The following is a 138,927-nucleotide window of genomic DNA, read 5'->3' on the forward strand; positions in this document are numbered from 1 at the left end:
CCAGACCCTAGACCAAGACCTGCACGAGCCATATTTCTCCCCCTCATTGCAGGAATCTCCCTCACCTCATCCTTCATTGCGGCCGGACTGGCGGGGGGAGCCCTAGGTCACACCCTCATAGAAAGTAACAAGTTGTACCAACAATTTGCCATTGCTATGGAGGAGTCGGCTGAGTCCCTTGCCTCCCTTCAGCAGCAGCTCACGTCCCTAGCTCAGGTAACCTTGCAGAACCGGAGAGCCCTAGACCTACTCACTGCAGAAAAAGGTGGTACATGTATATTTCTAAAAGAAGACTGTTGTTTCTACATAAATGAATCAGGACTTGTAGAGGACCGGGTCCAACAGTTACGCAAGTTAAGCACTGAAGTAAAAACACGGCAGTTTGCTTCAGCTGCAGACCAATGGTGGCATTCCTCTATGTTTTCTCTGTTAGCCCCCTTCCTTGGACCCCTGCTAAGTCTACTATTTCTGCTTACCGTAGGACCTTGTGTTGTTAACAGAATTTTACAATTTGTTAGGGAGAGATTTGACACCGTACAACTCATGGTCCTCAGAGCCCAATACCAACCTGTAAACGCTGAAACAGAATCAGACTTATAAGACCCAAGATTGGCTCTAAAGATACCTGAAAAGAAGGGGGGAATGAAAGGAGCTGGGCACATTCCTCAGCCCCGGGCTCAAAACTCCCTGAGCCTAGCACAAACACATCCCATCCTCCCATCCCACCACCATATATCTCTCAAACTCCCTGAGCCCAGTACAAACACCACCTGGAAAGTCTCCGATAAGGGGACAGCCGTTCAAGGTTATGGAAAGCACAGGAGCCAAAAGAATTTCTTTGTTCCCCTGCAACTTTCGGGCTATAAAAAGCAAACGCTCGCATTGTTCGGGGCCCTCTTGTATACTGTGTAAAGGAGGGACCAGGTTCGAACTTGTAGTAAAGATCCTTGCCGCTTGGCTTTGACTCTGGACTCTGGTGGTCTTCTTTGGGGAACAAACAGTCTGGGCATAACACAGGTAAGTCCCAGGTTCCTTCCACTCTAAAGGGGAGAGAAGTAAACAAAAGGCATGACTCACTGGGGGCACCGTTAAGGTATGTCTGCCACGCACCAATAAAATTCATTGTGTGTGCATGTGTACCTGTGCACTCAGGCACATGTGTCTGTTTATGGGAAAGGCAGATCTCTGCCTTGGTCTTGAGTTCCCCCAGGCTCAGACTCTGAGGCAGGAATTCATGTGGAACTGGTCTATTTGGGAGCTGATCCTAGGAAATGCCTGCAGGACTGCAGGGGAATGGGAAATTGCAACAGTGAAGAGAGGCAGCTAAGAAAAGATGTGTTAATAAATTATAAACTGTGGACTTCTGGAGCTTTCATCCCTCTGGTAACTCAAGAAGCCCACACAATACACATGCATCAGAGTATTACCTGAGGGCTGGGGGCTGCAGTGTTTATCCCCCAGCAGCAGGTACTGAAAACAGCAGAATGGAGAGGATACAGGCAGAGGCCTGAGGGCGACTCCGTAAGCACAAATATCACAAGGGCGATGACTAGACTATCAGCCCTGGTACTTAGCATGTAACTTCCTCGAGAGAAGGAAGATGAAGAAATGTGTTTGTACTGTAAGTCAGCGGACTACTAGGTCTCTTCTCCTAATCTATCCCATAGGGAGATAATTTTTGAACCCAAAATTGCAAATATTTTCATATACTTTCCTCAGGTTGAAAACGTCATGAGATGGAGGACATTTCATTGACAAGAACTGTGGAAGAACCAGGGAAGCCAGAAGGCAGGGCAGGGCTGGCCTCCCACAGAGAAGCTGTTACAGCAGAAGACTGCACCTGCCAGAGAGCTGTAGAGAGCAGAGGTGGGCACACGTTTAAAGCAGGACCCCTGAGCATGAGGGGTGCAGTGGGGACACAGCTGACGGATGACAGCAGAAGCATCCCTGATTGGCCTGAGAGCCAAGGAGGCACTGTGGGAAGAGCAGGACTGTCAAAGTTGCTTTAACTTTTTATTGAGTATATAATACACAAACAGATATGTGCACATATCATAAGGACACACCTGAATCAATTTTCACAGACAGGACACACCCATGGAACCAGACCCAGATCAAGAAGTAGAACCTGAGCAGCACCCCAGAAGCTGCCTTTGTGCCCCCTTCCACTCTCGATCCCTCCCCCCAAGAGGCAACCATTATCCTGACTCAGCACAACGTGGACTCGCTTTGCCTGTTTTCATATACACGGAATCATATAACATATACTCGTTTTTGTCTGACAATATTGTTTGTGACATCATCCATGTCATTGCATAGTTCTAGAGCATTTATTTTCATGTTATGTAATATTTCATTCTGCAAATATACACATTTTAATTGTTCGTTCTATTGTTGGTGGGCATTGGGGTAGTTTCTTAATAGGATTTGAGTTTGGTCGAGTTTGTTTGCTCTGTGGCATACAATATAATCATTTTCTCTGTCTCAACACAAAATCTTTAATCAATGATGTGTGGCATGAGAAGATTTTGTAAAGTCAACGCAAAGAAGTACCAAGTCGAGTGTCAGGGATAGTGTGGCATGGAACAGAAGCCATGTGCGAACCAGCCACATCAAGTTGATTTTAATTTCTTGAGTTACTTATTAGATTTCATTCAACAAAAGTGCATCAAGTTACCTAATCAGGCTGACTGGGACCAGGCAAATTTAGACAAATGCCTCCAGTGAACATCTTGTATAATTTTGCTTTTTTGCTTCCCTTCTTTTTTTTTTATTTTTTTATTTTTTTTATTTTTATTTTTATTTTTTTTGAGACAGAGTCTCGCTCTGTGGCCCAGACTGGAGTGCAGTGGCCGGATCTCAGCTCACTGCAAGCTCCGCCTCCCGGGTTCATGCCATTCTCCTGCCTCAGCCTCCCAAGTAGCTGGGACTACAGGCACCCGCCACCTCGCCTGGCTAGTTTTTTTTGTATTTTTAGTACAGACGAGGTTTCACCGTGTTAGCCAGGATGGTCTCGATCTCCTGACCTCGTGATCCGCCCGCCTCAGCCTCCCAAAGTGCTAGGATTACAGGCGTGAGCCACAGCGCCCGGCCTTTGCTTCCGTTCTTGAGAAATTCCATGTAGTCCAGACCTGTTGATTATAAAATCCCACTTACATACCAAGAGAATGGACATGTGACCCAAAGTAGAACAATTAAAGTTTCATTCTCAGAAATTTTAATTTTGCGTGTGTGACTTTCTTAGTTGTTTTGTTTGTTTATTTGTTTAACGAGACAGGAGGATCTCACGATGGTTTCGAGACTGGTCTTGAACTCCTGGGTTTAAGGGATATTCCCACATCAGCCTCTGGTGTAGTTGGGATTATAGTCATGTGCTACCACACCCAGGAATTTGAATCTTGAGAATCAAATGTTTTTGAACCTGAATTACCGAGTGCACACTCAGAGCAGATGGTTCTCGAATAACTGCTACTGCAATTCCCTGCCTGCCTGCCCTGGTTCCTGCCCCTCCTAAGAACATGAACAGCCCTTCTTTCTAGTCTGCCAAAGAACTGGAACTGTTGAAGCTCTTCTGACCCCAAATTTCTTCCCCATTACCCTAGCATAACCCTTTTTTAAAATCCCCACATTAGTGACTTCTTGAGAGTCATACAATGAAAACATACAATACTACAGCTATTGTATGAAAGTATTGGAGAAGGAAACTTTACTCAGCTAAAATTAATATTAGTTGTCATGATATCCCTGTGGCTGAAAATCGCTAGAAAACTGGGAGACAGTTAGGAGGATGTAGGGAGTTGAGTGGGTGGAAGGAGGCTGTTGAAGACAACAGCTGTCAATGTCATGGCTTTGGTTAGGTCAGTTTAACCTATTGTAGGTAGTCAGGAGTGTGGCCTCCTATCCACAATAAATGGCACAGAAAGAGTATTCTCTGTTTTCATTTTTGTTTCCAGTGATTCTCATGTGCTACAAGTCTGGGAACCATGGAGTTAAATGCTTTATAATAACTTTGCTTGGGATTTTACCTCGGTATATTGTTATGTAACATTACCTTTCCTGAACTTCTAGAAGGTGGGGTGGTTAGAGGCCACTCATCCAACTTTGCAGAGCTTCCTATTCTTTGTTTTTTGGGTAGTGTTGTGAAGCATGGCCACTTGCTCTCTGAAATGCCCTGGCTCTGTTCCATTCCCACTTTTTATCTCAACCTTCTCTTCCCTTCATTGCTGTTGTCCTTATTCCTGCTCAGGTTTTATTTGACTCCCAAAGGTCCAGCCAGTCCTCGAAAAGAGCCCTGGCTCTTCCCAGAGTTCACAGCTGACTCCAACCTTGCAAGAGTCAACTCCTGTATAACACTTCCCAGCGTTATGTTTATGTCAGTAACCTGCAATCGCCCATGATGAGAGTGTTTACATCATGGAAATCAGTAAACACTACAAATCAGGTTGTTCAACAGTTATCAACACACCACTGTTTATGCTGTGCCAGCCCTTCGGATCTTATTTGGGGTTGGAGAGTGGAGCTTAAACTCATCAGCATTGGGGTAGGCAAAACTACGTCTGATTTGAGCTACTGCTGCTGAATCGGTCTGCCTGCTCTCCAGTGAGTTCTCTGGCTATTCAGAGATTCAGATTCCTTAGATATATCATTGCTGCCCTCTGCTTCCTCCCTCTCAGATGCTGCTGCAGGTTTCGTGACTGTTGGTTTATCCTCATCCTCTTGTTTTTGCGGGGCTTCTACTAACGAGACACGCTATCACTTAGCTTTATTGCAAATATTGATTTGCAAAGTTTTGTTTTCTTGTGTTTTTATGTGGGGATTCAGAGATTTGAAAACCATGCCACCACCATCTTCCCACAATCTATAAGATGGATGACTTACAGATTCGTTCTAAGCTTTGTTCCCGTTCTGAAATTGTCTAGGTTCAAATCCCTGAAAACTCTTGTGAAACAGTGAGTTGGACTACAGCTGTAGCTGGCCTCTCCTGAGGCCCACAAAGCCCTCCTGGGGGTCAGGGCTGGAGTACTAGTGATCTTTCATGGAAAAGGCCTTCTGTTAAATTTTTATAGAAGATACTTCCCCGTAGCTATCAGCTCTCTGGGGTCCTGCTGTTTCCACCATTCAGCTTGATGCCCTTTTGCCTGCTTCACGCAGCCTCTGATGTTCTCTTGACTTTCTGGTCACTGTTTAACTCAGCAGATGCCAAAGTAATTGAAAACAAAAACAAAACAGGGTTTAAAGTCTTTACCTCCAGAACAACCATTTTTCTGGAATTGTCTCCTCCAAAAAAGAAGGTTCCAAGACTCATGGTCAGGAAATTTCTCCTCAGACTTAGTGTCAGTTTCTCACTTTGCAAATTAAAAAAAAAGTGGGGAGGGCGGGAGTGGGTTGTGCTAGAATTATGGTGTGTTTTGTTTGTTTATTTACATTTTTCTGAAATGAGTTTTGTCTTTAGATTGAGAAGGGAACAATCAAGGAAACTTTTGCTGTCCAGATGCTTTTGCTAAGAATTCCAGATATTTTACAATAATTTGCAGGCACAAGAGTTTTCACAAGAGTAGGAGTCTGGAGTCCTGGCACCACCACTTAACTAGCTACATGCACTTGTACAAAGCATTTCATTTTTCTGAGGCTGTGTGCTCTGTCCAATGGCTTTAATACCTGACTTTTCCTCCAGATCCCATCTCCCCATAACCAAACACGTCCTGAGTTCAAAAGGAAGAGGAAAAGAAATGCCAATAAGCACACACAAAATGTATTCTTTATCACCATACTAGCAAATCATACAGCCATGGATATAAACTTTATGTTTTTATGATTATTTATTTTTCCATTTCCAGTTCCCTCCCTGATCCCACTGTGGCAACTATCCTTATTTTTATCTGTTTTTGTGAAACGCATATGTTTGTTTTGTGGATCTTTATTTTAAACTTATATAAATGTTACTTTGTATTACTTTAGCATTGCCTTTAAGATGCATCCATGTCATCATTTGTACATTTAAAGTGCTTTTTCTAACTATTTCATAGCACTCCGTGTCATACCTCCAACCACATTTTACCCATCTCTCCCCAAAGATGGACACCCAATTATCCCCATCTCCTTGTTTGAGCTCAATTTTAGTTTTCTTTACATCATTTATTAAATAATCCATTTAATTTTCTGCCAACTGACTTTGGGTACGATATTTGTCGTTAAAATGTCCGTCTATACATGAATTTCCTTTTGATCTCTCTGTTCTACTCCAGTGTTTTTTTTTGTGTGTGTGTGTGTGTGGAAGCGGGGACAAGGTCTGGCACTGTCTCCCAGGCTAGAGTGCAGTGGCTCTAACACAGCTCACTGCAACCTCCGACTCCTGGGTTCAAGCAATTCTTATGCCTCAGCCTCCCGAGTAGCTGGGATTGCAGGCACCCACCACCACACTGGGCTAATTTTTGAATTTTTAGTAGAGCTAGGGTTTCTCCATGTTGGCAGGGTTGGTCTCGAACTCCTGGCCTCAAGCAATCCACCTGCCTGGGCCTCCAAAAGTCTGGGATTATGGGCATGAGCCACTGTACCTGGCCTAATGATATATTTTTTCTTGCACCAAAACCACACTGTTTCTATTACTAGAGATTTGTACTAAGTCATAGTGACTGGTAAAGGAAATCTCCCTCATTATTCCTATTTTTCAATTTTAACTTATTTCTGAATATTTATTATTTCTTTTCAGTGTAGTTCAGAATAATAACTCAAGTTCCTCAAAAAATCCAACTAGAATTTGTATGAGGATTGCATTGAATTTTTGGATTAATTTGGGAAGAACAAATACCTTTAAAATAGTAAATTGTGCCATCCAAGAGCACAGAATGTTTTTCTATTATTTTAAAATCAGCTGGGCATGGTGGCTCATGCCTATAGTCCCAGCACTTTAGGAGGCCGAGGTGGGAGGATCACTTTAGCCCAGGAATTCAAGACCAGCCTGGGCAACATAGGAAGACCCTTGTCTCTACAAATAAAATAAAATAAAATAAAATAAAATAAAATAAAATAAAATAAAATAAAATAAATAAGTAAAGTTATTTTCTATATTACTTGTTCGAGTTTTAAAAGTTTTTCATAGAGGTCTTTTAGAGCCTTGGTTAAAGTAATTTCTAGACACTAGTTTTTGTTGTTATTGCGAATTGCTCTTGTTGGTTCATTTTTTCATCAAATTTTCTAGTTGATTAATGCAAATGTAAGGAAATCCTACGATTTTTATAAGTTGATGCTGTCTGTTGGAACTTTGCTGCATCAGCAATACATTTACCAAAGTATTTGATCACCCATGTTTTTTCTGTACTTAGTACTGCATCCTCCTGAATTTGTTTTTCTCTACAAATGTAAAGAGATTTAGCTTCTTCCTCCGATTCTGTTTCCATTATGAGTCTTTGAGTGCCTGAGGACATATTTGTTATGCCCCTACATTTGAATGACAATTTGATGTGTCATCTTCATGAGTTCTTTAAATATATTACTTCATTGTCTAATTGAGTCCAGTGTTGCTGATGCGTAGTACAATGCCACTTGACTTTTTTCTTTTTAGGTGATCTTTCTCTCTAGCAGCTTTTAGAATGTCCTCTTTGTCTTTGGGTACTCTAGGTCCATTTTCTCCTTAACTCTTGTTTGTTCCTTGATGAGTTTTTTTTTTTTTTTTTTTTTTGACTGAGTCTTGTTCTGTCACCCAGGCTGGAGTGCAGTGGTGTGATGTCGGCTCACTCAACCTCCACCTCCCAGGTTCCAGTGATTCTCCTGCCTCAACCTCCCAAGTAGCTGGGATTACAGGTGCGCCCCACAACACCCGGGTGTTTCTTGTATTTTTAGTAGAGCAGGGTTTCTCCATGTTGCCCACGCTTGTCTGGAACTCCTGGCCTCAAGTGATCTGCCCACCTTGGCCTCCCAAAGTGCTGGGATTACAAGCATGAGCCACTCCGCCCAGCCTTTTTTTTCATTTTTCTTTTTCTTTTCTTTCCTTTTTTTTTAGATGAGCTGTGTCATCATTCTTTAAAAATGGAAATACATCTTTATTAGTTCTAATTTTTCCCCTGTGGGGATCCCATTATTCAAATATTCCTGATACTTTTATATCTAGTCTCCCAACATCTTAGCACTTTTCTAAATGTTTTCTCTCTTTGCTCTTTCCTTTTCTGTAAGAGTTCCCCAATCAAATATGCCTCCTCACTAAAAATATGCCTCCTCACTAATTAGTTTTAGTTACGTCCATCCTGTAATATTTCTCATTTAGCATATTCTTTATTTCAACGTTATATTTAAGTATTTATACATGTAATTCTTAGTTATGATTTCTTTTTAGTGCATTATAGTAGGAAATCTTTCTTTGTCCTTGAGTACATGTACTAGATTATTCCACATTCTTGGTCTGTGTCAGGCAGTGCCTGTTGTTCAGGGTGCTGTCTTCCTTTTCCAGTCCTCAGGCGTCTGATTATGTTGGTGTGTGAGTTCATGTTCCTTGGCGGTCATGGCTGGTGCTTCTGGGGAAGCACAGAAGGCCTGGTCCCAGCCTATGTCCCTCCAGGCATATTTAAGGTGAGGGACGGGGAGGAAACCCACAGTGGAGAGCCCTAGACACGGCAGAAGACCATCCCTGTTTGCTGCCTCTTCAGCTGGAGATTCCTGTGACCAAAGTTTCACATTTAAGTTGCTAGAAGGCAAGAGTACCAGGAGGAAATTATTGCTGGGACACCCATCTAGGGGTTGGACATGAAGGTTTGTTGGAGTGATTGTCAGAGTGTGACTGCTCAGTCCGCAACTCTTATCATCAACGAGGCCCCACTGTAGGGCTTTTACAATGTTCCTCCTCTCACCGTCACCCCCCGCCAACCCCAGCCATCCTCCACCTCAGGCTCCAGCCCTTCCTATTCCCAGCCCTGCTTCTGACCTTTACACATCCAACTCCTCAGAGATTTTGTGGCAAGTCAGGTCTCATTAACGCAGGTCTCAGGAACAACTGCTTCGGTACTGACGGAGTGGTTCAGTTAAATATTAAAAGCTGATTGAGCCAGTGCCCTTCTACAAAGGCTAGATTGTAACAAAAGTCCACCAAGAGTTTTGCCCAGGCCTCTCCTGGGCCTTGAAGCTTTGCAAGATAACCAAGGAATTCTTAACAGGACCCTTTTAGGGTTAAACAAGTTTTATTGGGGGTCTGAAAAAATCTTCCCAGGCCTCCACAAACAAGTTTACTGGGGGTCTGAAGGAACTCCCCAAGTCTCCATGATTTAGCAGGAGACAAGGTAAGGCTAATCACCCCAGCACCTGGACCCATTTAGATTAAGTAAATTTACGAGGCTCCTGAGGAAGGTCTTCAGGACTCAGACCTACATTAGAAGTTAATCACTGATGTCTTTAGATGAATGCACACTTACACGTTGACATATAGCTTTGAAGATATGTAAGCCCTGGAAAAGTTTGTAATTTTGAGCTGGTCTGGCAATATTTCCCAGGCCTTCTCCCCGTACCCGGTTACAGAAATAAACTCTCTTCTTTCCCAGTTCACCAGCATCTCATTATTGGGCCGCAAGAATAAACAGCCCAACCTTCCGTTTGGTCCAGGAACAATTTCTCTCAGATTTTTAAATAAATTGTTTTTCAAATTAATACTTCTTTTTTTTTTTTTTAAGTGCCTTCCAGTTTGATTTTGGAAGAAGCACTACGCAGCCTATGACAGTTTGCCATATTGCCAGGTAGAAAAGTGATGACATGATAAAATGTTATGCAAACAGAAACTGTAAGAACTAGGACAAATACTTGATAATTATCTATCAATCAACTTCTAGAGCTCAAAAACAAAAAAAGAAAAGGAAGTTTGTTTTGGGTATCTTTGTGACATTATTTGTTTGACATAAAATGGCTGTGAGAACAGATTTTTTAAAAATTGTTTAAGTGTCTGTGAAGATGAAAGCTTGACAATAGACACCAATAGTCAGAAGGACTGACATGGGGCGATGCCAGGGTCAGGTCCTTGAGAGCCATGGGCAGCTGCACACTAGGTCACCCCATGCAAATACTTAATTCCCACTTGAGACTCCAATTAGCTTGTTAGGTTTGCTCCCTAGAAGGTGCACACTAGGGAACACCTGGAAGGGTGAAACTTGAGAAGCATCAATACGCCAGTACTCGTTGCTTTTGTTTGGGAGATCGCATCAGACTCCATGCCCTTTCCCCTACTTTCCTCTGGACCTTTCACCTAATTAGCTAGGAATTTATATATACTAGTCACAGGGTTCAGGACTCCTCCCTCACCAAACTCTGCAGGCTTTGAAATCAAAGGTCTGAATATCTCCCCAGGCAATCAGAAAAGGTAAGACCTGGCAAATAAGAGATTGTACTAACCAGTGACAAAATCACAGACAACATGTGCTCTTCCCCTTCCACAGACTCCACAAGTAGGTGCAGTGAAAGAGCCCTAGGTCTGAAGCCAAGGCCATCAAATGCCCTCCCAGCCATTGTCACTAATCACATATCACAAGCCAGGTCACTTAATCTCTCAAAGCCTCAACGTCCGTATCTTCCAAATGGGGCTAACAATTCAGGTTAACTCCATGGAACGTTCATGAGAAAAGACTGTATGCAAAAGCAACTGAAAACTGATAAAGCACCAGATATGCTAGTACCGCATTACTATCGTGAAATAAACGGGGCTCATTTCCAAAGGTACAAAGACCCGGCAAGTATAAAGACTTCTTCCTAGGTCTAGACTTTCCGTAGAAATAGCTTTCCTATCCACTTTCTGATGCCGAGAATTTTGAAAGTTCTTTTCCCTTAGGTTGAGATGTAAAGGGCAAATCTGCATGGGAAAAGATTGCTTCAATTTATCAGTCATGGGAACCTGGGGTAAACGCATTTTCAGAGCATTTATTGAAAGGAGAGCAGTGGGCTTCTGAGGTAGAAGAGTTGCAATCTTTATGTGGGCTAAAAGAGGCAAATCCAGGTGCCTGGGAACCTTGTTTATAGTTTTGCTCTCCTACACCAGCTGTTTTGTCAGAATTGCTTAAAAAACAAACATTGTTTGTGCAAGACCTCACCCTAGATGACTAAACTTCTAAAATCCCTAACAATCAATTTTTCTGACTTTTAATGCTTATCTAGCAGGTAACAGGCATTTTAAATTAATCCTTGTATCAACACTTCAGCTGAAAAACCAAAGTCTGGGAGTTGAAGGACCCTAAAGTCTCAAAGCAAAAATAAATATACGTCTGTTTTCATTTAAGAAGTGTCAAAATGTGGGTTTATTTAAGTATTTGGGAGGTAGGATCTTCTTCAGACACAAATGTTGTGTTCCATTTTTCTTCAACACTTTGAGCAATTAGTAGACAAACCAATTACTTGATTGTACTTGAATACAATTATTGACTAAGTCACATATATTTCCTTCAGTATGAAAAACTACCACCTAATGGTATTTTACTATTATTTCCCTCAATTTATACTTTACATAATACGTTCCTGGTGCTTCCTCAATCTACAAGTTCCCTTATCCCAAAGGATCAACTTAGTATTAGATAGGCCGTATAAAATTTCTGACTTTCCAAGTCAAAAATGGTCATGATTGACTCAGGTTTTGTGTAGAGCCAGATTTCTGGATTCAAAGCCCATTCAAGCCATTTCCTAGGTCTAAAACCGCAAATGGTTATACGATTTTTCTGAACCTCAGCTTCCTCATCTGTAAAATGGGCTTAACAATAGTGCCAACTTCAGACAATTGTAAAAGTTAAGTGAGATAATGAACGGAAAGTACTTAGCACAGTGCCTAGCACACAGTAATTACTTAGTACATGTCAGCTTAAAAGAGAGAAGGGAACGAAATTGATCCATCTATCTATATTCCCAATGCTTATCACAGTGCCTAATTCGTTATATACACTAATCAATATTTGTATTGGATTGGATGGTTTTGGTCTTCAATTCTATCAAACTGAGCCATGACGTATCCATAATCCCATGTGACGTTTGTGTAAGAGTTTAATGTTTCTAGTGTTGAAAGAAAAACCTTAAACAAATTAAATTTCGTTGAATTTATTTGAGCAAAGAAACCATTCATGAATAAGTCAGCACCCTGAATTAGTAAAGATTTAGAGAGCTCCAATATAAATATTGGACTGTCAGTATTTAGAGACAAAAATAGCTTGATTGGTTACAGTTGGCATTTGCCTTTCAGGAACACGTTTTGGCAGTTTGCAGCCTGTGATTGACTGAAAGCATGGCTGCTATGATTGGTCAAGACTCAGTTACTTGTTACATGAATATACTCTCAGGTTAAGTTGCAGTTTGTTTATATATTAGGTTAAGTACCCTACCTACCTAGGCAGTTTTGGGCCACATTAAATTTACTTGAATGCTATTGAGTTGTATCCATTTTCTTAGTGGAATAACGAATATGTGGAGACTACCCAAGTAGTCCAAAATTTAGAGATCAGAAAGAGGGGAGCACCTGTGGGAAGTGACCAGGGATTTGGAGGAAAACCATGGGATTGTCAGGTCTAAGGGCAAAGTGAAAAAGGTGCTTTGAGAAGAAGGGCGAGCAGCCTTGCCATTTGCTGCTGAAGGTTCAAGACCAAACACTGCATTTGGCGATAAGGAAGCCACTGGTGACCTTGATGAGAGGGATTTCCTTGGAGCACTGGGGGCAAAAGCCTAAGTGGTCAATTAAAGACAGAATGAGAGGTAAGCATGTAAAACACTGAGAGCAGACATTTTAAATAAATTTCGCTATAGATGACAGCATACATTTGGTGGCATTCAGTAAGACATATAGGGTCAAGAGGAGGTATTTAAAGATGGAATTGTATAAGAACACTAAGAAGAATATAGTAGAAAGGGGAAATAGATCATGAGAAAGAGAGGGGAAAACTGCAGGAGCACAGCCTTATGTGAGAAACAAGCAGTACAACCAGTGCACAAGTGGTGGTGCTGGCCCCAAGGCCAGAGCAGGGACTGTTCCTCCACATGGTGACAAGGCAGTGACAAGGCAGTGTGTGGGGTATAAAGGCAGGCAATCTGCCAAATTTGCTAATGGAAAATGGAGTTGTTCTTTTCTGATTGTTTCTATTTCTCAGTGAATTGAGAGTCAAAGTGATTAGCTGAGAATGAGTAGAAAGGGGCTATGGCAGAAGAGAAGTTGTGACTAGCCCTCTTGGGATGGGAGAACAAATGGACTGGGAAAAGGTAGTAGAGTTACCAGGCCATGGTGAGGGTCCACTTGAGATGCATGCTTGTACATTTAAAGCTAACAAGTTAGTACAAAGTTGTGTTTTTCTTCGTCTATGTTAGCTGCTCAGATGCAGGCGTAGAGTAGATTAAGAGTTGGGTTTAACCAACATTGAAGGTTTGGTAGGCCAGTCCGACAGAGAGCACAAATGGCAAAGTGTGTGCAAGGGATTGCTTATGGTGAGGCACCATGGTTAATCTGAGCTGCGTAAGGAGAGAAAAGAGGTGATGAGGTGTAATAAATGGTAAAAACGTAGAGGAGTCAGTGGTGGTCTCAGTGGGAGAAAAAGGTGTGGGGGTACTTTAAACAGGAGCTGGGGAGATAGAAGTGGTTGTAAATTGCAACGCATGAAATTAAAATGTTGGAGGTGGCATGAACACTGTAATAACAAAGTCCACATTATGACTGTGGAGTGGGAGGCTAAAGTCATGTCCATCAACATGGACATGGACATGGGAGCTTCAGTGAGAGGCTAGGGCAGGTGATTTATCTTATGTGGAGACTGACATCTCACATCCATTGTGATGTCTGATGGTGAAGAGGAAAGCGGTGATCTATGTGCTTAAATTTTATGAATGAGGGACAGTGGAACATGACAGTTAGTTGGCTGCAAGAATAAAGGGCACTGGGTGGCACAGACTGCAGCATGTGCTTTAAGACAGCAGGGTTTTTGAGAGGAGGAAGAGGAGATATACCCTGGGAGTAACAGTGTGAAGCAAAGAGGACACAGGCCTTGTTGTAAGCACTTAAAGTGTGTTGCATTGACAAGAAGCAACAGGTATTTCTGAGAAGAGATTGGAAATGAAGAATTTCACTGATGACAGAACTTTGCAAAAGGCTCAGTGTAAGAGCAGGAGGTGACACAGCAAGGTAGGAGACTGAGTTAGAACACCACCGCACCAAGATATATGGAGATAAGAATTTAAAGATAAGATGGAAGACTTAGATATCCTGGACCGCTGGGGGCACCTAGACATTCTCTGTCTGTAGGAACATGAAGTCAACTATATCCCCCTAAAGCAGGAACCACTCCAGCTCTTTTCTGTGTTCTCTACAGGCTCATATTAGACAGGGGGTTGGTGGTGGGGATAATTGAATGAACTAAGGAGTGAATGCATGATTCTTGTAAAAGGTAGAGGAAGATTGGTGCTGTGGGAGGAGTGGAGGGAGACATTCATTTGGAAAATCAGATGGCAAGAGCCTTTTTATTGAGTAATAGAAGAGCAAAGCAGAAAGACCAGAATCTGGAGTCAAAAGACATGGTTGAGTTCTCATTCTGCAGCTTCCTAGCTGTAGGTCTTTCGGAAAATGACTCCTTTATACATAACTCTGACCTCATCTATAAAGTAAACCTTTCCTCCTTAGGAGATTGAGCTTCAAACTGTCACCTCTTTGAGGCTCCTGTCCCTTTACTACAACAGTAATTGCATCCACTTGGAAACTGTGTAGAGCTGTACAAATAAAAGGGTGGACAATAAACAGAAGAAATATAGTAGGTTCCACATACTCTAATGCCCAGCCCTTGGCCTGTGTGCCAGCATTCACTCCCAACTCCTTGAAAAGCTACTATTAAAAGAGCTTCCCTTTGGTTTTGAAAGATGTTTCTTGTAATGCATAGCACTTTAAAATAATAACAACTAACACCACAGAGAAGAGTGTGGAACACGCAGTGAGAGTAATACAGATAAGGAGCCAGGGTCTAAAACAAGCCACATAGGATTACCTTGGGACGTGATACAACAGGGAACATCATAACCTCCCTGCTTAGATGGCAGGGCAGACACAAGGCTGCCACAGAGCCTGATGGAGTAGGAGGAACCACGCCCCGCCATTCCCACACATGCTCAAGAGCAGGGCAGCTATGTACATGTTGGAGAGATGCTGTTTGTCTTTGACTCGCCCATGTTCTGAGTGAGCCCTTTGGCCCAGTTTTAGAAGCAGACTGAGCCACGGTGAGCAGAGGCGGGGCTTAAGGAGGCAGGAGTCCTGGGGCTTTATAAAGCCCTGTTGGGCACCGCTGGGCATCTCTTTCAAGGTCTGTGAGCTGCTGGCTTTCTGCTTGCTCCTTTGGAGATGCAGCGTCTGTTGACTCCAGTGAAGCACATTCTGCAATTGACAAGAGTGATGCAGGAAGCCTCCCTCACACCTGCTCGTCTGCTCCCAGCAACCCACCAAACGTGAGTCACTTTTTGATAAGCATCTTGTAACTAGTAAAAGAGACAGAGGGCCTGCTCTTGGGGAAAACTCACTAGAATCTCACTCAAAATTTAGTAAGGCTTGTGCACAGCAGCCTTAGACAAGCAAGTTAACTTTACAGGGTCTCAGTTAGCTCACTTCTAAACAGACAATCCCTTTCAGCTGTAGAATGAGAAGAGCCCAAACCTCTGACACATGCTGTGTTTGTGAGCAATGGCATCTTTTACTCCACCAACTGCATGAAGCAGTAGAAATATCAGTACCAGGGCCACAGCTCTCCTCTCTCCACCACCATTCCAAACTTTACCCCTAGCCTCTGCCAAGACCCTCAGTACCCTGCGCCAACTGCAGTGTTAATAAAACCAGTGACTTTAAATCACTGCAACAGGATCAGAAATGGACCGAGGATAAGAAGCTATGTTTGTCGTGTGTTCCAATTTTATGAAAAGGGGAAATGTGTGTTTATGTGTGTATGTGTACATGTTCTTTGCAAGAACAGGCACACTCCTTTTCTTTGTAAATACTGCCTGAATGTGGCTCAAGTGCTTATGTTTTCCATAGTCAGCGATGATGGTAATACAGCTGTCGTTAGTGCCTCTGGTTCCCAGCCACCTATGTGTTGCTGTCTAGTCCCCAAACAATTCATTACACATTGGGACTAGTTTTATATTCTATGACTACTAAATATTTAGAAAAATGGTTTTGATCTAGTGTCTTTCCTTGCCAAATACCCAGGGAACCTGGGTGTATAGATGTGCATGGTAGGGGCTGATACACGTAGCTTTCTTATATTCTTCATTGTGCTACCATCGCCTCACTCTCCCCATGCACTGCCAAACCCTGCACGTAGGTTAAATGTCCCAGCTCAGGATTTAACCTGTTTCTGTATTTGTGAAGAAGAGATTGATGTGGGTTTGCTTGTTTCGATAGCAATAGTTGGCCATCAGCCAAAAGACACACATCAATCCTCCCCGATATTCTGACTTCCTTGGTTCAAACTCTTGGAATCATTCACATTTCCTTTCTGGTGTATTTACAGTTCATCCCATTATGCATGGCTTGAACTAATATTGCTTTTCATGAATCATCTTTTCTCTATATGGCTAATTGCCTTTAATCCAACCCACATTGGCTCTAACTCCAACCTAAAAGTGACTTCCATCTCAGCATCTGCTTTGCTGTCTTCAAAATTAAGCAAGACTTGTGCCCTCCATGTCCTGTATTTCTCACGTATTGTCTCCCTGCTCCCCTACACACCTGCATCTCCAGGGTTCCTTAGTTGTTCAGTCACCCCCTGCTGTGGCCACTGCCCCTTCATTCCCCTCCAGTTCTTCACTGGCAGAAGTCTGTCATCCATCAAGGTTTGCCTCAAATGCAGTCTCTTCCATCAAGCTTCCCTGATCCTCCAACCCACTGAAATCTCTGCTTCCTTTGAACACCTGTGGATTTTGCCCACATCCCTCTTGTGGCCCTGACTACATTCTGCCTTGAAGTTGGGTTATATGTGTGCTTATCATTCCTCACACTGGTCAAGGAGGTCTCAAGAACCTCGCCCTCTTCTTTTCTTTGTCCAACCTCTTTGTTCGACCCTCACAACCCCTTCCCAGCACAGTGCCTGAAATGTAGTAATAATTTTGAAACACAAGGGAAGGAGGCAAGATGGAATGCAGAAGGAAAGATGTGGTACATGTTCTTGAAGTGGGCAACACCAGGAGAAAATGATTTAAAATTACACAAAGTGATCATTCCTTAGAGAAAGCACAAGATGAGAAGGATACTCTTAACTACGGTGGGCTGAAGCTTCCGAAGCCTCAACGTGTTAGTTTTCTTCAAGGCTTTATAATCCATTTCTAGAAATAGCTCCCCACCAAGACAGCTACAAAAGTTACCAACTGACCCGTTCTAAGCTTCTTCTTGCAAGCTTAGATTTCTAACTGGGAAGAAAGGGAGGGAGTCAGCCCAGAGAGAAGGCAGAGTGAGAACGAGGCTGGGAGAAAGGCAGCCAAGCTGGCAGTACAAGCACGGGCTAACCATTAGCTCCTAGGTACTGGGGAAGCTCCTCTGTAAATATTTGAGAGTACAAACTCCAGTTATTTGGAGGGAGTCAAATAAACAGGGCAGATAAATAAACTCCAAACCTCTCCTGTCAGATATAATGTGTATTTATCACTTTGCTTCACTATCTTGTGATCATATGATCCACTTTTGCCTGACAGCTGTCCTTAAAAGTGACCTTCCTGCTGGGAGAATTGGGGCTACCAGAGGCTCAGAATCCCAAAGGTGATTGATAGACACATTCAATCTGAGTTTCAGCTCCTGTAGAATGGAGCTAAATTTATAACCCTGGCACCCAAGGCAGTGAAGGGACAGAATATTTCTAACACGTGATAAACTATGAAGTTACCCTGAGCGCATCACTTTACCAGTGTGTGCCCTGGTTTCACTATCTATAAAATGAAGAATGTTGCTGAAGTGAACAGAAGGTAGGAAGTACTTTTGTATGGTAGCAGTACAGAGATCACCAAGTTCACCTCCCATATGCTCCCATACAAAAGGCAACACAGATTTTCACCAGGGATATTAAGAATCTGGGTTGAATAAAAGTGGATTGGTCCAGAAAAGAAATAGATCATCTCTCCCCTCTTTTTTTTTTTTTTTTTTTTTTTTGAGACGGAGTTTTGCTCTGTAGCCCGGGCTGGAGTGCAGTGGCTGGATCTCAGCTCACTGCAAGCTCCGCTTAGTAGAGACGGGGTTTCACCGTGTTAGCCAGGATGGTCTCGATCTCCTGACCTCGTGATCCGCCCGTCTCGGCCTCCCAAAGTGCTGGGATTACAGGCTTGAGCCACCGTGCCCAGCCTTATCTCTCCCCTCTTTTGCTGACCCCTTTCCCCCGCCTTTTTTTCCCTCTGCTCTCATTTAGAATTGCTCTTTCTGCTCTCTGTGTTCCCTGTATATTTAGCTGTAAAAATGTCTGCCTCTATCACTGGGCTGTGATCTCTTTATGGGCACAATGCATGTCTGATTCACTACTGTGTATTTGGACTAGAACTGTGTTGGGTGTGCTCAATAAACACTGGAAGGCCCAATCAGAAAAATCAGCTAGCAGAAAACTTACTTATAAGTAGGAAAACAGTGGGTATGTTCTTGTGTAGAAAAAAAGAAAGAAGAAAGAGAAAGGCATATAATTAGAGGTATACTTTAAAAATGAGTAAAGATTATATTTTTACTCATGGTGATGTTGAAAGATTTATACAAGCCCTATAAGGGCTTATAACACGTAGAAGTAAAGTATATGATAATAATAGTTCAAAAGGATGCAGAGAGTAAATAAAGGCAACCTAAAGTTTTTGCAGTGTTCCAAAAGTAAGAAGTATTAATTTAAGTAAGATTTCAACAAGCCAATTAAGCATGTTATAATCTTTAAGGTCATCAGTAAAAGGAAAAGAGGGTATAAGATGAATAATAAATATTTGCTTAATCAAAAAGGATATGGAAAAGGAGGAATAAAAGAACAAAGAACAAATGAGACCAATAGAAACAAATAAAAACATAAACTTAGTTCCGGGTCGTGGCTCATGCATGTAATCCCAGCATTTTGGGAGACCGAAGTGGGCTGATCACGAGGCCAGGAGATTGAGATCATCCTGGCTAACCCGTCTCTACTAAAACTACAAAAAATTAGCTGGGCGTGTTGGCAGGCACCTGTAGTCCCAGCTACTTGGGAGGCTGAGGCAGGAGATTGGCATGAACCTAGGAGGTGGAGCTTGCAATAAGCAGAGATCACACCACTGCACTCCAGCCTGGGTGACAGAGTGAGACTCCTCTCAAAAAAAAAAAAGAAAAAAACAAAGACTTAGTTCCAACTATATCAGGAATTACAACAAATATAAATGGATGAAATACTCAAATTAAAACACCACTATTGTTAGACTTATTAAAATTTTTTTAAAGGACTAAAAATATACACCGGTTACAAGAGACGTATGTTAAAGATAAAGACTTTAAGAAGTTGAAAGTAAAAAGGGACAGAAAAAGACATACCATGCAAACAGTAAGCAAAAAGCTAATGCAGCTATATCGATATCAGGAAAGGAAACTATGCCAAGAATATCACAAAGGCGAAAAGGGATATTTAACAAGGATAAAGGGGTCAATTCAATGAAAAGATATAACAATACTAAATTTGTAGTCATCTGATAACATAGCTTCAAAACATCTAGAAAATTAATTAAATGATTGCTATATTACTGTCTTTTGAGGAAACTATCTACAGACCATTAGTGGGAGTTTGATTGTTATCTCCATCACAGGTTTTCTACAGCCTCTGCTGTCCCCCTGGCCAAAACAGATACTTGGCCAAAAGACGTGGGCATCCTGGCCCTGGAGGTCTACTTCCCAGCCCAATATGTGGACCAAACTGACCTGGAGAAATATAACAATGTGGAAGCAGGAAAGTATACAGTGGGCTTGGGCCAGACTCGTATGGGCTTCTGCTCAGTCCAAGAGGACATCAACTCCCTGTGCCTGACGGTGGTGCAACGGCTGATGGAGCGCATACAGCTCCCGTGGGACTCAGTGGGCAGGCTGGAAGTAGGCACTGAGACCATCATTGACAAGTCCAAAGCTGTCAAAACAGTGCTCATGGAACTCTTCCAGGATTCAGGCAATACTGATATTGAGGGCATAGATACCACCAATGCCTGCTACGGTGGTACTGCCTCCCTCTTCAATGCTGCCAACTGGATGGAGTCCAGTTCCTGGGATGGTATGTACTGCCACGAGCCTTATGTAAGAAAGGTGCTGGGATTGGAGGCTGAATATTATCAGTTTTGCTTTTCAGTTCCCCAGGTGGCTTCATCTAGTGAAGGAAGGACAATATATTCACACAGCTGCTGCTATCATCCAACAATAACCACTTAGACTTATATAGCTTTACACAGTTAGGTAGCATGTTCACATAGCCATTCGTTTAATTCTTACAACAGCCTAGGAAGTGTGTATTATACCAGATTTATAGATGAGAACATGGCAGATCTGATATCCTACACATAGTGAGTGGCAGAGGCAAAAATGCCAAACCACATCTGATATATTTCCTATTTTACTGTACCTGTTTCTCTTAAACATGTCCTAAGTCTCTGAGAGAGAGATTGGTGATGTTGAAAGATATATACAAGTTTAGATGTTCAGGAAAAAAACACCCTCGTAGAAATAGGCCCAGAAAACCACAGGATAGACTGTGAATATTTCTCCTCTTTCTTCCTTAGCTGGCTCCTCAGATATTGTTTTTTGCTTAACATATTAACATTACCTTGTATCTTACTTATATCTTCTCCCAATGCTGTATTGGAGGACTAACCCCTGTTGTTATGGCAAGAAACAATTCAAGGGAAACAGTACAATATGAGAGTTTGAAGCCATAGCTCTATCAATAAACAATGATAAATTCCTTAACCTTTTGAGCCTCAGGATTCTTATATGCCTATCTGCCTCGCTTAACTCATAAGAGGATTGAATAAAATAATTCATAGAAATGTGAAATTTTCATAAAGATATAAAAAAGTATGTTGGCAGTAGTTAAGACACTCTATTTACTAAGTTCGAAACTAGGATTAAAAACCTTAGAAACCATGATGAGCATTAATTATAAAATTAATCAAAAAGCCTTAATATTGGCAGAGTCCTCAGAGATTATCTAATTCAATATCTTTTGCTTTAGAAAAAAGAGGTCAAGAGGAGTTTAACAGTTTATCTCTGTTCATGCAGCAAGACAGTGCAATTCCAAAAGTCCATTCCATGCTTTTCCAACTGCCCTACCTGGCTCCATCATTAACAATTCCACTGACATGGGATGGTCCAGTCTACATCATCAAGTCTGTTCTTAAAGTGCCTCTCCTACTCGATACTTGTATTACTACCTCTCTAGTAACCCCTACCACCATTACCACCAGATATGTCCAACCAATTATTTAGTTGAGGAGTAGAAATGAAAAATAAGGGGCATTCACCAGCCTTTAACCAAAAATCAAAGAGCCTATTCTTGAGATCATTGTCAGCCTTAAGCACGCCATTTCAAATGAGTAGATTCTTCTGACGGACTGGGTATTTCACAGATGGGGTTGCAAATGCATCTTTTAAAAAAAATATGGTATCTTGGTATAAAAGTAAAAATTTTAAAAATAAGTTATTGAAATGTGAATTTTTAGTTTGTATTTAAAACAAAAACACCTAAGCTTGAGCCCAGACACTCGGACTATATACCCCGCAGGTGACAGCAACCACCAGGACCAGAGGATGCCAGTGTGAATGAGAACTCTGCTTCTGACCTAACCAGTCATTCACCTGGGGACCCTCAGGTGGGAGGGAGTGGCTCTGAGACTCAGGGAGTTCTGAATCACTCCAGAGAAAAGAGGAGGGCATGAGGAAAGAGAAGAGTATTTCTGGCTCAGATTGGCTGGGAGTCCCCATGTGTTCTTGTCTTTTTTTTTTTTAAAATGAAAGTAATTAAAATTTGTATTTGGAAAAAAACATACCCATACACATGTATATAAAGTGAAGAAAAAGTATATAAAAGTATATAAAGTATATAAAGTGAAGAAAAACTCAGCCAGTCGCGGTGGCTCATGCCTGTAATCCCAGCACTTTGGGAGGCCAAGGCGGGCGGATCACGAGGTCAGGAGATCGAGACCATCCTGGCTAACACAGGGAAACCCTGTCTCTACTAAAAATATAAAAAATTAGCCGGGCATGGTGGCAGGTGCCTGTAGTTCCAGCTACTCGGGAGGCTGAGGCAGGAGAATGGCATGAGCCCGGGAGGTGGAGCTTGCAGTGAGCCGAGATCACACCACTGCACTCCAGCCTGGGTGACAGTGAGACTCTGTCTCAAAAAAAAAAAAAAAAAAAAGTGAAGAAAAACTCCTCATTTGACCCCCCGCCCCGCCCCGTTACCACTTCCCAAAATTTAACACTAGTGGTTTCTTTGTATTCTTCCAATATTTTTTCTAGGTCCTACAAGTATACACGTATTTATTCCATTTTAAACATTGTATAAAATATTCCTCATCTCTTAGGTCTTAGAGATAATTCTGTATCAACATATATAAGGTCCATCTGATTCTTTTTAAAACCACAATATTCTTTGATGGATACGCCACATTTTATTTAATTAGTCCCATATTGTTAATAAATTCCTAGAAGTGGAATCTCAGGATAGGTTGATTTAAAAGTTTGATAAAGTGTGCCAAATTCTTCTCCAAAATGTTGTACTAACTTACATTACTACAATGTATATATTATCAAACTTTCCAATCTTTGTTAATTTAACAAGTAAAATGATAATGTTTTTGATTTGCATTTCTTTTATCGTAAGAAATCTTGAATATTTCTATGTTGTTTATTGGCCGTTTTTCTATTACATAGTTTGCCTTTATTTTTTATTTTTTGTTTTTTTAGACAGAGTCTCGCTCTGTTGCCAGGCTGAAGTGCAGTGGCAGTAATCTCCACTCACTGCAATCTCTGCCTCCCAGGTTCAAGCGATTCTCCTGCCTCAGCCTCCTGAGTAGCTGGGACTACAGGTGCCCACCACCGTGCCTGGCTCATTTTTTGTATTTTCAGTAGAGATAGGGTTTCACTGTGTTAGCCAGGACAGTCTCGATCTTCTGACTTCACGATCCTCCCGCCTTGGCCTCCCAAAGTGCTGGGATTACAGGCATGAGCCACCATGCCCGGCCTAGTTTGCCTTTTTAGTGAAACTTTTATAAATGAAGATAAACTGCTTTTTGTTGGTTGTAAGTACTGTAAATCCTTCCCCAATTTGTCTTTTGACTTTGTTTCTGATAGAAGGCTTTGATTTTTAGGTAATCAAATTTACTGGTCTTTTCCTAAATGGATTCTAAATACTTTTCTATCATTTCTAAAATTTTCAAAATGTGTGTGTGTATACAGGTAGAAAAAAGTATTGTTTTCCCTTAATTTTATGTATATAAAATTATATATACTTAAATATATATTTATATACATTAAATATACCAATATACATATACTAATATATTTATATATACTAAATATATACTTACATTTATATATTTTATACGAATTATTTGTGTGTGTGTATATATATGTAAATATGTATATGTAAATATATATACACACATATGTATATACACACATGTGCACATAACATTGGGGAAGAAAACAATACTTTTTCATTGATGTTGGAGTTGGGATTATTATAATTCTTAAGCGAAGGTTCCTGGATTTCAGTGAATTTGGGTTGGAGTCCTGACTCTGAATCCTTATCCTCCCATTTATTAGCTGTGTGGCTTTTGGGCAAGTGGCTTAAATTCTTTAGGCCTCAGTTTCTTCATCTGTAGGATGGGGATAACTATATCTGCTATATAGATTTATCATGAGGATTAAATTATATGGAAATATGTCTCCCAAAGCAGTGCTGTGGGTGAATACTGGGAGCTTCCTCACAGGTCAGAATACTAAAATTACTACCATATCTCACCCATGAACTCGAGTTTTTGGGACAGTAATTCTGACAGATGAAAGTGGAACACATAATAGTCAAGACCACAATTATTTATTGAATACTAGTCTGATTATCATAAAGTTAGTGACTATGGATCATTTACTCTACATAAACTCTTTTCACACTGAAAGTAGTGCCATGCAATTCAAGGCACATGGCTCAGGATCCAGTCAGACCTGGGTTTGAATATCAAAATCCATATTAACTAGATATGTGACCTTATACTAGTTACTCAGTCTCTCAGGAAGGCAACGTCTTCACTTATGAATGTGGATGTTACCTACCTCATTGGATTGTTTGAAGAATTGTTTAAGGATAACTAGTGTCCTACTAGTGTTTTAAGTGTTAGTTTCCCTCCCTGTCCTTTACCTTCTATGATTTAGGATATAATTTCAGGATCATGGAGTGCCATAAGGAGATGAGTACAAACACAAACCGGAATTTTCTCCAAAAGTGTCAATTAACACATTTTTCACTGGAGTCAGAGACAGAATTCTGTATAAATGAGCGTTTTACAGAGTGTCAGGATGCTAAATTTTGACTTTACATTTCAAATGTATCATGAATTGCACTAGAACATAAGCTCCATAGGACTGGGAGTTTTTATTTTGTTTATCACTCTATATCCAGGACCTAGAATTGTGCCTGGTACACAGTAGGCACTCAATCTACTCCAGATTTCGTAGTGATGGTAATTATTTCTTGTTTCTCTTTACAGGTCGTTATGCCATGGTGGTCTGTGGAGACATCGCTGTCTATCCCAGTGGTAATGCTCGTCCCACAGGTGGGGCTGGAGCTGTGGCTATGCTGATTGGGCCCAAGGCCCCTCTGGCCCTGGAGCGAGGTTTGTAGTAAACCATTACCAAGAGGCTGTGCATGGCATAGCCAAGAACATAGATCCTAATCCCACATTGGCACACCTGCTACTCAGGGCTGGGGTATGGGTTTGAGGATGGTATTGCTTGCCTCTAAAAAGGGCTGATCTGTGGAGCAGAGGGAGGAGAGGAGAAATAGGAGAGGGGAATCCGCCAGGTTTCCTCTCCTGTGTCATCAGGCATTGGCATAATGATGCATGAAATGAGCGGTGCAGATACTGGTGAGGAACCTTAGGGAACTCTTCTGGCAATCGAAGATTAAAATAGATAACTGGATATAAAGTGCAAGTCTTTCCTTTGAGACTCTTGGCTTCTATTCCAGGTTTTGTTAAGCCCATGGAGGTAAGGAAAGGGAAATGTACATCTCATTTGTGTAATACCAACAACCTGTCCAACTCCTTTTGAATATGCGAGGGATGTTGAATGGGCTCAAACTTGGACATGGGACACAGATAATGACCAGAAAGCTCTTTTTACATGGTTCTCTCATCCTTTGTGCTCAAGGTAGGCTGCATTGGATGGTCTCTGAAACCCTCTGTGTGCCTTTCCAGGACTGAGGGGAACCCATATGGAGAATGTGTATGACTTCTACAAACCAAATTTGGCCTCGGAGTACCCAGTGGTGGATGGGAAGCTTTCCATCCAGTGCTACTTGCGGGCCTTGGATCGATGTTACACCTCATACCGTAAAAAAATCCAGAATCAGTGGAAGCAAGGTATGCGACTCAGAGGCCAGACAGTAGGGGCTCTATTCACATAGGCCAAGAGTTTGTACCCAAAGGCCATGGCAAGGTCTCTTCTCTCCTGCCTTGAAAATAATGTCAAGAGAATTGTTTCCTGTCCTCTTTCCTACACTCTTCCCTGGGTCTATGCTAAAATCCATTTGGATGTCATTCAAGGTCAGATGTAAAACGGCTTCTAACTTGAGCTAAATAAAAGAGAGTAAACAATCCAGGGCAAGGCCCCCAGTATGAAACCCAGGGATGTCAGCCACTCGGGGAGACGGCATTAAGAGGCCGGGCAACCACATTCCACAGTGGTTGGCATTTGTTTCTGGTTAAGTCAGGCATGGTTTGGTGCTTGGTTTGTAGTTTACCATCTTTTAAAGTCTGACGTTGGGAAATCGTACCTATATTTTCTATATGCTAAAGTGTTGTCAGTGATTTTTCTCTTTGTGGTGCTGTTGCAGGTTGATTTTATTTTCACCTTTAGTTTTGAAATTTCCCTGCTGAGAAATATGTACTGCTTTCATAAGCAGAAAAGAAGCAAATAAGTCTTCCTTTTAAAATACAGAGAAGCAGGGAGTGGTGGTTCACCCCTGTAATCCCAGCACTTTGGGAAGCTGAGGCAGGAGGATCACTTGAATCCAGGAATTTGAGACCAATGTGGGCAACAAAGCAAGACCCTGTCTCTAAAAAAAAAAAAAAAAAAAAAAATACAAAAGTTAGCCAGGCATGGTGGCATGAGCCTGTAGTCCCAGCTACTCAGAAGGCTGAGATGGGGGTAATTGCTTGTAGAACAGGAGCCCATACAGTGAGCTATGATCAAGCGACTGCCCTCCAGCCTGGACTACAGAGTGAAACAAACCCTGTCTCTAAGAACATATGAATAAATAAAAATAAATACAGTTAAACCCACTTTAAAGAAATAAATAGTATTCTTGTCTGCTCAGGCATGACCAGATGGGCATCCGCAAAAGACAGATTGCAGTGTGGGAGAAGGCATGGATGCCTTGGGGGTGGCATAAAGAGCTACCTCTTGTCTCTTTCCACTGCAGTGGGTGGAGGACCACCTACCAGAGGTGAACCTTAGGGGTAAGAAATTGCCTTGGGCCTCTCTGCCTCTGTCTGTCTTCTGTAATTGGTTATTTGCTCTTAACTCCTCTGAATTCTTGTGGCATTTAAATTTTACTCCTTATTTGCATATATAATGTGACAGATGAGGCTTTGGATCCCAGCACTAAAATGTAATCTTTCCTAAGGGCAAAGATTGCGTTGCACTCCTCTTCAGAGTGAGAGAGACAGTCCGTAGAGTAGAGTCAGAGACATCTGAACCTGAATCCCAAACTAGCCTTTTTACAGTTGGGTTACCTTGGACAGATGACGATGTTTTGGAGACGGGTTCCCCCTCTGGAAAATGAAGAAAATTATATAACACAAGGTTGATTTGAGATGAGTATCATAGAGACTGGTAATAGTAGACACAAAGACTTTGTTTCTTTCCCTTCTTTCCTTATTAGTAGAGAGTGCTTAGTAAGTGCATGTAAAATGAATAAATAAAGCTTCTATGCGTTTGCAGGAGGTGGGAAGTAGTTCCCTGGGAGGCCTGGAGAAACTTGACACAGTTAAATCTCAGGGAGGAGATCTAAATGGCTCACCCCTCATGCCCCATCCTTGCCTTCACGCTTCCTCCTCCAGCTGGCAGTGATCGACCCTTCACCCTTGACGATTTACAGTACATGATCTTTCACACACCCTTTTGCAAGATGGTCCAGAAGTCTCTGGCTCGCCTGATGTTCAATGACTTCCTGTCAGCCAGCAGTGACACACAAACCAGCTTATACAAGGGGCTGGAGGCTTTCAGGTGAGTCCTCTTCTTGGGGATCCTAGAGGCTGGTGAGGGGTGAGCAAGAAGGAGGCTTCTTCATGCCTTGAGTCTGGACCACCAGCACCCCTGTGGGGGACAAATGGCAATCCTCCAGCAGAACAGGAACCATCCTAGGTCCTTCTGCGGGGCAATGGATTATTGGCTGGGTAGGGCCCTCCATGAGTTAATGCAGGGAAACACGGGGGATTTGGCAGCACTGCAGGATAAAGGGACAGTAAGAAACTGCAGAGAACAAAGAAAGAAAGAGAGAAAGGGAGAAAAGGAGGAAGGGAGAAAGAAAGAATAGCGAAATCATTCAGTCAATAAACATTTTCTGAACATGTTATGTGCTAGACATCGTACTAACCTCTCAGGGTACCAAAATGAATGTGACTCCATGATCCCTGCCCTAGAGGATCTCACAGTCTAAACAGACACAAAAACATAGAAGTAGATGATCACACTACAGGGTAGCAATTTGCGAAGTGTCAGGTCCCATTCTCACTTGTCATTGTCTTAATTCATGTCCTGCTTTTTGCTTCACTTTCTTCCATCTATAAAATGGGGATATTCCAGCTCACCCCCTTAGATGTGAAAAAGCAGAAGGAATGCTGTTTATTGATTCACCACACTTAATCACTAATATTTACAAAGAAATGTCTTCAATACAGTTTCCACTGGGAAAGGAATCTTTCCCTTTCTTCTTGGTACCTGTTTATTTCAAATTTCGGTCAATTTTATCAACAGTAGAATAGGCTACCAAGTGTAGCCCCTGTTACTAACTAGTACTCCTAACCCTGCCACTAACTAAAACATCAAAATTAGCACAAACACTGCTTGTAAGACCGGCCCTATTGAAACAAAAAGTATAACGTATACCAAATATACTAGCTTAATATCTTTAATATATAAATATATTATCAATAATAAAATAAATACCCTAATAGAAAAATGAGCAAACAATATGAACAGAAAATTTTCTCAAAGAAGAAATGTATATGATCACATTTTAAATGTGCATGTTCATTAATGTTTACTCAAGTTACCATTTTCTCTAGATAGTCTTTTTAAAATGTGAATACCCAGAATTGTCAAGGCTATGGGAAAATGGGCGGTAGTGGATGTGTAAATGGATCAGGTGTTTTGAGGAGTAATAGAAGAGCATGAAGCCAAAGCCTTAAAGATGTGCAACCTTTGGGCTCAGTAATCCCACGTGTTTAAAAGAACACCTACCTATTCACTGTAGTGTTTTAACTAGCAAGGAACAGGAGCAAGAAGATAGGTTAATGTGGGGTACATCCTGTCATGGACCATTCTTCACCCTTTACAAATAATGTTTTACAATGTCGTGGGAAAACACACGCGCGTGCGTGCGCGCACACACACACACACACACACACAGAGTTAAGAAAGTATGCTAACCACAACACATAGCATGATTTTCTTTCTAATTTTCTAGTAAACTGTATAAAAGTAGGGATAGATTCCACCAGAAAAATATGAATGGTAAGTCCATTAGTGGTATGTTCTCCTTTGGGCTGTTCTGTATTTCCAAATATTGTAGAAAAAACATGTGCCAAGTCTTCTTTCCAGAAGCTGTTACTTTTCCCCCTTGCTCCCTCCCTCTCCTCCCCTGGCCTCTCACATGGCTACCTCTGGTTGCCTCACAGGGGGCTAAAGCTGGAAGACACCTACACCAACAAGGACCTGGATAAAGCACTTCTAAAGGCCTCTCAGGACATATTCGACAAGAAAACCAAGGCCTCCCTTTACCTCTCCACGCACAATGGGAACATGTACACCTCATCCCTGTACGGGTGCCTGGCCTCACTTCTGTCCCAGTGAGTACTGTGTCTGGCTCTGTGTCTTACATGCACACCCCCAGCCTCCACCACCATGGTCTGTGGGGTCAAAAAAATTGGGTTTCTCTTCTGGCTCAGAAATTTAAAAGAAAGGAAGGGGACTAGTATGGTGGCTCATGCCTGTAATCTCAGCATTTGGGGAGGTTTAGGTGGGCAGATCGCCTGAGCCTAGGAGTTCGAGACCCACCTGGGCAAAGTGGGGAAACCTCATCTCTACAAAAATTAGCTGAGCATGGTTGTGTGCACGTGTGGCCCCAGCTACTCGGGAGGCTGAAGTGGGAGGATGGTTTGAGCCCAGGAGTGGAAGGTTGCAGTGAGCCATGATTGTGCCATTGGACTCCAACCTGGATGACAGAATGAGACCCTGTCATAAATAAATAAATAAATATAAAAGAAAGGAGGGGAGGGAGAAGGCAGGAAAAGGAAGGAAGATGAAAGAAACTCATACCAAAGGTGTATGTATAGGCGGATTTACAGTCTGTATCAGACAGTGGTCTCCAAAGTGAAGTACATGATGTCAAGGGATGGGCAAGATCTGTTCGGGTGCATGAAGAAAACAGTAGCTTTTGTATGCATATTTTTGTCTCATTTATTTAAAATCTCTATATGTAGTAGAGCATGGTGGTTAAATGGGTCTGACTTTAGAGCCCACAACTTGGGTTCAAAATTTTTTAACCACTTATTAGGGTTGACCTTGGACAATACTTAACCTCAACGCGCCTCACTTTCCCCATCTGTAGCATATGTGCAATCATGATACCTGTGTTCTACTGTTTTTATGAGCATTAAGTATCTAAACCAATTAAAATAGCAGTGCTCAGCAGGTGCTCAAATGTTGGATGTTATTTCTATTCATTTTCTGTTGTGTGGGTTTTATAAGGAAGTATTGCATATAACATAGGAAAGGGCTAGGTGAGGTGGCTCATGCCTGTAATCCCAGCGCTTTGGAAGGCTGAGGCAGGAGGATCTCTTGAGCTCAGGAGTTTGAGACCAGCCTTGGGAACACAGGGAGACCCCATCTCTACAAAATTTTTTAAAACAATTAGCTATGGATGTTTGCGGTGGCTCATGCCTGTGATACCAACACTTTGGGAGGCCAAAGTGGGAAGATCATCTGAGGTCAGGAGTTTGAGACAACCTGGCCAACACGGCAAAACCCCTTCTCTACTAAAAATACAAAAATTAGCCAGGCATGGTGGTTCGCGACTGTAGTCCCACCAATTCGAGAAGCTGAGGCATGAGAATTGCTTGAAGCCGGGAGGCAGAGATTGCAGTGAGCTGAGATCAAGCTACTGCACTCTAGCCCAGGTGACAGAGTGAGACTCTGTCTCAAAAAAGAAAAAAATAGCTGGGTGTGGCGGCTTGCACCTGTAGTCCCAGCTACTCAGGATCCTGAATCCTGAGGTGGGAGGATCACTTGAGCCCAGGAGGTAAAGGCTACAGTGAGCCATGATCACACCACTGCACTCCAGGCACTCCAGGCTGGGCAACAAAGCAAGACTCTGCTAAATTAAAAAAAAAGAAAGAAAGAAAGAAAGAAAAAAAGCAGGAAAAAATGCTTATGGGTGAACTTGATCAAATTATTACTCACAGGGGATGATCAAAAAGTTATGACTGCTGAACCATTACCAGTCAACATGTGAGCCTGAAGGGTGAGTCCAGTGGTCTGATCTCCACTTGGAGGCACTTTCAGAAGGTGCTGAATTTATCCTGTCCTCATGAGAGGGTAGAAGCTCTATGTACACCAAAAATTATCTTGTTGTTTCTCTGCCTTATATAGCTGGGATATTAGCTGCTTTCCTTTTGGCAAGATTTCCTACACATAGGCCTGTCCCTGAGGTCTACCAGAAGTCCCTCTTTATGTAGGGTGCCTGGAACCCATTTCTAGTTACGTGAGGTAGACAGGGAGAAGATCGGGATGATAGGCTGTTGTTCTATTTGCAGTGCAGAATATATTATATATATACATATATAAAATGTGGTTTTTATTTGATTGTTTTCCCATAGCCACTCTGCCCAAGAACTGGCTGGCTCCAGGATTGGTGCCTTCTCTTATGGCTCTGGTTTAGCAGCAAGTTTCTTTTCATTTCGAGTGTCCCAGGATGCTTCTCCAGGTGAGTCTCATCTTTCTAGTAGGCAATCCTGACAAGATTCATCTGGTAGAATAACCATCTTCTTCCCCACCATTGCCGAGGCTGCCATCTTGAGAGAGTTAATGTTATTATTAATAGCAAAGGAAATCACTGAAGGGATTTAAGCATGGAGTAAGTTGGTTTAATTTATGTGTTTAAAGCACTTCTTTAGCTACTACTTAGAGACTAGATTGAAAAGGAACAAAGGTGGATATGGGGAAACCACTTAGATTGTTCCAGTAAATAGTTCAGGCAAGAGGTAATGGTTGCTTGGTTGCAATTGATTAAAGAGAAGTTGATGGATTTGAGATACCTAATAAGAATTTATTGATTATTTTGTGATTGATGTGATTAAGGACATGCATCTAAGTACTATGTGGCATACACCTTGATCAAATCAGTGTGTCTGCCTGCCCATTTTGCTAACAAGTGTGTTTGCTTATCATTTCGTGGTATTCTAAGCCACACACACTGCACATTCCTCCAGGGTGTAACCTCCCACAGAACCTGACTCTCTGTTGGACTCGTGATTGGCCATAGTGATAATGACAATGAAGAAGGTATAACAATCTTGCTTTTGCTTACCAGGCTCTCCCCTGGACAAGTTGGTGTCCAGTACCTCAGACCTGCCAAAGCGCCTAGCCTCCCGAAAGTGTATGTCTCCTGAGGAGTTCACAGAAATAATGAACCAAAGAGAGCAATTCTACCATAAGGGTAAGAAAAGGGGCAGGAAGAGAGGAAGAGAAGGTAACTCATCTCAGACCCCATTCCAGTAGCTGGGAGTCAGGGATTCCTCAGAAATCTAGAATGTGGTAGTCCAGGGTCAAGACTTCTATGAGATATGGTTGGGAGAAGATTTGCTAGAAGATCTGTTGTCCAAAGGGGCAAGAAATAGTTGCGAAAACAGAGGATAGAGTTGGGAAGAGGGAGGCAGGATGCAGCTTCCCAGTATAGAATATAGCTAAACACCCAGAATGTGTAGTCCCATGGAAGCCAGAAGTATAGTCTTTGAAAATACTGTCTGCAACAGTTGACAGAGTGCAGACTTTAGAGCTAGATATCCAAATCTAACCCTGAGCTGTGCCACTCACTAACTGTTTATCTTTGCAAAAGTTGTTAAACTTTTCTCAGTGGTCTTATTTCTAAAATCATACTGATTTTGCAGGATTTCCAAACAAATTAAATGAATTACTCTACATAAATATGTTATCAACTAATATTACTGTCTCCTCCAAATTGCCCTCTTTCTCCACCAAACATAAAAACAAAATATTGCCCCAAAAGCGACAAATAAAAGGAAAATGAAACCCAAATGTAATACTAGAGAGATTAGTTAGTGGTTTTAAAACCATGGTACTGCACAGTTTTACCATGGTTTCTATAGGTTTTATATATATTCTCAAGCAAAACTTGAGATACATGTTTGTAGCATGGTCTCAAAAGAAGACAGAATATATGGAATTGGAAACGTTCCAGAAAACCTAGACCTAGTGGTCATTGCTCTCTTCTGGACCAGTGGATATGTTATAGCAAAGAAAGACAATGAGAATAAATATAGACCCAGGCGCAGTGGCTCACACCTGTAATGCTAGCCCTTTGGGAGGGAGAGGCAGGTGGATCACTTGAGGCCAGGAGTTCGAGACCAGTCTGGCCAACATGATGAAACCCCATCTCTACTAAAAATATAAAAAATATAAAAACATGAATATAATATGAAAAAGTAAAAATTATATAAAAATTAGATGGATGTGGTAGCACACACCTGTAATCTCAGCTACTTGGGAGGCTGAGGAGAACTGCTTGAACCCAGGAGGCAGAGGCTGCAGTGAGCTGAGATCACACCACCACACTCTAGCCTGGGTGACAGAGCGAGACTGCGTCTCAAAACAAAAAAAAAGAAAGAAAAAAAAATAGGACCTCTAGGACAAACATTCATGGACAAAGCAGTGAAATACTGCAATGAATCAGAACCAGAAAATTTAGTTTAGAAGGAAGTGTCTGTTAGGAAACAGGAAGCTGGGAATTACATCTCAAAGTAGGAACTATTGGCAAAAGGATGGGGTGAAGGTTTCAGTGGAGGAAGGCTATGCTTACTGTAGGAAAATTTTGTACTCTTATAATAAAAGTCTTAATAGCCTTTTATTAAGGCCTTAAGTGCTAGATTCAAGATGGCCGCTCCTCTGGTTCCACGGGTCCAGTGTTCTATTTGGTGGACTGAGGGTGACCTTGTAGCCCCTTTCAGCACAGCCAAGAGAGCTTCACTGTGGAGGTGCAGACATCTTCATGACCATTTTCTCTTCCAAAAACTCATACAACTCTTTGTGAGTACTGCCTCTTCTCCTCATTCCACAGCGAATTTCTCCCCACCTGGTGACACAAACAGCCTTTTCCCAGGTACTTGGTACCTGGAGCGAGTGGACGAGCTGCATCGCAGAAAGTATGCCCGGCGTCCCATCTAAAGGTGGTGAGTGAGAGTTTGCAGAGTTGGTGGCATAAAACCCTAAAGTCTTCCTCCGGGTAACAACACAGAGAGAGAGAGGGTGGGGACATGTGCAGGGAGAAGAGAGTTTAATGGAAGAGGATTGGGGTGAGAGGAGAAATGGGAGCATTATTTGTGGTATTTTTAAAAGGAAAAGCAAGTATTCAGAATAGGAATCTTGCAGTTTGGGAACATTAACCAGGCCAGGGAGGGTTCATAGCTTTCAAACTAATCAGAAGTGGAGATTTGCACCATAAAGACCAATTAAAACTCTTGAGGCTCTTTGCCTTGGAAGGCAAAAGCCTGGGGGGAGAAACATGTTCTGAAATCTTGAATGTGAGAAATAAGAGTGGGATTTGTTTTCCTGATCTGCTGAAGATAGGAAGCTGTCCTAGAAGAAGCTTGACAGATTAGCATTCAGAGCATCTGTTGAGTGAACAGGCTATGAACCTGAACCTACAGAAATCATTACTCTAGGGGGATGAGATCAGCAGATCTGATGAGCAACAGAACAACCAAGATGAGCAGCCCCAGAGCCTCAGAAATGGTACACACCAATGTGTGGGAGACAAATTCATAAGGAAACGGGTGGGTTGAAGAGTCCCTTAAAGCCAGGCACTTCCGCTGGAGGGATTTTTAGGCTAAGGGTCGTGTAACAATTCTTATGTCATGGGATTCCTTCTGGGGAGAAGCAGTGAGGTTCAGGAAATTCATGGACACAAGGATAGGGAGAAGAGAGCAAAATGAAAGAGGATTGTGGGGAGAGGAGAAATGGGAGAATGCTTTATGATCATTTTAAAAGGAAAGCAAACATTCAAACTAAGAATCTTGTATGAACCCAGGTAGCTGCCTTCAGTTGACCGAATAGGTAGGATAAACGGAATGATAGAGTGAGAAGAGATTTATTTTACAACCCGTACATTTTAATTAGTGCAGTCTCCATGCTCAAGTTTTTAAGATTTTCCCCTCCTTTTGGTAGATGGAGAGGGAAGAAGAAAAAGGTGTGCCGAGGCAGGGATGGAGCAGAGGAAGAGAGGGAAGAAGTCAGTGGGAGGAGGAGATGCACAGTTACAGCCACCTCAGAGGAAGCAGAAGTGCAGCTGGAGGGATCCTGGGTTCATTCCTCACCGCTGGGATATTCGCAGGTGCTAGGCTGCTGCAGCCCAGGTGTTGTTAGGGCTAGGAGAGGTGGACAAGCGGGCTGAGGGCCGCAGGATGCCGTTGAGAGGGCGAGCTCAGTTAGCAGGCCCTGAAGACTGTGGTACTGCCTGGGAGCCTGTGTGCGTGTTGGAAATACGGTTCTTAAGGGCAGGTCAGTAGCAAAGAGGGGCTGTTAAATGTGTCGACTTAGTTCATTTATCAGGAGAAATAGGGAGGGAGTGGGGAAAGGGAGAGAGAAAGAGAAATTTGGAATTTTTAAAGGAGAATTTCCACATCAGGCTCCCTCCCTCTCATGGTAGACAAGCTTCTCACAAGTGCTTAGGCAGCATTATACCTGAAAAGAAAAGCTGGAACTCTTGAACTTTTCTCATATTGATTATTAATATGAGCAGTGAACTTCCAACAATGAGATTTTAGCAGAAATGAAGGGTTGCTGTCGATGCAGAGCTCGTGGTGGAGCTCTGCAGTTCTCTGCACTGCCCTAGCCTGCCCCTCCTGCTTTCCTATCACAGGCAGATGTGCGATGGGGGACCCTGCCTACCCCCAGGCTTGGCTCCAGTAGCATTGGGCACAGATCCCTCAGGTGTCCAGGCTTGGCACTGGGTGCCTAGTGGGAGCACCCTCAGGATACATTTAGGAGAGCCCCTCGGCACAGCCACACCTCGGGCAAGAAGCAGGCACTGGGGGCAGGGTGCCCAAGAGGAGACCCATGATTGAGTGACCTTTTGTTTATTTAAGTTCTATAGATCCGTGGAGAGCTTCCTGGGAAACGTATGCTAGCAGAGCTTCTGCCCGTGAATCATATTTTGAAGATCCCACTCTTAGCTGGTAAATGAATTTGAATCGACATAGTAGCCCCATAAGCATCAGCCCTGTAGAGTGAGGAGCCATCCCTAGCAGCCCCTTCATTCCTCTCCATGCTGTAATCACTGTCCTGGGCTTGTGGTGCTAAGGACTAGGGGTCCTTTGTGAAAGAGCAAGATGGAGCAATGGAGCAAAGATCTCTTCATGAATCACTGGCCTCCAGAAATGTGCATGCGGATCAGCTGTTGCCTTCAAGATCCAGATAAACTTTCCTGTCCTGTGTTATAACTTTATTATTATGAATATTGTTAAACTTCGGTGCCATTCCTGTGAATCTCCAAATTTTGTATCTTGTTCTAAGCTAATATATGGCAATTAAAAAGGGAGAAAGAGGAAATGATTCCTGTGTTTCTTGGAACCCAGAATACAAACCCAGCTAACAGGCAGCAAGCCTGCTAGACCTCCTGGGTCAGAGGGCTGGGTCCTTGCCTCACAGGCTGCCTCTGTCCCCTCGCAATTCCATTGTATTTCTGCCACATGCCAAGTACTATGACAGAGACAAGGCAAATAAGAATGGTAGAACACAGCTTCCCCCAGCCCTGATCTAAAGACACTGCATAGACAGAGAGCAGCAGACAGGGGCCAGCAGGAGCTGTAGTTAAGATCTTCTTGGTCATTCCTTGCTGCTGTTATTTGAACAAATAAACACAAGGCAAAGGTTAACAAGTTTTTGCCTTCTACAGCCAAAAGTAAAAAAATAAATAAATGTTGATACCTGGCAGGAAATTATTCCATTACAGGATCTTTCCCCCTTCGGGGAGGGCACTGCTTCTTCTAGGGTCCTCTTATAAAATAGCAATGGTTCAGGGAGGTGGGGATTGAATTGAGGAAGGGAGTGGGAGGAGAGGGAAAGTATCAGGGTGTTGTCATCACTTCCTTTTAGAAAGTTTCCTCAGCCACCCCCGTGAGGAAAGGGCACCATGGAAAACAGAGAGGATCTTTTCTATTGGAGGGGAGCAGAACTGGTGGGGGCAGGGGAGGAGGCCTCAGGGAGCGCTTAAAAATGGCCCCACGGGAATGAGAAGCTGGATCTGTTCCCTTCACTGTTTTTCTCAAGGCTGGTCATGCCACAACAAATCCCGGATAAGCCCCAATTTGTTCAGCGAATCCAGCATCAGCTGACTGCCTTCCCAGGCCTCTCTCAAGGTGCCTGCAAAACTACTCATCACACCAGCTGCGGCCACCACTTACCAGCCTCTCTTTGCTTCCCTCCTGCTGCCTGCACCTCCTCAGCAAGATGTTTAGGGGCCCTCAACCTGGTTGGCATCCCTAGCAGAACAACATGTGCCTTTCGGTGTCCGTGTGCAGGGGAGAAAAGCCAGCATTCATCTTAGCTCTGGAGACAAGAGGCCTGGGGCCTGGCCTTCTATCCACACAGGAGCTCACTGTGGGGTGTTGGTGCTGAAACTGGCTCCCTCAGCCTCAGTCAGCCTCAGCAACCAGAACTTCCCATACGTCCTGCATCAGAGGCCAGGCCTGTCTCCACTAGGGAAGCATTTGAGCACAAATAGGATATTAAACATACTCGACAACCAGGTTGTCAAGGGCTGACCAACTGAATGGACACTGCCCACACCCCGCACACCAGCTGGGCATCAGCACTGGTTCACCCGCAGGGCCTTAGTTTTTGCCACCATTGCACGTGCAGAGGCCCCGGCTCCCTCCAACTTCCTTTATTCACCAACTTTTATACTGAGCCCGAGGCCTTCCTCTGGCAGCTCTGGGACACTGATGCCTGCCTGCTCTGAACAAAGCCCTCTCCCCCATGTAAGGTCAGCACACGAGGGAATGAGCTGCCAATGACTCTGTCAACATTTTCACCCTGAAGTCTACAGATATCCTGCAAATAAAGACTTTGCCTGTGGGCAAAAATTCACGCAGGGTGACCTAGGGCAGGAGAGAGGATGGCAGATTGGGCAAGAATTGGGCTATGATACACTCATTCAAACGGGAATACTCAACATGTGATGTTAAAACTGATGGAAAGGATGGCCCCGCCACTGACTGAGAGACAAGCGCAGGCTCTAGGGGGACACACTGATCACACCTTCAGGAGTCAGCACGCTGGGGTAGATTCTGTGTGTGGCCCAGCTTTTGCCCTACCTCCACCCTGAGCTCACAGCCAGCCTTCTGCTTCCCAGCCAGTGTGCACAAGAATGAACTTCTACTCTAGAAGTTCAGAGTGCAGTGAAGGGCAGTGAAGAGATGCCACATGCCACAGAGAGCACGAGGGAGTCCATGGCACCCTCCCTGTAGCACTAGCTGGGTTTTTCAAAAATTTCATTGTATATATTTGAGGGATAGAACATGATGTTGTAAGATACATATATGTAGTAAAATGGTTACTGTAATGGAACAAATTAGCATGTTCATTATTTTACAAAGTTACCCATCCCCACTGCCATCATGGCAAAAGCAGCTGCAATCTACTAATTTAGCAAAAATCCTCAGTACAATACAATATTATTAACTATAGTCCTCATGTTGTACATTAGATCTTTTGACTTACTCATCCTATGTATTTTCTTTTTTTTTTTTTTTTGAGACTGGAGTCTCGCTCTGTCGCCCAGGCTGGAGTGCAGTGGCCGGATCTCAGCTCACTGCAAGCTCTGCCTCCCGGGTTCACGCCATTCTCCTGCCTCAGCCTCCTGAGTAGCTGGGACTACAGGCGCCCGCCACCTCGCCCAGCTAGTTTTTTGTATTTTTTAGTAGAGATGGGGTTTCACCGTGTTAACCAGGATGGTCTCGATCTCCTGACCTCGTGATCCGCCCGTCTCGGCCTCCCAAAGTGCTGGGATTACAGGCTTGAGCCCACCACGCCCGGCCTATTTTCTACTTTACATTCTTTGATCTATATCTCCCTAGACACCCCCCTCAACTGCTTTTCCAGTCCCTATGTCAATATATGTGACTTTTTTTTTTTGATTCCACATATAAGTGAGTACATGTAATAATTTTCTTTTTGTGTCTGGCCTATTTACTTAGTCATCAGGGAAATGCAAATCAAAACCACGGTGAGATACCACCTCATACCAACACTGAACTCATGGTCAGACAGCTTCCAAAGCTGACGGTGGCATTCACACCCAGGCCCATTCTCTTCAAAGTTAGCTACGGCAAGGACAACGCCTCTGAGCTCACTGCAGACGATAACACAGCCCTTAATGCTGGAGTTCTTACCGACGCTTAGCTCCATCACAAAACGAAGGAGGCCAGAGTGCTGGACTCGCCCCTGCCAGTGCCAAGCAACTGCCCCATGTCAAGCCTTCTTAGCCAGGCCAGGAATCTCAGAAACAGACACTACTGGGCACACACTAAGAATGGATCATCCCTTATTAATGGGGAAAAAACTCTCTGAAGTGAATCTTTTGGGTAGAGTACTGTTTAGCTGTATTTTTCATGAAAATAATCTTTCAAAAAAAAGTGACATGTTCATCAACCCACACTGAACTTACTTTGTGAACTTGCCAAATATTCTCATATCCCCATGATTTTACACTTTCCTTCCCTTATGAAATCCTTCTAAACATCTCCCGAGATACCAATATCCTTAGCTCAAATAACTTCCTCCTCTGGACTCAAGAGAATTTCCTATACGCCTCTGTTGTAGCATCACTCACCGCTTCCAGTGACCTCTGCATGCTCTGTCCCTCCCACCAGACTTCTATGGAAAAAGGGTCAGGTTTGAATTCTCCTCTTAAAGTAAAGCACCTAGCCCAGTGCCTGGTACATAATGCTGGGCTTGTGTGTTGTATCTTACTTATTAATGTGCATGTACATTCCCAGATGGAAGGGATCTGAAATACCGTAGCACTGGGAAATACATTGAGCTGTGTAAAAGTGCCTCTGAGTAGCCTTAGACAGACAAGAGAGAGATCATCTTCAAGCAACTCACAACCAAGCCATTTGCCCATCCCAGTCTTCCCCCACATCCACTACCCTCCCGCAGTCTAAACCAAACCCTACGTCTGCCTTTGGACGCCCTCTGGTGGCTCTTTAGGATAATGACCACACAAAGATGCAGGAGGAGTTGGGGGTTGGCTCTTTATTAAGACAGTTATTGCTGTACCACAGGGTCAGAGTTTAGTGTAAGCAGTGTCAGAGGCCTGTGTTCAGCCCAAGAATGTGGATCTTCTCTCCCTGTTGATCACAGTGGGTAGGTTTCTTCAGAAAAGCCCCAGAGGCGGGGACCAGTGAGTGAGCCCCAAGGTTAGAAGTGGAACTGGAAGGCCTCGGTCACGTGCGGCTTCCAAGCTTCCAGGCTGGGCAGCAAGGAGGAGATGCCCATGACGTGCCAGGTCTCCCCATCTGACACCAGTGATGTCTGGTAGGACAGCAGCCGCACGCCTGCCTCTGCCAGGAGGCCTGGAAATAGAAGAAACTCCTGGATGGCACAGGGCATAGGGGAAAAAGGAGCGAGGGATTGGGAGCAGAGTCAGAAGTTCTAAGCTTCTGTGATCAAAGGTGCAATGAGGGGACGATGGTCTCAGAGTCAAAGAGCTGAGATGGGAGAGCGAGAGGGCATCTGCCCAGCTTCCATGGATATTCCTGACTCTCTGGGAACACCGTGACCATCAGCTGTAGCTCTTGACTTCCTGATTGCCAGTTGTATCCAGCCAACAGCAAGGGAGAAAAGCAGGAAAGTTCCCTTGGGCAGCCAGCAAGAATAGTGAAATTAGGCCCTTCAGGGTTTGAAGGCACACCCTCCGCCAAACATGGATGTGCTCCAGAACGCCTACAGCCCAAGTCCCCGCGGACTGGGGCAGGTCCGAGATGCCCACCATGGCTAGAAGCTTTGTAGGCTTTGCTGCAGCTGGGCTGGCCACCAGGGACGGCCATGGGGCCAGCAGGCAGGAGTAAGAAACCTGCTCTCAATGTCCCTGAACTCCTGGGCTATGGCTCCACAGGCAGGTCCAGTGTGCTTAACACGGCGAGCTGGGAACCCACAACTGGGCAGGAATAGAGGCTCTGGCCCCACCCCTGCCATGCTGCTCTATGACCCTGGATAAGGCACTTTCCCTCTTTGAACTGAGTATCCACTCCCTGAATGTTCTGGAAACTGGCATGACAAACTGTCTGTATGGTGCAGATCCAGAGACACCCTGGGGCATGAAGAGGGGCTAAAGGACGGTGGGTAGGGTCCAATTCCAGGGCAGACTCCACCCCAGCCTCAAGGACACCAGCCAGCCCTACAAGGCCCTCCTCACCAATCATGGTAGGCAGCATTGCAGGGTCAGAGGTCTGAGTTCGGAATAGGAGCAGGGGCAGGCCCCTGCGGAGAGGCACTTCTGGCCTGAAGACAGCTCCGTTGAGCCCCTGCAGTACAGGTGTAGTGCCCTGGACCAAGCCCACAGCCTGGTAAGGGGCGCCTGCCAGGGCCACGGCCAGGAGGCATTCCCCGAAGCCTTGCTCCCCTGGTGCAGCGGGGCTGTGAGAGGTGGTGACCTGTGTGGAGAAGGCAAGGCGACAGTTACTCCTCCTGGCTGCACCACGCCCACCCTCCTCTCTTGGCCGAATCACCCATTGGTAGGATGTAGGGCTCCAGCCTGGATAATGTGCTCAGTAATTCAGGACCAGAAGGGAGGGGGCAAATGGGCCAAGCTGTGTGCCCTTCGGCATCAGCTTCCTGGAACAGCCAATGATCTCCTTAAAAAGAGGGCAAAGAGGTCTGCCAGGCACAGGCGAAGGCTTGGAGGGAAATAGGGAGGAAAGAAAAGGAGGGAGGCAGGGCTGTGAGGAGACTCCACTCCGGCCCCTCCTGCTCTGACACTGCTTCCTGCATAGCATCAGTGGCATGACTGGCATGCAGGAGTGGAGTGGAGCAGAGGGGTGAAGACGTGGAAGTTTTACTGCCTATCCCTTCTGCCAGCTCCCACTGACTGAGCAACAGGCTTTGAAACAGACTTTGATCTAAACAGGGAACCAGAGGGGAAGGCGCCAATAGGAAGCCGTGCGAGGCAGTAGGACATGCTGCTTGCTCCCAGAGCTTGCAAGTGAATCAAGAACCCGGGTACTACGGCATGAGGAGCCCTGAGGGGAGTTAGAGTCAAACACGGCCTGGCAGCCATGTCGGGCAGAGGCAAACACACTGGCTCGTCATTTTCTTTGGCTGTGAAATGGGGCCGCTGCTACTGCCTCCGTTCCCACAGCACTCATACACAAAGCAGTGCCATTAGCAACACTCGGGGCCAGGCAGTCTCCATTTTGCAGATGAAGAAACTGCAGCTACCCCTCACAGGTAGACAGGCCGATGCAAGGCTGGCACCTAGGCCTCCGCTCAGCGAACGGGCTCTGGAAATGTGGGGAAGACTAGGGCTGACAGGGATGGGGAGGTAGCGTCGGGGAGGGGGGCGCACATCGAGGCCAGCCTCTTTCACCAGCAGCTTGGCGTTAACCAAATTCACATCCGCCTGCTTGGAAGCCTCTTTCAGGAGGCCGACAATGACTGCGGGGCTTAGGCAGTTCCCAGCATTCTTCAGGGATGTCCCTGGGGACAGAGAGAAGCCACCATGAGGTCACTGTTTGTTGAGCACCACAGGAGGGGGGCAGGAAGCCACTGGCACCTAGCTCTGGACGATAGGCTCCTCGCTATCCTGGGGACCCCAAGGGCAGCCTGCCCCAGGCAGGTCCACTTGCCCTTCAGTGGGCTCCAAGGAGGCATAATCTGGGCCCAAGCCAGGAAACCCAGGATGTTTTAACCACCCTGAGAAACTCCTCTCCAAAATTCAGTCCAACTCCACTCCACTCCCCAACCCTGCACCTGGCTTGGCCATCCTGGCCTACCTCTTATTCTCCCAGGGGACACTGGCAAATTCCCTACTCTTACCCCTCCCTGACACTCAGAGCCTTGCCAGCCTCAGGAAATCGAAGCAGAAAGAAGCAACTGAAGCAACTGCTGCCCAGCTCCCAGTCTTGTTTCCTTCAGGGCTCGGACACCCAGGCCAGTGGGGACCCCCTGGCTCTGCCCTTCCCTGGTATTGTCAATGCCTGGGGTTTAGCTGCCCTCACCCTGCAATCTCTCCCCAAGAGTGAGACGCCCAACAGTCCGTGGAGAAAGACACACTTCTACAGGGTTAAGGAAACTGGAGCCCTCCTCGGTCACTCAACCACATCTGCACAGTACTGCAAAGGGGGGATCCACTGCAAAGGGGACCACAGCCTGCTCAGCAGCCCGAGAGGTGGACAGAGGACACTGCTCTCATTCCCACTCCACAGCTGAGCAAACACCCTCAAGGGCTGTCAGACGGCCCAAGGGACCACCTTGGTTAGTCACAGAGCACAAAGTGTCCTCCCGCCTTCGGTTCATCTGCCCCTAACTCTCACTTTACAACTGAAGAATCCAAGCCTCAGAAGGGAGAGTCACACAGCAGGCAAAAGACAGGGCCCAAAACCAGAATCCAGCATCCTGTTGCTTAATGAGGGCCTCCCTCCAGCTATCCTACCCCTCTCACACAAAACTCTATCTCCTGTAGAGGTCTCTCTTGTACCCAAAATATCTACGTCTTAAAAATGCTACATAAACATGATTTATGAATACTCAGTACATCTTTCCAATGACTTTTTCTACCCCTCCCTTTACCACCCTCCCACCAGTAGTAAGGGAGCTATACTCAGGGCCCAAGCCATCCCCACTGCCTCTCACTAACCCTGTGTCCTGTAGCAGATACACCCAGCAGGGCAGATCCCACACCCCCTCATGCCCTCCTTCCTCTCCCTCTGCAAGGTCCCCAGCTCACCCTGTGTTATCACCTGGATGGTCCCTTTGGGGGACCCAGCCCAGGCTCGCATCAGTGTCCCCAGAGCTTCTGCCAGACCAATCCAAGGCTTGGTGTGTGGAGAGAAGGCACTGGTCAGCGCCTGGGCATTAACCTGCAGAGAATGGAGGAGCGGGGCTGTGGTCTGGAAGAGGCATGGCAGAGCCTGAATCAAGATCTGGCCGCCAAGACCCAGCTCCACCAGAAAGACAGTATAGGGTCACTCATGCTTGGTGCCTGGTGGGTGACAACTTCCACCAGTCACTAACAACAGGACAAGGACTTGTTCCTACAGACGAGGGGAGCTGTAGAGCCAGCAATGGACACAGAAGGCCACAACCACTCAAAATGGTTCCTTTCGCCGAACTGTGTCCGCCCCAGCCCCCTCCATGGAAGTGGTGGGGCGGTGGGGGCGGGGGGAGTCCATGGAAGTCAGCAGGGCTAGGACCAGCAGCATGCGAGGAGGCCAGCAAAGACTCCGACCTGTCCGCATCCTCTGTCCTCTCTGCTGTGTGGGCTTCCTCAGGATGGAGGGGGCAGAGAGGCCTGGAGGGCTGGGCTCTCAATCCAGAGGTGGGAGGACAGAACCAAAATCCCCGCCTCTCCTGCCACAGTGCTGTCCTCACCAGCAAAAATTGCCCAGCTGAGGGTCAGCCAGGACAGCTGAGAATACCCAGCCCATTTCCCTGACTCTGACTCCATGGCCTGGGCCCACCCACACAAGCTGCAGAGAGGCTTGCGTCACGTTTTTCTGTCCTCAGGGAGCTTAGAATTTAGGTTAGGTAGGAAGATTAGGAAAAAACAAAACAAAACAAAACAAAACAAACAAACAAACACCCCATGGGACTGAACCTTAATAACAAGAAAGAAAGTGGTTCTCAGAATTGAGAAGGGGCTGGAAAGGCCAAGCAAGACTTCAAAAGGAGGCAGCAAGCCCCTGGAAGGAGAGCTATGCCTCCCTCATGCACCTGCGTCTCCCAAGAGCTATGACAACGTCTGGTACCCAGTGAAACTTAAGGAATATCCACAGACTGAATGAATGAGGCAGGACTTGAAGTGTAGGTCAGGTTAAGCTCGTAGGAGACGCACATGTCAGGAAGGGCTTGACAGAAGCAAAGACAAGAAGTGGTGGTCTCATGCCATGATTTGGGGAAAACAAGGGGGTCAGCCAGCATGGCGGGTTCATTTGGGAGTAGGAAGGGCAGGCTGTCAAGGCAGGGTCTGGGGAGCTTACAGGGTGCAAATTTTCTACACAGGCCACCCCCTCAACGACGTCCCCAGCTGCTGCGTCCAGCTGGCACCTAAACAGCACTCCTTCATTCCCAAGGCATGTGGAGAACAAAGGAGCCTTTCTCTAGAGGCTGGGCCTGGGAAGGGCCACAATCTCTGCAGCAAGACTACGATATAACAGGCCTGAGCCGGGCTCTCTGCTGCCAAGGCCTCTGCTATCAAGGCTGGAGACGGGAGGCTCCCGCCCACCCACTGCGGAGAGTGCTGACTCAAGCAGATTTCCCTTATCTTTAGCTCCCAGGGCTGAATCTGTTCACCCATGCTGCCACCAGCCCCTACAAGATGTCTGCCTTCCTCTCCTTCCTCTGACTCCTGGCCCCCAGCCCCAGGTGGTGATACTTACAACCCCCGCGAGAGATTTCCCCTTCACCATGTCCACGAACTGCACAGCTATCTCCTCCCCACAGCGGCTCTGCGCCTCCTTGGTGCTGGCACCCAGGTGGGGACAGCTGATGACATTCTCATGGTCCACCAAGGCCCGGTCCCGTGGTGGCTCCTGTCCAGAAAGAGATGCCTCTAGGCTGGCTGCCACGGACTTGTCACACCCTCTTGGACCACCCCAGGGAACAGGGAAGGTTGGAGGGAAGGCAGTCAGGAGTGCCGGTGCCTTCCACTTCTGTTTTGTCAGGGTGGTCACTGGACTCAATACTGGGTTTCCTCATGAATGTTCCATCTCAGCAGAGTGGACAGAGCAGAAAGTGTGAACCAGATTCAAAGCTCACCTTCACCACTTAACCACCTAGGTGCCTTGGGGGTGAACCTTGATCTAAGCTTCAGTTTCTTTGTCTGTGAAATGGGTTGATCCTATCTCCCTCATAACATTACTGTGGGGATTATGCACGTTTAACATGGGAGGTTGTCAACCCATGGGAGCTACTGTTGTTGTTACTGGGCTTTTCCCTGAAACTCACCCCCCCGCATCCATGCAGCACTTGCTGTCGATGTGCGTTGCTGGACTTGTAGCACAGTGTCCTGCTCTTCCAAGACACTCCACGCAGGTAACTGCATCTTGGCTCTCATCAGAACAGGTTGTCCATCTGTGGCACCTCCACCCCACCCTCCAGGGTCTTTTCCACCTTTCTGCTCACTGAGAAGATTGCCCCTGGGAATGTTATTTAGGCATCTTCTGGCCATTCTCCTCAGCTCTGTTGGTCCCACTGAATTTTGACCATTTAACCCTGTGAGTCCTGGCCACATGTAACCATGTAACCCTGTGAGTCCTGTACCACCAGGAAATGGTACAAGGATGCTGAAGAGAGCAGGAGGAGATGCTATATTAGGGAGGATGGTGATACAAAGATGGACAAGGCTTGCCCTGCCTTCAGGGAGCTTATGATCTAAGAGTTGAGAAAGATGACCAGTGTTACAAACCAAAAGGCACTGTGTGCCCTGGGCTGGGAGTACACAATGAGTGCTACAGGGGCTCAGAGAGGGCCAGTGACCTTCCAAGGACACACAGCTAGTAACCTGCAAACCACAACTACCTAATCCAAAGTCCATGCCCTTTCCCCTTCCTCACCGGGGGAAGATCCAATGTTGGGGGCAGGATCTTTCAGGAGAGGAGCCAACAGGATTCAAGCGCAAATGCACTCTTCCCTACTGGATCTGGCATGAGGCCGAGCCTCTGCTCCTGCTGGGAGAGCAGCCCACCCCGAGGACCCTGGGGGAATACTGCCAGTATCCTCGGGCTTCTGTCCACCCAGGAAGAGAAGAAGGAAAAAGGAGTGCCCATGGACACTGAAAAGGACATCTTGGCAACGGGACTGCATATCCATCAGTGTCCCTCAACTATAAACTAAAGCCCCCTCTCTCCCTGCTCCAGACCCTCAACCTCAGAACTGATTTGTGGCTCTATCTTTGTCAATATGTTAGCAGTCTGAGAAGCCTGGAACCAGGAATTGGGTCCCCTTTAAAACCCGAGTTTTGCAGAAAACCACATAGCTGCCTCCATACGAGGCTCCGCAAGGACTCCTCAAACCACAAAGGTGTGTTTTCGGCAACACCGTTTTCACCTGTTTACCATGGATGAAAGAGACTATAAGCTAGAGGCCTTCTGTAAAACGCCAGGCTTTCCCTGCCATGGGCCTCTCTGCTCCCTCTCTCTCCCCTCCTCCTGACTCTGAGGCTGCCAGGCACTTACTTCCGTAAACACGTCCAGTGCAGCCCCGGCACACTGGCCAGACTGCAGGGCCCGGAGCAGGGCGCCTTCGTCCACAATCCCTCCACGGGCACAGTTCACCACACGCACCCCCTTCTTGCACTGGGCAAAGGTGTTGTCATTCAGCAAGCCTGGAAGAAAGCGAAGCATCTTCCTGCTGGGGCAGCACCAGGATCCCCACGCTCATCCCTGGCTGCCAGAGGTCGTCCCTTTCCTCGAGCCAGCTCTTTCTCAGAGCCTCTCTCCTGTAGGATGGCAGCTTCTTTGCTCTCATCTCTTCCTCCTCAGATGCTCTGGGGCAGGAGTCCCTGTTATGGATCTGGGCCAGACTCAGTTTAGAAACATCTTAGAAATTCTTGAGATATTACCGTTTCAAGTGGGTCTGGGAATCAGAAAGCCCTGTAGGGGCTGCAGAAAGCATCCATGGGGGTCACTGGTCATCCCTGTGCTCAGGAAGGGCTTGACAGAAGCAAAGACAAGAAGTGGTGGTCTTATGCCATGATTTGGGGAAAACAAGGGGGTCAGCCAGCATGGCGGGTTCATTTGGGAGTAGGAAGGGCAGGCTGTCAAGACCCCAAGCACTTCTAGCTGGCTCACTCTCCCCTATCCGATGCAGGGGTGTCTAACAAAGCATCAGGCTCTGCAGGACCCAGGTGGACCTCTCCCCGCAGCTCATTACCACTGTGTGGAGAAGGCCCAGATGGAGGGCCCATTTGTTAACTGGTCTGTGGCTTCTGTGACCAATCCACAATGTAAGGACACACCTACCTGTCGTGGAGGGCAGGAGAGGAGTGTGCACCGTGATGAAATCACAGAGAGGCCAGATCTCCTCCAGGGGCAGCTGCTGAACACCAAAGGAGGCCGAGACCTCTGGGGAAATGATGGGGTCATACCCTATAGTCTGGTAGGAAGCAAGAGAGAGGGAGAGTGCCATTCTTAATTATTAGTAGTGTTATTATTAAGAATGGCAAACATTTTTTGAGCATTTACCATATATTAAGTACCATGCTCAGCTTAATTAATTCTCCAGTTAATTTACCATACACTAAGTACCATGCTCCCTATACTCAGCACCATCTGCAATATACTAAGTACCATGCTGAGCTTAATGAATTCTCATGACAACACAATGATGCTGGGACTGTTCTTGTCTGCTTGAGAGCTGAGGGAAGCAGGGCTTCCACAGTGAGGAGGGGCACAACCAGAGCTCAAAAGAAGGTGCGTCTGCCTCCATGCTCTGACCACACACAGATGCAACAATAGCGCATGTACGTCTGGACAAGTTGGAGCTTGGAAGTCCTTAGAAAGCGGGGAGCCCTGAGGGAGGGAGGGAGGGCAGTCATGTGGGGAGTGGACAGCCAGGAAAGGGAGGAGGAGAAATGGCAGCTGCAGCTGGAGGGTCCAGTCCAGAAAACAGACAGGTGCATCAGGTACTAAAACAAAGTGAGCAGAGGCGAAGGAGGAGGGCAACAGGGGTACAAAGCAGGACCCGGAGCGGGAGTGAGACTGCATGTCCTCTAAACCAGGAAGCCTGGCCTGTGTCCTCCCCCAGTCACTGCCCACTGTGTGGAAAGGTACAGGTCAGTTCCCCTGGACCTGGGTCGTCAATCCTAAATGAAGGAGCTGGGCGGATCATTGCAGCCATCCCTCACTCTCACGTGCAATCACTGGGAATTATTTGAAGAAAAATCCCCCTGAACTCCGAGAGAGAATATAAAGAGTGAGCCCAGGATTAGACAAAAACAAAGAACACACAGCATAGTACTTTCACAGCGGTTGTCTCTGGGTAGTGGAATTATTTTTCTCCTTTATACTTTCCTGTGGTTTTAAGTTCTCTACTACATTATTCATAAATTACTTTTGAAATTAGGGATACAGAATAGATACTTTAGAACATAATGGGAAAGCTGGGTGCTATGGCTCATGCACTTTGGGAGGCTGAGGCAGGAGGATCATTTGACCCCAGGAGTCGGAGACTAGCTGGGGCAACATAGTGAGATCCCACCTCTACAAAAATTTTAAAAAAATTAGCCAAGTGTGGTGGTACGCACCTGTGCCACTCAGAAGGCTGAGGCAGGAGGATCACTTGGGCTTAGGAGGTTGAGGCTGCAGTGAGCCAAGACTGTGCCACTGCACTCTAGCCTGGGTGATAGAACAAGATGTCTCAGAGAAAAAAATAAAATAAAATAAAATAAAAAAGAACATAATAGGAAAGAGGACTTCAAATTCAGTAATTATAAGGCAGAAGCTAAAATGGTATGATTAAGGTGAAGCCTCTGGATCCTTTTCTTCATCATTAGCCTTGTGGAATAAGGAAAGGCAAGTGGCCCCACACCAACCTCCAGCTCAGAACGCTGGTGGTCTTTTTCAGACACTGCGGCTCCCCTCAGCTCTAAGCTACTCATTTCTGGTGGGAGGAGACAGTGTCCAGGGGAGGAGACGGGATCCCTGCCATCCCCTGCCATCATTGTCACAAGTCTTCTTTGTCTGCTGGTCCTGAGGCCGGCCCGAACAATGGCCCTGTTCATCTCTAATCCAGATGTATATTTTTTTTCTCATATGGAGCGGGGAGAGGAAGGGAGCACCAATAGAGATCACAAGGTCCAGGCTGACTGACGTCTACTCCATGCTCAGGAGCCAAGAACGACCTGGGGGCTGGCAGGAGGAAGGACGCTGCAGGCTGAGCCTGACCTCCTCCACAGACAGGTGCCTGGGGCTGGAGGGAGGGGCCTGGGGAGAGGAGCAGGTGAGCATCTTCCTCAGTGGTCAGCGAAGCACTGACCCAGCTTCCTTCTTTCACAGAGAGTATCTCATTTATCTGCAGATGACTGCAGGGAAGGAATCTGGCTGAGCAAACCTCTGTTCTCATTTTCCACTTGAGATAACCAGGACAGAGAAGAGGTGAACTCAGCTGGGGGTTGGGGTTCTGATACTAGGAGACAATGTTGAGGGGATGGAAAGGGTGACAACAGGCCCAGGACACACGTGCCTGCCAGGGTCCTGATGTGTGCTGGAAAGGGTCAGATGTCCTAATATACAGACATTGGAGCACCTCTGGGTACACACGATTCAAAGACTACTCCCAGAGAGAAGCCTTGGGGAGAAACATGAAGGAGTCCCCTCACCTCAATCCCAGCCCCAGGCCAGACTCCTGATGTTGAGGCAACAGAGGAAGCCTCATATTCTAAGCAGGACTCCAGGGCAGCTGGTGGCTCCTACCTGCCTGAGGCCACAGAAGGCAGCCCTGAGAGGCTGGTATGCTGGCTGCAGGGCCTTGCTGGCTTAGCAGAGCAAAGAGGAGGGCAAGGAGGCCTCCCAGTTAAAGAGGCTCTGAAGAAGAACCCTCACCGTCACCTGCTCTCTCTGCCCCATAGCTGAATTTTCAGTTTAGCATGGGAACCCTCCCTACCAGGGCAATGAAATCTTAAACAGAGACCCAAATATACAAACAGGTCAATTCAAAGCTGCAGAGGTGAAGGCTCAAAGTGCCACCACCTGCTGTCTCCCTGGGCCCCTCCTGGCTCCCACCTGTGTCCTGAAGGCACCTTGCCAGAACCTGAGGCTCTGAGTTCGAGAATCACTGCTCTGGGCAGTAAGCATTCCAGGTAACACACTGAGATAGGAGCTGCCTATCCTGAGAGTGTCTGTCCTTGGAATAGCTAAGCATACTGGCATGGCACAGCGACTGTTTACCTACAATGGATCAAGAATAAAATCAAGTGGTACTGAGCAAAGAACGCCAGCCTGGAAGGCTGAGCCAGAATTCACCAGTTAGTAGTCGCATTATCTTCAGCATATCATAGAACCTTCCTGGGCCTCAGTTTCTTTATCTATAACCCTGGGATAATAATTCTGACCCCGCAGAGTCATTTCAAGCACAGGAACTGACACAGCAGACCTCAGCAAACATTAGCTGGACCTGAAAGAATCTGTGATAACTGGTGCCTCAGGTTCAACATCCATCCCTCTGGGCTAAAGCTGGATTCATCACAATGCTGGCTACAAAGAAACTGTTAAAGAGATGCTTGTCTGTTCCCTCTTCAAAAACCTTGATAAGAAAGCACAAGGCTCGCTTCTTGATTGGTTTGTGCCTCTTAACACATTCTAAGGAACACACCAGCATGAATGAGTTGCGTCTCTGAGGTCACGACCTATTATTCAGCAACACTACTGAGAAAAAGTCTCATGCAGACAGAACAGTCTAGAGCGTAAGACCTGTATGACTCAGACCACAGGCAGGCTGCAGGCTGATCAGGCCAGAGTGTGAGGAACGTCACCTCCCTTGCTCTGGGAGCCATACTTCTTTTAATGCTGCCAAATGTCAGGTTACCTTTTCTATCAGCTATGCCGCTGATAACCACACTGCTCTTTTGTAAACCAAAGTCCTGCTCCCCTAGAAAAGCTTTTGACAAGTGCTTCTACACCTCAAACTTGTCTAGCTGCTTTTTGGACCCACAAGTAGGGTGCAGAAGTGCATTCTAGCTAAATTTCCTGTGAGAGTGCCCACCCATTCTAGCCTTCACAGGTCTTTTCGGACCTGATTCTGCACCCTTAAGTATTAACTACCTCTCCTTGCTTCCTGCCATCCACAAATGACACATGGTTCAAGCTGTTGATGAGAACGGTGGGCAAGGCAGAGCCTGGCACTATCGCATACAATCTCCCTCCAAACTGAGGTGGCCCATTCCACAAAGCACCAAGCACTAATCCCTTTAATAGCACCAAGCTCAAGGGGCTCCATCTGAACCCCGAGGGAATCATGAAAGATGTCTTACTGAAGTCCACATCTATAAACAAGCTAAATGCCCATGATTGAGAGACTGGCCAAATAAAAAGCAATTTATCTGCACAACAAAATTCCACACAACTGTTTAAAAACATGCTAGATTTAGTTGTTCTGAGATAAACATGTTTTTTTCTCTTAACGTCACCAAACAATATTCTATTCTTTGCAGCCATAGAATCCTTCCACAGGCATGGAACTGTACGCATTCTGTGCAAATGCATAGAAAAGTCCGGGATGACATGCTAAACTGATGTTTACCGTTCAGGTGGTAATCAAGTATAGCCTTGTCTATGTTTTAATTTATATGAGAATGCATTCCTTTAGTACACGATTAAAATATAATTTTAAATAGTCCAGGTATATGACACCTACGGATTTCCATACCTTACCAGTTTAATAATGGTTTCCAAAGGCAGAATGAGGTTAGTTTGAAATAACTTGTGTTTAATAAACACTTATCCTCTTTTCCTGTCTGGATGCTTATACGTCTCTTTCACAATATGTTCAAGAATCTTCCTTTCCCTTTAGAAAATCTTGTTCTCCAAGATCACTAGAACTGGTGAGCTCTCCGCCCTGAGACAAAATTCATCCAGACTCAAAAGTATGATAATGACGTGGTCGAGGTAAGCAGCTGAGCATGAGGAGAAGCCACTTAGACCCTCCGGAATGATGAGGTCCAGGCAGCCCCGGAGGCGCTGAAGTGGGAGGCAGAATGATCCCAGCCATGTTTCCGGGCTTTACAAAGAGCATGTTCTGGAAGCAAGACAGTTAAGAATGACCCTCCAGAGACATCTGGACAGAAGAAATGCAAAGCGAAGGCACCGGCACCCTCCACACCGTGCTGGGAATGGGAATTAAACATTCAGTGGGTCACCTGCCCTGAGGCACAGATTAACACTGAAATAAGCAAGCCTTAGACATCTCTTTCAATCATACACATGCCTGAGAGGTGTCAGACATTTCCTGACACTGATGCTCAAGGTCCCAGATACCCCTGCACCTCTCGGAAGCAGCCCAGGGTAGAGAGTTGGGCAGTGCCAGATGGACAGACAAGCTTACCTATCACCTCAATCATTCAGGAATGAGGTGGGGCTTTTCGTTTGGTTTAAGTCACTGCCGAAGTCTCCATGATGAAGAATGTTGCTGAGCCAGGAATTTGATGTGTAGTGGTGCCACGGGGAAGGAAGGCCCGGGAAGAGGAGTCATGGGGAAGAGGACCCCCTGGGGAAGGGGGCAGGAGCCTTGGAACGGCCACTGGTTTGGAGCCTGTCTCCAAGTTACTGCTTCATCAATGAAATGCTCACCCATTTGGCTCTGAGTGCTCTCAGTTTTACTTAACCCCTGACCTCTGCCTTTTAGATCAAAATTCTCCATGGGCTAAACCTTGACCCTTGATCTCTTACAAAAGAGGATGGAGGAGGGAGTGCTCTTTGTGGCTGATGGCATCCCACCATCCCTGCACAGAGGGCAAGGCTGTGGTTTGTTTACATGATCAATGATCCTGCTGGGCTACATCTGCCTCTCTCAGGAGTCCAGGGGTCAAGAATACACCTGGCCCTTCTCAGTGCAGAGGCTTAGGAAACATATCTTGCTGACTTAAATGAATAAGGTGGGGAGTGGAGGCAGGAGAGAGGGGATAATATTCAATGTGTACAATGCGATGCGCACCAGGCTCTAGGCTACTGTCCATTTGCTATGAGTCATTAGGCATAAGCTTACAAATTCTAGATGTCAGTGTAAAATTAAAGGTTAATCTGTTAAGATCCCTTCTAACTCTAAGAAGGTAGGAGGGATGTAGAAAAAGGGAGACGAGAGCTCCATAGCAGTTCTATGTACACTTTTCTAGATCTGACATGATCTGGTTGTCAAAACGAATTTCCTAATGTTTAAATAAAGACTCCGTGGCTGCCATTTGACCCTATAATCCCTGTAATTCCCTAAAACAGAAAGCGAACAGAGAGATGTCCGATAGCAGCCTTAGTGGGTTCATCTCTTTGGCCTATCTGGGAAGCCCTGCAGATCCCCTCTCTTAGCTGAACTGCCTCTCTCATTTGCAGGGGCTGCAGGATTAGCCCACGTGGATGGTACTGCTAGCAACTGCAACCCTCCCTTAGCCAGAAGCCTACTGAGCTCCCAGAGTAGGAAAAGGAAGAGGCCTGGGGGAAGACAGGAGTCAGGTGTGATTTCTGAGACAGGTGTGAGGTCTTCCAGCCACCATAGGCTCTACAATCATATCACAGTGTACATACAAGAATTTTTAAATCTTTTCTGAAATATGGAGGGAAACTGGAAGGACAGATGGACAATGGATGTAATCTCTACTGTGAGGCCATAAACCTGTTCCTGTTTTCTAAATTATCACAGGAAAGCAGACACAACAAAACCAGGAAGGAAAGGAAGGACGGGCAGGACACAAACACCCTGCCTGTGATGTAGGATAGGTAATCACGGAAGTGCAGCAACCTTGGTGATCCTACAGTCAACACAATAAGCCTTGGAATTCATATTATAACTGAGCTCATTCAAGCAAAGCTGTCTTCAGTAGGGAACTTCCCATCTAGACAGCCTGTGCACTTTGATTTTTCCTGTCCTCAAACTGACCCCTGCTCATTCTAATAGTAAAAAACACACTCCTGGGTGGAGATTTAAGATGCTGATAAGACATGCGCCGAATGAACAAGCATGTACAGCTAGTACTCATGTGCACCCAGAGGACCACCCGAAACATGCTTCCTAGTAACAGCTCTTCCCACCTCCTTATGAATAATCACGTAAAACTCCCATAAAGGGAGTTTCTCCAGCAATAATCAACACTACCTCATTCTTATGAGCAGCCCACCCTAAATTCTCTCTCTCTCTCAAGATGTACTGTCTGCTCTGCACTGAACTTTCAAAATATTCTTTTTCCTTTGCAATAAACTCCTCAATGCTGCACTGCATCTCTTGTTTAAATTCTTTTAAACTAAGAAGACAAGAACCAAGGTCTCAAAACAGCTATCAACATCTGGCTCACCGGGACTCAGGGCTGGCTATTCATTCACCAGAGAGCTAAAGGACCCCCACCAAGTATTCCCAGCTTTTGAGTCCAGATTAGCAGGCCAGTGTTCGCTCCCTCCTTGGCTTTAACGTTTATTTAGATGGGGGCTCCAAGGGAGGGTCAGACCTTCCTAGAACAAAGCTTCTGACTTCTGCCCAGACATGCTGCCTTTCCCAAAATTGCTGCAGAAAGTCCCACATCACAGGGTTCCAGCAACATCCTACCTTCATCCCAAAGGACTGCATCCGGGTAGCCACCTCTCTCCCAATCCTGCCCAGGCCCAGAATTCCCAGGGTCTTTCCATTCAGCTCTGTTCCCATGAACTGCAACCAAACAGGCAAAAGGAAAGAAGCTGAAGTCAGCAACATGAGTGGACCCTGGGCCCTGAGCCCAGGTGGGGCGAGTCAAGGCCGCTGCTCACCTTCTTCCGCTCCCATTTGCCATCCTTCATCGAAGCCGTTGCCTGGGGAATCTGCCTGCAAGGATAGACACAGGTTCAGAGGGTCCACCTGGACTCCCGCCAGCCCAGGAAGGAGACACAACAACAGGTTTGCGCAGTCACTGCCCGTAACAGCCACTCCCCCAAGAACTGGGTCTGGGGGTTCAGATTCAGGAACACTGATGTAGGGTAAAGGGAAAACAGAAGAGAGAAACCCTTGGCAAGATCTGACTTAGAAAGCCTGGGATTTCTGTGACCAGTCAGGCGTCTGGGAGGAGGTACGGATTCCACCTCAGCCACTGAGGCATCAATCAGAATGAGTTTTTTACTTTAAGTGATTGCCAATCCTCCGGGGTCTGTAGGGATAACTGAGTGGGGTACTGGGCAACTCTGATGACATCGAGTACTCCAGAAGCTTAAGGAATTATTTTCATCTTCCAATCTCATCCAGCACCATAACCTATGACGTCTTCTATTATTATGAAGAGGACACCTAATGACCTATGCTTCCTTGAGAGTTTCTTAACTCCGAGGGCCTTAGACGAGTCTGGAGTGGGTGGGTGGATGCCAAAGCTTAGACACTTCCATTCTGTCCTGAACGCGTGGTCCCAACATTTTTAAACATCCACACCACTTTCCTGTCCCACCACCACCAAAACACATACACACACACACACACACACACACACACACACACACACACACGCTTCACAGCCTGTCTCCTCCTATTAGTTCAGATGGAAGTCTGTGTTTTCTGGAGGAGACAGAGGAAGTGGCAATTAGGGCAACGTTAGAGGTGAAAGGGCGATATGTGTCCTGTGGGCATGGGTCATCAACACATCTCTGGAGGCCAACAAGGAAGAAATGAGGAACAATGTTTAAGGAGCACTTTCTCTATTTTAGACATCCTAAAATAAATGTTTAGACACACATTAACTCCTCTAATATTCACAGCTGCACGGAGGGAGGCACTGGGCATTAAACAACTCACCCCAGATCACCCAACTGGAGGCACTTGAACAGATTCAAAGCCAGCAAAGTCAAGCCCAGCACGGCCAGCCTCCTGAGTACTTAAATGTAGGCCTTTAACCTCCTGCCAAAAACCTCGGAGTGAGCGAGCATGCGCAAAGAGAAATCTCAAGATGCTACTTCTGTGCTTTCACTTCACTAACTTCTAACACAAAAACATTCTCTCATCTCTACACATCACTAGGACATCGATCTCCCTCTGAGGGTAAGGCTGAAGGTGGAGTCTGTCCTCCTCAACCACAGAGGCGCACCATCTTATGGGTAAACTCAGAAGAACTTCAGTACCAAGCCACATGGGGGACAAGCTGCATTCACCTCACTGCTCTGACCCACCAGGCGGGTAATAAGGACAGGGACTTGCCTTGAGGAACTGTTCACTTCTTGGGAAAGCTTGCCTGATAAAATGCCTTTGACCTAGTGAGACAGAGCCCCTGCCTGGCCCCTCTCTCCTCTCCCTCACATTCTGTTTTCTTCCCACCACACTCCACAGTGTTATCTAAGATGTATGCATGCGACACCACAGAACACAAGAAGTCCCTAAACCCTTTCTCTGGCTGCTGCCCCCAGCTGATCATGGAGCCTCTCCAGGTTTCAACACTTTGGAATCCTTATCAGGCCAGACTGGAGAGGACTCTAATGTGGACGAGGGGCCTCACAACAATTAAATGGTTGCTGGCCTGACTTACTAGAGGAAGAGACGGTAAAGCAGGCAAAAATGGTGAAACCTACATTTGTTGATTCTCTCCTTCCTTCTTTTCTGTGTGCTGTTCTTCTGCACCTCAGGAGCCTCCTCCATCAGCTCAAAGTCCCCACTGTGGGGCCCGGCCACGCCTGCTCTCCACCCACATTGCCCAACCCTGTACAGTCTACATATAGCATCCACTCTCTCCTACAGTCCCCTCTGCTAGGAACAGCCTGATGAAACGAACGTATTCCTTCCCAATAGGGTGTGCGCATTTCCTAGTTTTGATGCATCTTTGATGAGTGAGGGCATGGGAAGCCATTGACAATGGGGAGCTTCTTTTAAACCACAGCGCTTCACCGATTCCTTTAAACAAAGCTCGTCCTGGAAAAGGAGGGAAAGTATTGCTGGCTCCCAATCCTTTCCTTCCAACTCCAGAAAAAAAGTGAGGTAATTAATTAGAAAGCCACATTGAGATCTTTTCCCTTACTCAAAAAAAAAAAAAAAAAAAAAAAAAAAAAATCACTGAAGGTAATAGCTACAGTGAAACCAGGGCACCAGGCTTCTATACTTCTCCAGGGGGAGAGACGCTCAGCCTAGATGTTCTGGCAGAACCAGGCTGCCAGCTTGGGAGCCCCTTCTAGGCTGAGACCCTACTGCTGTGTAAGCTATCCCTGTTTCTCCTTTCCCTGCACTGCCTCCCTTCACCTACCAGTGAATATCAGTGAATACCAGACAGCTCAGATGGAAACTGTGGGGGAGTTAGAGCAGAGGTAAACTCCTCCAGATCCTCCTCCAGCAGGAGGGAAAGCAGGTCTTGCCGTGGGAAAAGTAATTTCTTGGTCCCGGAAAGTTTCAGGACCAGGGAGAGAAACAAGGAGTGCTTGATGCCTATGTCCCCTGGTGGTGGGAATCCATGGAGCTTCAAAGGGACCTAGAATAGCTTCCTCCCCTGTTTAGTGGGAGGCTTGTTCTTCCCCTTGACCACATAAATGCTTGAATTGCCCGTTCAACAGAAGTGCTCCATGCAATCAGTTTTGCCAAATTACTAAACGACATACTGAGACTCAAGTACATTCTGTGCCATATCCATTTGATTTCTAGGCTGCCCCATCCACTCAAGAGGCCTGGGACTCCTGCTAGAAGAGCAAGAGTCTTGCCCATTTGAGTTCCATTGCGTTATGAACCCACCGGAACACACAGGGACCCTGAAGCAGGTTCTTATTCCGGTCTATTACAATACAGATTTGTAAGGCCAGTGGCAGAGATAAGCCCTGAGGGCCAGGGGAATCAGAGAGGGACATGGTCTAGCTGGGGAAGCCAGAGAGCTTCTTGGATAAATTAACACTGAAGCTTAATCTTGAAAAGTAAGCAGAGGGTACCTAGAAGTTGTCCATACCCTGCTGCCTGGAGCATCCTTCCTTGTTATCTCCAGGCAGCAGGGTACGGAGAACATTTGCAAGAGTTGGAGGCTAGAGAAGGCAGAGTGTCTGCTGCATGGAGAATAGAATACGAGTAAAGAGAAGTGCACCTTTGTGCACTAGGGAACCTGTGTAATGAATGTTGAATAGAGGACCTGATGGTCTTAAAGGTTCTTTGCAGTCTGCATGTCACCTTCTCAGCAGTCCGCGTGTCGCTGAGATGAAATGTTTCTAAGTTTTTCTGGGTCCGTTTGCTTGGCAAATGGTAATAATTGGCAGATCGGAGAGACTAGCTTTGCTGAGAAGTCAGGGACTTACCTGGCCAGACACATGATCATCCCACAAGTGAGTTCTGCGGCACTGAGGCTGTTCCCATTGGGGGTGCTAAAAATAAAAAAAAGGGGGACATCAATAGGCACAGACCCAGTATTCCCACTCCTGCCCCAAGAGAAAGCCTTGAGTGCAGGCTGTGCTCGTTCTCTCCTGCTTCATGAGCTGACCACGCCACTGTCCAGAGCTCTCTGATGTACTCTTGCCCTAAGCAAAGGGCTGGAAAGAAACCCCGTTTCCCTGGGTTTATGTTTCCCTGCAGAGGGACCTCCATTAGAGAAACATATCTGGCTTCTCTCTACCCAAACACTCACTTCTCCCAAGGCAGAGAAGTGTCTTATATGATCAGATTTGCGTGTGGTTCAGCCCTTTTCTTTCTCCTATTTCAGGATTTACCTGCCTCCAGAAAGCACAAATTCCCTGCTGCTCTTACCATTGATCTTACCAAGGCCGAGTCTCTCAAATTCAGGGCTCAGCCCATTGCCTGCATATCTTCATCAAGTTACCCAACCTTTTTTTTTTTTGGACAGGGCCTCGCTCTGTCACCCAGGCTGGAGTGCACTGGCATGATCACAGCTCACTGCAGTCTTGACTTCCCAGGGCTCAAGCGATCCTTCCAGCTCAGCCTTCTTAGTAGCTGAGACTACAGGCTGGTGCCAACATACCTAGCTATTTTTTTTTTTTTTTTTTTTGTATTTTTGTAGAGATGGGGGCGGGTCTCACTTTGTTGCCCAGGCTGGGTTTCGAACTTCTGGGCCCAAGTGATCCTCCCACCTTGGCCTTCCAAAGTACTGGGATTACAGGTGTGAGCCCCCACACCCAGCCCCACCCTAGCTTTTATTAGTAATCTCCGCCTGTCTGACTACTTTTTCTATCTCTCAACAAGTTCTGAACTGAGAAAGCCTCCTCATACCCTAAGTCACAGGGCAGTGCAGACTCTGCCCATTTTATAGAAAAAAGAATAGAGGTGGCAACCCACAAAACTATTTTTCTTTTCTCAAAGGCTTTTTAAGTTTTTGAAAGAATTTCATATACGTGTTCACCCTGATTACTCCCCTACTGAGTCTGTCTTTTTCATCTCTGGAACGAAGGTTAATAAAGTTACAAGAAGAAAAAGTCAGGAGATCCTGTATAAGATAAAGGGACTCTCATCTGTCTGCAAAACCACCTGGTTTCTCATCCTCCCACAGCAGACAGGCTGTATGGGGGAGCAAGTAGAGGCGCAGAGGCTGGGGCCTGGCTGCCTCTGGGTCCAAGGCAAGAATGTGGGATGGGTTACCGTTTAACATTTCTACTGTTGAATATTGACCTCAGTCAGGTGACCAATTAACCTCTGCCCTACAGGGGGAAGTGCAGCGCAGGGGAGGGGAAAGGTCTTAAGGACAATGAAGTCCACAGGAGAAGAGAAAAGTCTTAAGGACGAAGAAGCCTGCGGATGGCCTTGCCATACCATCTAAGTGACAGAACAGGTACAGTACAGCACTGGCGTGCTGATGACCTCTGCCCCTTGCTTTTGCTGAAACAGCTTTAAAGGGGACCCTTCTCCTCTTGCCCTAGAGCACTGAAAGAGAAACTAGTGTCTTAGCTCCAGAAGGTGGCAGGGAAGTGGAGAGGACAAGGATTCTAGTCACTAGTCTACTAGCAAAGGTTGTGCCTCTGTACAAGCACAGTAAAGTAGAGCTGACAAAAACCTGCCACAAACAGCATTAATAGAGGCAGGGGGGGCTGGATGGGAGCAGGAAATGCAGATAAATTCACTGACCTTCCGATTCCTGAACCAGGTCGCAGAGGTGCAAGCACTGCGCATGGAGTGGGTCCGTGAAACATTTTGAGATTACGCAGGGACTCTCAATTTCAAAAACTCTGGAAGCCCCTGATGGTATTGGTGACGTAGTGGTGAGCACAGCTGCCTTCCAAAAACCTTGGAATCACTATGCTGTGTGTGTTGACCATGCAGGCTCCAGACCAGGCATCCTCCTGGAAGCCCTTCCAATGGACTCAGCTTTCTCTCAAGTGAGTTTTTTCTCCCGTGGTGCGGTCAGTCTCCTCACTCACCACCGCTCCCCGCCCCCGCAGCTTCCATGACTTACTTCATAACCAAGACGCCCTTCCTTGTTGCAGCCTCCAGATCCACATTGTCCACACCCGTGCCAGCCCTGCCCACCACCTGGAGTTTCTCAGCTGCGTTGATGACATCAGCGGTCACCTTGGTGGCAGAGCGAACAATAAGGCCTTCACAGTCCTGAAGCAGAAGAAACATGTGGGTCCAGAAAGTCATTCTGTGAGAACTCCTAAAACCTCAGGCACATCATTGCTTACTCCTGAGTAAGAGATGCATTCCCAGAACCTTAGGAAGTCACTGATGACTGCCAGCTCATAGACATCTTTGGTATACTCACTAGGGAAATGTGGGCTAGGACTCATGCTGATTTTTACTTAGAGTGGAGGAGACTGTGCCTCTAACACACCAAGTGCTTTGTTTGGCATGCTCAGGAAAGGGCAGCGTTGGCCCATGGGCTCTGGGCACCTGGCTTATCTCTCTAGACAGCACCGTGATGCCTGTAGCCTGGATGTCCATCGGACACATGCTGGAAGTCAGGGGCCATTTCCTGTGCCTCTCTGTATACCCTATCATTCCTGCATACTGCTTGCTCAAAATGGGGGTTCCTATAAGCTGACTGATTTTGACATATCCAAAGAAAGAAAGGCAATGTCATCAGTGCACGCATCTGATAGGTTCTGCCATTGGTCAGGCCTGGGTTCATATCCAAGGTCCCTGCCTTCCCAGCTATGAATCAGTTTCGGCCTCCTCAAGCGTGTGAGGAGGAAGCAAGAGAGAACAGGCACAGCACCTAGCACAGTATCTGGCCGTGCTTAATGAACATCACTGCTTCCATTAGACACTGAGCTACTGAAGGGCAGAGGTGGGATCAAATTCTACCTTGTAAGTCCCTGTCTCTGACACAGGGAAGGCACTCAATAAATGTTGGTTGGCTGAATGAGTAAATAATGAATGAAATGAAATGTTGAAAGAAAAACATTTCCTAAAAAAGAGACCAAAGGAAGAGGGGCAGGGGAAGAAGGAGAGCAATTAAATTCATCTAGGCTTGCTCAGACACTCAGGCAATATTAGACTAAAAATATACATATGCAAAAAATAAGACACTGAATTCATCACAGCCACTATACGTGAGCAAAGTTAGATCCCCAAGGCCATCTTCCTTATGTTCACCCAGAATCCTGTGGTATGTGGTTCCTTCCAGAATAAGAATATTCTTGCTCAAACATAGAATGAGAATCCCTAGGAAACGGAGCAGGTGAGCAAGTCCACACTCTGTCCCAAAGTGGCAGACCCCAGGCCGGTGAGAAAGCAGCAAGTGTACTTGCAAAAGCACCAAGCTAGGAATCAGGAAAACAGAGTTCTAATCCTAAGTCTGCCAACAATGAGTGGCTCACTGTGGTAATTCACCTCCTTCTATACCCCTACTCTCTATCTGTAAAATAAAAGAAATGGCTCCTCAGATCCATTTTCCCCATAGAGCTCTCAGCTGGATCCCATGAAAACCTTCTTTTCCCTTCATTCCCACTGCATGGATTCTGGAGACAGGGAAAGGCCATGAGAAGTTGGCTCCTAGGGTAAGGGCCCACATTGTGTTTGTCGTGCAGAAGCCTAGAGCACAGGAGCAAATATGGACACAGTAAATGTAAGGAGAGCAGTGGGTAATTTTATCTCCACTGAGAAGAGAAGAGGAATGATGCTTAGGTCGCTGCATAGAATATTTAAGCCTTAAGAGCTTCTAAATACCGGAATAATTGTTCAAGGGCAATAGTAGAACGATTCCTCCGAGGTGTTTATGCATCGCGTATCCTCACTGCTTGGGGGCTATGCCTACCAGCAGAGAGAAACATGCAGGCTGCCTGGAAGACACTCCAAGCCCTTTTATGTCTGAGGTTCTGAAGTAGAACCTCAGAATGGGAGATTCGAAGAAATGTTCCCCAGCATCTGGTCCAACCCCATTGTACAGCAGAAACACTGAAGCCCAACAGAGTTAAGCCCGCCCACTTCCCCTTCCCCTCCTCTGTACTTCTCTTTCTTTCTTCATTTTATTGGATGCCTGCCATGTATGTATCTGGCATTATGCTAAACTGATGATGACCTAGGTTTATACAAGTCACACGGGCACCCAGGGCTTAGAGGAAGCAAACAGAAGCCACCTCAGTGCTGACTGCCCCAATGCTGAGGCCAACACCAGGTGAGCACCTGGAGGTACTCTGATTTCCCCCGATAGCAGCCTAGTTAAGTATCAGCCAAGCCAGGCAGAAAACGGGATACTGACATCTTTTTCACATTCAGGTCCACCACACAGGCTCCAAAGAAAAGGATTTCCCTGCCTGGACACACTTTACTGACTTTTCAAGGCACAATAAAGTTATCTTTCAGGAAACATTTGCCAACGACCCTGAACTAACTGTCACTGCCCCTACACACCGCCATTTTTGTTGTGATCACCAATATAATATGTTTCATATCAGTTGTCCTCTCTTAGACCTGCAGTTTGGTCTCCTTAGTTATATTGTCTATGCCTAATGCAGGGATTTTGTATTAAAACTTTATCTACTCTATACCATATATCCATAGTACCAGCCTCACCAGCACATAAACCATTTATCGAGCCCCTGCTGGGTACCAGGCATTACACCAGTTGCTTTACATTATTCTCTCCACAACTCCAAGGAGAAGGGGTATAATTATCCCCACTTTCCAGATGAAGAAACAGAGGCTTTGAGAGGTAATCTGCCCAAGGTCACTCTTACAGATCAAAAACCAGCCAAGAACTGGAAAGTCATTGGCTAACTCTGAGTCTGTAACTCTGAGTTAGTCACTGGCTAACTCTGAGTCTGTAACTGAAGAAGAGTGGGTGGACCTACCAAGATGTCAAGAAGATAAGGCCAGAGCCAAGGCAATGGCCAGTTAGGTGCAAAAACCAAACCATAAAATCCGTTGGAGAGATTTACTTGTAACAATAGCTACCATTTTTTGAGCAAGTACTTTACGTCCAGCACTGTGCTTCACAACAATCCTAGGACAGACGTTACAATTATCCCTATAGTACAGACAAGCAAATTGACAAAGACTTTAGAGAACTTGCTGAAGTCATATAGCTAGCATATGGCAGAAGCTGGAATCAAGTCCAAATCTGTTGAGTACCAAAGTCCAAGTTCCAACTACCTTCCAAAAACAGCATTGAGACACCTAAACCAGGAGAGACACTGCCAGAAATCATGTGGCTTCTCCAAGATGGCGGAAGCTCCCTAACAAAGGTCCCTGGATCTTCTGGTGACCTGCTCCTCCCAGCTAGCCTGCCTACCGAGGGATAATAGAAATAGGCACAAATGCCTCTGTCGAGAAGAGCAAGTTGCCTGTGGCCTGTAGGCAAGCTCACAGTTGGTACTTCACAATGAAGTGTTTTATACACTTGCATTGAATAAATGAATTCAGTGACGAGAGGCCCATAGAAATCACCCTCATCAGTCCCCCATCCTCATACCTTCACCCTCCTTCCCAAATAACTTTAACACTTCACATGCCTGAATATCGCCGCTCAGAAATCCCTTCCTTTGACTGCGATAAGGAAGCATAAGTTCTATTTCCAAGAGTGCTCAAGGATTTTCAAAAATCTTATTAAAAGAAGTTGAAAAAAAGCAGGAAAAACATGTTCAGAAATTGACAAATCAGTCAACAGAACTAAACAGACACTAGACAGAATATGTGAGAATTTAGAAAATAAAAAGTAGAACTCAAAGTGATGGGGAAAGGAAGAACTAAACAAGAAATAGTGTTATGAAAATTCAGGAAGAAAAATAATAGATGGCTACCTCACTTCAGATTTTTAAAAATCCAGATGAATTAAAGAATTTTTTAAAATACAAGCATTAGAAGAAAATGTCAGGGGATATTTTTATGACTGGGATTGGGAAAACCTTTCATAAACAAGGCACAAATCCCAGAAACACTGGAAGAAAATATTGACAAATTCAGTTACATTCAAATTTTAAACTTCTGCATGGAAAAAGATCCCATAAACAAAGGCAAGTAGTGGTCCTGATACGCGGAGAAAACGCCTTTCACCATATGTAACAGAACAAGGATTCATTGCCAAAAGTGAAGGAATTCCTACAAATCAACTTCTTCTTCTTCTTCTTTTTTTTTTTTTTTGAGACAGAGTTTCGCTCTTATTGCCCAGGCTGGAGTGCAATGGCGCGATGTCGGCTCACTGCAAACTCCACCTCCCAAGTTCAAGCGATTCTCCTGCCTCAGCCTCCCGGGTAGTTAGGATTATAGGCATGCGCCACAAATCAACTTTTTTAAAGGATAAAGAACACAATAAAAAAATAGGTAAATATATAAATAGGCAATGCACAGAAGAACTACAAAGTGGTCACTCGTTTCACTAGTTTACAGATTCCTCAACACTAGATATCAAGGTAATATAAATTTTTAAATGTGATATTTTCGGGCATCGTTTTGGCAAAAAGAAAATGAATAATATTCGACATTGGTGAGCATGGAGGGAAACAGGAGTGTACACTGCACGGCCTTTTTGGAGGGCAACTGGACAGTGAGTGGGTATGCACATTTTTAATGGGCATTTCTTTGCAGCCAGCAATGACACCTTAGATAATTGGTAACACACTGAGGAAACACAACCTCCTTTCAAGTGGTGAGCCAGGACCAAAAGTCAAAGTGCAACCGACAAGAAGCAGGCATGGAGCAAGAGGAGAAGGGACCACCCAGAATCATCTATCTTATCATCTTTGTCTCTTTAGCATCAAGTTCCGGAGCCCACATCTCAGGCCCAGTCCTGCTCCAGAGGCTCTACCCAATCATTCCGTTGGGCCTTAAGGGTCCAGCCTTCTTCAATGCTCTCTCCAAAACTGCCACAATGCTCCTCAAACCTTGCAAACCTACTCCCCACAGACAACACTAGCTGGAGAGCATGCAGACTCCTCAAAGTCCACCCGCTCTTGTAGCCCCTGAACAAGCACAGAAACAGCACTATTTTTCCTTTCATGAGCACAGCCTCTCTGGGTGGATCTCCCTTGTGAAGATTTACGCTGTAGTCTCTGGACTTTTCCCTCAAACCAGCTTTCTTTGGTGCCAGGGAATCTAAGAGTCCCCAGTCAGACTCCTACAGATGAGCATCAGGTCTCACCTGTCCCAAGGGCAGAAACTGTCACTCAGGAGACCTTGGTCCCACATTAGAACCAGATATCCCACACCAGTCAGAGTTAATGAGCTCCCAAGGCCTCTTACAACCTCAACTACCCACTCTATCCACTCATTCAATCAGCACATATTCACAGACAGCCTGAATCCAACCTACCTCCTGCTGAACCCTCAAACCCCCTGCACCCAGGCCCCTTCCCTCCTCAGGCCACAACTCACCCCCAAGCTGCCTGCTCCTGTCCTCTACTTATGCAAACTGCAGCCCTAACCAAATGCACACATCCGCTCACATCCTCTGCAGTTTGCGATTAAAACTTCTCCAGCGCCCAGAGATCCTTCCTCCTCTTTGTCGTTCCCTGGGTGAGGAAGCAAGTCTCTCTCTACACAGCACCAAATTCTGATGTTCACTGCCCTCTGCGTGTGGCTTCTGTGTCTGCACTGTGGCTGGAACAGGCACTTCCCACACTTCCTACAGGTCCTCCCACTCCCCTGTCCTTAGCTGCTGTTCAACGAGAAAACTGCTTGATTTATGGCTGTTCCAGACAAACTGCTAACTCAGCAGTGGGAACCCATTCCCATTCCTCAAGTTCACACATGCTTCCTTTCCCAAGAGGACAAGCTTGGCCTAGGAGGTAATTCTAGCACGGCTGTGCCTCCGACGTAAATCACAGGACAAGACAATGAAACTATCCAGGTCATGTTCCCCAGCTATAGGGGAGGCAGGTCTACCCTGTTCTGCACAAGATGTGTGATCCTGATTAATTTGGTGGTTATTTAACTTTTGCAAACTAAATCCTTGTGTAAAGTCTGGGAACTTGCTATTTTAAGGAGGCTTTGAAAAGAAATCTTGCATGGAAAGATTTACTCCCTTCTTAATCTTTCTTAAAGTTCTGATATGAAGATATGGATGTGCTTCAGTAAATTAAATATCATTACCAGTGTTTAGTTTAGTGGTCCTGACCAGCAATGCTACTTAATGAAACAGAAGAAAATACCAGAATGCATCATATGTAAAAAGAGTAAGTATTTCATAAAATTTGTGTGTGTCTGTGTGTACACATATGTATGAGTGTTTAAGTTATGACATAAAACAAATTTCTTATTGTGGGCCACAGTCAAAGTTTAAAAGCTATTGATACATGGTAATATTATTTAAATATTTTCCTGCATATTAGGTATATTTAAGATGTGAGTTCCAAACAAGATGCTTTATTATTTTAAGCCAACGTTTTCCAAACTTTTTCACTGAGACTCATTGTAAGAAACACATCTTTTTTGGTGGAGGGACAGGACAGGGTCTAGTTCTGTTGCCCAGGATGGACTGCATGGCGAGATCATGGCTCACTGCAGCCTCAACCTCCTATGCTCAAGCGATCCTGCCACCAAAGCACCAGGTTGGGAAGAGTGACAGCAACCAGGGCCTCAGCCCTCCACCCTGCTCCCCAGTAGCTGAGGCTACAGGCTTGTGGCAGGTTGCTTAGCTAATGTTTGTATTTGTGTAGAGACAGGGTTTTGCCATGTTACGTTGTCTGATCTCAACCTCCTCGGTTCAAATGACCTGCCTCCTTTGGCCCCCACAAAGCATTGGGATTACAGGTGTGGGCCACCATGCCCGGCCAAGAAACACATTTTTAAGTCGTAATTTCATACTCACATACCACACACATACAACTACACACATAATTGAAACAAAATTCATGAAAAAATACTTATGGCCTTACTATCTGCATTGCTGTCTGATATTTCCTACTTTGTTTTTTAAAATGCTAGTCATGACCCATTAAACTGAACTATGACTTGCTTCAAGTCTGAAAAGCACCACTGAAAGGGCAGGGAGGAATGATTATACTTCCTGACCAGGGGGTGAGTGAGAGGAGACTGCCTGCCCAGAATACAAGGCAGTGGGAACCAAGGCCAGGCCGGGTTCTAGCAATGGGGCCAAAGCTTCCTTCAGCATTAAAGAGATTTCAGTGGGGGAGGGCAGGAGACACTATGCCAGACACCTCTTCATGCAGAATAAAAAGGCATAGTGTAGAAATGAGGGCCCTTCAGTGGGCTGACCAAGGAGATTAATTGGCATTCTGAACCAAACGTGTTGCAAAGACAGACAGCAAAGCTGAGCCCTCCCACCAAACAGTCCAACAATGCCCAGCAGTCAAGTTCGCCAACAAACACCCTCCTCTCCTGCCAAGAGTTTTCAGTGCCTTTAAAATGTTCTCCAAGTTTCAGCACCAGATTCCCAGCATCCACCCAGCTGACTCCTGACTTCGTAGAACAACCCCTCATTACGGAAGAGGCCTCCCATTCCTCTCAATTCTGCCCTCCTCCCTCCCTATCCCCACCCCCTCATTGGGGTATCAAGTTTCTAATTTCCTTTAGAGAGGTGAAAGCCCTTGATTGCCACCCTCTCCCCAACTTGGAGCTCTGGTGGAGGTGAGAGTCAGAGGCGGTTCTGGAGGACACCCCACTGTCTTTCCTGGTCGTTCCCCAGAGCCACTGATACCATTTCACACAAGAAATGAGGTGACAGATGTGAGGAGTCTGCCTACTGAGGTCCCGAGCTCTTGCCCACCAATTCGGTGCATGATGATCGGCCCCTTCTCTCCCTTTTCCAGCAAGGGAGCAGGCAGAGGTTAGGGAGCTGGATGGTCTAATTCGGGGCTATGCTCTGTGTCATCTGCTCAACTGTCTCCTGCGTGTTAGCCACGCTCCCTAACCAGGCTACAAACTTCTTGAAGGCAGGGACCAAACTCTTCTGAGTACAGGGCAGGACTGGATACTTGGATATAGTGCCACGCCATGGTGACAGCATCCATGCCAGCAGATACAAACGAAGACAAAGAGAGCCAGGCAGTTTCCAGGACCACGTGGTTGTGGCACAGCTAAAGCAAAAGCAGCAGCCTCTGCAGTCTAAGGGGTCCTCGGAGGAGGAGATGGCTGAAGGTGGTGGACAGAGCTGAGGCTGGCAGAAGGCGGCTGTGCGATTTGGAGGGTGGGGGAGAATATACCGGATGAGGTGAGGTAGAGACTGGGCAGCTGGGTCGACTACAGAGGTCGAAAGTGCAGGCACTGGAGTGAAGAGTTCACAAAATAAATATCCTGAACAAGGCCGCAAAGCGCAGCAGGCCTTTTCAAACACGGTAGATAAAAATTTGAAGTAGATTAATTATATATCACAACAAACGGAGATAAAAATTTACTAAGACTATAAATCATCTGGGAGCGTTTGGGATCGGATTCTAGTCGAGTCTGGTCACTCCCAACCAGCGATAAACCAAAGGTGGGGAGGAGGCTAAATCTGGATCCCAGCGCTCCCCGCCCGTCCCCCTTTCCTCCGAAGGCTCCCAGAAGGCAGAGGGGCGGCGAAAGCAGGGAGCAGTCTTGCATCAGACGAGGGGCGGGTACGTGTTTGCTGCTTTACTAGGGCTGCCTTCCCCTGCAGCTGCCCCAGCAGCCATGAGACTGGCTGGGACTCTGCCAGCGTTCCCCCGTCCCCCGACTCCCCCACCGCCAAAGAAGGCTGGAATCGGCGGGGTCGCCCAGAACTTGGCTGGGAAGAATCGCCAGTCCCTGGGTTCTCCGCAAGGAAGCCACTTTGGCCCCCCTCTCCCGATCCCCTCGCGAGGAGGCGGTTGGGGGGGGGTGGGGGGAAGAGGCAGCCCGAGGCTGCCAGAACAACTGCGCGCGAAGGCACAGGGGCGCCGCGCTGGCATCCCGCGCTGGCATCCGCGAGCAGCCTGCAGGACCAGTTGGAGCAGCCTGCACTTCGCAATGCTAGCGGGGGCATGCCAACGTGAAAGACGCGGTTGCAAACTAAAAGCAAAGTTTGCTTCTCGCCGCCGTTTGTTCTTCCCTCTTTCTGCCTCCCCCCCGCCGCCGTTCCCCACTACCCCCCAATCTCAGGAGGCCCCGGAACTAACTGATACAGGGGCACGTGAGGGGGGCGCCATGGCCAGGGCGCAGTCAGCCTTTTCCGTGGAGGTTGCCCTGGAGACCTCAATTTTCTCTCGCTCGCCTTACCTGCAGCTCGGCTATCAGCTCCTCTTTGCTAAGGTTCTGCTTTTCCACCACCTGCAGCCCTCCATCTTGCAAGATTTTCCGGCAGCAAGGGTCCAGGCTGTCACTGATGAGCACTTTCCGCAGATTTGCAAAAGCCATTGCTGTAGTTGGCCTCGGAATCTGCCGCTGTGAGTAGAAGTACCTAAGTCAAGAAGTTGCGGTTCGGCCTGGCGAGCTAAAGTAACTGGGCAGTATTCTTGAGCTCCCGCTACCCCGTCATCTCCCCCACCTCCTCCTCCAGTCTCCTTTTGATTGGACGGAAATACTCAAACTCTCCGCGACTCCGCCTCCTCCTCGCGGCTCTGAGCTTGCCAAATCCCCTCCCGCTTTATTTCTCCCGCGATGAATTTCTCCATCTCAGCCAAAGCTCTTACCTACACCTGGTGAGCGTATAAAAAGCACAATTTACGCTGACTAGCTGATGCATATCTGAAAGGAACAGAGAAATACACCTCATCGTGAGAGAAAACCTTCATTTTCACTTTTCCTCCTAAGGATTCATTTATTCCTTAAGAAGCATTTTTTTTTTTTTTTTTTGGGGGGTGGGTAAATGTGCAAGGCACTATGCTAGACGTTGAAGGGAATTCGACTATCAAAAAAATATATCCTCTTTCTTCTGGTGGCCTAACATTCTAGAGTTTCAAGCACACAGACGTGGAAAGTTACGTAGTGAAAAGCAATAGGAAGCTTTCTGAGACACCACGGAGCTGTGATTAATTTCAAATTAGTGATGCAATGAGAATTATGAGTTTATAAAAAGAGCGGGGACCCGGTACATTTAAACTAGGCATACTTTGTTAAAGTTATTTATTTCCTTTCCCTCCACTTCCTCTCTAATTATGAAAAAGAAGAAAAGGAAAATGGGATGTCAGTGTGGTTTAATTGACCAAGGAGGCACTTCTCAGTTGCCCTGGAGAAGCAAACTTTGCTTTTAGTTTAAACCCCATAACCGATGTGCTCTCTCATGCCCCATTTTACAGAAATGTCAGAAAATTCAATTTGGGATTAAAGTCACCTAGAATCAGAAGCAGAATCAGAGATGCTCACAGTTGAAATAGAATTCAGCTTTATGGACATATCCAGTCCAACTAACCACTGTATGTTGTGTCATCCTGAGCTATTCATAACTCAAGTGCTAGATCCTTATCCTACATAACTATGCGATATCAATTCAATAAAATAATGAAAATTCTATACTGATAATCCCTAGGCACAAATCAGATTTTTAGACCCAATGTTCCCAATGGGGGAAAAATTGTCTATCTTGTTTACTTGTTCAGATGAATTGTTATTCCTACATTCCAAGACTCATGAGTATTCAAATTATCTGCCTCCCTTGAAGTGCCCAGCAGTACCCTGGGGTCTAGGGACAGACAGGAGACCTATCCCAGGAGGCTTAATGGAGGGCCTTGGGAAGCATCCATTTTTGTAACCGCTTTCCTTCAACTCCTCCTGGGGCTCACTGCCTGCTTCCTTTCTATGTAGAATCTAAACCCTGCTATCTCTAACATGTAATCCCACCCCTTCACACCAAGTCAAACTTCTTGGATACTGTCTGAATGCACAACCCAGAGGGCCTCCTAAGCCTGATCACCCGTTTTCTTTATTTATTATTTATGACCCACCTACTTTTAAAACAGATCCAAGACACACAATAAAAGACACTTCTAAACAATTAAGAAAATAATTAACAGATAAGAGTCCATTTCCAAGTGAAAAGGAGGGTGTGTGATAATTGTTACATAAGTCAGAAATGTTCTCTCCTTTTAAATTTCTGTAGAATTAACTTCAAGTTATCTCACAGTGCCCTAAGAAATATATTTATGGACTTTTCATGTCTTGTTCCCCATGGACTCTCATTTCCTTAAGATCAGAGACACGACTTTGTGTACCCCCAGTAGTACCTAGCACCATGCCTTCCACATCACAAAGGCTCAGAAGAGGTTTGATTCAAAAATTAATTTACCCAGTGCCTCCTATGTGCTAGACCCTGTGACACATAAGACACAAACCCTTTCCTCAAAAAGAAAAAAAACCCAACATTTTAAGAAGAGTACCCCGGCATGGTGGCACACTGCTATAGTCCTACCTACTTGGGAGGCTGAGGCAGGAGGATCGCTTGAGCCCAGGAGTTCAAGGCTGCAGTGAGCCATGATTGTGCCACTGCTCTCCAACCTGGGCAACAGAGTGAGACCTGTCTCTAAAAAATAATAATAATAAAATTTAAAAGGTATAGTTGAAGAATTATAAATAGAGGTGTGCTGGAGTGCTTTGGGAGCAAGGAGGAGAACCACCTCCTGAGGGGCCAGGAAGATTTCCAAGCAAGGTTGCCTTTCAGCTAACCTTCTGAAACTCATTCAAGGCAGCTACTTTGAGAGGCTCAAGGATACAGAGATTGGTAAAACATAACCTGCCTCGAAGCTGCTCATGGTTAACTGCCTAATCTTGAGAGCTGAATATGAATTAGCCAGGAGGAGAAGAAATGACATTTCCAAAGGCTTAGAGTTGTGAGGAGTTGCAACATGTTCATGTCTTCTCTACCATGGCTGATGGGGGATGTCAGTGGGACACCAGGAGGTGAGGCTGCAGAGGGGCTAGGGGTTGCTCACGAAGGGCCTTGCCCTGAGGAAGAGTTTAAACTTGACTCCAAAGTTAGTACAGAGGTACCGAGTGATTTTTAGAAGCGATATCATTAATTGTGTTGCTGGCCAGGCTGAGACCTGATACTGCCAATACAGATATATCCCTCACCACTACATCCCAGGATCTCCAACATCAATTGCAAACTAAGGGTTTTTCTTCGCTAATTGAGGGTTGGAGTTGGGGAAATTTCTCCCTCTCCCTGTGTTATTGCATCCATCCATAAAACAGGAACTTTGGCCCACTTGGAAGTATTAGGAAAACAGTTCTGCCCTTCTCCTCAGACCCCTCCTTCCGTCCCTTCCTCTGGCCCCAACCCCTTGGGAAGAGAAAACCATCCTGATTAGTGAAGTTTGGGGAAAAGTTCCTAGTGCGTGCCCAGGCCAGCCCCTTTTGGCTCTCTCTTTCGAAGCTGGAAGCCTAAGATAATGTACACGCTCCTGCTTCCTTGTGTGTAGTGAATCTGTCAAGGCAGGACCTGCCCCTACCTAAGGTTGCAAGCTGTCCAGCTGCTGTGCCTGTAACTCTGAGGATAAAGTTAATGGGGTTAAGGGGGAGGAGAGTAGGAACTCTGTTTTTCTACTTGGAGACCAGCTATGGTATCCAAACTCAAAGCATGAGAAATAAAACAGATATTTTAAGATGTAGAAAATGAGCTGTCATTCACAAAGCAGGCATATCTTGATTTGAATTCAGCTTCTCAAGTTATGAACAATGTGATTTTGGGCAAATTACACTGCCCCTCTAAGACTTAGTTTTCTCCTCTGTAATATGGAATGAGTAGTATGATAGTGCTTCCTTCATAAGGCTTTGGCAGGGATTAAATAAGGCAAAGCATGCAAGTGAGTGTAATCTCTAGTGCTTGACTTTCCTTCACTCATTCACTCAATCAGTGTATATTTATTGAAACCGTAATGTATCAGGCACTGCTGAGGGGGTTGGAAATGAAGCTTTGATTAAGACCGTCTCTGCTCTCATGGAGCTTACATTGTGTTTGAGGATAGAAAATAAATAAATAAACAAAAAAATTGAACTGGATAATCTCAGGGCATATATAATGAATAATGTAAAACCAGATGATGTGAGAGACAGGATCGGGGAGTGGAATCATAGACTTTATGATCAGGAAAGGCCTTCCTGAAAAGGTGGAGCTTGGGTTGAGACTGAAATAAGAAGAAACCGGCTATGCAAAGAATTAAAGAAAAAGAATTCTAAGCAGAAGGAAAAGCAGAACAAGTGTGGCACATTCAAGAAGCCTGCCCAAATATTTCTGTAGTACTTACTATGTGCCAGGCACTGGAATAACAATGCTGAACAAGTCACGTGTAGTCCCTGCCCAGAGGGAACTTGCAGTCTAGTGTGTGAGCATGTATGTGCTATGTGTGTAGTCTGTGACAGAAAAGCCTCGGAGAAGGTAACGCTTAGGCAGAGATCTGAAGGTGAAGACAGCCAGTGAAGACCGTTTAGAGGAAAGAGAACAATAAGAACAAAGTCCCTTGGGTAGGAAAGTACATGGATTTTTCTAGGAACTGACAGAAGTCAGAACAGCAATGATATAGAGAACATGGGGGAACGTGGCAGAAGACGAGGTGGGAGACATCAGCAGGGGCCACACCACTGGACTTCGGGAGATGCTAGTATCAGAAACCCAATGTAAACTGGTTCAAGGAAAAAAGAGAATGTATTGGCTCAGGTGTGCAAAAAGATCAAGTGTGGACAAAAACATGCCCATATAGTGTCATTGGCAATCCACGTCTCTCTCACCTGTCTGTTTTCCTCTGGCTTGCTTCATTTCCAGAAAGGCAAAATGTGGCAAGAATGTCACAAGTTAGTAAAGAACATAAAATTCAGCCATATTAGTCTAGCAGTTTAGCAATCCTAAAAGATTGCACTGGTTTTCTAATAATTGCCACAAAATGTCCAGACCTTATCCTCATCAGACTCCCCTGGGCCACATATCTGTCCTTGGATTAGTCACAGTGCCCAGGAGGATGGATATGCGATTTGTCAGTCCTGAATAAAGCAACCATTTCAGATCTGAGGAAAGAATTCATTCTATCTGGAGTATACACTAAAATTGTAAGAAAAGTGGGTCCCCAGAGGAAAATTCAGGGTGCTGAGCTGAAAGAAAGGAAATGGGGATTGGAGGACAAGCTAGGAACACCAACAGTGACTACTCTACCATGGTTAAGAAGTTTAGATTTAATTCTGAGTAGACAAGAAACAATTGATGCGTTAGTTTTAAGGAGGGGACTAATACTAAGTTTTTTAAAGAGCACTCTACATTAACACAGAAGCTACATTTCACAGTGTTTTCGTTATCACAATGACAATGATGATGATGGTGAGCAGGGAGGTGATTCCCTTGTGGGGCACATGAAGGGACAGGATAAGGCACACCTATAACTTGAAAAGGCAACTCTCTGATAGTGAAAACTAAGAATCAATGAATCGTGAAGGAAGTTAACCATCCAAGAAAGTCACCTATCCTGAGAGAAGGCAGATGCAGGAAAAGGGATTGAGGAGACACCAGATCAAAAGAGACTGCTCATCAAAATATAATTGAACATTAAAAAAAAAAAAACCCTGTAACATAATGAATTATAATTTTTCTGTGGAAAGAATATACTAATAGAAAGGGCTAGTTAGCATATTCAACAAAAATGAGCCAACAAAAGTCTTAGCTTTTACTGAGAACTGTTCCAAGAGAAAGAGGAAGATCGTGCGTGTGGCAGACAGGGGTCCTGTGGTCATTAGTGAGTTGTACTTTGATGTGGTACAGAGGGAATTCATCAGATGTACAAAAACATGCCTTCTGATTCTACAACTCCCTTTCTTTGCCACGCTTCTGAGTGGTTATTTTGTTTTCCAGATATTCTGATGCCAGTAAAGAGCTGCTGGGTGATCTGTTTCCCACCAGTTCCCGTTGTCTTCAAGTCTTGTGGCAAAAGGAGAAAACAGGCAGAGCGACAAGATGGTTTAAGGGCTCTCTGTCTGCAGGGAAATGCTGCTCAGGTACCCCGGCCAGCCAGTACGGGAGAGGGGAACTGGTAGCATGGTCACTAGATGGGCAAGCTCCACCCGCACACCACTGAACATGGTGGCTTTTTTGGTTTGTATACGAATCTCATGTGAGTTAGTCTGAAACTCTGCTCAACACGAAGGGCTCTGATAGGATCACATTCTTAAATTTATTGATCTGAGGATGAAGCCTGAGCTGTTGCCTTGGAAGTCTCATAATCAGAGAGCTTTCCTCTGATATCTCAAGTTGAAGTTCTTCCCTTCAACTATTGTGCCTCCAAACCTGTTACGGTCACTGAATCCAACAGGAATCTAATGAAAGCTACAAACCTTCTCACCTTCTAAGCTGTGCACTCAGTTTTGAGGATACATATACCTCCTGAAACCTGCTCATGGGCCTCCTAGGATCCCATGAACCTTTTATTGGAATTCCATATGTTATATGGTTTAGGCATGGTAACAAGTGCAAAGTAGGCCTAATAATATGTAAACCAAAAAGTATCTGAGACAGTTCTCAATCAATTTGGAAGATTATTTTGCCAAGGTTAAGAACATGTCCGGAAGACAAGAACACGGAAACAAACAGTCTGTAGTTTGTGCCTTTCTCCCAAAATTATTTTGAGGGCTTTGATATTTAGCCACGAAAAGTGGACCGGAAGGGGAAGAGGGAGGGTATGGTAATCCACATGCTGCAAGAGAAAAGGAGCAGAGAGGGGAAGAGTCAATTCTGTTTACATCTGGCACCCAGTAAATGCACAACAGGCAGCACAAATCCTCGATTTCTGTCTGTCATTAATATGACATTCAAGCCTTTTTGTTTCTAAACTTAATATACTAGTTTAGAGATTGAAGGATTTTAGATTACATTTTGAAAGATTCAAAGGACAACAACACAATTAGAAGCACTTTCTTAACATGATGGCAGGAGAGAGACAGAGAGAGTGAAGGGGAAAGTGCTACACACTTTTAAACAACCAGCTCTTGTGAGAAGTAATTCACTATCATGAGAACAGCAAGGGGGAAGTCCACCCCATGATTCAGTCATCTCCCACCAGGCCTCTCCTCCAACACATGGGGATTACAATTCGACATGAGATCTTGGTGGGGGCACAAAGCCAATCCATATCATCCTGCCCCTGGCCCCTCCCAAATCTTATGTCCTTCTCACATTTCAAAACAGAATCATGCCTTCCCAACAGTTGCCCAAAGTCTTAACTCATTCCAGCATTAATTCAAAAATCCAAGTCCAAAGTCTCATCTCAGACAAGGCAAGTTCCTTCTGCCTATGAGCCTGTAAAATCAAAAACAAGTTACTTACTCTCAAGATACAATGGGGATACAAACATTGCATAAATGCTCCCATTCCAAATTGGGGAAATTGCACAAAACAAAGGGGTTACAGGCCCCCTGTAAATCCAAAATCCAGCAGGACAGTCATTAAATCTTAAAGCTCCAAAATTATCTCCTTTGACTTCTTGTCTCACATCCAGGCCACAATGACACAAGGGGTGGGCTCCCAAGGCCTTGGGCAGCTAGCTCTACACCTGTTGCTCTGCAGGATACAGCCCTAGTGGCAATTTGCACAGGCTGTCATTGAGTGTCTGTGACTTTTCCAGGAGCATGGTGCAAGCTGTTGGTGGATCTACCATTCTGGGGTCTGGAGGACAATGGCCTGCTTCTCAAAGCTCCACTAGGCAGTGCCCAGTGGGGACTCTGTGTGGAAGGTCCAATCCCACATTTCCCTTCTGCATTGCTCTAGCAGAGGTTCTCCATGAGGGCTCTGCCTTTGCAGCAAACTTCTGCCTGAACATCCAGGCATTTCCATACATCCTCTGAAATCTAGGTGGAGATTCCTAAACCTCAACTCTTGACTTCTGTGTACCTACAGACACAACACCCTGTGGAAGCTGCCAAAGTTTGGGGCTTGCACCCTCTGAAGTCATGGCCTGAGATGTACCTTGGTCCCTTTTAGCCATGGCTGAGACACAGGGCACCAAGTCCCAAGATCGCACAAAGTAGCAAGGCCCTGGTGCCCTGTGTCCTAGGCCTTTGGTTTTTGGATGGGAGGGGCTGCTGTGAAGACCTCTGACATACCCTGGAGACATTTTTCCCATTGTCTTGGCAATTAACATTTAGTTCTTCATTACTTGTGAAATTTCTGGAGTCAGCTTGAATTTCTCCTCAGAAAATTGGTTTTTCTTTTCTATCACATTGTTGGGCTGCAAATTTTTGGAACTTTTATGCTCTGTTTCCCTTTTAAATATAAGTTCCAATTCCAAACCATGTATCTGTGAATACATAAAACAGAATGCTTTTAACAGCAGTCAAGTCACCTCTTGAATGCTTTGGTGCTTAGAAATTTCTTCCACCAGATACCCTAAATCATTTCTCTCAAGTTCAAAATTCCATATATCTCTAGGCCGGGGGCAAAATGCCTTCAGTCTCTTTGCTAAAACATAGAAGGGTTGCCTTTATTCCAGTTCCCAACAAGGTCCTCATCTCCATCTGAGATCACCTCAGCCTGGACTTCATTATCCATATCACTATCAGCATTTTGGTCAAAATTATTCAACAAGTCTCTAGGACGTTCCAAACTTTCCCACATCTTCTCGTCTTCTTTGAGCCCTCCAAACTGTTCCAACCTCTGCCTCTTACCAAGTTCCAAAGTCTTTTCCACATTTTCAGGTATCTTTATAGCAGTGTCCCACTCCTGGTACCAATTTACTGTAGTAGTCCACTTTCACACTGCTATAAAGAACTACCTGAGACTGGATGATTTATAAAGAAAAGAGGCTTAATGACTCATAGTTTTGCACGCTTAACAGGAAGCATGACTGGGAGGCCTCAGGAAACTTACAATCATGGTGGAAGGTGAAAGGGAGGCAAACACCTTCACATGATGTCAGGAAAGAGAATGAAGAAGAAAGCACTGCACACTTTTAAACAACCAGCTCTCGTGAGAACTAATTCACTATGTTGAGAAAAGCAAGGGGTAAGTCTGCCCCCATGATTCAATTACCTCCCACCAGGCCCCTCCTCCAACACATGGGGATTGCAGTTTGACATGAGATTTGGGTAGGGGCACAGAGCCAAACCATATCATCAAGTATCTATTTCCTGGAATGATTAACTGATTAAGCATGCCTGAGGCCAAAGTTGAGCAAGATAGAAAATGTTTCCTATTCTCCAACCAGTTCAAGGGGCTGGAATTTTAGTCTTTGGAGCTTGGTACTATAGGCAAAAAATTTGAAAGAGCTATTTAAGGAGGTGCCCCTGAGACACAGGGAATGCTGCTTAGGTGCACCTAGGTAGTAGAGAGGAGAGAGGTGAGGGGATGCATTGTCCCCACTCTTCTATTCATTCTTTCCACTGGAGGGAAGTTCAGATTTTCCCTCTGAATGTTCTAGTCTAAGTCTGTTGAAGTTAATTGACAATAGATGGAGTAATAGGGAAAAAAGGCATACAATCTTATTAACAAAGCACAGTGAAAAAGCAGGAAAATAATAATAATAATAATAATTATTATTATTTATTTATATTTTTTGAGATGGAGTCTCGCTCTGTCACCCAGGCTGGAGTGCAGTGGCCGGATCTCAGCTCACTGCAAGCTCCATCTCCCAGGTTTATGCCATTCTCCTGCCTCAGCCTCCCGAGTAGCTGGGACTGCAGGCGCCTGCCACCTCGCCCAGATAGTTTTTTTTTTGTTTTTTTTTTTTTGTATTTTTTAGTAGAGACAGGGTTTCACTGTGTTAGCCAGGATGGTCTCGATCTCCTGACCTCGTGATCTGCCCGTCTCAGCCTCCCAAAGTGCTGGGATTACAGGCTTGAGCCACCGCGCCCGGCAAGCAGGAAAATTATTATCCAATAACCTAATGGGAAGAGATGGAGGATGTAGGCAATTCTTCTGAGGTACAGTAAATGATTATTAGAGAGAATGAATGGACCCAGGAAACAGAAATTAACTTGTAGAATGCGAATGAGCCTGAGAGACAGATTAAAGTGAAATTAATCAAATAATCACACAAATGAGAATACATTTATAGCCTAGGATAAATGTACTATAGAATTGGTTCTTTGAGAGTTTTTAACAAAAGAACTTAATCAAGACTTGTGGAAGAAGGAGGAAGAAGAGAATTGAGGTTTCTTTGAGGGAATGAAGATCCAGATGATATCTGAAGAAAGCTGAGATATAAACTAGCCCTCTGAATCTCTCATGGGGAAGAGACACAAAGGGGGAAAGAGTGCTCCAGGCAGAGGAAACAGAGTGAATGCAGATACTTTGGGGTGGGAGAATGGGAAGTGATCATGGAATGTTCATGAAACTGAAAGAAGGCCAGTGTGGCCAGAGTCCAGAGAGCAGGGTATGCATAGGTATGCACAGACTGTCATTCTAGTATCTCCAGGACTTGTGACTGTGTCACTGACAGAGATCGTTGTATCATCACTGTGATCATCAGCAGAGAAGCAGAAAGGAGGCAAACTCAGTTGTGTAGGCAAGTGGGGCAAGAACCTGGAAATTCAGACTTTCACTGTTAATATAATGTAAGAACGTGGAAGTTATATCCAAATGAAAGGATCTTCTGCAGTTTGAGGTGTAGTCCTCTATCACAGCATTGAAGACTCAATCACTGTCATCAATGCGTAGAGAAGATGCAGTCTGATCCCTTGATGCCACTAGAATCTTAGGCAGGACTGGGTTGGAAGAGGGCCCTGGCACTGTCACTCTTTTGATAATTGCCATGCACATAGAAAGTGGAATTCAAGACAAAATGAGCATCTCTAAGAAGACACCAGCCAGAAAGTTTCTTCCCATTCCATTCCTGCCGTTCCTCAAGATGAATCAGAAAGACCTATGGAGAACAGAGGTACTTGCAGCAAAACGTACTTTCCTGAAAAACCTTTACCATCCCACGCCCCCACCCCCAAAAATTCCAGGCTCTAAAGTCAGATTTCCTCAACACATATCAAGTCCAAGATACTTCTATAGCTCAGTACACATGAGATTTCAGAATACAAATATATATATACAAATATTATATATATGGATGAAATTAGTTATAAATTCATAGTCCCCATTTATTGTGTTTTTTTTTTTTTTTTTTTTTGAGACGGAGTCTTGCTCTGTCGCCCAGGCTGGAGTGCAGTGGCCGGATCTCAGCTCACTGCAAGCTCCGCCTCCCGGGTTCACACCATTCTCCGGCCTCAGCCTCCCGAGTAGCTGGGACTACAGGCGCCCGCCACCTTGCCCGGCTAGTTGTTTTTTTTTGTATTTCTTAATAGAGACGGGGTTTCACCGTGTTAGCCAGGATGGTTTCGATCTCCTGACCTCGTGATCCGCCCGTCTCGGCCTCCCAAAGTGCTGGGATTACAGGCTTGAGCCACCGCGCCGGGCCCCCATTTATTGTTTGCATTGATTGTACTGGAGGCATTAATCTTTCTTTTTTCCAAGTTCTTCTAGTTTTACTGCTTTCCCAGACAGCAAACTCTCTTCTTCATTCCTTATCTTGATCTTGGAATTACTCTTCTCTCTTTTTAGGTTGCCTTCTCATACCTTCAGGCCCCAGTTGCCCTCTCTCTAAGCCTTCATGTCCTCAAAGAGGCAGCATCCTTTTCTAACCAGGCTCCATGTCCTGTTCAGTGACTTCTGATAAAACATTTAACATTACATTTTAGGGCAATCTGGAATAATTCCTTGACCAACCTACTATCATCTAGGCTCATTCTTCTGTATTGGAGCCCTAATCTCTTACTTGTATTTTGGGGAGTGAAAAGGCCTGGGGCAAAAATGGGTAGCTACCTGCAGTTCTACTACCAACTTTGAATCTGTTTCAGTAAAAGCTCTGACTAACACATTCTTCCTAAAGTACAAATGACTGATACAATTTTAATATAACTTCTCTCACACTTATTTGTATGCATATTCCATTTATTCAAATAAGATCTTATATTTACGTATGAATTATATATTTCACAAAATAACAATAACTTGGTAATGTAGAACAGAGTGATATTATCAGCACCATTTTCAAAATAAGAAAATTGGGGCACAAAGAAACTGCATAGGATTTCTGCTTCCAGCCAAATAGAGTAACAGAGTCCAGGTTTACCCTCCTACCTGAAACAATTGAAACAATGGACAAAATGCATGAAGCAATGGTCTTTGGAGATACTGGTCATTGGGTGACAAAAGACAGTGATCTCTGAGACACAAGAAATACACAGGGTATATCCTATGATTGCCCGAGCTTACTGTATAGAGAGAGTAGGTTACAGGGCAGGCATGAGGAAACCTGGTGGAGTCCAGTGGTCTCCCTGACTTAAGGAAATCAAGCTGTGTGACAGAGAATGTTGCAGAGAAGAGAGGTAAAAGTTGAGATAATTCTGGAGATCAGCAGAAGAGTCCCTTAGAATTTTTAGCTGAGACTAGCCATGGCATGCGTGTGTTAACACTACTGGAGGAAAAGGAAAAACCTGCAAGGATTAGAGGGAGCAATCTCTAAAGCTCACACAGGCCAGGAATCATTCCTATTCTCACCAGCCAGACTGAAAACTAAAACCTTCATAATTTATGGGCCGCTGGGCCTTGCCTCAATAAAAGGGAAAAATTAGTTCCAAACTAAGCATGGCTTACTTCCCGTCTAAAAAAGCTTAAAAGAAATTCCTGAAAGGATCAAATTGTTCCCAATTAACTTGACCATGTCCCAGAACAACTTGAGAATAGAAAAATATATATATATATAAAATATATAAATATATATATAAAAATATATATAAATATATATAAAAAAATATATAAATATATACACACACACACACACACAATGAAAGCCAGCATGCAACAAGGTAAAATTCTCAATATATAGAATTCAATTTTTAAAATTACCAAACATGAAGTTCCAAGATGGCCAAATAGGAACAGCTCCAGTCTGCAGCTCCCAGCGTGATTGACCCAGAAGATGGGTGATTTTTGCGTTTCCAACTGAGGTACCTGGTTCATCTCATTGGGACTGGTTGGACAGTGGGTGCAGCCCATGGAGGGTGAGCTGAAGCAGGGCTGGGTGTTGCCTCACCTGGGAAGTGCAAGGGGTCAGGGGATTTCTCTTTCCTAGCCAAGGGAAGCTGTGACAGATTGTACCTGGGAAAACAGAACACTCCCACCCAAATACTGTGCTTTCCCCAAGGTCTTAGCAACTAGCAGACAAGGAAATTCTCTCCTATGCCCATCTCAGTGGGTCGCCAGACCATGGAGCCTTGCTCACTACTATCTCAGCAAACTGAGATCCTACTGCGAGGTGGCAGCCTGGCTGGGGGAGGGGTATCCAACATTGCTGAGGCTTGAGTAAGTAAACAAAGCAGCCAGGAAGCTCGAACAGGGTGGAGCCCACTGCAGCTCAGCAAGACCTACTGCCTCTAGACTCCACCTCTGTGGGCAGGGCTTAGCTGAAAAAAAGGCAGCAGACAACTTCTGCAGATGTAAATGTCCCTGTCTAACAGCTCTGAAGAGAGCAGTGGTTCTCCCAGCATGGCGTTTGAGCTCTGAGAATGGACAGACTGCCTCCTTAAGTGGGTCCCTGACCCCCGTGTAGCTTAACTGGGAGACATCTCCCAGTAAGGGCCAACAGACTCCTCATATAGGACAGTGACCCTCTAGGATGAAGCTTCCAGAGGAAGGATCAGGCAGCAATATTTGCTGTTCTGCAGCCTATGCTGGTGATACCCAGGCAAATGGGGTCTAGAGTGGACCTCCAGCAAATTCCAACAGACCTGTAGCTGAGAGACCTGAATGTTAGAAGGAAAACTAACAAACAGAAAGGAATAGCATCAACAAGCTGGATGGAGAATGACTTTGACAAGTTGACAGTACTAGGCTTCAGAAGGTCGGTAATCACAAACTTCTCTGAGCTAAAGGAGCATGTTCGAATCCATCACAAGGAAGCTAATAAACCTTGAAAAAAGGTTAGACAAATGACTAACTAGAATAAACAGTGTAGAGAAGACCTTAAATGACCTGATGGAGCTGAAAACCATGGCATGAGAACTTCATGACACATGCACAGGCTTCAATAGCTGATTAGATCAAGTGGAAGAAAGGGTATCAGTGATTGAAGATAAAATTAATGAAATAAAGTGAGAAGACAAGGTTAGAGAAAAAAGAGTAAAAAGAAACGAAGAAAGCCTCCAAGAAATATGGGACTATGTGAAAAGACCAAATCTATGTTTGATTGGTGTACCTGAAAGTGATGGGGAGAATGGAACCAAGTTGGAAAACACTCTTCAGGATATTATCCAGGAGAACTTCCCCAACCTAGCAAGGCAGGCCAACATTCAAATTCAGGAAATACAGAGAACACCACAAAGATACTCCTCGAGAAGAGCAACCCCAAGACACATAACTGTTAGATTCAACAAGGTTGAAATGAAGGAAAAAATGTTAAGGGCAGCCAGAGAGAAAGGTTGAGTTACCCAAAAAGGGAAGCCCATCAAACTAACAGCAGATTTCTCAGCAGAAACCCTACAAGCCAGAAGAGAGTGGGGGCCAATATTCAACATTCTTAAAGAAAAAAATATTTAACCTAGAATTCCATATCCAGCCAAACTAAGCTTCATAAGTGAAGGAGAAATAAAATCCTTTACAGACAAGCAAATGCTAAGAGATTCTGTCACCAGCAGGCCTGCCTTACAAGAGCTCCTGAAGGAAGCACTAAACATGGAAAGGAAAAACCAGTACCAGACACTGCAAACACATGCAAAATTGTAAAGACCATCAATTCTATGAAGAAACTGCATCAATTAATGGGCAAAACAACCAGCTAACATCATAATGACAAGATCAAATTCGCACATAACAATATTAACCTTAAATGTAAATAGGCTAAATGTCCCTCTTAAAAGACACAGACTGGCAAATTGGATAAAGAGTCAAGACCCATCAGTGTGCTATATTCAGGCAACCCATCTCATGTGCAAAGACACACATAGGCTCAAAATAAAGAGATGGAGGAAGATCTACCAAGAAAATGGAAAGCAAAAATAAAGCAGGGGTTGCAGTCCTAGTCTCTGATAAAACAGACTTTAAACCAACAAAGATCGAAAGAGACAAAGAAGGCCATTACATAACAGTAAAGGGATCAATTCAACAAGAAGAGCCAACTGTCCTAAATATATATGCACCCAGTACAGGAGCACCCAGATTCATAAAGCAAGTCCTTAGAGGCTTACAAAGAGACTTAGACTCGCACACAATAATAATGGGAGACTTTAACACCTCACTGTTAATATTAGGCAGATCAATAAGACAGAAGATTAACAAGGATATCCAAGACTTGAACCCAACTCTGCACCAAGCAGACCTAATAGACATCTATAGAACCCTTTACTCCAAATCAACAGAATATACATTCTTCTCAGCACCACATCACACTTATTCTAACATTGACCACATAATTGGAAGTAAAGCACTCCTCAGCAAATGTAAAAGAACAGAAATCACAACAAACTGTCTCTCAATCAAATTAGAACTCAGGATTAAGAAACTCACTCAAAACCACACAACTACATGGAAACTGAACAACTTGCTCCTGAATGACTACTGGGTAAATAACGAAATGAAGGCAGAAATAAAGATGTTCTTTGAAACCAATGAGAACAAAGACACAACATACCAAAATCTCTGGGACACATTTAAGGCAGTGTGTAGAGGGAAATTTATAGCACTAAATGGCCCCAAGAGAAAGCAGGAGAGATCTAAAATCAACATCCTAACATCACAATTAAAAGAACTAGAGAAGCAAGAGCAAACAAATTCAAAAGCTAGCAGAAGGCAAGAAATAACTAAGATTAGAGCAGAACTGAAAGAGATAGAGACACAAAAGACCCTTCAAAAAATCAATGAATCCAGGAGCTGTTTTTTTGAAAAGATCAACAAAATTAATAGACTGCTAGGAAGACTAATAGAGAAGAAAACAGAAAACAATCAAATAGATGCAATAAAAAAATGATAAAGGGGATATCACCACCAATCCCACAGAAATACAAACTACTATCAGAAAATACTATAAACACCTCTACGCAAATAAACTAGAAAATCTAGAAGAAATGGATAAATTCGCCAGGTGCGGTGGCTCAAGCCTGTAATCCCAGCACTTTGGGAGGCCGAGATGGGCAGATTACGAGGTCAGGAGATCGAGACCATCCTGGCTAACACGATGAAACCCCATCTCTACTAAAAAAATACAAAAAATTAGCCAGGCATGGTGGCGGGTGCCTGTAGTCCCAGCTACTCGGGAGGCTGAGGCAGGAGAATGGCATAAACCCGGGAGGCGGAGCTTGCAGTGAGCTGTGATCCGGCCACTGCACTCCAGCCTGGGTGACAGAACGAGACTCTGTCTCAAAAAAAAAAAAAAAAAAAAAAAAAAAAAAAAAAAAGAATAATTTCCTGGACACATACACCCTCCTAAGGCTAAACCAGGAAGAAGTTGAATCTCTGAATAGGCCAATAACAGGCTCTGAAATTAAGGCAATAACTAATAGCCTATCAACCAACAAAGGGCCAGGACCAGATGGATTCACAGCTGCATTCTATCAGAGGTACAAAGAGGAGTTGGTATGATTCCTTCTGAAACTATTCCAATCAAAAGAAAAAGAAGGAATCCTCCCTAACTCATTGTATGAGGCCAACATCATCCTGATACCAAAGCCTGGTAGAGACACAACAAAAAAAGAGAATTTTAGACAAATATCCCTGATGAACATCAATGTGAAAATCCTCAATAAAATACTGGCAAACCGAATCCAGCAGCACATCAAAAAGCTTATCCACTACGATCAAGTCAGCTTAATCTCTGGGATGCAAGGCTGGTTCAACATACACAAATCAATAAACAAAATCCATCACATAAACAGAAACAATGACAAAAACCACATGATTATCTCAATAGATGCAGAAAAGGCCTTCAACAAAATTCAACAGCCCTTCATGTTAAAAACTCTCAATAAACTAGGTATTGATGGAACATATCTCAAAATAATAAGAGCTATTTATGACAAACCCACAGCCAATATCATACTGAATGGTCAAAAGCTGGAAGCATTCCCTTTGAAAACAGGCACAAGACAAGGATGCCCTCACTCACCACTCCTATTCAACATAGAATTGGAAGTTCTGGCCAGGGCAATCAGGAAAGAGAAAGAAATAAAGGGTATTCAATTAGGAAAAGAGGAAGTCAAATTGTTTCTGTTTGCAGATGACATGATTGTATATTTAGCAAACCCCATCCTCTCAGCCCAAAATCTCCTTAAGCTGATAAGCAACTTCAGCAAAGTGATACAAGATCAATGTGCAAAAATCACAAGCATTCCTATACACCAATAACAGACAAACAGAGAGCCAAATCATGAATGAACTCCCATTCACAATTGCTACAAAGAGAATAAAATACCTAGGAATCCAACTTACAAGGGATATGAAGGACTTCTTCAAGGAGAACTACAAACGACTGCTCAACAAAATAAAAGAGGACATAAACAAATGGAAGAACGTTCCATACTCACAGACAGGAAGACTCAATCTCGTGAAAATAGCCATACTTCCTGAGGTAATTTATAGATTCAATGCCATCCCCATCAAGCTACAAATGATTTTCTTCACAGAATTGGAAAAAACTACTTTAAAGTTCATATGGAACCGAAAAAGAGCCCGCATTGCCAAGACAATCTTAAGCCAAAAGAACAAAGCTGGAGGCATCACGCTACCTACCTTCAAACTATACTACAAGGCTACAATAACCAAAACAGCATACCAAAATGGAGATATGGACCAAGGGAACAGAACAGAGGCCTCAGAAATAACACCACACATCTACAATCATGTGATTTTTCACAAACCTGACAAAAACAAGAAATGGGGAAAGGATTCCCTACTTAACAAACAGTGCGAGGAAAACTGGCTAGCCATATGTAGAAAGCTGCAACTGGATCCCTTCCTTACACCTTATACAAAAATTAATTCAGGATTAAAGACTTAAATGTTAGACCTAAAACCATTAAAAACCCTAGAAGAAAACCTAGGCAATACCATTCAGGACATAAGCATGGGCAAGCACTTCATGACTAAAACACCAAAGCAATGGCAACAAAAGCCAAAATAGACAAATGGGATCTAATTAAACTAAAGAGCTTCTGCACAGCAAAAGGAACTATCATCAGAGTGAACAGGCAAAGTACAGAATGGGAGAAAATCTTTGCAATCTACCCATCTGACAAAGGGCTAATATCCAGAGTCTACAAGGAACTCAAACAAATTTACAAGAAAAAAACAAACAACCCCATCAAAAAGTGGGCAAATTATATGAACAGACACTTCTCAAAAGAAGACATCTGTGTAGCCAACAGACACATGAAAAAATGCTCATCATCACTGGCCATCAGAGAAATGCAAATCAAAACCACAATGAGATCGTGTCTCACATCAGTTGGAATGGCAATCATTAAAGAGTCAGGAAACAACAGATGCTGGAGAGGACGTGGAGAAATAGGAACTCTTTTACACTGTTGGTGGGAGTGTAAACAAGTTCAACCATTGTGGAAGACAGTGTGGAAATCCCTCAAGGATCTAGAACTAAAAATACCATTTGACCCAGCAATCCCATTACTGAATATATACCCAAAGGATTATAAATCATGCTACTATAAAGACACATACCTTCATATGTTTATTGATGTTTATTGCAACACTATTCACAATAGCAAAGACTTGGAACCAACCCAAATGCCCATCAATGATGGACTGGATTAAGAAAATGTGGCACATATACACCATGGAATACTATGCAGCCATAAAAAAGGATGAGTTCATGTCCTTTGCAGGGACATGGATGAAGCTGGAAACCATCATTCTCAGCAAACTATCACAAGGACAGAAAACCAAACACCGCATGTTCTCACTCATAGGTAGGAATTGAACAATGAGATCACTTGGACACAGGGTAGGGAACATCACACACTGGGGCCTGTTGGTGGGGTGGGGGCCTGGGGAAGGGATAGCATTAGAAGAAATACCTAATGTAAATGACGAGTTGATGGGTGCAGCAAACCAACATGGCACGTGTATACCTATGTAACAAACCTGCACGTTGTGCACCACATGTACCTAGAACTTAAAGTATAATAATAATACTACTACTAATAATAATAACAAATTTACCAAACATGCAAAGAAGCAGGAACATGTGACCCATAATGAAGAGAAAAAAATCAATAGACGGAAATCAACCCAGAACTTGACACAGATGACAGAATGAGTAGGCAAGAACATAAAAACTATTATGATAACCATATTTCATATATTTAAAATACTAAAAGGAATATTGGGCCAGGCGCAGTGGCTCAGGCCTGTAATTCCAGCACTTTGGGAAGCCGAGGCGTGTGCATCATATGAGGTCAGGGGTTCGAGACCAGCCTAGCCAACTTGGCAAAACCCCATCTCTACTAAAAATACAAAAAATTAGCCAGTTGTGGTGTTGGGCGCCTGTAATCCCAGCTACTCGGGGGGCTGAGGCTGGAGAATCACTTGAACCTGGGAGGCGGAGGTTGCAGTGAGCCAAGATTGCACCACTGCACTCCAGCTCCAGCCTGGGCGACAAGAGCAGAACTCTGTCTCAAAAAAAAAAAAAAAGAAAAAAAAGAAAAGAAAAAGAAATATTGAACATGTTAAGTACAGACGTGAAAGATATATAAAAGACTCAAACTTCTAGAGATGGAAGTAACAATGCCTGTGATGAAAAAAATCACTGGATGGGGGATAACAGCAGATTAGACATTATGGAAGAAAAGGCTGGTGAACTTTAAGATATATTAATATAAATGACCCAAAATGAAACACTTCGAAAAAATGATGAGAAAAAGTAAACAGAGGATCAGTGAGTTGCTGGAAAATATCAAGTGGCCTAATATCAATGCAATTGGAGTCCCCAAAAGAGGTCAGGGGACAAAGTAGGAGAAAAAAAATTTGAAGTAACAATAGCCAAAAGTTTTTCAAGTTTGTTGAAAATTGTAAATCAACAAATTCAGAATCTCAGTAAACCCCGAGTATAAAATATAGGAAAAAAGACACCAAGTATCACATAATAAAATTGCTAAAAACAAAACAAAAATTCAAACAGCGACAAAGAAAAAATCTTAAAAGCAGCCAGGGACCAAAACCAAAACAAAACAAAACAAAAAAACATGCTAAATATAGAAGAATAAAGATAAGAATGATTGCAGATTTCTCATCAATGCAAGCCAGAGGAAAGTGGAGCAACATCCTTAAAGTACTGAAAAGGGAAAAAAATCTATCAACAAGTATTCTATAACCAGCAAAAACACCTTTCAAAAATAAAGATAACTTTTTCCAACTACAAATACTGAAGGAATTAATCACCAGCATACTTTCACTATTTAAAAAAATCTTAAAGGAAGCCCTTCAGCAAAGTAAAATGATACCAAATGGAGATCTAGATCCACACAAAGAAATGAAGAGTCCCAGGAATGCTATCTATGTGAGCAAATACAAAGATGACTTGCCCAAAGTCAGAAAGTGGTAGAGCTGGGACTTGAGTGCAGGGCTTTTGACACCAAGGTCAATCTTAACCCACTACACTGCAGCTGCGTGTAACTCTGCCATTAATTTAAATTAACAAACACTGATTACATTCTTATTCTATACAAAGTTGGTACAACATTGGTAGTGTTGCGGGGGAAATCTAAGAGTAAATGAAGTACATGCTCTGCTCTCAAAGGAGCTTGTCTTCTATTTGAAGAATCAGAGATAAAAAGGAAAGGGAAGTTTAGGGAAGAGTGTGGGAAGTTCTGAATATGTCCTGAGAGTGCAACTCTACTATCAAAATTAGAATGCTGATAAAGTGAGTCCACTTTCAAATCGAGAGCAGGGTCATTTCATCCATTAAGGATTACAGGTCCAAGAGCCCAAGATCTGTGATGATCTTAAAACACTACTCAATGACAGTTGAAGCTGATTCTGGCATTAGAATATTTAAATAAAAACACAATACCTGTTCTTTCATTTGACAGACATTTATTGCCATGGGCTGTAAAGAATGCTGAGAATGTAAAAACTGGAACAAGGCACAGTGTTACTACGATCAGTATTATCAAGCATCAACAAAGTGGAATGGGCCACATGTCAGCTGGTTAGTTCAGAGGAGGGCTAGATCACTGGGGGCTAGCATTCCTGGAAGGCTCTATGAGCTAAGCCTTAAGAAGGATAGACTAGAACAGGCAGTGAAGCGGGATGAACTGGTCCAGGGGGTTCTGAGCACAGGTGTGGAAGCAACAATGTGCATAGGAGGTTGGTGGAAGTGAAGAGAAGGACCCTAGTGTGCCTGTTGAAAAAGGAAAGAAAGGGGAGTAGTTTGAAAGAGTAGGCTATGGAGAAGCTTTTAATGTAGAGATTGACAGGGGGCTCAGGCTATTAATAGGCAAAGAAAAGACAAACTAATGGGTAAATTCTAGAATCAAATCCAAGATTACATATTCATTGGTAACTTGCTTCAACTATAACCAGTTATTAGACAATGTATAATCTATATAGTAAGCAATATGTTTTTTATTCTGCAGAGGGCAAACAGGGACTCTAAGGAAATTAGATTGGCAGGTAAGGTATAAATTAGCAATCTAGTAATCAGAAGCCATCCCAATGACTTGACTCCATGTTGACTTACAGACTGAGATGTTATCCATTCAGTTAGGCCACAGTGGCTATATGATCTTTGATCAATCGCTTCTCCTCTATGTGTCTCAATGTCTTCATCTGAAAAATAGAGTTGTTGTAAACATGTCCTGAAAAATAAAATGGATGTGAAAATGCTATGAAAACACAGTTCCTAAACAACTGTTATTTGTTATTATTATACAGTAATGAGGACTAAGAGACATGATTCCACACCCATTCATCATTTATTCTTCTGTATAAGTTTGAAGAGTATATGCTTGATATAAAGAAGGCAAACATACTCAAAGATGACCATTTTTTCTATTATTATACACCATTGTCATTGAACCTGTTTTTCTTGCAGTCATTTTCTGTATTGATCTTTCCTTTGCTACAGTGTCTCTTCTTGCTTCGTCCAGCTAAACAAGATTATAAAATATACATCGAATGCAAGTCAAACAAATGAAAGAGTTGAAGTGTGTGGTATGAACATTTATTTAACTATTTGTTTATTCACACTAATTGTTCAATGGAAATAGTCCAGAAATTATGCAAATAAGAAAAAAAAATCTACATCCTTAAGGAGCTCACAGTAGGAGGGTCACATAGTCATGTAAATAAACATTATCACAAAAGAATGTAAAAGGGCTTTGGAGGAGGGTGCTCCCAGATGCTCTAACAGAAATCAGATTGGCTGGGAGGCAGGGCTGGGCTGAGGAAGCTTCCAATGCCAGGGACCACTGGAGCAATCTAGTAAGTAAATCAGGCTTTGTGCAGAGGGAATGAGATGCCTAAAAGGATCAAAACATGACAAGCCATAACATATCCAGGAAACTGCAATAAGATTAGTAATTTCAGAGTATAGGTTATAAGGGAGTAGTGATGATGTCCATACAAGATAATGGACATCAGCCTGGTCAAGAAGAGCTGTGCAAAGGAGTATGCACAATCAGGGGGAAAAAAAGTGCAGCAGTGAAGGAATAGATTGTACAATAAGGTGGTGAGGTTTCATTTATGATATGTAAGAGAGATTCCAGGTGTGGATGTGTTTACAGTCATTCGATTATTATATATTGAGGAACTTTTTATCCTATTTGTATTGTGTGGTCCTTTTACTTCTCTTACTGGCCATCCCTACTGAACGTCTTTTGACCATTTCAATGTCAATTACCTTTGTAACAAGAGTAGGATGGGGAAAAAGAGCAATTAACTTTGAACATATTACTCTAATAAGCATGTGAACAAGTGAAATAGCTCTACCACTGGTCCTCCAAATGAATCATGTGAGGGGGTAGACCAAATAGAATTATGTACGTGAAGGCAATTTGTGTGCACCAGTGCCCAACAAGGGCTAGCTGTTATTATGTATGTTTTGTGTCTAGCTGCTTTCAACAGAGAAATGATAACATAGGCAGCATTTTCAATCCACTTAATACTCAAAGAACTATTACCAATAAATCTGGCAGCGCCATTGAGGGAAGTAGGAAATTCACTAAAAAATCAGAAGCATTGGTTTGTGAACAGCTCTAGAATGGAATGCTGTAAATAGTCATGAGTTTGGTGTAGAAGCAGAGCAGAGACAAAGAGAGAGCTTGCAAGTTAGCATCTTACCCAAACCCTGGAGTCCATAAATAATTACCCAGAGAGTGGAAAAACTGGTTTGTTGAAGTTTGGAGGACATCAGTAATGCTCTGTTTCTCCAGTGATCCCTTCCCTCAGGGGAACTGGCAGTGCTTGGCAAGCAGCCTCATTACTCACAACCCTGCTTCTGCTGGGCTGGCAAGATCTGGAGATATCATTAAACACATATAGCGGGTAGTCTTCCCCAGGCCACTCCAAGAAATCAGGTCCATTCAACAGTCAGTAAACATTTATAGAGTCTATATATGCTTCACACATAGTAAGTGCTCAATAAATGCTAGCCTTAGTTATTATGGCTCAGTGTCTAGCATATGATAGGTACCATAATTGTTCATCATGGAAGGGATCTAGAAATAGTTACCATGTCCCTGGGTCAAAACTTCTGCCACTCCATGTTCCTTCTAGGTCCTTCTAGGCCCTGCTAGCTTCCTTCTAGCTGATAGTGCTGGCTGATCACTAACCCTGTTCCTCTCCAGGGCACACTACCCTGTGGGCACAGATAGATCACATTTTCTACCCTTCCTTGGTGTTAGGTATTGTCACATGACTAAATTCTAGCCAATAGGGTATAAGCAGAACTGATGAGGGCCAATTCTAGTCCTGGCTCTTAAAACCTCTGTCATAGTTTACATTTCCTGTAATGATACAGTAAGATTCTGCAAGACCAACTCCTTCATACAAAACACCTATCAAATCTGGACATAAGGCAAAAAGCAATAATGAATGTACTGCAAAGTACTAGATAGAGAAGAGTACACTCTTTGCTCATATCCAAAATATTTAAAGAACTCTTACAACTCAGTAATAAGACAGACAACCCTATTTTTGAAATGGGCAAAATATTTGAACAGGCATGTCACAGAATAAAATATACAAATAGCCAATAAACATGTGAAAAGATGCTCACCTCACTAGTTAGGATCATGCAAATGAGAAATAAGATTCTACTACACATACACTGATATGGCTAAAATTAACAACACTGACAATGACAAGCATTGACAAAATTTGGAACAACTGGAACTCCCAGATATTGCTGGTGACAGTGCAAGATGGTCAGCAATTTTGGTAAATAGTAGGGCAGTATCTTACGAAGTTAAATATCCACTTGTCATACGACCCAGTAATTCCACTTGTAGATATGAGAGAAGTTAAAGTATATGTACACAAAAGGGCATATATGCAAATCACAGCACCATTATTCATAATAGCTAATACCTAGGGCTTATCCGAACATCAAAAAACAGTGAATGAATAAACAAATCATTGTGTATCCATACGATGAAATACTACACAGCAACAAAAATCAATGAAAAACTAATACAATAATCAACATGGATTATGCTAAACAAAGGAAGCATAACACAAAATAATACATCTTATGTTCCATTTGTATGAGATTAGAGAAGAGGCAAAGTTTATCTGTATTGACAGAAAGTTGTCTGGCGCTAGGGATTTGTAAGAGGGGATCAGATGTAAAAAGGCAACAGGAAATTTTTAGGATGTTAGAAAGCCTATATTTTTATTTTCACGGTGGTTATACAACTATACACAATTAGCAAAAGTAAATCAAACTGTACCATTAAAATGGGTGAATTTAACTTAAAAAACTCTCACACAAACCTGTCTCTCCTACTTATCTGCTGGCTATTTATGGTGCCTGGAGAGACCTTGAAAACCATGTGCTGATGATGGTGGTGCCCCCATCCCCTGGGTCTCTTAATGAATGTGTGGGGCAGAGCTCTCCCCAACATTGCTGATAAAAAGCCCCACACTGGACTGGTATATGGCTGATAAATAAATGGTTAGAGTTTTGTGCTCTTGAAATGTGGGGGGTTACAGAACCAAGAATTCCCTTAACTAATATATATGTCTCCAAAATAAAACACACAATCAAGACCACCTAATTTGTCCTTGCTCAACTCACATTATTTAACTAGAGATAAATCAGTGATAACATAAATGTGCAAATTAAGAGAACAATTAGGTAAATTATGGCATGCCCATCCTATATAATATTTATTATATAACCACTTAGTTAATAATTATGAGAACTCTCTAGTGACCTGCAAACACACTCACAATGGGAAATGAACAAAGCAAAACTCAGAATTCTATCTTTGCTATTGTATTAGGATGCCCAGACACCTCAAACTGCGTTCACGCAAGACTTTGAGCATATTTAGGCCTGTCTGAAGAGACCTACCTGGCATATGTTTGCATGTGGTACTGAGGAACCTACTGAGCAAAAATTCATTATAAGGAAAAGAGACTCAAGTATTACAACCTCAGCTTAGGAATAGAATCAGCAAAAAAAAAAAAAAAGAAATAGGTGGTCCTAAAAAGACTGTTAGCCATTTAATTTTCTCTCCCTCAAACTGTGGACTCACAGATGCTCAAAGGAGTATGGGCTGCAATAAAAAGCCTGTAAAAACCACAAGGGCAGTTCCATTAAAATCTCCACATTTGCACTGCTTGATAGCTCATGTCCCTGATTCCAACACAGTGGACTTGCTGATCACAAGCAAGCTAATCAAGGAGTCAAACCAGCCTTTGCTGGCTGCTGGAAGAAGAATGGAAGAGGGCATAACACTAGGGCAGAGGAACCGGGCAGCTTTTGAAGTTTCTGCAGCAGCACCAGCAACAGGAGACATGCTGAAAGGGAGATGCTAAAAAGGAGAGGAAAATCAGAGATGACACATGATAGCTGAGAGGATTAGTTCCTGAGAATTCAAAAACTAGTTAGGAAGGATGTGAGGAGAACTGGAATTTCTGCAGAATGAGTAGGGCTAGAATCAGAGAAACATTGTCTGATTACTGCTAGTGTGACCTGATGTCTACCACCAGGCTGGCCTAGCCCGTATACACATAAAAGCAGTCTGTGCGTGTTTTGCGTGCATGAGTTCTTTTCATTATGTGTTTGAAAAATACAGACAAACATAAAGCGTAAAACAGACCATATAAAAATTAAAACAGGCCAGGTGCAGTAGCTCATGCCTATAATCCCAACATTTTGGAAGGACAGACTGGAGGACTGCTTGAGGCCAGGAGCTCAAGACCAGCCTGCACAACATAGTGAGACCTCATCTGCAAAAAATAAAAAAGTTAGCCAGTATGGGAGCATGAGCCTATAGTCCCAGCTACTCGGGAAGCTGAGGCAGGAGGATCATTTGAACCCAGGAGACTGAGGCTGCTGTGAGCTGTGATTGTACCACTGCACTCCAGCTTGGGTGACAGAGTGAAACCCTGTCTTGAAGAAAAAAATTTAAAACATTGTAAGATGGTAGCATTATAGATAATTTTTTCTTTTGTTTTGATTTGTGTACATGTTATCATTGCTTTTTGCAGCTCACTGCAGCCTCGACCTCCAGGGCTCAAGTAAGCCTCCTGAGTAGCTGGGACCACAGAGGTGCACCACCATGCCCAGCTAATTTTTTAAGTTTTTTTTTTTTTTTTTTTTTTTTTTTTTTTTTTTTTGTAGAGACAGAGTCTCACCATGTTGCCCAGACTGGTCTTGAATTTTTGTGCTCCAGGGATCCTCCTGCCTCTGCCTCCCAGGATTATAGGTGTGAGCCACCGTGCCCAGCCTCATTGTTTTAATAGAACCAAATGTGATACAGAATGCAATCCTCCAGTTATTTGTTCTGTAATTACTGAATAATTGATTCCTTCTGTTTTCTGCTCTCATAGCATAGGCATTACAAGAACAGGAAGAATAAGACATTGGGATCTCTCGTGTTCTACAATAAACATAGATCTATTACAAAGAATATTTTGGGGTTCAACAAAGGCTTATTTTTATATTTTTTTGTATCCTGTATATCATCTCAGCAGCAATTTACCATTCTCCTGGAGTTTGATTATGGCCCTTTTTATAGAAATAAATCTGATGCATCGAATAAAGGAAACTTTTCATTGGCCAGCAGGGACATTGTGAGTAAGCAAAGCTTAGAATTTATTACATATCATTTCCAGTGTGTCTTGAAGCCCTGGCTCACCAGTGACTTAACCTTGATGAACAACTAACGTGAATCTCTTCACTCAGAGGGAAGGAAAGGCTCTCATAACCTTTAGAGATGCCATGTGTTTATAGCCAGTCCTATTTAGATGAAGTCTCAGAAAAGAATTCCCTGACCATTCATTCATTCACTGGGCATTTATTCATTCATTCATCCAACCCATATTTCTGGGCCTGACATTCTGTTAGATGCTGGGGATAAACAGCTCCACAAAGTAAATGTTCTGAGGAAACATACAGAAATAACTAGGTATCCAAAGTATTTCATGTGTGTTGTGGAACATTGTTGAAAGAGACATTAACTTTCCCTAGGGGAAAAGAAAGGATGGTGGTCTGTCTTCCACAAGGCTCACCAGTTTTCTGGGCTACAATATCTGTTCTTATTGCCCATCCCTGACTGCTAGGATGATGCTATATATTTAAGGTCATTTTATGGCTACATTCATGTCCAGGTATCAGTGGTTTATATTATTTACTAATCAAATATAGTACTTAAAAAATTGGGGTCAGGCACAGTGGCTCACGCCTGTAATCCCAGCACTTTGGGAGGCCGAGGTGGGTGGATCACGAGGCCAGGAGATTGAGACCATCCTGGCTAACACAGTGAAACCCTGTCTCTACTAAAAATACAAAAAATTAGTTGGGCATGGTGGTGGGTGCCTGTAGTCCCAGCTACTCAGGAGGCTGAGGCAGGAGAATGGCGAGAACCCAGGAGGCGGAGCTTGCAGTGAGCTGAGATTGCACCACTGCACTCCAGCCGAGGCGATAGAGGGAGACTCTGTCTCAAAACAAATTCAGTTATAACCACAATACTCTGTTGTCTTTCTACTTGCTTTAAGGTAAACAGGAAAATATCCCTGGACTATCTGCCTCTGGCCCAGGAAATATTCAGCACTGACTTCTCATATTAATTGTTATTTAAAAATTACCAAAGATGAGGATGCTGATGGCATCCCTCTTGTTTCCCACCTGGCTCTCTACCACATGAAGACCTCTAAAACCCCCTACTAGATCCATTTGGTCCCCATTTGCAGGTTCAGCTCATCTTGATTCAGAGATGAATTGATCCCTAAGAAGTGTGTTAAGAACTATAGGGTCAAAGCTCATTGACTTGGAATCAAGCCACCTTATTGCTAGCTCAGCTTAGATGTACTTGTTTCTGGATTATTTCCTTGTGTTATTTTAAATTTTATTTGTGTATTTATTCATTTATCGAGATGGGTTTGCACTGTGTTGCACAGGCTGGTTTTGAACTCCTGGGCTCAAGCAATCTTCCTACCTCAGCCTCCCATGTAGCTGGGGTTACAGGCATTTGCCACCGTGCCCATCTTCCTTATCTTAAATACAATGCTTGTACCACAACATTGGTAACTGGGTGCCTGCTTTTCCCTTGTGTCAATTTCCTACCTTGACTCCTGGCTTCATACTCTATTTCCTGTCTTGCTCTTCCCAATTCCAGAGATTAAAGTCCTGGCCTTGAACTGCAGTCGTCTGGCTAGGTTCCTGCTTCTAGCCATCTCTAATGCCACCTGCTATCCTGCTTGGCTTTCTGGGGGCTCTGCACTGCCCACATGCCTGGATATTTATTTCCTGCTTCTCCCTGGACATCGTTGTGTTACTTACTACTGGAGTCAGTCCCAACTTGATAGAATGATCAGGTTTGGAGGTTTTAGCCTTCTCTTGGTTGATCCATCACCAATGCCAAAAGAACCCTGGTTCTGACCCTAAGCCCAGTCCTAATCCAGTTGAAGACAGAGAAATACGGATGAATGGAGAAGATGGCAATCAAGCAAAAAGTTAGAGGTGGGAACACTGAGTGATCAGCTATAATCTTAGTAAGCACAGAGAAGCTGTGAGATCATTTTTTTTTGTTTTTGTTTTTTTTGAGACGGAGTCTTGCTCTGTAGCCCGGGCTGGAGTGCAGTGGCCGGATCTCAGCTCACTGCAAGCTCCGCCTCCCGGGTTTGCGCCATTCTCCTGCCTCAGCCTCCGGAGTAGCTGGGACTACAGGCGCCCGCCACCTCGCCCGGCTAGTTTTTTGTATTTTTAGTAGAGACGGGGTTTCACCGTGTTAGTCAGGATGGTCTCGATCTCCTGACCTCGTGATCCGCCCGTCTCGGCCTCCCAAAGTGCTGGGATTACAGGCTTGAGCCACCGCACCCGGCCGTGAGATCATTGTAAAAATGTATTTGGTCTTCTTCCTGGGTTCCTGGCACAGAGCTCCTAAAATGCTTTGAATTTCATGACTGATGGGATTACCTTTTGTTATTCATAATGAGCCCTGTGAGATCACACTGAAGCTTGTGTTAACAAGGTAACTTAAGATGGGGTCCCTAGATAGCTTCAGAACAGGATGGTCACTAAAAAGACCAAGTGATTGGAAGGTTGGAACTTTCAGCCCCACCCTCTGACCTCTAGGAAGTGGTATTATACAGCTTTGAGCTCTATAAACTCTTGAACAACAGATTCAGAGAGCTACTAGGTGCTGGGAGGTGACACACCCAGAGAGGCATTGAAGCTCTGTGCCACCCTCATCCTACCCCCCCATACCTTGCCCTCTGCATCTCTTCCATTTGGCTGTTCTTGAGTTGTATCCTTTATAATAAGTCAGTAAATGTAAGTAAACTGTTTTTCTGAGTTCTGTGAGCTCTTCTAGCCAATTATTGAACTTGAGGAGGGGATCCTGGGAATCCTTGATTTATAGCTGGTAGGTCAGAACTATGGGTGGCCTGGCCCAGATGAGATTGACATTTGAGGTGAGGGAAGTCTGATAGGACTGAGCCCTTAATCTGTGGGATCTGCACTAACTCCAGATAGTGTCATAATTCAATTTTTGGATACTTGTTGTAAGTAGTTAGACAGGTGTGACTGGGGCAGGAAACGGCTCTCCTCCACCCACCAGGAATGTCAGGTGACGGTTTGATGATTATCACGTTGTCTCTCTAAGTGATAAACTGGCAGCCAGCCTCTGGAGAGAGGTCATTTCTTGATGGTCCACAACCGTTGCACTAAAGTGTTGACTGACTGCAGACGCCAAGAGAGGCAACTTCCCAGGCATGCGCATTAAGAGACAAAATGGTGGAGTATGACCTTCTGGGGGCACTCCACAGGAGAAGGGAAGAAAGCCTCAGACGGGCATGCGTACAACTTCCTAAACACACTGCATGTGCTCACTTCCCAAGGGTAAGGAGGGCACTGTGCATGCAGGCAACCCAACCTAAGGGAAGAATCATGGAAAGGGGGTGCAAGACGCCAGAGTTTGCTGGCCTATAAAGTCCTAGGATGATTGTTAAACGGGGCACTCGACCTTCTCAGTGCCCACTTGCATCTCTTCCAAAAGCACTTTCTTTCCTTTCCTGCTCTAAAGCTTTTTAATGAACTTCCACTCCTACAATGAAACTTGCCTCTATCTTTTTCCTGCCTTATGCCCCTCAGTTGAATTCTTTCTTCTGAGGAGGCAAGAATTGAGGTTGCTGCAGAGATATATGAATTTGCCACTGATAACTGGGATATCTTCCACTGGTAACATACCCAGTTGATATCAGAGAATTGATGAGCATCGGAAACCACCCCAGAGAAGCTATACATGGTAAGGGCCCTAAATTCCCAAGGGAGCATAAAAAGGGTATCTTAGAGTTTTGGTTCAGTTCTACTGGAAGGTGTGATGTACTGAGAAAGAGCTTATGGTCAACAAGCCACCTTCAAATCAAACGAGACCTATAGGCTCTGAGCAGTTGCCTTGCCCCTCACTGATATAACAGGAGTTCTTACCTGGGGCCCAGGTATGCCTAAGGGTCTATGCACAGACTTTGGGAAACTGTTTGCTTATGAGTGTTTTTTTCTTGAGGGAAGGCTGAGTTGCTTAGATCAGATTCTCATAGGAGCTTGTGTCTGACAACTCTAGAAACTTTCCCATAACTGTCAGCAAGGCTAAGTTAAGGGGCCAAACATTTTACATATATATAAGTATGTGTATATCGGGGTTGAATGTAGACCCCAATGTATTAAATCCCTCATAATTATAGATTCAACACAACCCATATTCACAATCTATTATATAATACATTAGGATGTACATTCAAACCTGTTCTTTTTAAAGCCCAACTGGCAATGCGATTCACTACCTTCAGCATGTAGTGCTTGATTGGAATGAGTTTAATCAGTTTGAGAGCATCATAGACTTTTTAAGTTAATGAAAACAGAAAGTTTGGAAAAAGACAACACCATGGGGAAATGATCAGAATGCAGAGGTCGATCTAGTTTTGATGCATAAAACAAAACATGCAGCAGAGATTTGTAGCAGAAAGAAGCACAGGAAGTAGCTGTATTCAGGTGACTTTCGGGTGGGAGTGGGGGCTGCTCTGGTAGATACCTTACCTAAAGAGAAGTTTCGTTCTTTTTCCTAAAGATAAACTGATGAATCTGAAACTTCAAAGAAAGAACACTCCTGACCCTGTGGTTCCTGCTGACCTAGGATCAGCAATTGACCCGATTTAAAAATTAGCCATGTAGAAATGTGGGCAGAGGTCAGAGTCACAGTGTGGCAGAAACATTGGGAAGAAGCTTAGAAATCTGTTTTTAATTTTTTACTTTTTAAAATTCTTGAGACAGAGTCTCATTCTATCACTTACACTGGAGTGCGGTGCCAAGAATACAGCTCACTGAAGCCTCAACCTTCTGGGTTAACCAATCCTCTCACCTCAGCCTCCCAAGAAGCTGGGACTGCAGAGCCATGCCACTACACCCAGCTAATTTTTTAAATTTTGTAAAGACGGGGTCTTGCTATGTTGCCCAGGCTGGTACCAAAGTCCTGGGCTCAAGTAATCCTCCTACTTTGGCCTCCCAAGGTGCTGGGATTACAGGCATCAGCCACCACACTCAGTCCAGGGAGCCTCTTTGATGGGTCACTAATTGTTGGCCATAAACACAAGTGCTTTTTGGCCCATGGAGTGTTTCAAAAGTAATTGGAGCCAGTATTGGCTCCAAATTAAGGGATTTCACAAGATAATAAAGATTTCTGTTTCTTTTGAAAAGTCTGAAAACATTGCAACACTGGCCTCTAGTGCCCACTTGGGACCACTCAGTGACAGCAGTCCCCGTTAGAAGGTGATGAGTTTGCAGACTCTCCTGGGGCCCACTCTTAGGAGACCAGGGATTTGTGTTATTGCGGAATTGAGAGGAGCAGAGCTGAAAGGCAGGAAAGAAGCGCTGAGATTTTTTTAAAGCAGAGAAAAAGGGGTAAAGAGGAAGTACCTAAGTTTACTTTGGGGTCTGGCCACTGTACTTTCTATTTTACCCAGGGAAGTGTCAAATTACATATTAGAGCCTTTGTGTACCTCATGGCACCTCATCTGGGCAGAGGGCCGAGTCCACTCCGAGCAGAAGTTCAGTAGGCTCCAGGAAAATTCTACTGGGCTCCCTGTGTGTCCTTGGGGAGCCTGTTGGGAATCTTCAACGCTCTTTGGCCTGGAGTTGGTTTCATTCCTCAGTCCGGCATTGCACTCACCCTTCGCAATCAGGACAGCTTATTCCTGGTTTTCAGTTCCTCCTTCCCAATGCCAGTTCATACATGACTTCACTATTCACTCACAGCTTCTAATGGACCAATGTTTACTACTTCAACAAACAGACTCTGGTTACCCATAATGTGTCAACTGCACAAAGTGCTGGGGAATTGAAGACAAGACATGATCCTGCCAGACAGTGACACAGTGTGACTAAAACGTTTGTGGGGAAGGCTGACCATCCGATTGGGTGATGGAAATCTGTCCACCAGATGGCGGTCAAGAGACTCCAGTGTAACAAAACAACTACAGAAAAATTAAAAAGGGAAATTTGCCCCGTGGAAGAATAAATAGCGCTATGACTTCTATTTCACGTGTACTTTTATGTTCTATTAAACACCTAACAGTTACATTCTCCAAACCCCTGGACTCTGGGTGTGATGTTCAGACAGGGCACAAGCTTCCACACCTGGCCTCTCTACCCCTTCAACCACTCGTAATCTCCGAAGACAGAGCACTGCCCGGTGAGACTAGGAAAGAACTGGCTATCGGTGAGATGTGCTCTCAGGAGGAAACTCCTCCGTTTGAATGAAAGGCTGATTCTTACTTGAGTTCTCTCCCAACTGGGTGTCCCTGGGAGGGGACGTCTCTCCTCTCCTAGATTCTGTGGCACTGCTCTCTCCCTATCTGCTCATCTTCCGTGTAATTTGATTAGAAATTTTTTTTTATGTGCAAGCTCTTCCAACTGTTTATAGTTTTTCACATTTTTTCCTGATTATAATAAGCTCGTTACAAGAAATGCAAAAAGATTAAAATTTAGGAAAAGTGTAATTCAACTCTTGGAGATAACCACTGTTAAGAGTTTGGTGTATATTCATCTAGAACAGGGTTTCTTAATCTCAGACCTGTTGGTATTTGCGGCTAGCAAATTCTTTGGAAAGCTGCCCTGTGGACCGTGGAATGATTAGCAGCAACCCTGACCTCTGCCCACTAGAGGCCAGTAGTAGCCTCACCACCACTACCACCTAGTTGTGACAACCAATAATGTATTCAGACATTGCAAATGGTTTCATATTACACATACTTTCGGGCAACTGGCTTTTTAACTTACATTTTGTTGTTGTTGTTGTTGTATCTTAACAACAGATTTTGTCATCTTTCCATTTCAGAACATCTGGACCTATTACATTCTTCAATCTACTGTATCATGATTTATTAACCTGGTATCTTCTATTGATGATCATTTGGGTCATTTTTAATTTTCTTACTTTTACAAATGTAGCTTGGTGAAAAAAAAATATTTAAAATCCAAACTGTCTGTGGCCATTTGTAAGGGAAGAGGAAAGGCATATTTCATAGCAGAGGGAAAACGAGTATCCATATTGCTTCCTTTTACTTATAAATCTTGGTGGGTAAAAGAAAAGGAGGTCTGAAATGTGGAAACCTCCACCGATTTTCTGTACTGTTAAAGCTTGAGGCCAAATTAATGGTCCCTCCAGTAGTCTAGATGTTATCAAAGCTTTAGAAATGCAAAGAAGGTCGAGGAATGGAGAGGGTTAGAAAGCAGAATTGTTCTGCATACCACGAGACAAAGTAGCAAACGGAAGGAGCCTGTTTGCCTGTTTCTGCTTGCCAGGGTAATTTTACAAAGCCCCTGACTGTGAGGCCTGCAGCTTTCCAGAAAGATACTTTGACAAAACCGGATAGAGCACATGATCCCCCATGCCTCTTGCCTGAGTCACTGTATTTCTTAAAAGTTAAGTGACTCTAGTCCTTGCTTTTTCTTACACACGATAACATCTCATGGGGTTAGTCATTATGCTTCTACTACCTATAACCAAATGTACTTTAGTAAACTATATTCAAATGTACTCTTGCACCCAAACTTAGATGTGATTTTGCACATATTTAACCTCCACCACCTACCTACCAATGGGCTGAAACACTGCTTTAGAGGAAGGAGTCCGATAGATCTCCCTAAAAGACTCCTCCCGGGCTATGGGCCTCAGTCTATAGTCCTCAGTAAGAATCGTGAATAAAATTTATTTTAATTCTTTAAAAGCTTGATTTTTTTTCCCCCTTGGGTATTTTAACTGTCCCTAAATAGTCCATGGGAAAGCAAATCCTGAAAACACAGAACTGATAAGATGTCAGGAAATGCCTGAGGTGGAGAGAGAAGGTCAAGTGAAAAAGCAGGATACCAGAGCCCATGGACAAAAGTGGTCAGTGAGAAATTCTTCATGGGAAAGAGAACAAAAGGCCTTTATGTATGAGAAGGTCTAATATTAATTTTTGAATGAGTCAGTTTGTGTGGTTGTAAAAAATCCACATTCACATGGCTTGGGAGGTGTTTTTGTTGTTCTGTTTTGTCTTGTTTCGTCTTGAAAAAATAGAATGGTAGGGAAAGAGGGTTAAATTTCACATGTACGTTGGTTCAAATCAAAAAGACAACACAGGCTAAAAGAGGTGAGATGCAAGTGGGCTTGAAACAGAACCAGAGCTCTGAGCAACATAGAAAGAACTGTGAGAAAATAAAACTGCCAAAACTCACAGAAATCACAGGGAGGGCCATGTACATTCCACAGGGTTAGGATTCCCAGGTGAATTTCATTTAAATCTCAAGGCATAGGGTGACCGTTGGCTACTGACTCACACAAATGGCCACCGCTATGACATCCTTTCTGAACGTACACCTTTAAGTTTTTGTGCAACTTCTTTTTAAATTCATATTTATTGACTTTCTACCACCCACAAATGTAGCAATGAGCAAGCCAGTCAATTGTCTGAGATCCATAAAAATGATGTTTGCATTCTTTTAGTTAAATTGCTGAGTCAAAAAACATGATAATTTAAAAATTCTGAAAGCCATTTCGAAATGTTCTTTCTTACCTGGAGATTTGATTTTCATCCAGGCATTGCTTTTATATTTACTAATGGTTTGATGTGTTTCTCTATATTTAATTCTTATCCATCAGAATTGCATATTGACGTATCATGTGAATCCCTAAATTGATTTTTCCCCAAAACATCCAACTAGTTTTTCATAGCCACAATTTATCCAGTAGTTCAACCCTTCACCATTGATTTGTAACACTTTCCTCATATTTTAACTTCTGTGTTTTAGAATCTGCTTCTGAGCTATTCTTTCTATTTCATCGATTTACCTATCTTTTCTTATGCCAGAACCACAATTATTGTTTTAGCTATTATAGCTTTATGACTAATTTAACATCTGCTAAAGCAAGTACTTCCTCTTTCTTTTTTCTGCTTTAAAAAAACTTAGTGATTCTTGGCAATGTATTGTTCCAGTAGAAACCTGCCATTACATGAGAAGAGCCCTGAGCATTTTTCTCTTTTTAAAATATTTTTTAAAGAAAATTTTCCTTAAGGGAGACATTATCTTTATTATACTGGACAGTAAACAAACCCGTCCTTTGCTCTGGAAATGAGGGAAGAGAGAGACCCTCTCATATTGTTTTATATTGTGTTATACTCCAAAAAGGAAAGAAAAGCGAAACTAAAGGCAGGTAGCCCGGTGCCTAGGAACCAGACTTGAAACCAGACCTGGGCCTGCCTGACCTAAGCCTGGTAGTTAAAATTCGACCCCTGACCTAACAACTGATGTTATCTATAGATTCCAGACATTGTATGGAAAGACATTGTGAAACCTCCCATTCTGTTCTGTTTCACTCTGACCACCGGTGCTTGCAGCCCTGTCACGTACCCCGGCTTGCTCAATTGATCACAACCCTCTCACGGGGAACCCTCAGAGTTGTGAGCCCTTAAAAGGGACAGAAGTGGAGCACCTGACAAGCTGGGATTTTAAGACTCTAGCCTGCCAATGCTCCCAGCTGATTAAAGCCACTCCCTTCACTATGTCGGTGTCTGAGGGGTTTTGTCTGCGGCTCGTCCCGCTACATTTCTTGGTTGCCTGACCGGGAAGCGAGGTGATTAACGGACCATCGGACCGTCGAGGCAGCTCCTTAGGCGGCTTTAGCCTGCCCTGTGGAACATCTCTGCGGGGGACTCAAACCAGTCGGAGCGACGCAGATCCTGAGAGCGCTCCCGGGTAGGTACGTGCCCCGGTTGGACACCTCGCCAGAGCAGTGTGTGGCAGGCCCCCATGGAGGATCAACGCAGTTGCTGACCACCAGAAGGAACTGGCACTTGGAGTTCGGACATCTAAAACTTAGTAAGACTAGTTTTTGGAACTTGCCCACTCCATTTGAGTGGAAGTGTGGCCTAATCACCCACGGCGTGCCTGTATTGGCACTTTGGTTTTGGTTTTGACTTGGTTTGAATTGCTTGACAGGACTGGTCTTAGGAACTTGCCCACTCCATTTGAGCGGAAGCGTGGCCTGATCACCCATGGTGTACCTGTACTGGCACTTTGGTTTTTGTTTTTGACTTGACTTGGATTGCTTGATACTTTGGTTTTGGTTTTGACCTGGCTTGGATTTCTTGATACTCTGATTTTGGTTTTGATTCTGGTTTGGCATCAACTGTAAAACTGTGTGTGTGCCCTTTTTACTCGTTCTTTGTTTTGTAGTGTGCATATGGTGTGAGCGTGGTGTTTTGTCTTGAGGAGACGTGGGTCAGGCACAAAGTAAGCCCATCCCATTAGGAGCTATGGTGAAAAATTTCAAGAAAGGATTTAAGGGAGATTACGTTGTTACTATGACACCAGGAACACTTAGAACTTTGTGTGAAATAGACTGGCCAGCATTAGAGGTGGGTTGGCCATCAGAAGGAAGCCTGGACAGGTCCCTTGTTTCAAAGGTATGGCACAAGGTAACCTGTAAGCCAAGGCACCCAGACCAGTTTCCCCACATAGACAGTTACAGCTGATTTTAGACTCCCTTCCCCCCCGACAGTAGTTAAGAGAACAGCAGCAGAAGCGACTGGAAGAGGCAAGGAAAGACCAGCAGAGAGAAAGAGGAGAAAGAGACAGAGAGAAAAAGAGTCAAAGAGAGAGAGGAAAAGACAGAGAAGAAGAGACAGAGAGACAAAGAAGGAGTCAAGAAAAGAGAGAGACAGAAAAAGAGAGAAGCAGAAAGAGAAGAAGAGACAGAGGCAAAAGGAAAGTCAAAGAGAGAGAGAGAAAGTCAAAGAGAGAGAGAGAGAAAAAAAGGGCCATCTATACCAATTCTAAGTTAATTTGGACTAAACAAGGTCTTATTAATAGCAAAGGATAATTGAAATCCCAAACTTAGAAGGTTTTCAACAAAAGTAAAGTTTGCTAAAAGTTAACAGGGTAACATGTATTATAGTAACTTCTAATCTTGTGGCCTTAGACAGTCTAGTCCACAGACATAAAGAAAGTTTACTTTAAAAAAAAAAAAAGAATGGTTATCTTAAAAAAAAAAGGGGGGTGGGAAGCGGGGAGGCAGAATTTACGCAAAAAGAGTGTCATATAGTAAATTCTTGTCCTGAAATAAATTAACTGGTTGTTTAAAGAAAGAAATGTTTGTAATAGGTCAGAAAGTTGAGACATGTCGAAGAATTGTCTGCGAAAGTTGTGAAAGAAAAAAATGTTATAAAAAAATTTTTATGCAAAAAATGTTGTATAATTTAAAAGTAATAAGGCCTCCTGAGTACTACTGAAGAAACAGTTTATGTGCAACATGTATAAGGAAAATAAAATATACCTTTGATAAAAGAATTATAAGGAGGCATAAGAATATAAATGTTTACCTATACTAAAAGATTAAAAATATGTATATTTGTTTTAAAGGTTTAATCAAGTTTTAAAATGTTAATTGGAAAGAAAATTCTGTGTATAAACATTGGCTAAAGTTAAAGAGGTATAATCCAATTTTTCTGTAAATTGGACATTAAAATAAGAGCATAGCAGGCTTTTCTTAAAGCACCAACCTGCTCTTTAACAAAAATTATAAAAGGTTAAAAAGAGTCTATAAAATCTTACCTTATGGTCAAACATTAAAAATTGGATAAATATGTATACAAAGCTTTATTAAAACTAAGATTAACCTTAATAGCACATTAATATAAAGGTGAAATTTAGCTTAGCTGGTATAAAAATCATACAAGAAGCATTATTAAATATAAAATGGTGTTTAGCTTTCTGTGGTCTAAAGATTAATAAAAATAGGTGCTAAAGGAAATATTCATTTTACTAGAGGATCATAGAAGTTAAAGACTTAAAACAAACTTTGGCAATTAAGACAGCACACCAAGATGCAAATGCCTGGTTGGAATGGATCAAATATTCCATCTGCGCGTTAAACAAAAGCAATTATTATGTTTGTGCACATGGCAGGCCAGAGGCCCAGATTGTCCCCTTTCCACTAAGGTGGTCTTCCAGTCGACCTAACATGGGCTCCATGGTAGCTCTTTTTCAGGATTCTACAGCCTGGAGTAATAAGTCGTGCCAAGCTCTCTCTGCTCTATCCCAAAGTCCGGCACCCTGCGGGTCAGCCCCCAAGGGCCATCCAGCCTCCGTCTCCCAACACTAAGTTCACTTCGTGTCTCTCACGACAGGGAGGAAACTTAGCATTCCTTGGAGACCTGAAGGGATACGATGAGCTTAAGAATTTTCAAGAGCTTATCAATCAGTCAGCCCTTGTTCATCCCCAAGCAGATGTGTGGTGGTATTGTGGTGGACCTTTACTGGGCACTCTGCTGAATAACAGGAGTGGCACTTATACTTTAGTCCAATTGGCTATCCCTTTCACCCTGGCATTTCATCATCCAGAGAGAGGAATAATAAGACATCATAAAGCGAGAGAAGCCCCCTTATAGGTCTTTCGACTCTCACGTCCATTTAGATGCAATTGGAGTCCCACAAGGAATACTGGCTCAATTTAAAGCTTGAAATCAAGTAGCTACAGAATTTAAGCCAATATTTTAGTGGGTGATAGTTAATAAAAATGTAAATTAGAAAAACTACATCTATTACAACCAACAGCAATAAGCTTTTCATGAGTTAAAAGGAAAACTCAGGTCGGCCCCAGCCCTGGGGCTACCTGACCTGACAAAACTTTTTGCACTCTATGTGTCTAAAAAAAAAAAAAAAAAAATGGCAGATGGAGTTTTAACCCAGACTATAGGGCCCTGGCCGAGGCCAGTAGCCTATCTCTGAAAACAACTAGATGTGGTTTCCAAAAGCTGGCCCCCATGTCTAAGGGCCCTAGCAGCAATGGCCCTGTTAGCACAAGAAGCAGATAAGCTAACACTTAGGCAAAACCTAAACGTAAAGTCCCCCCCATGCTGTGGTGACTTTAATAAATACCAAAGGACATCATTAGCTAACGAATACTAGACTAACTAGATACCAAAGCTTGCTCTGTGAAAATCCCCGCATAACCATTGAAGTTTGCAACACCTTGAACCCCACCACCTTACTCCTGGTATGAGAGAACCCAGTTAAACATAACTGTGTAGAAGTATTGGACTCAGTTTATTCTAGTGGGCCCAACCTCCAAGACCATCCTTAAACATCAGTAGACTGGGAGCTGTACGTGGATGGGAGCAGCTTCGCCAGCCCCTGCAAAGTGACTCTGAAGAAAACGACAAGCGCTGCTCCAGTCACACGCGGAAGCTGACTGGTCCACACATGGCCGAAGCATGAGAAAACTCATCACAGGACTCATTTGCCTTAAAATTTGGACTTGTACAGTAAGGACTTCAGTTGACCTTCCTCAGACTGAGAACTGTTCCCAGTATATACATCAAGTCACTGAGGTAGGACAAAAGATTGCTACAGTCCTATTATTTGATGGTTATTATAAGTGTACCGGGACTCTAAAAGAAACTTGTTTGTATAATGCTATGTAGGCCACAATGTTATGTTTGTGGAGGAACTGTAATAGGAGATCAATGGCCATAAGAAGCCTGAAAATTAGTGCCTACAGACCCAGTTCCTGATAAATTCCTGGCCCAAAAGAATCACCCTGATCATTTCTAGGTTCTAAAATTCTCAATTATTAGACAATATTGCATAGCTTAAAAAAGGAAAGAATTCACTCATTCTGTAGGACGACTTAGTTGCCTAGGACAAAAATTGTATAATAGTACCACAAAACAGTTACATGGTGGAGTTCAAACCACACAGATAAAAATCTATTCAGTAAATTTCCAAAGTTGCAGACCACTTAAACTCACCCAGAATCCCACCAGGACTAGACGGCCCCCACTAGGGTATACTAGATATGCGGACATAGAACCTACACTAAGCTGCCTGACCATTGGACAGGTAGTTGTGTTACTGGCACTATTAAACCATCTTTCTTCCTACTGCCCATAAAAACAGGTGAACTCCTGGGCTTCCCTGTCTATGCTTCCCACAAAAAGAAAAGCATAGCTATAAAAAAATTGAAAAATAATGAATAGCTCCCTAAGAGAATCATACAATATTATAGGCCTGCTACTTAGGCACAAGACGGCTCATGGGGATACCAGACCCCCATTTACATGCTCAATCGAATCATACGGTTGCAAGCTGTTTCAGAAATCATCACTAATAAAACTGGTCAAGCCTTGACTGTTCTAGCCTGGCAAGAAACTCAGATGAGGAATGCTATCTATCAAAATAGACTAGCTCTTGATTGCTTGCTAGCAGCTGAAGGAAAGGTCTATAAAAAATTTAACCTTACTAATTACTGTCTACACATAGATAATCAAAGCCAAGTAGTTAAAGACATAGTTAGAAATATGACAAAACTGGCACATGTGCACGTACAAGTGTAGCGCGGATTTGACCCTGAAGCCATGTTTAGAAGGTGGTTCCCAGCACTAGGAGGATTTAAAACTCTTATAATAGGAGTTATAATAGTAATAGAAACCTGCTTACTGCTCCCTTGTTTGCTACCTGTACTTCTTCAAATGATAAAAAGCTTCATCACTACCTTAGTTCACCAAAATGCTTCAGCACAAGTGTACTATATGAATCATTATCAATCTGTTGCACAAGAAACATAAGTAGCAAAAATAAGAGTGAGAACTCTCAGGACCCTCTCACACTGACCCCCTTAGAGTTGTGAGCCCTTAAAAGGGACAGAAGTGGAGCACCTGACGAGCTGGGATTTTAAGACGCTAGCCTGCGGATGCTCCCAGCTGATTAAAGCCACTCCCTTTACTATCTCGGTGTCTGAGGGGTTTTGTCTGTGGCTTGTCCTGATACAGATAGAGATACCACTTCTAGCTTCCAAGGCTATTCATTATACAAACAGCCTGGAAAAGACAGTCAGGAACAAAGGCTATCTATCAGTGCTGCCCCTGCTCACAAGATGAGCAATGGGAGAGACCCATAAAAAATTGCCCCCACACTTTCAGCACATAATAATATCAGTCAAGATAATAATAACAATGATTATTGGTATGAAAAAAGAATAATGAAGAGTGAAGCTTAGTGGATTCTAGCTTTGTTTTATACTAGCTTTGTGGCCTTAAGCAAGTTAATTTGTATCCCAAAGCCCCAGTTTCCTCTTCTATAAAGTGGAGATAATGGTAACACATACCTTATAAGATTTGTTGTAAAGTTTCATTAATTAATGGCTGAAGGACTTTAAGAAGGTTAAATCAGATGGTACACATAAAGTATTTGGCACAGTGCCTACCACACAACATGTGCTCGTGTAAAATGGGTTTTATTATTATTTGCAAAGTAAACTATCAAATTATATTTACCTTGGATCTGGCCACTGTACCTTCTGTTTGTATTAATTTAAACTTTTTTTTCAGTTTATTTCTTCAAGGTTCCTAGTGGATACTATCACTTGTAAACAGCAATTATTTGTGCTCTGCTTCCTAAATGTCATCCCTTTTATTTTTGTGTCATATCTTAATGTATTAGCCAGGACTTCTCAAATGACAATAAATAATAATAGAGATAATAGGCATCACAATGGGATGACTTTCAATGATTCACCATTGAGTACAATGTTGCCTCTTGGTCTGAAGTATATATTCTTTTTCATTTTTAAGGAAGCTTTCCTCTATGAGTAAGTTTTTAAAGCCTTTATCAGAATGAATAGTCTATCAAATGCTGTTTCAGCATCATTTGAGTTTGTATGATTTCTTTTTTGGCCTATTATTGATATTAATAGACAATTTAGCAGTACTTTCTCCTTCATTATGCTAAGTGAAATAAGGCAGCACAGAAAGACACACATTACACGATCTCACTTATTTGTGGAATCTAAAAAAGTCAAACACAACCGGGCACGGTGGCTCACGCCTGTAATCCCAGCACTTTGAGAGGCCAAGGCAGGTAGATCACCTGAGGTCAGGAGTTTGAGACCAGCCTGGCCAACAAGGTGAAACCCTGTCTCTACTAAAAATACAAAAATCAGCCGGGCGTGGTGGTGGGTGCCTATAGTTCCAGCTACTCGGGAGGCTGAGGCAGGACAATGGCTTGAACCTGGGAGGCAGAAGTTGCAGTGAGCCGAGATCGTGCCACTGTACTCCAGCCTGGGTGACACAGTGAGACTCTGTCTCAAAAACAAATACATAAATAAATCAGTCAAACTCATAGAAATAGAGAAGGTGAGACTAGTGGTTACCAGAGGCTAGAGGGCAGGGAGGAGAGGTGGAAGAGAAAAGAGGAGATGTTGGTTAAAGGATACAAAATTCAGTTAGGAGGAATAAGTTCTAGTGATCTATTGCACAGAATGGTGGCTATAGTTGATAACAATTATTGTATATACCAAAATTGTTAAAAGTAGATTTTAGACATTCTCATCACAGATAAATAAGTATGTGAGGTAATTAATATGTTAATTAGCATGACTTAATAATTCCACAATGTATACATGTATCATAACATTGTACCCCACAAATATATAAAAGTATTATCTGTCAATTAAACATTAAAAAAAATTTAAAAAATAGTACTTTGTCGTTTCATTCCTGAAATAAACCTACTGTATCATTGTGATTTTTTTGGTCACTTTTGATTCACTGGTATTTTTGGTCAAGATTTTCATATGCAAGCTCATGAATGGGTTGGGCTGCAATGTTCAATTGCAATCTCTCTTGTCAGATTATGAAAAGACTGTTCATCAGAGCCTTCCAAACATGTTTGGAAATAATTAGTATTTAAAAATAATTAGTATCAATTATTCACATATTCTTCCAAAAAAAAAAAAAAAAGAAGATGAGTAAACACTTCCCAACTCATTTTTCAACACTAAAAGCCAAACCAATATTCTCTATGATGATATACACAAAAATCCTCTGCAAAGTACTGAAAACCTGAATCCAACAACATGTAAAAAGAATTATATACCATGACCAAGTGGGATTTATTCCTGGAATACAGTCAGTTTAACATCCAAAATGTAATTAATGTAATATACTACATCAATAGACTAAAGGACAAAAATCATACGATATCTCAATAGATGCAGGAAAAGCATTTGATAGAATCCAATATCCTTTCATGATAGGAATACTGGGGAACTTCCTCAACCTGATAAAGGGAATCTGTGAAAAACCCACAATTGTTAACACCATATTTAATGATGGAAGATTGAAAACTTTCCCTCTAAGCTTGGGAATAAGACAAGAATGTCTGCTCTCACCACTTCTATTCAGCAGTGTGCTGGAAGGGCAAGTAGGCAAGAAAATAAAATAAAATGCATTCAGATCAGAAAGGAAGAAGTAAAACCGACTCTATTTGCAGATGACATGATCTTGCATATAGAAAATACTAAGAAATTTACTTAAACTATTAGAACGAATAAATGAGTTCAGAAAAGTTGTAAGATTTAAGATTAATACACAAAATGGGCCAGGTATATTACCTTGTGCCTGTATCCCAGAGCTTTGGAAGGCCAAGGCAGGATGATCTCTTGAGGCCACAAATTTGAGAGCAGCCTGGGCAACATAGTGAGCTCATGCCTCTAAAAACAAAAAGAAGAAATAAAAATAAAAAGATTAATACACAAAATGAATTGTACTTCTATATGCTTTATTAAAAATCTGAAAAAGTTAGAAAATAATTCCATTGACAGCAGCATCAAGAAAACAGGAATTATAAAATAGAAATAGGAATACATTTAGTAAGAGAAAAGTAAGTCATTTTTGTTGTTGTTTCAGAGACAGAGTCTCTCTCTGTCACCCAGGCTGGAGTACAGTGGCATGATCACAACTCACTGCAGCCTCGAACTATGGGGCTCAAGTGATCCTCCAGCCCCAGCCTCCCAAAGTAGGGTAAATCTTGTACTCTAAAAATTATAGAACATTGTTGAAATAACTTAAAGAAGATCCAAATAAATGGAAAGACATACATGCTCATGGATCAGAAGACTAGATATTGTTAAAATGACAATTCTCCCTAAATTGATTTACAGATTCAACACAATCCGTAAAAATCCCAGCTGGCTTGTATGCAAAAATTGACAAACTAAACACAAATTCATGTACAAATGTGAGGCACCCAGAATAGCCAAAATAATCTTGAAAAAAAAGTAAAAAGTTAGAGGATCCACACTTCCTGGTTTTAAAACCTACTACGGAACTACAGTAATTAAGACAGTGTGGTGCTGGCCTAAAGATAGACTTATAAATCAATAGTGCAGAATTGAGAGTTCAGATATAACCCCTTATAATTATGTTCAATTGATTTTCAACAAGGGAGTCAAGACAATTCAATGAGAGAAAGAATAATCTTTTCAAAAATTGAGGCTGGAACTGCTGGGTACCTACATGTAAAAGAGCGAAGTTGGACCCTTCCTCAAACCATTTATAAAAGTTTATTAAAACAGACCGGAGATCTAAATGTAAGAGCTAAAGCTACAAAACTCTTAGGAGAAAATATAGGAGCAAATCTTTGTGACTTTGGTGCAGGCAAACCCTTCTTACATACAACATTCAAAGTATAAGCAACAACAGCAACAAAAGTAAATTAGACTTCTTTAAATAAAAAATTTTGTGTTTCAAAGAATATCATCAGGAAAGTAAAAAGATAGCTTACATAATGGGAGAAAATATTTACAAATCACAATTTGTAAGGGATGGTACTGAATTCTTACAGTTTTATGGTGTCTCAGCATCCATTTTAAATACAAGTTGGGCTTTTCTGTACCAGGCGGCTCTCCATTCCTATTGGTATGCTCTCCTCCTCCCTCCGGGACCCATGAGCAATACACTGCTTCTGCTACTTCATGCATTTTACTGTGCTGCCTCTTACATGGCTCCCCTGACTGACACACTCAAATCTAACTTCTTACTAGACAGGGATCTCCTAGGGAGTGGCCATCTTGGTAGGAATAAACTGGACACAGATCAGACAGCAACAAAAGCATCTTTCAGGATAAAGAAGTATCTCATGAAAGGTACACTGTAAGCAGCCATGACCAAATTCCCCAAAGCCCAGGGCTAGAGTTTATAGCCTCTATCCTAAGAGAGACGTCAAGACTAAATTAGAAGGCCCTGGCATGGTGGCTCATGCCTGTAATCCCAGTACTTTAGGAGGCTAGACCCCAGGAGTTTAAGACCAGCCTGGGCAATATGGTGAAACTCTGCCTCTACTAAAAATACAAAAATTAGCCACCTGTGGTGGAGTGCACCTGTAATCCCAGCTACATGGGAGGCTGAAGCAGGAGGATGGCTTGAGACCAGGAGGTTGAGGCTGCAGTGAGCCATGATCACACCAGTGCACTCCAGCCTTGGCAACACAGTGAGACCCTGTCAAAAAAAAAAAAAAAAAAGGCTAATTTAGAGGAAAACACATAATGAAATAATAGTTCATTACATGTATCCATAGCACATAATGAACCTTACTACTCAACAACACAAGAATAAAGAACCCAATTTGGAGATGAGACCTAGATACCCTCAGATAGCTTGTCTTGCCCTCTCTTCTGTCCAGTGCTGCCAGATCTCTAACCAGCAATGCAGTGTGGTCAAGTGAGAATGTCGAGAACTGCTGTAGAAGCAGAGATCTAGTTGAAGCTACTTTATCTAATGTTTACTCATGAAATCTTACCTGCCCACCCCAACCTCATGGAAAAATTGATCACCTGCGTTTTGGTGCCCCTCTATCTCATTCACACATCTCTTGAGGCAATTGTAGAATTTTCTTATACATTCTTATTCACATGCATATGTTTTTCTTAGCAGCCTGATAACCATTAACATGTATCTTTATCACCTGGCACAGCTCCTGGCACTAAGTGGAAGCTCAATGAACACTTATGGAATGAAAATCTTTATGAGTGAAGTAACATAGCCCAGAAAGGAGTTGGATGGGAAGCCTAATAGGGTCTAGAACCTTGAAGGAGACATACCAACAGAGAGGGGCAGTTAGAAGTGGGGGTGGTAGACTGGCTCCAAGGACGGAGAGAAAGGTCTATTAGGCAGAACATATGTTGAGGCAAATAACAGGTGCTGATCCAGACAGACAGTTGGCATCATGAGGGCTCAGCAAAAAGTACAGGGTGTCTCTAGAAGAGGAGAGTGTAGTTCCCAGGAGCTGGCGAACAGGCGCTAGTCAGGGATGCAGGCAGGTGGCTGGCGTAGGAAGATTTGATGGCAGGAAGTATCAACTTACCATCCCCAGCATCTAGCAGGTGCCTAACAAAAATGTTTGAGTGAATCGGCGGTCCCTGCCCTCCAGAGGATTACAGTCTGGTTGAGGAACAAGGCTATGATACATAATCTTTGAAATTAAGAGCTGTTAAGAGGAAGTCCCTCAGATAACAACTGGGTGACTATGTCCTGAATTCTCTCCTTGCAGCCAAACCAAAGGTTTCCTGCAAAGCTTTATGATACTTAAGTGATTTTGAGGAAAATACCAATGATAACATAAAATTCTTAAAGTTTTCAGGTCACCTTTTTCCTGTTTCATTTTATGTCCTTCCTCATCTACACAGTCATGTATTTTAGTTTGTCCTTTCTTTCTTTCTTTCTTTCTTTTTTTTTTGACAGAGTCTCACTCTGTTGCCCAGGCTGGAGTGCAGTAGCACGATCTCGGTTCACTGCAAGCTCCGCCTCCCGGGTTTACGCCATTCTCCTGCCTCAGCCTCCCGAGTAGCTGGGAGGACAGGCGCCCGCCACCATGCCCAGCTAATTTTTTAAATATTTTTAGTAGAGACGGGGTTTCACCGTGTTAGCCAGGATGGTCTCTATCTCCTGACCTCGTGATCCGCCCGCCTCGGCCTCCAAAAGTGCTGGAATCACAGACTTGAGCCACCGCACCTGGCCAGTTTGTCGTCTCTTTTCCTTTTTCTTTTAGAAATGTGGTCTCACTGACTGGGCACGGCGGCTCATGCCTGTAACTCCAGCACTTTGGGAGTCCGAGGAGGCTGGATCACTTGAGGTCAGGAGTTCCAGATCAGCTTGGCCAACATGGTGAAACCCTGTCTCTACTAAAAATATAAATAAACAAACAAACAAATAAATAAATAAATAAAATTAGCTGGGCTTGGTGGTCGGCATCTGTAATCCCAGCTACTTGGGAGGCTGAGGCAGGAGAATTGCTTGAACCTGGGAGGCGGAGGTTTCAGTAAGCCAAGATCACACCATTGCACGCCAGCCTAGGCAACAAGAGTGAAACGCCAACTAAAACAAACAAACAAACAAACAAAAAAGCAGAAACATGGTCTCACTATGTCACCCAGGCTGGAGTACACAGACACCATCATGGTGCACTATAGCCTTGAACTCCTGGGCTTAAACTATCCTCCCATCTCAGCTTCCAGAGTAGCTGGGATTACAAGTATGCAATACTGCACCTGGCTCCGTGGTTTCTTAACTGTACTTGTTATCAGCCCTGAAGAATGAAGCCCATTTTGCACATGGGCACAATTTAGTTTTAGTTTTGTTTTTTGTTTTTTTTTTAAATTTTTTTCAGGCCAGTGGGGGAGATTCTTTCTTTCAAGCCAACTGAGACCAGTAAGTTCATAGAACAGAGAAAGTTACTAATGGAATTTGAGACTCCCTCATTCCCTTTCAATCTTTTCAATGCAAGTATTTTAACACATTGGGGACAGCTAGGTCAATGATCCATTTAAAGGCAAAAATGACTCTGCAGAATTCAAAATCCCTAGGCATCCCAAGGATGACATTAAACAGAGAAAACCAATCATGCGTATTTTACACATTGATCTCTAGAGTAGAAATCAAAGAAACTCCCATGTCACCCCCAGATTTGCTTTATTGTCTACAATTTGGTTATGATAGATTCCTTCCACTTATAGTCACACAGCAGCCCCTAGAGAAATGGTCTATGAGAAAACAGTCTTCCCTTGTGAGAGCAAATATATGAAAAGCCTTGCAGTTCCCCTGCTAATAGTGCCTGCAGGTCTCCAGCAATTATATTCTCTACTTTGGGATATGTAGATTAAATGAAAGGTTCATACGTTATGGTATTGTGGCCAGACATCTAAAGAGACAACATGCATCTATTAGAAAGGATATAAGCATCAAGCCTTACTGTAGTGTATTAAAGAACCAGCTCAGCAAGGCCAGGCTTGGCGGCTCATGCCTGTAATCTCAGCACTTTGGGAGGTTGAGGTGGGCAGATCGCTTGAGTTCAGGAGTTCAAGACCCGCCTGGGCAACATAGTGAAACCCTGTCTCTACCAAAAATACAACAAACTAGCCAGGCATGGTGGCACGGACTGTAATCTTGGCTACTCAGGGGGATGAGGTGGGAGGACTGCTTGAGCCTGGGAGGTAGAGGTTGCAGTGAGCTGAGATCGGGCCACTGCATGCCAACCAGGGTGACAGAGTGAGACCTTGTCTCAAAAAAATAAAATAAAATAAAGAACCAGCTCAGGAGGAAAAGGAAATGTTCTTGTATAGTGTATAGCTAACCTTCCATAGCTATAGTTGTGAGCCTGCAGTCACAGCTCACTGCAGCCTCAACCTCCTGGGCTCAGGTCATCCTCCCACCTCAGCATGTTGAGTAGCTGGGACTACAAGAGTGTGCCACCACGCCCGACTAAGTTTTGTATTTTTTGCAGAGATGAGGTTTCGCCACGTTGCCCAGGCTGATCTCGAACTCCTGGGCTCAGGCAATTCTCCTGTCTCGGCTTCCCAAAGTGTTAGGATTACCGGTGTGAGCCACTGCACCTGGCCAAAACTTAAAGTTTTATATATAATTCACACCCACTAGAATGGCCAAATTGAAAGTGTTGAAGAAAATGTAAAGCAATTGAAACTCTCAAACATTATTTGGGGGAATATAAATTGCATGATCACTTCAGAAAACTGTTAGGCAGTATCTTCCAAAGCTGAGCATACGTATGCCCTATGACATAGCATTTCCACTCTTAGGTATATGCCTAGCAGAAATGCATCATATATTTACCATATTTCACGTAGTAGAAGGTCCATGGCAGCACTATTCAAAAGAGCTTCAAACTAGAAATAACACAAATGTCTAACAGAAGTAGAATGGATAAATAGATAGTGGTATTTTCATAATGGGATTCCATACAGCAATAACAAAAAATAAATTACAACCTCACGTAGCAATAAAAATGAATCTCATAATGTTGAGTGAAAAAAGGTACTTGAAGGAGTTATATATGTTGCCATTTATATAAAGTTCAAAAACAGACAAATACAACAACTAATGTATGGTGTTATAAATCAGGATACCTGTTACCCTTGGGAGGAGGCAGTGACTGGGAAGGGCATGAGCTGGGCCTCTGGGATGATACTAGATTCTTCATCTAGATTTTGGGTACACAAGTATGTTCTCTTTGGGAAAATTCAGTGAGCCGTGCACCTGTGATTAGTGTGCTTTTCTCTATGTACTTTTACTTCAATAGAAAATTTACATAAAATGGTTTAATGTAATTATAGTCTGTATGTTTACTAGGCAGTTTTATGTAATTATAGCCCAGGATCATATTTGCCATAATAATCCAAATCTCAATCCTTCATGCTGCCCATAACTGCTGATTAGTAGGCTTTTATTTTTTCAGTGTTCAATTCTCCAGCTATATCCGAGAATTCCCAGAAAATACATAATTTGGGGTAACCATCGGTTTTTGGTGATCTCTTCCTCATGTATAATCAGGGGCTCTGTGGACCCTCTCCTCTGTTGTCCACTGTTACTTTCATCATTTCCGGTGCTGGTCTTGGCACTGCCGTCCTTCTCTTGACATCTCTTTCTCTCTCCCAGTCTCCTGTGCCCTCTTCTCTCTGGCCAGTACATCGACATGTCCAGTTCTTTCAGAGAGGAATCCCTCAGCTCTGCCATGTGAGCTCTTAGATACAATTCTAGCATTTCTACCAATGCCTTACCCTCCCAGAGCTCACAGGTACCCTGGGACCAAAGAGGGACTGCATGGAAGGGTAGCAAGTACCACTGGGCATTATGCCTGGAGCTCCTGCTCCTCTGACTCCAGACGCTACTGCTCAGTTGACCCACTCTAGATACATTTCTTTATTCCTGGTCATCTGCTCTCAGGGGACCAGTTAAGAGTCCCTAGTGTCCCACATCCCTCAGGGTTCTCCAGTTCTTTAGATAGCTCAGTAGACCTCTGAACTACAATTACAGACAAGGCTCTAGTCCTTTCTAACCAGCAAAGAGATCAGCTGAGCCTCTTGTACCCAAGACTTTACCAGCTTTGGAACTCAAAGTCCCATGAGCCCCTCAGACCCAGGCAAATCAGGATGATTGGTCACCCTACTAATCTGGCTTCTGGGTCCCAGAATGGGCCCCACTAGAGACAGTTGGACATCTAGTTCATTTTTTTTTTTTTTTTTAATTTTTGAGACGGAGTCTCGCTCTGTCGCCCAGGCTGGAGGGCAGTGGCGCGATCTCGGCTCACTGCAAGCTCCGCCTCCTGGGTTCACGCCATTCTCCTGCCTCAGCCTCCCGAGCAGCTGGGACTACAGGCGCCTGCCACCACGCCCGGCTAGTTTTTGTATTTTTTTTTTTTTTTTTTTTTTAGTAGAGAGGGCGTTTCACTGTGTTAGCCAGGATGGTCTCTATCTCCTGACCTCGTGATCCGCCCGCCTGGGCCTCCCAAAGTGCTGGGATTACAGGCGTGAGCCACCGCGCCCGGTCAACATCTACTTAATTTTTCCCAAATCTCCATGGTAGTTAGGAGGCTGATATGCCCAGAGCGCACACAGGACCTTCAGAGACAGTGTTGCTCATGTCCACATGAATGTCTGTTGGTGAGGTCTGGACAAGCAAATTAGGAAACTGAGAATTAAAAAAAAAAAAAAAAAAAAAAAAGAACTTGGACCCACAATCAATTGAAGATTCTAACCTAAACATGGCAAACCTAATTATTCCTGTTCAACATATCTAGCCAGCACATCTAACATTTCTAGCCAGTTCTTGTCTTCTGGCTTTCCAGGTTAGGTCCCTTACATAAAGACAAGGCTCACAAGGAAGTCAGCCCTATGATAAGGATTATCAGAGATCAGCAACAGAGGGAGGTAACTGGACACTGAATATCCTGGAGATCCATCAAGGAGAGAGCCCAAGCCTTTAGAATGAGTATCAACCAACGAGAGAAAATTCTCATTCTAACGGGCTGCAGACTGAAGTAAATAAGAGATTGATATGCTAAAATTGCATTCAAGTTGGAAATTTGTTTTGTCATTAAAACAGAAGAATAATGAAATACTACCTAGCCTGTTGTTCTTAGATGACACTCTATGAGTAGTGTTGATTTTAATGGTCCTTAAATACGTTAAGGTGAAGAACAGTCTGAGGTGAAAGTGCTCTTCACCAAAAATAAAACAAAATAAAAATAGGATAAAATACTGCTATGTTAAATGTTCACTAAAAGAATACGTTCGTGCTCACACTAGATTTATTGTAAGTAAATGGTAAACAATTATAGATAGAACTGAGAAAATTTTCCCATTAACTTTTTTTTTTCCTGGAGAAATGCCATTATTTGATTCAAATTCAGTTAAAAAAATTCCGGTTTACAGAATAAGTAGAGGCTGAGTTTGAGAACTACTGCTTTAAAGAACAAGATTCCTTAGGATTTGTGCTTGGGTTTGCTTCAGATCTGTCTGTTTTCTTAAGCTAATAAAATACTTCCTACCATAGTCTTGGTTTTGCTCTTAATTTACCTTACAAATTCTATTATTTATACAGTTCAAAGAGGAATCAGATGGTCAATTTATTGAGGTTTTACTCCAGTTTCCCCTTCCTCAGCATGGTTGGACTTACTTCTTATCCTCAGGCTTCCAGTATTCCCAGGTGATGACAGAGGGCTCCTGGGTGACTGTGTATACTTGCTGCAATGCAGAGCCCAGGGATGTGGTCCCATAGCCAACAAGCCTCATTCAGCAACTAAGGAGGTGATTTACTGGCGGGGGGAGAGGGGATGAAGAACAGCCAGTTGCAAATGAGTGTCCTGTGACTCCAAAGGACGGTGTTGTTGGTAAAGAGCCATTAAGGTCACCCTGTTGGCTAGCTTGGCTTACCAGCTGGAGGGCTGCTGTGCCTAGAGCTTAGCAAGCTCAATTACAACTCTTTTGCAGTGGGAGAGGCTTCAGTGAGAAGGGCTGATGATATCTTACTGTATTTCAGGGTGATATGGTGTTGACAACAGGTCCTACATAAAATTGTGGGGCCTGGCAAAGCATCCCACTATTGGCCCTGGTAAGCCTTCTCCACTGTGTCCACCTCCAACACCTAGTCTGCTCTCTCTCAATTGCTTTGCCTTATGAAGGGCAGCCTTGGCCCGATTCGTAACTGCTTCTTTTTCAATTTCCTCAGGAGCAAAATTATCTTGCAATGCAGTTGTTGACCAAATGAGGTAACACAACCAGGGATGGTGGCTCATGCCTATAATCCTAACACTTTGGGAGGCCAAGATGGGAGGATGCTTGAGGTCAGGAGTTGGAGACCAGCCTGGGCAACATAGCGAGACTTTGTCTCTACTAAAAATAGAAAAATTTATATAGGCATAGTGGTGCACACCTGTGGTCCCAGCTACTCAGGAGGCTGAGGCAGGAGGATCAGTTGAGCCCAGAAGTTCAAGGCTGCAGTGAGCCATGATCATGCCATTGCACTTCATCCTGGAGGACACAATGAGACCCTGTCTCAAAAAAAATAAAAATAAAAATAAAAATAAAAGAGAGAGAGAGAGAAAGGTAACGTGAGAGGCTTGGAAAGAGTAAACTGCTCACAAGTTAAATTCATCTTGGTTAATCCTAGTTGGAGTAGTGAAACAGAATTCAACTGTGTTTTGTAAACTTCCATGAGGGGGCTCCCTTTCATTCCAAATTCCCTGCACCGTTCTATTCCAAATTCAGTGTGTAGACGTCCAGTGCTTTTTTCTTATAGCCTTAAGTGAAGGGAGGCGACAGAACATGTTGCCTCATATCCCCTTAGCCCAGAAATTGGACATGGTTCTCACTTAAGATTACGACTAGCAAAAGTCCCTTTTCTGTATGCCTTTAGCAAATAATATTCTTAAAAACCTCAAAAACTCTGTCGGTTTTGAAATCCATTTTTATGGGGCAATATTATGGCCGCACTACAGACAAACAAGTGATAATATACACGTAAGTCTCAACTACAACAGAGTGTGGGAATGGAGATAGAAGCCACTGCATGGGGGGAACAAAAGAAATTGTCAAAGGTTGGAATGCTTATGGAAAATCTATTTTGTGCTAGGTGTTTCATAGATGGTTAATTTAATCTTCTGTAACAGAGGTTGGTAAACTGTGGCCCAAAGACCAAGTTCAGCTAGCTGACTTTTTGTAAATAAAGTCTTATTGGAACACAGGCATGCTCATTTTTGTTGACGTATTGTCAATGTGCTTTCACCATACAATGGCAGAGACTGCGTGGTCCATAGACTAAAATCTTTACAATTTGGCTCATTACAGAAAAGGGTTGCTGATCCCTGCTCTATAGCTGTGTGAGATGGGAAGTATTTACATTTTACGGATGAATAAACGGAAACTCAGAGAAATTCAGTAGCCCAAAGTCACACTGCTAATAAATGGCAGAGCTAGAATTTGACTCAGGCTGACCTTATTTCCAAAGCTCTCACTCTTTCTGCTATTGTTGCACTCAAACCTCCCTGGTTTATTAAGTGCCTATGTAGGCCTGGTGTTTTACGTTGTGAATCTTTTTTAATGAATTCAAACTGCTGTGCATTGTTTTCAAGGATCTGCACAATCCGATTTCAGCTTGCCTTTCCTGCCCCATCTCCTACTCTTCCCCCAGTGGGCCTAGCTAAAGTCAGCCTGGTGCTGTTGCTGTTCCCAAACACACCTTTCACTTCCTGTCTCTGTGATTCATTTCATGATTCCACTACCCAAAAATAAATAGCTCTCTCAGTTTCCAGAACCAGCCGTGTCCTCCAGGAATCCTACCTTGACCACCCACTGAGAAGCGCTCTCTCTCCCTCTTCCAACGTGAAGAGCAGTTATTTTTCCTGGTGGTTTAGTGCTTATCATATGCTGCCTTGGATTACCTTTTTACAGGCATGTCTTATCTTCCAAAGGAGGTTGTAAATTTCCTGAGCGTGAGGACTGTGCACGCTGCTCTCCACACCCCGGTAGAGTGTGTCATCTGCATTGCTGTTGTATAATGGTAGGTCAATTTGGTGAATGAACACTCTTTCATTGAAATAAACCTGGCTTGCCCTTCCACACAACTCAGCATGTAACCAAAAGCACAAGACCAGCATCTGGATATGGGGTATAATGCGTGATGAAATGAGAAAAATGCAGGAAAAAGGGTAAGGAAATAAGCATCTCACCTCTATTTTTAACTCTTTAACCTGCAGGGTTAAAAAAAAAATGTAGCATTAACTTTTGTTTCAGCCATGTGAGCTAACAGTGCCTTTCCTAGGACAGCAAGGTGATTTCCAGCATGAGATCTGGAGGCAGGCCTGGGTTGGAAAATCTCTGCTACTTATTGGCTGTGTACCTTGGGCAAGTTACTGAACCTCTCTAAGCTTCAGTGTCCTCATATGTACAGTAAAGAAAGTAATAACTGTCTAATCAGATTGATGGGAGAAGCAAATGAGGAAATACCCTTAAGACTTTTAGCTCAGTCTCTGGAATATATTACACTCTTAATAATTACCAGTTATTATTTTTCCATAGCACCATCCCTAGACGGGCACTAGATCTAAATATTTAAGACCAACTGAACTCTGTCCACCTACTGCTATGCATTAACCATCCTTCCTGACTGTGTCATCAAACAATACTACTACAAGGTGGCCCACTGCAATCTGAGGACTTACCAAGGAAGGGGATGATGAATAGCCTACCCACAGCATCTATATTTCAATGAGACATGAGAAGCAGGAAAATACATTTCATCTCTTTCCCTGCCCTCTGAACACCATTTATAGCAGACATGTAGTTCCTTCTTTAATGTTAGGTTTCGTTTATTTGTTTGTTTTGTTTTGTTCTTTTTCTTTTGCTTCTGTCAACTCTACCTAACATGTAGTTCTAAACTGGAGATAGAATTAAGAAACAGTCATGTGTCCTGGTCTGCTAATGCAATGTCTTAGGGTCTCTTGGGTAAACTCTCTTTGGTAACAATAGGTTCCTTTATTGGCCACCTTCTAGAGAATCCAGTATCTCTGCTTTGCTTTACTATTATCTTTAGCTATGCCCACCCATTCCTTTCTTCCCTACACTTTCTCAGCTGGATATCAGTTCAGGGCACACCTGAGTTTTCAGATTTAAGTACCAACTCTACAATAGGATGAGGAATTGGGGTTGATGTAGGCAGCACACAGATAGAGAAGCTACTGGTATTCACCATTAACCAGCTTGCTTAGCGGAACTCTGGCTTGACAGCTCGTATCTCTTTCTCTTTCCACTTGGTCTAATTTTTCAACATTGTTCTTAATCGCTATCTGAACTCTTACAATAGTTACTCCCCTGGATTCTGTGCTTACAAAGCCTGTCACATAATCCTTATCTCTAGAGATCCCAGCCTGGTATAAATTCTTGTTCTGGTTTTCTAGCCTCTTCACAGGGAGGAATCCCAAATATCCTAACAGATGTACCTAAGAATATAATCCCAGGTAATCATCCGTCTCCCACCTGGCCCTGCATTCCATTTCCCCTCCCAAAAAGCCTTGATATAAGATATACAATAACTCTCCATAATGCTTCCATTTATTTTTAATGAGTACACAGGGTGACTGGTTCCTTTTTCAGTTGACCTTTTGAAGCTGTTAAACTGGTTTCTCTATATCAACAGCTGAAACAAATGGCCATGAATAAAATCTCACAGGGGAAAAACATGCATGGAGAACATGCTGGTATAATTTAAGCCCATAAGACACAATTATATGGGACAGAAGTCCCCATTGCATGGACATGGATGGAGGGAAACATTTTATAGCCTAGTCTGGGAAATCTCTATACATCACTGTAAGTGCTGATAATTAAAGCAACTATTAAATAATCCATTGCTAATGGATGAAGTGCCTCTGGAAGCAGTCAGGAGAAACTGAAGCTGTCATAGTGAGTCCTACAGTAGGAAAGGGAAACAAAGTTTGAGAAATAAGAGAGCTAATATAGTTAAAGTTGTGAACCAGAAAAGATTGCTGGTTGAGAAGAGTCAGGAAGTTAAGCTGGGAAGTGAGTGACGCTGGAGTACTAACTACACGACAAGGGAAAGTCTACTTTGGGAATCAGGCCCAGGAAGAGGCTCAGCGAGGTTGTGGGGAGGGAGGCTCATCTGTGAGGCCTCAGGGCACCGAGAGCCAGCTGAGACTTTACCTCTGCTGGACGAGCACCAGCTCTGTGTCTACTCTGGGTTGTTGTCCACCTCTTAAAAAGTTTCTGCTGGATGAGAGCGTGTGGCTCCTGAAGAGTCCCTCTGAGTTTTGTGGAAGAGAGAGGGGAGGGCTACATGCCTGGAGGGACTCCTGAGCTGCTCTGTGTGCAGCACAGCTGGAAGCACTTGGTGGGACAGGCAAAGCATGAAGCAAGATCCTTGTGCCAAAGAGCTTCAAATTGAGGAGACAGAAGCAATACATGGCATGAAGCATCCCAAGAGCCAATGAAAACAGTATAAAATGAAACACGAGTGTTTTGTGGTCCAGTTTATCAGAAGGATAGGCATTCACAGGGTTGGGAAATATATAGTAGTAAAAGGGGAATTTAGAGAAAAAAAAAAACAAAACAAAAACAAAAAACCTGTCAAATGGAAAACTGAGCCCCAGCCACTGAATAGAAGCCTTAAGAGCGAGATCCAGTCCCTGGATAATTTGGTGTCCCTTCAAATTAATGTCCTTTAACAGCAAGAGATGTGAAAATTGACAATTATTTTCATTAATAAAATAAAATCTCTCTTTACGCTCAAATAGGGGATTTGCTATATGCACTAACTAGAGCAGAACATTCTACTTATTTGGAATTGTCCTTTGTTTCACAATTTTTCTAGTGCTCATAACTAGAAAGCATTAGTCACTCACGCTCACCAAGGGCAAAGATAACTGACTTGGCATAGTTACACAGGCTTGGTCAAAATATTTTTTCTGAAAGTGCTATGAGGATAGCAAGGCCACTGGTGGCATATGAAAAGTGAACTTTACTTTTTTTTTTTTTTTGAGACGGAGTCTCGCTCTGTTGCCCAGGCTGGAGTGCAGTGGCCAGATCTCAGCTCACTGCAAGCTCCGCCTCCCGGATTCACGCTATTCTCCTGCCTCAGCCTCCCGAGTAGCTGGGACTACAGGCGCCCGCCACCTCGCCCGGCTAGTTTTTTGTAGTTTTTAGTAGAGACAGGGTTTCACCATGTTAGCCAGGATGGTCTCAATCTCCTGACCTCGTGATCTGCCCGCCTCGGCCTCCCAAAGTGCTGGGATTACAGGCTTGAGCCACCGCGCCCTGCCGAACTTTACTTTTTAATCTAAAAACTTAATGGTAATTCCTTAATAGCAAAAATGTATTCACACATCACTTGCAGAATCTATGCACAGGAATATGTTTTTACAATTTCTCCTGTATTAGTTATTTACTTATTGGCTCTCATACCAATAAAACATTTGCCACATTTCTAGTTTTTGTTCTCTCTTCAGTTTTCAATTGTCCAATTAGATAATCTCAATGGGAGATATACTAAAAGGATTAAAATTAATAGTCTGAAAAATACCTTATTCCTCCTGCTATGCCACACATTGTTCAATTTCAGAATTCAGCTGCTAGCTTCTGGTCTTCTTGGGATTGGGATAGGACTCTAATTACACCAAGAAACATGCATGTATATATCACAGATAAATCTGCAGCCCTAGGAGTGTTTTTACATTTCTATCCAAAGACACTTCCTTCTTGAGTGGGAGTAAAACTAATTTACATTTCATCACTTGCGTTGCAGTGTTGGTAGAAGCTTGAGTTAAATAGCACTGAATCTCTGATTAATTCCAGTAATATTTTAGTGCCTCCATGAATTGAGGCCTGGGGCAGCTGAGTCTGCCCTTAGTCTGGTCCTCACTTTGTAACCATGCTCATGTCACTGAAACGACTCCCTAAACTCAGTTTTCGCATCTGTAAAATGTGGATATTAATATCCACAGAATCCACTTCATAGGGCCACTCAAAGATCAGATCAGATAATGAATGTGAAAACAGTTTTGCAAAGAGGATGATGCTGGACATGTGTAGGTTATTATTTCACTACTGAAGAAGAATATGAAATTATTAAAGAAATATTACAGTGAGAATCCTGACTTACAAGACTCTTTGACTTCTTGTCAAACAACTCTCTTAAATCCATGGTTCATAATATATGAGGGAGTGGGGTGTTATTGGAGAGAGCAATGGCTTGCCAGTGTGTGACACTAGGTCAAGTCTCCAGCACCGTACTAAACTGAAGTGCATGAACTTGGGTAAATCACTTAACCTCTTTGTTTTCTTCATTTGTAAAATTAGATGTTTGGATTAAAACCCTTACATATTCTAGAAGTATGGATAGCATGCTTTTCAGACCGAGATACTCAGGATTTGCTGAACTATGCATACTGCAAGCCCAAGCACCTGTCTTCTTCTTCTTCATTGATGTATCCTATAGTGTCATACACTAGGCCTGATATATAGCAGTGCTCAGTAAAAATACATGTTCAATATAAGAATGACAGCTCAATCATTGTATCAACTCATTTATGGGGTAATTTTATGTAATTTAATGTACTTTTGTTTCTTTCAACAAAGGTGAATTGTTAAATATCAAACTCCATGTAATTAATAAGAGCTACTTTTCTGAGACTTATTACCTAAGTAAGTCCACAAGTCCAAAACATGATTCTGATTTTGGTTTGAAGAAAAAAGGCCAGCATGCCTTAAAAGGGATGTAATATTTAAATGCAGGATTTTCTGGAACTTGGCTCTATTGCCTTGTCTATGCAATTTCTTCTAGCAGTAAAATGTTAAGATCTAAAACAGCCAACTTTATTTTTACTCCTTCCTACCCTCACCCTCACCCCCTCATCCTGGACCCATTTTGGCCTTCCAAAATGCTCTGTAGCTCTTCTGAGTGAAAAGTTGTTTCTAGGCTCAGGATCTTTACACTTAAGATTCCTTTGACCCCAAATTACTTCCCTCCTTCCTCTGTACCTGGCTAACTCCTCCTCCTTCCAGGCTCAGCTAGAAACTTTGTCAGAAAACGTTTCTTCACCCCTAAGACTATGGTAGGTGCCAGTAGCACCCTGGACATTTTTCTAACGTAGTGTGTCTGTATCAGGTCATTTATCACATGAGATTGTCATTAAGCAATTAATGTGAAGAAGGTCAGTGCACAGACACTGAAGATACACTGCTTGGGTTCTAAGTCAACTAGAAGATGAAATGGGCAAGGAAGGTAAATTGGGTGAGGGTGATAACAATAGTACCTGCCTCAAAAGCTTGTCAAGAGTATTGAATGACTAAAGGGTTCATATACAAAGCATATTTAACAAGACTTAGCACACAGTATCAGAATCAGCAAATGCCAGAATATCTGAGATTCTGATTCTGGCACTAAGTATTATTATTACCTGTTTGGTCAACTCAAGTCTACAAGCTCTTTGAGAGTAGAAACCATATTTTATTCACTGTTGTATTCCTAGCGCTGTAAATGCTCCATAAACATGTATTGAATAAATAGATTTATCTTTTCTCCTTCACTGAAGCCATATCCCCTTAGTTGATCAGAAACAATAAACCTGGTGATGAAGTCACAATGCCTCCAGAGAAAAGAGAAGTAGGTGGGGAGTACTAGTCAAGTCAGTTAGATGCCAAAGCAGTTTTATTGAGAATAGGAGAAAGTTTTGGTGACACCACTTAAAAAGCTATGACTGGTGATACATTATAAGAAAATTAGCATGCCAACGGAAGTGAAATTGAGACTACTGAGTGTAGACATAGTAAAAGAAAACAAAGCAGGCCGGGCATGGTGGCTCACGCCTGCAATCCCAGCACTTTGGGAGGCCAAGGTGGGCAGATCATGAGGTCAGGAGATCGAGACCATCCTGGCTAACACGGTGAAACCCCATCTCTACTAAAAACACACAAAAATTAGCCGGGCGTGGTGGCGGATGCCTGTAGTCCCAGCTACTCGGGAGGCTGAGGCAGGAGAATGGCGTGAACCCGGGAGGTGGAGCCTGCAGTGAGCTGAGATCCGGCCACTGCACTCCAGACTGGGTGACAGAGCGAGACTCCTTCTCAAAAAAAAAAACAGTTTACTGCCTCATTCAGCCTACAGGGATGGGTCATTTACTTTTAGTCTATCTACTGGTATAGAGAGTCTGTATGTCATTCCTGTGACACTGTGTCCACTGTCTACACGGGCATTCTGGGTCCCTTCATACTTCTCCAGTCTCATGCACTGTCCTTCATTTCAGCTGCCCTGTACCCTTCACAGCATTGCAGGTCTTTGGCCTCACCTGAAGCACCCAGCTCCTCCCTCAGAAAACTTACCTCTACGTGGACTCAGCTCAGGCGTCACCACCAGGGAAGCGATCTCTGACACCCCCAATTTCTTCAGCACCCATTATCTGCTATGCAAGCTCAGTGATAACAGCTCCGTCTCCTTGCCTGGTTATCATTCTTTCACTGGATTGCGCTCACAGGGGTGTCCCTCGTGCTGAGCACTGTGCAGGGAAGAGAGCAGGTGCAAATCAACACAGTAAGTTTCCTACTATTGAAAGAATAAATGGATGGAACCATATTTTGTTCACTGTTGAAGGGATGGATGGATGGTTGGGGCTTCCTGGCTCTCCCCTTCACGCTCTCACTCTGAATGTTCCCATTTTTTCTTCTTGTCACACAGACGTAAACTCAGCCTCTGAATCTGACTGCTGAACGATCTTGGGTAAATGCAGCCTCTCAGAGCCCTATTTTCCTTATTTGTGAAATAGAGATTATGTGAATATTAAACAAATTAGATGGCTCCTGGTTTATAATAAATTTTATGTAAATGATCAGACCACCTGCAAATAACAGTTTTGTTTCTTCATTTCTAATCTTTATACATTTAACTGTCTTTTCTTATTGGGATGGACTAGATTTCCAGTGCTAAGTGGAAGAGTAGCAGTGATACTGGGCATCCTTTTCCTGTATTTAATCTGAGAGAGAGAGAGCATCAAAAACTTCTCCATTAAATCAGATACAGATGTGTTTTAAAAACTTCGTGAACGAAATGTCTTTCTAGTTTTTGCAGTGTAGAGATGAGTAAAATCTACACCTTGATCTGTGTTACCTACTTTTCCTGTAACTCACAATTGATTTTCCTTCTCTTCCCAACCTTGAGGGATTAGAGGTTCCAGGCTATGTGAAGCCCAGCAAGGAAACAGTGTCTTTGGCTTTTAGCTAGGAGAAACATTTGTAGAAGGCAGTCTGTTTTAGAGCCAGTCTTCAGCCCAGCTAATCCCAGTGATAACATCCCTTCCCCCTCCTTCCACTTCCTTTGGGAAATACTTTCACTTTCCCCTTCCCTAAATTCTCCTCTGGGGAATAAGATACACTTCAAAATCTGAACATATTAATGAAATATGCACTTTTATACATTACATTTCAATAAAAATTTACTTTGAAAAAGTATATCCAAGAGAAGTAGTCCACAAATGAACAACGATGTTCCTCACAGCTGCTTTAAAAATATTCATTAAGTGTCTTCAGCAAATTTCTTATGAGTTCCTATCGTAAAAGCTGAGCTTTTACAAGTTGGACTCTTGAGACAAATGTAGGAAGGATACAGACATAGAGATCCCTACTCTTGTGGAGTTTCCAGCTAGTTTCAAGAGAGAAAACAAACTAGGTAAACAAAATTGAAAGCATTTTGAATAGAAGAAAATAAAGGACTGCAGGAAAATAAAGAAGGTTACTTTGGATAGAGTGGCCAGAGAAAATTGCTATAAGGAGGTGACATTCAGGTTTAAGATGAGAAGGAGCTACCCACAGAAAGGCTGGGGCTGGAGGTGGAGTGTTGACTCTAGGTAGAAATGGGGAAGAGGCCCTGATCTGGGTGGGAATAGAATACAAGTCTTAGGACTTAAGATGAAGCAGCTAAATGCCACCAGGACACAAAACAAAACATAAGATTGGAAAGCCAAGTTGTATGCTACCTACTAATAAACCAACCAGGCTAAATAATCACTTTAAGGATTGAATTTGTTTGTTTGCTTGTTTTTGATAGAGACCAAGTCTCACTTTGTCACCCAGGTTATAGTGCAGTGGCATGATTAGAGCTCCCTGTAGCCTTAACCTCCCGGCTAAAGCAAATCCTTCTGCCCCAGCCTCCCAAGTAGCTGGGACTAAAAGAATACACTACCATGTCCAGTTAAATTTTTTTTTATAATTTTTTTGCAGAGATGGGGTCTCACTATGTTGCCTAGGCTGGTCTCAAACTCCTAGGGATCATGGGATCCTCCTACCTTGGCTTCCCAAAGTGCTGGGATTATAGGTATGAGCCACCATGCCCAGCCTTTTTTTTTTTTTTTTTGAAAGAACTGATACAAGAATGAAAACATAGCTGGGTTCTCCTAATAGGCACTGACTGATCCATGTGTCCCCATCATTTATGTCCTAGCAAGTGGTCAATTTACCACACACAGTCCTAATTCTCCAGCCTGCATTATGGAGTTAGAGAGCAGGCGGTGAGAACAACAGTGTCTCTACTAAGGAAAAGAACATTTCATTGGAAGCTGTTTTTCATGTGAACCTACCCCTTTTCCCCTGGCTTGTTCTCATATCCCTCTTTCCTGAGTAATTTCACCATAAAAAATTCCAAAAAAACATTAAAATTCTGAGTTCGCTCAGAACTATTTCTGTTGTACTAGGCAAAAATCCAATTCAAATCAGATAAATAAAATGGTGGGGGAGGAGAATTTAATGGTTCCCAGAACTAAAAAGTGCAAGGATAGATTTCGGAATGCTTGGAATGAAGAGCTCAAGTCAATTTCTCTTTTTCTGTGTCTCCCTCTCTCAGCTCTTCCACTTTCTGTATTGACTCCACATTCAGTCTACACATTCCAGCATGTTCAACTTAATGTTACTTTTTCCAACTAGCAATTCCAACAGAAAAAGAGGGCTTCTTTGATTTTTATCTTCTGGGTCATATCTGTCTCTGACACAGTTACTGGTCTGTGAGCTATGGGAGGCACTGATTGGCCAGGCCTGGGTTACAGATCCAGCCCCAGAACTGGGCAATGAAGTGGTAGAGGTAGGGAAAGATAGATCCTCTTCCAGATAAGACTAAAGTTGAAGGAGGGGTGGTTCCTCAGAAGGAAAATTAGAGTGCTGTTACAAGAAAGTGGGAATGAATGCTGAGCCGTCAAAAAACAGTAGCCGTACTCTACTGTCCATCTCTTGGCTTCTCTTCTTCCATACGGTTTTTAAAGTGCCCCCATTTAACAGCATGCGATTATTCTACATATGCATGAAAATGCATTCACCCACTCTCCAAAAAGGCAAATGCATTTTCACATGTCTAACTCGTTTCATTTGTCTTGTTTTTTCTTTGTGTCTAGCTCCTGGTCCATGACCTTTAAGTGATTTTCATTCTCTCTTTCTGACATCCTATGACTAACCTACAAATCTGATCCCTCCTCACATAGTCAGTATAAAACAGTAGAGGGGAAAATAGAGTAACTCCTACAGAAAAGCAAGGAAAGGGTAAATAATCAGTATGGAGACTGTACCATAGGATATATTACGTTCTGCTAGTTAGAAATAGCAAGAATCACCTGCCTCACAGGGAATTGAGTTCTTCGGCCAATTTACCTACCTTCAGCTTTACTCACAGAAAGGATTCCTGTTGACTGTTTTCCTCCATGGTCACAACTGTAAAGGGAATTGAGGAGGATTCCTTTTCTTGGGACTGAATTGTTTTAGCCACCCCCTGCCTTCTCTTGTATTTCAGGGGTATGGAGTCTTTCTATGCTCTAGACCCTGTCCTGGGAGTTTCTGTCTTTTAAGGAAAAGCCTTAGAGCTGATTCATTTTAACAGTCTTCAGTTGAACAGCCACCATCTTGGCCTCTGCCTAGGGCAACTTGAAATAACTATCTGCAGGTGAGGAGGACTAATGGCGTGGCCTTTTGATGCAAGGTGGTGTCCTGGTGGATAGCTCTTTTAATTAGGGTGACCTGCTTTAGAGCTGTCATCTAGGTATAATTATTAATAGCACCCATACTTACACTCAGAATTGTCCCATTTTGATAAGAAATTATATGGTCACCCAATTAAAATGGGGTTAATTCTTCCCTTCCTCTGGCAGGAACAGCACAGCAGGAAGAGTTTGATGTAGACTCAGGAGACAGTCTTTCTATTATCAATTTTTTTACCTTATGCCTTTGCTGTCACTGTGCAAGAGGCAGAGGATTTCAGTTTTCCAACATGGCATGGCTCAATATATCTGACTTTGGACCATTTGAGTTTGCTAGCTACTGGTAGAAAGGGAATCTTTTAATCACACTGTAATTTTTTTCCTCTCTGCTACCACATAGGCCAGTTTCAACATTAGCACGCCTTTTTCTTTGGAACATTTACAAAAACTGTAAGTAGACCAAACTCTCTAAAACCCTGACATTTGTCAATCAAGACCTCTCAAACTCCACCCTGGAAATGTTGGGGTCTGAGACTTCTCACTCAGTTTCTTGGCTACCATATCACAAGAATTTCCAGTTCTCTAGCTTGGCAGAGAGGGATCTTTCCTACTTTCACCACTCCTCAACTCAGCCAATCTTACATTTAAGGATCTGCACTACAGCATCCCACTTCCAGCTGTATAGAACTCTTTTGGCTGCAAGAGATAGAACTTAACTCAAAATAGCTTAAACCCAAAAGGGAATGTTTTGGCTCATGTAACTAAAAAGTCTAAGGGTAACTTGGCTTCAGGCATGATCAAACAAGTCATAAAAATTTGCTTATGCATACATCCTTTCCCACACCCCTTTTCTCAGTTTTGCTTCCTTTAATAGCTCATCCCTCATACAACACTGAATTGGCTAATTGGCGGGTCTTGATCACTACCTGCCAATGAAGTGGAGGTGAAGATGGGCTCTGCCCTTCTCTAAACCACAAGACCTAAGGGTGGAAATGGGGGTATTTCCCAAAGGTGCTGTTACCAAAAAAAAAGGGAAACGGATGCTTGCTAGGTTAAGAAAAACAACAGAGGTCCATCCATTTTATACTTGAAAGCTTAAAAAATGTAAGCAAATCTGTCCAGGCTCAACTCTCTGTTTGACAGATGAGGATGAGAATCATTATTTACTTTGCCTCAAAGTGGTGAAGAAGAAGAAGAAAAGGGCAAGGGTAAATTTTTTTTTTAGTTTAAAAATGAAATAAAAACCCACAGGCTTGAAAGTTTAGACTTTCCTGAAGTTGCGGTGTGCCTTTCCAACCTATTGTCAACTTGGAAAAGACTTCATCTTCAACAGTGGAGGAAGCCTCTATTCTCTCCTTTCATTTACTTGTCTGTCACCTTCCCTTGAGGGCCTCAAGGGCAGGACAGAGCATATGACAAGGAGGAAAGAAATGCCATTTCCTTCTGTTCTCAGACTCTGCGTATCTTAGCTGGGAATGTGCAGTTTGTTCATTTCAATCTCAACATTTTCAACACTAAGTTGCAGGAATTAGTTAATTCAACAAGTATTTGTTGAATAAGAATCCCTTATCCTCTCTCCTCTTTGTTACCCTTTGCTTCTCTCCAAGACTTTTCTCATTGGCATTTAAACATCCCCAAGGCTTAAAAACCTCATCTTAAAAACCAAACGCATAAAACTCCCACAAACAGAAAAATGTCCTTTGATCCCACTTCCTTCTCAGCTACTACCCCGTTCACAACCAAATTTCACACACTACGTGTCTTCTTTACCATCTGTATTTCCTCCCTCCCAAGCCTGCCTCCGGCCACTCCTGTCCACTCCTGTCACTCACTGGAACAGAAGGCTTATGGAAAGAGCCCCACTTTTAGAGAACACGAACCCCAGTGTAAGGCAACGTTATAGCCCTTAAAACACCGTGAAGTAATTGTGTGACATCTGTCTTTTCAACTGGAGTGTGGGCTTCTTGGGGGTAAGTCATAGCTGGTAGTTACTCAGTAAAATATCTTACTGTTGAATGTTACATGTCTACTTGAGGCATGGAGACTAGCATGAATAAGTGTTAAATAAAACTTTGTTGAAGGAACAAAATAACTGGGATTGGAAACAAAAGGAAGGGATAGGTTTGGAATGGGGTGGAATAATGAGTGAAATAATGAAATAATGAAAGTTTAACTATCCTGAGCTTAAGTTAGAAGCGTAGGAGAAGGGGGAGAGTGTGTTGTATTAAAAGCAAGGCAAAAAATAGCTTCAATGGGCAATGTTACATGTTAAGTGCTACAAGCAAGTATATCATGTTTTTCAAATTGAACACTATTAGAGGCTACTTGATTTGCAAAACAGTAATCAATTCTTTGGGGTGGACATGGGGGAATTAGTTTCTCTGGAACATTACCAGGTTGAGAATGTGAAGGAGCAGTAATTTGTACGGTCCAGAAAATGCAAGGATCACAGCACAATTAATTTAGGTGGACAGTCAACAGAGTGGGCATACAACAGGAACTTTTGGGAGGTGGACAGTCCTATCTGCATGCTTCTCATTAATTCTACATTTTAATCCAGACCATCTTATTCCTGTGGTTAAGGATCTCTAGAGAAAGAGAACTCTAGCATTCTACTAGTGGATAAACTTTACTTACATGTAAGCTAAACCCTTCGCCCAAATGTTTTAATCATATGGATTTAAAATGTGAAATGACAAGTGGAGGTGACAGGTAATTATGACTTTATTTTTTGAAACAGAGTCTCAATCTGTCACCCAGGCTGGAGTGCAATCATGGCTCACTGCAGGCTCAAACTTCTAGTCTCAAACGACCCTTTCACTTAAATGACCGAGTAGCTGGGACTACAGGTACGCGCCACCACACCCACATTTCATTTCTATTTTATTATTTTATTTTATTTTTGGTAGAAACAGGGTCTCACTATGTTGCCCAGGCTGGTCTTGAACTCCTGGGCTCAAGTGACCCTCCCACCTCGGCCTCCAAAAGTGCTGTGATTACAGGCATGAGCCACCAAACCCAGACTTTTCTTTTCTTTCCTTTTTTTTTTTTTTTTTTTGAGACGGAGTCTCACTCTGTTGCCCAGACTGGAGTGCAGTGGCATGATCTCAGCTCACGGCAAGCTCTGCCTCCCGGGTTCATGCCATTCTCCTGCCTCAGCCTCCTGAGTAGCTGGAACTACAGGTGCCCACCACCACGCCAGGCTAATTTTTGGTGATTTTTTTTTTTTTTTTTTTTAAAGTAGAGACGGGGTTTCACCGTGTTAGCCAGGATGGTCTCGATCTCCTGACCTCGTGATCCGCCGGCCTCGGCCTCCCAAAGTGCTGGGATTACAGGCGTGAGCCACCGCGCCCGGCCTCCCATAGACTTTTCTATCTGATTACTTTTCAAACACATTCTAGAGCATCCTAGAACTTGTCCTTTCCTAGTTCAGTTTATTACATTCTGCTCATGCTCCTGGAGAGAATACAGCTTTTACTCATTTAGTCTCTATGTGGTCCTTCCTTGATTTTCTAAAGGTCTTGAGTCTGTGGTCCCAGAAATAGACAAAAACGTGTTCAGGGCATCATAGACTCTTGCTAGGCTGGAAGTGGAGTACCCCTGTTGTAGCCAATGTCCTCTTCTCCTCACCCTTCCACTTCCCGAAATACACACACTCAATATACAGTGGCCATCACATCTGTTTTGTAGGACCAACTAAGCTGAATCCTAAAGGTTAATGAAGGAAAGATATGCAGAAAGTCCTGCACTTTCGTAATTCAGCAGCACACACGTTTTCACATGTCTAATATT

General features: G+C 43.6%; 2 protein-coding genes and 1 long non-coding RNA gene across 7 annotated transcripts; 2 read left to right on the top strand and 1 right to left on the bottom strand.

The window, feature by feature from the left end:
- The first annotated feature begins 15,253 nt into the window (after positions 1-15,253).
- LOC105479066 (3-hydroxy-3-methylglutaryl-CoA synthase 2) lies at positions 15,254-36,268 on the top strand. 2 transcript variants are annotated; one of them, XM_011736863.2, is made up of 10 exons: positions 15,254-15,417; positions 19,747-20,201; positions 24,691-24,816; positions 25,399-25,563; positions 27,265-27,430; positions 29,104-29,274; positions 31,303-31,409; positions 32,016-32,141; positions 33,780-33,891; positions 35,814-36,268. In XM_011736863.2, exons 1-9 carry the CDS (start codon positions 15,314-15,316, stop codon positions 33,884-33,886), a joined length of 1,527 nt encoding a protein of 508 aa, XP_011735165.2. In that variant the 5' UTR covers positions 15,254-15,313; the 3' UTR covers positions 33,887-33,891; positions 35,814-36,268. The 2 variants fall into 2 exon arrangements, with proteins under 2 accessions (XP_011735165.2, XP_011735164.2); XM_011736862.2 differs by having other exon boundaries at positions 15,255-15,417; positions 35,806-36,268.
- Positions 36,269-39,958: 3,690 nt separating this feature from the next.
- LOC105479067 (phosphoglycerate dehydrogenase) lies at positions 39,959-70,373 on the bottom strand. Of its 3 annotated transcripts, none has more exons than XM_011736864.2 (12): positions 70,106-70,373; positions 60,948-61,099; positions 58,846-58,911; positions 55,378-55,432; positions 55,181-55,279; positions 47,902-48,034; positions 47,116-47,264; positions 45,319-45,471; positions 43,668-43,800; positions 42,288-42,418; positions 41,139-41,376; positions 39,959-40,296 (listed from the first exon to the last, which is right to left on the bottom strand). In XM_011736864.2, exons 1-12 carry the CDS (start codon positions 70,241-70,243, stop codon positions 40,142-40,144), a joined length of 1,602 nt encoding a protein of 533 aa, XP_011735166.1. In that variant the 5' UTR covers positions 70,244-70,373; the 3' UTR covers positions 39,959-40,141. The 3 variants fall into 3 exon arrangements, with proteins under 3 accessions (XP_011735166.1, XP_011735168.1, XP_011735167.1); XM_011736866.3 differs by lacking the exon at positions 70,106-70,373 and adding an exon at positions 66,305-66,524; XM_011736865.3 differs by lacking the exons at positions 60,948-61,099; positions 70,106-70,373 and adding an exon at positions 60,620-60,923.
- A 29,134-nt stretch (positions 70,374-99,507) lies between these two features.
- On the top strand, positions 99,508-103,022 carry LOC139356731 (uncharacterized). Of its 2 annotated transcripts, none has more exons than XR_011609095.1 (3): positions 99,508-99,789; positions 100,609-100,762; positions 102,766-103,022. It is a non-coding gene; the product is annotated as an uncharacterized lncRNA (long non-coding RNA). The 2 variants fall into 2 exon arrangements; XR_011609096.1 differs by having other exon boundaries at positions 102,803-103,022.
- Positions 103,023-138,927: the final 35,905 nt, after the last annotated feature.

This window comes from Macaca nemestrina, chromosome 1, assembly GCF_043159975.1.
Source record: "Macaca nemestrina isolate mMacNem1 chromosome 1, mMacNem.hap1, whole genome shotgun sequence".
Lineage (NCBI taxonomy): Eukaryota > Metazoa > Chordata > Mammalia > Primates > Cercopithecidae > Macaca > Macaca nemestrina.

Excerpts from the sequence above, each read along its gene's own strand:
- LOC105479067 (XM_011736864.2), bottom strand. The coding sequence starts at position 70,243 with ATGGCTTTTGCAAATCTGCGGAAAGTGCTCATCAGTGACAGCCTGGAC. Across the intron at positions 61,100-70,105 it reads AGCTGATAGCCGAGCTGCAG|GACTGTGAAGGCCTTATTGT; the intron begins GTAAGGCGAGCG and ends CTTCTGCTTCAG. Across the intron at positions 41,377-42,287 it reads TGAAAGAGGCTGGCCTCGAT|GTCACCACCTCTCACAGCCC; the intron begins GTGCGCCCCCCT and ends TTCTCCACACAG.
- LOC105479066 (XM_011736863.2), top strand. The coding sequence starts at position 15,314 with ATGCAGCGTCTGTTGACTCCAGTGAAGCACATTCTGCAATTGACAAGA. Across the intron at positions 15,418-19,746 it reads CTCCCAGCAACCCACCAAAC|GTTTTCTACAGCCTCTGCTG; the intron begins GTGAGTCACTTT and ends TCTCCATCACAG. Across the intron at positions 20,202-24,690 it reads GGAGTCCAGTTCCTGGGATG|GTCGTTATGCCATGGTGGTC; the intron begins GTATGTACTGCC and ends TTCTCTTTACAG.